We start from the raw sequence: 141,126 nt of genomic DNA, 5'->3' as shown, positions 1-141,126 counted from the left end.
GATTACGTAGTGAGCTCACAATTTATGTGGTTGCACATTGAAGCACAAGTTAATGTATACTGATTTTTAACAGACTTGCTTCTTATTCAGTCAGTTATTTGAATTCACAGTTGAAACAGGACAGCAAATTATGCTTATAAAAAAGTTGATTCTTGAGGTTTTTCAGAAATGCRCAGTGAAATTAGTAAGTACAGTTCCATAGTTAAAGGATATTCTTACTAAGGATATATCCAACTGTGGGAGATAAGACAGGTGATGTATCTTCTGATGTAAGATGAAAAACTAATTGAAAATGAATTGAAAAGTGACCATTTCCCAAAATGTTAGTGACTCAAAAGATCACTTTACAGACAGTCGTGCAGGAAAGAGTTTTTCTGGTTAACTAGTCACATTTTATGTAGTTGTAAAAATTTATTTTATTGATCAAATTTTAAAGTGTATGTACAAAATATACCTCTTAGAGATCCATACAGAATTATCTTTCTGGTAATCTGTTTTATCTACGTACATGGATTTCATGTTGTTTGATCCAGACTGGCACGAGTCAAAGCTGGTATTTTGTAACAATCAGTTAAGAAAACTTTGTCCTATACATCTAAACATATGAAGTAGTGAACGTTAGCTGTAACTCTACATACTGAAAAGTATATTAATGACTTCCGATCCTGTTTTTGTATGTTTAATACTTTTGAATTTGCTGTTAATTTTCTTGCATGATATTTTGAATGTTTGCTTAAAAACATTAAATGTGTACAAATTTTTTGCTTTTAGATATGATGAATGGATAAAGGCAGACAAGATAGTGAGACCAGCTGATAAAAATGTGCCAAAAATTAAGCATCGAAAGAAAATAAAGGTAGTTTCTCTTCTTTTTTCCCTCCTCACCTCCACCCCCTAGTCAACTTTGGTTTAATTTATTCTTACATACTTTCCCCACATGCACTTCTAGTCTTTTGATAGACCTATGAACACATGACAATAAAAATGACTGCCTCTTAGCCTTTTAAAACTGAATAAGCTGTGTGGGTTGTTTTGTTTTGTTTTTTTAGCATGGTTTTGTTCTTTCACTTTTGGGGGAAAAAGCTTTTCTTTTCCTCCTGCCTATTCTTCTCATGGAATTTAAGTATGCACTAGCAGGACACAAACTAGATGGATCCACTTCAGCAGCAGTGGTGGCAGCCAACTCCCGGCAGCAGTGTTTGAGCTCAACTCCTGGCAGCAGTGTTTGTGAGCTCCCTCTGCTGATTCTGGAGAATGAACCAATGACTAATCCATGTATATGTGGTATATACGTTCTTATTCCCTTCATCCCCTTTCTTTTAAAAGTCATTTTTAACAAAAACTGATATTTAGGGTCAGATTACGATACCTGCTTTGGGCAGCAGGATTCAAGGAGACTTTTCTTGCTCCTGCCCGCGATGCCAGAGCTCCCCCCCGCGCACCGTGGAGCCTCTGGGCGGTGCCGGGCGGGCATTCCGGAGACCCGGGCAGCCCCGGGAACAGGGTGTCACAGACTTTGTCCTGCCCGTTGCCACTCGGCCTTCGCTTGTAGGGCGTTGGCAGTCTCCCCTTTCAGATTTGTAGTAGYGTTGAGGTAATTCCCGTCTTTGGTGTAAGAACCTCGGCATAGGCCCGGAAAGGCATTTGCGGACTCTTGAGTAAAGAAGAAAGCTTTTCTTTTCAGATTTGATGATGAGGGTAACTATCACCATTGCTTAATTGTAATCCATGTTAATTTGTATGCTCAAATGACAAGAGCTTTTAATCTTTTCTTTAATGTAGAATAAAACTGACAAAGAGAAGGAAGAGAAGTATTCTCCTAAAAACTGTAAATTGCGACGTTTGTCAAAACCACCCTTTCACACCAGCATGTCACCGGAGGCTGGGTCCAAACTTGATAGCACTGAAGCCAAAAATTCTGAACAAGCTCCAGTTAAATCTATAGAAATTACTTCTATCCTTAATGGGCTCCAAGGTATTGTACATAAACTTTTTCTAACTCTGTGAATAGCCTTCCACCGGTAGTAAATGTCAATGTAGAACAACTGTTGCAATTGTACAATTGTAAGCTTTTGAGTCTGGCTGTGCATCTGTTTCATTGTATTACATCATCTTCAGAAACCTTTATATATACTCTTACCCTTATATATAAGTAATATTTACATTTTCTGAAAATAGATATTGTAGATTCAGGGTATGCTATTAAAAATGCATATTCTTATAATTACATTTTCATGTTGCTGCCATGGCTTTTTTTGGTGCCCAGCAAGGCATTTTTGCTTCCTCTGTTACTTCTAAATTTTGAATTCTTGATCTATGTGATTTTTGTAATCTGATGAAGCTATCCTTGTCATAGATAAGAGAACTAATAAAACTAGGTTTCCTGTCTCGTTCCTAATGTTGTTTTCCCTTTCCCACACTTTTATATCAGCACTATAATAACTAGTTGCCTCTCTTCTTCCTTAGTTGCCTACATGCCTCCAGAAAAAGAAACTGTATATGATACAGGTAGTCTGGGTAACCACCAATTTTTGTGAAAGTTGTATGAACTTAGTAATCTTCCAGACACTTATTTAAACTTGGCCAGTGGGTTCTAAACTTGTAGGTGAAAGAAGAACAGTCTGCATAATCTCTTGCGCTTCATTTTCTTAGGAAACCAGAAACTAAAAATACTTAGTGGTGATGATAATAACACTGTTATTACTGCTATAATTAATCTGTCATTAACTTCTGACTACAAAAGCAATTTGACATATGCCCTCTAATGTTTTGGAAAGCTAAATGTTTTCCATGGTACATAATTAGTTTCCAGAAATGCTTGTAATTGTGTGCCATTCTATCATTTAAATTCATATACATTCATGCTGTTGATTTTAAAACTACATTTCTCTCTCTCTCGTGCACTCTTGTGTGTGTGTGGTGTTTTTTTGTTTTTTTTTTTTTGTTTTTTTTTTAGAAAATATGCAAGACTACTATTTTTGTGTCCCTAGTCCTCCAATTTTAGAGCTGTTTGCTCAAAACTTTTTAAAGGTCTTTTTCCTACACTGGAATGATTAATACTTTTGTATGTTATATAAACTTTCTTTTTAAAGGTCACGGTAAAATAAATAGGTTGTGAGGGAAAATTAATAGACCTGAGTTTTGGTTACACTTTTTTAACGTGGAGTTCTTGTTTTTCATTCCAAATGGCAAATTTTGTTACCTTCTTTATTATATAGTAGTGTAGTTATGATGCTCTAAGCTTATGAGAAAGACAAGTGTTGGAAGCCTGTTTTAAGTGACAGATTACTTGGAACTTTAGGCCATAATATGTACCATGATTCTTTAATTTAAAAAGAAAAACACACACTGAAAGAAGGATGCAAAATTTGCTTTCTGATTGAGTCTTAGTGTAGAAATTCAGATCCTGCCTCTCTTAAAGAAACAATGAGCAAGAACACCTGAGGCAGCATTTCCCAAGTTGTTCTGTCCTGTACCTCTCAGTTACCTATTAGCATGCTCTTCTCTAAGTTTGTTGACTTCAGCAGACTTTTTAAAAAAAAGTTAATTTAACTTTGATSATCTCAGTTGAAAGTTTTGCCTTTCTTCTCTCCCATTAGTTACGTTATCATCTCTAAGGAGATGGTGAGTTTTAGTGAGGAATTGAGAATGAGAGCTAGGAAGTGGCATGAAGGGTGTTAAACTGGCTACACCACCAAAAATGGCATGTAAAGGAGCTACCAAAATATCTGAGCCACTTCTTACTGCTCCTTGTATCCATTTCTTTTCCCATTGGATGGGCCTGCTGTTGATTCTTTCTCCATCATATCTCTGTTCTTTTTTTCTCAGTTTCTTCATTCCTGACCTTGAATTTTCTTACTGTAATCTACACTCTTATTATTCATATATTTCTCAAAGTGCATTTGTTTATTATGTCGGTTTTTTTAAGGCTGGTCACCAGACTGGTTTATTTGATGCACTATTGCATGTCTTTTTATTTTATTTATTTTTATTTTTATTTTTATTCTGTCCTTTTTACATTGTGGATTCTTTAGGGAAATTATTGTCTTAGTCTGTTTTGAGCTTTGGAGAAAGGGCAGATAATACTTTTATGTTGTAACTCATAAGAAACATTAAGAGTTTTTATATTAAACACTTTGTTTTGTTTTTTGTTATGAAGAAAGTTCTTATTTGTATGGATTAATAAAAAATGTCACTTACATAAAAGCTATTGATCTATGCATTCTCTGCTTGGGAAACTCCTTGGAAGAATTTCCTAGAGATGTGCTTTATAATACTGAGTTTCCAAACTCAGTGACACTGCTCCTAATCTAGCTATTACGCCTTTTAATAGAACAGAAAATAACCTTTGAAGCCTTTATAGGATGCAGTTTAAAAATATATATATCCTACTAGAAAGCCCAGTACCGTTGGTTCATATCTTTGCAGTTTTCTTTAGCTGTTTTTTGGTATTGCTTGTAACCAGAATCAAAACAAACTATTTTTTGTGGGGTTTTTTTTTGATTTTATTTTTAACTAGCTTCTGAAAGTTCTGATGATAGTGAGCAGGAAGATGACCAAAGTGCCCAGAATGTACCTGCTGATGGCAAAGAGGAATCTCAAGATGAAGCTATGAGCCAAGATAAAAATGAGCTCTGTCTGAAAGAAGAACAGAGCAATTCATCCCTCCTAGAGGAAACTAAAGCTCTGACAGATGTAGCAGTGCCCAAGTCAGGATCCAAGTCTCCAGAAAGATTGCGAAAAGAGCTGGAAGAATTATCTGAAGATACTGACTCTGATGGAGAAGATGAAACCACAAAGAAGAGAAAGGAAATAAAAAAGGAAATGGTTGATAAAACAGCAAAACCACAAGTTAAACGTGGTAAACGAAGATACTGTGTTGCAGAGGAATCTTTAAAGACTGTGTCACCTAACAGAAAGGATGAGAAATCCAAAAGCAAAGACTCCCTTGGTTTAGAAAACAGCAGTAACAGCTCCTCAGATGAAGACGAGGAGGACAAATCTAAACTGAAAATCACTCCCACTAAAAAGTACAATGGATTAGAGGAGAAAAGGAAATCTTTACGGACAAGTACTTTCTACTCAGGATTTTCTGAAGTAGCAGAGAAAAGGATAAAGCTTCTAAATAACTCTGATGAAAGACTTCAGAATACCAGAGCTAAGGATCGAAAAGATGTTTGGTCAAGTATTCAGGGACAATGGCCGAAAAAAACGCTGAAGGAACTGTTCTCGGACTCGGACACTGAAGCTGCTGCCTCCCCTCCGCATGCTGCTCCTGAGGACACTGCAGCAGAGGAGCAGCTTCAGACTCTTGCAGAAGAAGACGTATCTTTGCCTAGCTCTGAACTTGAAAAACCTTTGCCAGCTAGTGTAGAGGTTAAACCTGTTGAGGAGAAACCAACTGAAATGGGTGAAAAGAAAGTTGAATTTCCAAGCAGTGGGAGTAATTCAGTGCTAAATACTCCTCCTACCACACCTGAATCACCTTCGTCTGTAACCGTAACAGAATCCAGTAGACATCAATCCAGTGTCACTGTCTCTGAGATGTTGCCACCAAATCAAGAAGAGATACGAAGCATTAAAAGTGAAACCGATAGCACAATAGAGGTGGATAGTGTTGCAGGGGAGCTGCAAGACCTCCAGTCTGAGGGAAATGTTTCTCCAACAGGTTTTGATGCCAGCATCAGCTCCAGTAGTAGTAATCAGCCAGAGCCAGAGCATACTGAAAAAGGTAAAGAAAATGTTGAAACAGAGCTGTTTTCAACCTAGATCTAGCTCTCATTTACTGTGTTGCTGATGTATTTGCATTCTGTTATCATTACACTGCTGACAAGTTAGTTAATACTGTTGGAGGAAGTAGTAGCCTGCTGCCCACTTTAAATCTGTGGAAACAGCGTAATCAAGTGAATAAAAGATGATAATCTTCTAGGAAGTTTTCTGTGGCCTTTTGCTAAGAATTCTAGTGCTTTTAATGAGGAATAAAGCATATAAGAAAAAAGTTTATATTGGAAATGACAATGAAAGACCAGAGCAAGCTGTAATGCATTGTACAGGGAATATGTGTTGTAGTAGGCTGCATACACTTTCAAATACCTTGCTTGCAAGAGGAAGATACTGTTTCTTAGGTAACATTTTGATTCTCTCTATGCTGATGATTTGGAAAAATCAAGTGCCAATTATTGCTTCCTTAGGCAACAATTTCAAACTGCTTTCTAGAACTGGCTACCTTGTATCAATTTTAAGAAACTTGCTTTTTTTTTTTTTTTTTTTTTTTAGGACTCCTATTAATGTTGAAGGAGTTCACTATTTACATTCATAATTCACAGGAATTTGATCACAGGTTTTATGACTAAACAAAACAGTTGAGGAAAATCTGTGTTTCACAACTTAGTACTATTTCTATCTAAAGATTTGGGTACTTTCTTTTGAATTTCTGAATCTGTTGATATTTGTCAGCTTTTGCCATTACAGATGGCCATCTTGAGATTTCACTAAATTATTTTTAAATATTTCCTGTAGGTCATGCTTTATATGCTGTGGAAATCAAAGTTCAAACCATTTTAATCCTGAAAAATAGATAGGGTTAGAGGCTGGGAGCATCTTTACCCCTTCCTCCCCACCCTGCTTCACTCACAAATGGGTTTTCATCTTCAGATATGTTTTTGTAAGTTGTTTTTGAAGGTCCCATCTTGGGACCACCAGAGTAGAGGGAGTAATAAGGGCTCAGTCCTGCCAGCATTTGTGTGCGTGACATCAGTGGACTGTCTGCTTCGTAGAGGTTTGCGAGACTGGGTCCAAAAAACTTCTGTGAGGTTCTCTGGCTGTTGTATAGTCCCATTAAAAGCACAGCTACTTTTACCATGTTGATCTGCCTAAAAAATTATTAATCCAAAAGAAGAAAGTGTGTGTCTGAATGTAATCCTGAGATGACAAAAGTGGTTTCTTCATCTCAACAGATTTCAGTTCTCTTGAGGAGAAAAATAATTAGCTGAAAATTTTCCCAATCAAAGTACCCTTAAGGTGTGTTACCCTCATCATTCTGTTTTTGTTGCATTCTTTCAAAAGAACAGTTCAATGTTTTTGCTTAAAAAGAGGAGAGAGTTTGCAAGAGAGGTGGAAGTTCTAGTCCTCTAAGTCAGCCTGTAGTGCTTTCCCCAATTCCTAGGTGGGTAGGTGTAGAACTTAATTTGTTTCTTTTTTGTCTGAAAGGAAGTTACTGCCACATGAAATCAAGAAGTCTTTTTCCTTGTTTTAAGTTGTTTTTATGCTATTAATAGAACAATACTGGTCTTGCATGTATTAGATTTTTAACTTCCTCTCTTACTTTATCACCATTCTGCCTCTTTTAGAAAACTGGGTGAGCCCACYGTTTCTTAATTTACATGGTTTTGTTATGGGACTCATTTTCATCTGTAAATCAGGAGGTCATGTGAGTGTAAATTTGAATGATTCCTATTTGCAAGCTACTAGATTTTTTTTCTTCTACTGTTTGTATGGGAAAGAGTAGAAGAGTAATTTTCCTCTTCTACTTTTCTCCTTTTAGTCACAAAAAACAGTAGACTTCCCCCCCCCTTTTTTTTTAAACAGATAATTGTTGACTTATTTTTTTTATCACTATCTCGGTTCTATTTTTTTTTAAACATTCAATTAATATAACTACTGATAACAAATAATAGTTTAGGGTTTTTTTCCCACAGCTTGCAAGTGTGGCAAAGGCTTTATTTCCAACATTCCATTCTAATGATTCCTTAAGTTTTTCTAATAAATGTATTCCAATTTAATTTACAGTATAAAATATATTTAAAAAAAAATCCGTGTGGTCAGAGAAATTCTGATGATGCATAYGAGAAAGTTATTTGCAATTATCTTATATATGCACTTCAACCAACAAATTGTCTGCTTTCCCTCCTCCACCTCTTCTTGCCAATATAAATAGAAAACTGAACCCTATTAAGGATAGATAAGGGCAGTTGCATCGCTGGCTACAAACTTAAGCTCTGAGGGTTTTTTTTTTTTTTTTTTTTTTTGAGAGAGACTTTATGGTTGAGAAAGACACACAGAAGTGCAAGTATTTATGTTTGTTTGTGTGTTTTTCTTTCAATTATAGTCTGTTCAGGCCAAAAAAGACTTAAAGATGCTCAGGGAGGAGGCAGCTCTGCAAAAAAGCAGAAAAGAAGCCACAAAGCTGCTTCTGTGAACAACAAAAAGAAGAGTAAAACTAGTAAGTACAGCAGCTTAATGTGAAATAACATGTATGAGAGTATTGTTTCACCTGTTGAATGACAGTAGAGATGAAGTCTGGAATAAATATATTAGGACAAAATATTCTGAGCAGGGAGTTCTTCATGCTGTTTAAATGAATAAACTATTTTTAGTGAATGCCAAAGTATTTTTAAATGTCTTGTGTTATTTCTGGGCCTATTTCTAAGAAATGTTTAATATTTTGTAATTCAGAAAGACTAAGAGGAGTGCACATTTCATGCATAGTAGGATCGGGATCTTTGTTACCACAGGGAAAAAGACAGGCATCTGACATCATGGTCACATGTTTAAGATGGGAGACTGGAGTTTAGCTCAAACAACCTCATGCTGCAGAAAACATTTAGAGGATAATATCTCTTCCAGTGGCAAATACGTAAATAATTCCAGAAGAAGACCGGCTCTATCTTCTTTCTCTATCATTTATTACATCTTAAGTAAACAATGCATGATTTTGCAGCTCTTATGTTAAATTAACTTGTAGAAGCTAATTGGAATAGGAACTATGGTACTAGGGAAGAGAGCCTTAGTAAAAGCAGAGCTGTGTAAGATGAGACACATACAYGTGTTCAGAAGACAGCAAGATCAATTACTGCCTCTTCTCACTGTTAATGTTAATAAGAAATGTCAGGGGATGGTCAGCCAGGATAGTGTTTAAAAAAAAAAAAAACAGTTAAGTAAGGATTGAAAATATATACTGTGTCTCTTTATCAGCTTTTACTAAAATTGTGCCCCTTCTGATCTGATATTTGCTCTCACTGCACCCATACTTTGTGTACTTCATGTTCAATGAACCCCTTTCCACAGTCTCTCATCCTTTTTTCATTCCATTTCACTGATCTCCTCCTAACAAAATCCTTCCTCCTTCTCTCACCCCAGGAATTAAAGTAACAAAGCAAACTGAATTTGCAGAACTAATGCACCATTTTTAGTTTTATCACTGCTCCCTTTGATTTTGTGGATTTATCTCTTTTTCTCAGCCTGTATCTTTGTCAGGATGCAAGCACTTCAGGACTAGGATTGTTTCTTGTACTGTGTACAGTGCTTGGCATATGTGGACTCTTTAAGTACTGCTGTAATAAAGGCAATAAATAAATAAATAAAATGTGGAATCAGTTGTGAGCAAAAAATGTTTTTGGCAAAATTCAGGTATGTCAGTTAAAGCTGTTTGTCGCAGCTTCAGCTTTTGTCTTTGCGTTAAGGCAGCAGACAACTGCAGCTCTGCGGCCAGCAGGGTTCCTTTCTACAACATGCCTCTTGGTGACCTTCCTTGCTAAAGAACTTGTTTAGCAGCTTCTCCGGTGTGGGTAACTGGATCATAAAGAACAGAACCAAAAGGGACTGTGAGGGTCCATCTTGTCAGTACCTAGGGCATGTACAACTAATGTGCAAGTTTCTCCTAATAAATGTTTGTCAAACACAATTTTAAAAACAACTCTAAGGATGGAGATTCTGTCACTTCTCTAGGCATTTTCTTCCAGTGCTTCACTAGACCTATGCTGAATTATTACCTCTCCCTCCATCCCAGTTCTATTTTTGTAAGGCTAAACAATCTTGATCCTTTTGATCATTCATCATAAATCATGTCTTTTAGAGTGATTATTTTGTTACTTTCCTTTGGACAGTTTAATTAGAAACCTGTATTCAGTTCAGCCTGTTGCTTTTATTATAAAAGTGATTTAGTGTGAGCTGAAGTTCTTTGGTTCTGGGTGAGCTGGAGATGTTCTTCTGCAGATAAAAGCAAAATTTAAACATTGCATCTGAGGGTTTTTTTGTAGATGGTGTCGTATAAACTTCACCTCATTACTAGTCATCTTAGCACTGAAGACCTAAAGTAACTAAAGGTGACATAAGGCTAAAAAAAAGGTCAGTTGCTTACTCTCACTTCTATCTTACGCATGGCCTAAGAGAGTACAAGGAAAAGCTGATCTATAACTGTAACCTTTAAAACTGCAGCACAGGTAGAAGCTTTTATATGCTGAATGGTGTATCTTTCTCTTGTTTATCTCTGTTTTTAATATTGATTTCTAATAGAGCAATCAAACTTGCTAGAAAAAAGTAAGTATAGCCTCATAAGCAAAAATTATTCATAAATGCATGGATAACGTTTGTATCTACATTGTCACATTAAATGGCCTCTTTGTGTTATTTTCTAACATAGAAAGCATCTTCATGAATATGGTTCTAAGAACCATATGTGGCACTATTGAACAGTTCTGAGAGTAGGATGTACTTTCCCTACACAGACCGTGGATAGTCAGATTTTATGCAGGAGTTTTCATAAAATTATTTTTTTTTTCTCTTACATACATTCATGTGCACTTTCAGCAATATACCTGCCAATATTCAGGATAGGTTGTGGAGCCCCTGACGGGTAATGGAGCCACAGTATGGTCCTTTTACCCACTTTCTAGCTCTAGGATTTTGATTCCCATGAGCCCACTTTGTAGCTATGAATCTACCTGCACAGCAACCAACTGGACAGTGTTACCAGTGCAAGTTTTCCCTTTCACAGCATGCTGGAATTAGAGAAACCCCATTGTATGGCTGCCTATTTTGTGGTCCTGTCTTTGAGCTCTAGAGAGGCAAAGGGCCACGTGCCAAGTTCCTATGCCAGGGTAAATTGTATCATTTTAGGGTAAAAGGGTTTCAGTCAAATAAACTCCTTTTATTTGAGAATCAGTGCAGGGGCAGCTTCTGATGAGCTTTGTTTTGGGGAAGATGGTGATTTGTTTTATAATAATGCATTTTCTTGTTTCTTCAGCAAACAGCAGTGATAGTGAAGAACTGTCTGCTGGTGAAAGTGTGTCCAAGTCTCAGCCAGCAAAATCAGTTTCAGCTGGCATGAAATCTCACCAAACCAAATCACCTGCAAGAACACAATCTCCAGGAAAATGTGGGAAAAATGGAGAGAAGGAGTCTGATCTCAAAGAACAGAATAATYGCTTGCCCAAAGTTTACAAATGGAGTTTTCAAATGTGTAAGTATTGTCTTCAGAGCAAGCCCAGGGTGGTCCTAGAGTAACACAGAAGAATGTTTTTTGAGTTTTGTTTAGTTTGTTCTTTTTCCTCCCTAGAATTATTCCATCATGAGTTTGCTTAGTTTTTTGATAAATCCAGTGGTGGTGGTATGTGGGTGGGTGTGGATTTTTTAGTTCTGTTGGGGGGGTGTTGTTTGTCTGTTGCAATTGCAGTGCAGGTAGCCGCCTATATCCCACTCCTTTAATTCTGTTTTTTCAATTGAGCTCCTATGCGGACTTGCCATTCTTGGCATCCTGGGCTGACTTGCCATTCTGGCATGAGTGTTATCCACTAGATGCATTTCTTGTGTTGATGTTTTCTTGCTATTTTACTCTTCCTTCTCTAGCTATCATTCAGACATTTACGTGATTGATTTGCAATGTTTTTTCCCTTCTATTTTGCCTTATTGAACCAGGACACATCTACTATTTGTAGTGATAAAATCTTTCAGTGTGTGGGTGTCAGTCAGCTACAGGTACACATTTGGCTAGCTGTGAGCGTAGCATTGAAAGGATCATGAATTCCTCTATCTGAAAAGCAGTTCAATAGCTTATTAGTGCCTCAGTGATACTAATGTAACTTCTTCCTTGCCTTTATATGTGTACATGCTGATGTGCTATTGCACGGTTATATACACTGGAGAAAGGAGAGGAGTATGACCAGATATTAGATGAATATGACTCCTCAATGTAACAATAAGCAAGCAGTTGAAAATAATTATTTAAAAAGAAAAACTTGCTGTTTTTTGTCCCTGTCTCTCTTCTGGTTTCCAGGAGTCTAATTGCCTAGTCAGCAATACATCATTCTCCTCATATTTTAGTACCAACTGTGGATGCATGCATGAGTTGCTTTCTCTTTGCTTTTAAAGGTCAAATTAAAACTGTGTGAAGTGGCTGATACAAATTACTACTTAAAATAATCCATAATATCTCATTCAGTGTTCACAGATGACCTTAGTATATGTCAAGTCTCTGAAGTTCGCAGAGCACTGTGCTAGTGGGAATTTGGGCAGAAGGAGCTCTTTTCTGCTGCCTGTTCCAGGCAGCGTGAAGGCTGCTGTCCCTCTCGTGGACTGGGAACAGGAAAAGGCTGGCACAGCATGTTGCGCAGACACCTATGCTAAATCCTTTGCCAGCAATGTTGTTTTATGCCCAGGGAATTCTCCACTTAGCAGCTCCATTTCTTCTTGTGATGAAAGAATATGACCCTACAATTTTTCCACAGCTGTGAATCTGCATGTTGTTCCACATTAAAAGTATTTTTCTCCTAGTTCTTCCTCACAATCAAATTACATTCTGCTTTTTTTCAGGACTGTGAATGTAATGGCTCTTTATTGTCCTTTGCCTCACTGGCTGTTCCCCTGCTCAACTCAACACTCACTGGCCTCTTAAGATTCATTGGGCAGATGTCTTGCATAACAGGAAAAAGAGCTTTTGCTTCTTTTTCTCTACCTCTGCTACATTGCACATGCTAAATCTGCTTGGACTTGAGAGTGCTATTTAACGCATTTCCTGCTTTTGCAGGGAGCTGGGACATTTTCAATGTCTTTGAGCTCTCCTCGTCTTCCCATGCTCTAGTATAGTTGTTGCCTTTTGGGCCTGTGTTTTGGTTTTAGTTTTATTTATAGGCTGGTGAACTGCATCTTGTGGTCCCCAGAGGAGAGGGGATGTGTGGGGAATGGGCAGGGGGTATTGTGTTAAGATGCTTTGATCCCATCTAGTTATACCTTGTGGCCCTTATGCCATTTGATTTAGATTAGAACGACCCCACAGCTATCCAAATCCCTGTTGTAACTTGCTTGTTTTGTACTATGGAATTATTAAGGCAAGACTGAACTTCCTGGTGTATTACGCCAAATCAAGCTACAGCAGGGAGTCAAACACTAACAGGCTCGAAGTTTCTTTTGGGCCGCTGTGTTCCCACCAGTTGTCTTGGTTTCCCCTCCAGTGGGGAGGGGAATGCACACATCTTTCTTCCTTTCCGCATCCCCTTCAAATGATACCACCACAGACACAATTTTTAAGAAYAAAGTTTCTGGTAATAAACAGCAGTTGATGTTGTTGCATTTCTTGGCCTTGTTGTCTACTACTTTGAAGTTCATCACTAGGATTTGAGCACTTTCCACATCTAAAAAAAGTCTGAGTTTTAATGAAACACTGCAATAAAACAATTAACAGGCATTGTTTAACTTGCAGCTGACTTGGAAAATTTGACAAGTGCAGAGCGCATAACAGTTCTTCAAGAAAAATTGCAGGAAATCAGGAAACACTACCTGTCCTTAAAATCTGAGGTGGCTTCCATTGATCGAAGAAGAAAGCGCTTAAAGAAAAAGGAACGGGAAAGTAAGTGCTGGGAGCTACATTTTACTTTTAGAAGGCTAAATCACGTATCGTCACGGATGGTTTTAATAAAGTTTGGATAATTTTGAGGAAGATATGTGCCATTAGGAGTTCTTTTAAAAACAGAAGAGGTTGTATACAAATATTTTATGATCTTTAAAAGGTACAGTTCGTTTATCCAGTGACTTTTAATTAATCCTTTGTAAAGAAAAACTGCTTGCCTTTAATTTTTTTCCTTCCTTTTTTTTTTTCCTGCTTAGGCAGAGCTACTTTATGAAAAGTTTAATAAATTTTTCTAAGCAGTGAATGATGTATCCAAGATTATGAATAGCTTATTTCTTTTTTCTAAGTTGTATTATAATTTACTATAGTATTGCTTGTGTATCTAGTTAATGCTTTCCCATTAACATAAGTGCTTTATTTCATGAATATAAGGGAGACCATCAAACCATTTCCCTGAAGTTGCTTTACTTAATGCTGTAGGCAATACTCTAGTGTGCCTGCTTCTAATAGTATTGAAAGGATTATTCTCTCCATGTCTTGCTTTATGTGCACATTTAACAGTACACTGGTTCTAAGAAGAAAGACTGAAATAGGCTGTGCATAGTAAGTTTTTGTGGTTGCAGTTATTATGCGGGAACTGCAGTTCCTTTGCAGTTCCCAGAACAGGTCGTACATGTAGATTCAATGCTGGGGCGGGATCTACCTATGCTCGTTTCTGCTGGAAAGAAAGGGAACTGCTGGCAATGCTGGTGGCTCAGGAATGAGCCCTGGCATACTCTGGCAAGGTTCTTGATCAGCGAACCAGGGCTGCAAGGTGCAATGTCGTGTTGTCTTAGATATAGCCCAAATAATATTTCAAAGTATTTCCCATGAAAGCTAGGGAAAGGCGGCTTTTCTTTTTCTTTTTAATTATCAGGTATTAGTTACTGGAGTTGCTATATACTAATCCTTGTTCTTAACTAGGAAAACATTTTTTGCTTTATTTTGTAGATTTTTAAAATGTATATTTTCTTCTTCCCATGCAGGTGCTGCTACTACATCATCTTCTTCTTCATCACCTTCCTCTAGTTCCATTACAGCTGCGGTTATGTTAACTTTAGCAGAACCGTCTATGTCAAGTTCATCACAAAATGGAATGTCAGTTGAGTGCAGGTGACAGCAGGACTTGCCAAAGCACTTTGCACTTAATGGCTGCTGAGGGCCACTTTTTTTTTCTGTCTTTTTTTTTTATACTGCACAGTGGCACAAAATTCAGACAAGCACTATTTTGTATTTAAAGTTGTTTCTTGACAAGCTAACTTTGCACTTAAGTGCACTTTTATGAAGAAAAAGTACAACAAACTGCTTTTCCTCAAGCAATAATTGTTTCCAACTTGTCTGGGAATTGTAAGTCTAGTGACTCGAAGGCCTTCCACTGTGGCAAATGGAGGCTGTTCACTGCCTGTAGAGACAGTACAGTAAGCATATAGTTGTTGGGTTGGCCTAATTAAATGTGGTAAGGCTTACTGTAAATGTATTCCCTGGTATTTTGTTAAAGCTGGAACATTTGATATTTTTCCATTTATTTATGACAAATATTGAACCTATTTTCATTTGTACAAGCTAATTGTTTTTTAACTAAGTCACCTGATAGTGGCTTTAATTGTATAAGTCAAGCACATGTATTCAATTCAAAACCTGCAGTTAGTAGGATGTTTGACATCAGTCCTGATAACCAAATATGAGGATTCCTTTAAAAAAAGACTGACTAATGTTTACAGGTTTGAATTAGGCTTAAATAGGTTACTCTGGGTTTTAATAACCCATTAATTGGAATGAAACTACTGTACTTTGCCATTTTTCTATAAATCAGTATTTTTTTTTAATTTTGATAAAATACATTATGAAAAAGGAAGAAAATGGCTAACAAACTGTATTAAATCTTAAACAATGTATAAAGATTGTATTTAGCCAGTTAAAAGTGTATATTTATTCATAATGGATTATAACAGTTATATTTTTGTGTTTTCTTGTAAATGTTTCTTTTCCCTTAAAGCAACAAATATTTCATTTGTAATGCTTATTTTATTATAAGATTCAACGGAGAGGACTTCAAGGAGGAGTAAGGTGTGTGGTTATAATTTGTGGTTGCTGATATGAACACTGCCACAAAAGGATAGTTGTTTTTAAATAGCTAGCTGAGTGGTAGACATTTAATTTTTTTAAATGCCTTGTACAAATTCCAGAACCAACTTCAAACTGTTTTCACTTGTTTTGATTTTATGTTGTATGAATCCCAAGCTCTCTCTCCTGTTAATTATATACCTTTGTAAGACATTTGTATATTGCGGAAGTGTTCATTCAAGCTATTTAATACCTGGCACTGTTAATACACAGTACTTTATTGTACAGATTGTTTTACTGTTTTAATTGTAGTTCTGTGTACTTCTTTTGGCTGGGGAAATAGGGGCTGGCATGTTTTTTGTTTTCTGGCAATACAACATGTAAGAATTCAAAGCATTTTGTTTGTAGATGCTATAGTGTCAGAATCCTTTACATTTGACTTTTCTAAGAAAAGCATTTTCGGTCTTCGTAGTGTGTGCTTAAGGTTAACTGATTTTGTTGAAAATGGTTTCAAAGTATTCAGAATTGTACAGGACTGTAAAAATTTGTTGACAAACATTGAAGGAAAAGCTTATAGAAAAAAGCTATAAAATATATATTAGGTTCTGCAGAAAATGGAGAATTATGTAATATATTGTACAAATGTAAGCAAAGGCCTCTGAAATAAAATGCCATAGTTTGTGAATCCCTAATTTTGTTTCTAACAGTTTAATTAAGTAACCTTAGTGTGTTCAATAAATGACACAAAGCTATAGAATCAGTTTAGCAAGTGATATTTAATATGGTGTAATAAGCATATAAAGATAAGTTAGACCAAATATATTGGGCCAATTTTCCTCTTAACAATTGATGCAAATTCATTCTTTGTTTCAGCAGAATGGGAGAACTTGGCCCATTACTTATTTGTACCATTACTRTTACTAAGGCTGCACCAATTGAAATAAAGATGGATTATGATTCATTTGAATTCAGGTAGTCTGAAAACGTAAAAGAAAGCTGCTTAAGATATTTGCTGACTTCTGATATCACCTGGCTAAGTTCAGATTTGGTAGAAGTGAAACCTTTAATTATAGCTGCTTATGCTATTTCTGGCTTTAGTCCAGCTGACTAAAATGCTGTTGCACATGCAGAATGATAGATTACTGATTTTATTTGACTCTGTTAATAATTGGCAGTAACCTGAGACTATCGGGAGTAATCTTAATGACTTCAGTGGGGCTACTCAAGAGGATAATATTTACATATGTTTAAATTTAGCAGGATCAGAGACCTAAAGAGTTCAATTCTGCCTTAAATCAGTGGGTATAACTAGTATTGATTTAAATGTGAATGGAACGAAGATCAAATTCAGCCTTTCACTGACTGATCACCTTGATCAGCTCTTAGTTTTAGTGACAGCATTTTTGCTTGGAAAGGGCATGTGTTGACCCTTGTTCTGTGGGAGGGTTTGTTTGTTTACTTTTTTAAAATGAGGAATAATGGAGAGTTGAATAATGCCTCATTAGCCACCTCCCCAGTCCTCCAAAATTAAGGTGAAATTTTTCACATAAATAGGGATTTTTGCTGGCTGTTAATATAGAGACTGTGTTTCACTTTTGCTGCACTTCTCATGTGGTTTAATGACTTGAATTAAGTCTGTTCTGAATGTCTTCTGTTGCACTTCTGACGTGTGACTGGAAATGGTATTTTCCAGTGTTCATGTCTGTTGTGAAATGGACAAATGAAGATATCTTTGGCAAACTGTTAGCCAGGCAAATCTATCCCAAATTGCAGTAAGTCAAATCTGATGTTTTCCAGGTTACATATTGTAATGCTGCTTTAAGCATGACTCTGCTTCCTGCTTGACATGCAGGCTGGGAAGGTTGTGTGTTGTTTTTTGTTTTGTTTTGTTTTTTAACCAGCAGTGACTGCTGGGCTGTGTGCATGCTCTTGAGTGCCTGCTCAAGACTATAGCCTTTAAAGACAGAGTGGGGCCCACTACCCCTGGTTTGTGCTTTACGCTTTGGCTGAGTGACAGAATTCTTTGTGTCCCACATGTGAGATACCATTTAGCTGTGAGTATAGGCTATCAGCAAATGCTTTTTTTAAAGTATCCTATGAGAAGGCAAACCTTGCTTGAAGCCTGTCTGCATTGCCCTTGACTCCCTTTATTTACGGTTGCCACCAATGCTTGTACTTGCTACTGTGTGCTTTCCATCATGCCAGGAAACCTTCCTCCTCTGTCTGCCTCAGAGCTCAAACTCGCTCCCTGGTAGAGTCCCTAGAGGCTATAAGGCTTTTCTTGAGCTCAATTATGAGTCTGAAAACCATCAGTCAGCTGAACTTTTGTGCAGTGGAATCTTGATGTATTCCAATGGTTCAGCCTGCTCTACCCCCCCAGTGTCACCTACAAAGCTCTGCAAGAACTCTGTCATTTGGCGATACATTGGGAATGCCAACATAAGTGGTAGAGCAGACACTTGCCAGTTGTTAGATTGCTGTATTCTCTTGGGCTGTTGCAGTCAATGAGGGTCTGTTAGAATTTACATGACAAACAGCAGGAGCAGGTATCTACCTTTCCCAACATCCAGAAAGGCAGACACAGGATGCCTGCTGCATATGTCAAGACTAATGCTTTACCTTTATCGCAGCAGGATCATTTGTTAACACACCTAGTTGGACATCAGTGCTGACAGAACTGCCAACCCTCACAGCTGAAAAAAGGGTCTGAAGTGCCTAAGATCTGTTCCTCTTTGCTTCAGCCTTTGAGTTCTTGGTAATTTTACACCCTTTGCCAATTGTTACCACAACAGCCAGCATTTAAAATTACATTCAGGCCAGGCAGATCTAGGAAGAGAATAAGTGCCTAATTCCAGAGAGTTGGCTAGTAACAGATCTAACTTCCTTAAGCATCAGCTGCATGGTGAGCTGGGTTGGACAATGATCTGCTTGAGAACTAAGCTAACAAAAAGAGTCTTTTCCAGTTGGAGCAGTTGCCCAGTCCCATTCATGTAGCTGCATAAACAGGATGATCCAGAGCTTTTAACCTCCACTGGTTACAGAGAGAAGCTGGGGAAAAAAGGTGTGGCTGCTTCCTGCTTTCCCAGTCCCCCTAGGTTACAATCTTCTGAAATCCCCTGAGAAGTACTGGGTTTCATGGATTTTTTTCATCAGAATGATGTTTGATGCCATATATAGTTTAAAGGCCTGCTCTTCAGATCCCAGATACAGATGGGACAATCCAGGAGCCTGACTGCCTAAGCAATATTTTGGGATGAATTGTTTTGATGGCCTTGTAGCCCATGGCTTTATGCTCTTTCCATAGCTCAGTTTTGCTTGTAATATTTACTAAGTATTACTTCAGACCATCAAGTCATGGAAGCTATTCCACTTTAGGTGTTCTCTGGCTCCCTTTCACATTACCTAATCCTTTCTCAGGTTCTTAAGATGAACTGTAAAAGGAAATGTGTGAGCAGCAGAAGGATGCTTTCTGCCTAACAGCTTGGGTGTTAGGTCATCCTGGCAATTATGCACCTTAATGAAATCATCTTGGTAAGCCCTTTTCCATAAAATTTCACTTGGTCTTTCAGCAGCGGTGCTGCCTGAGCTTGTTGCTCAGCACAGACACCCCCCCCCCCCCCCCCCCAAAAAAAAAAAAAAAGCTTCAGCCTGGGACTGTGCTGGGCTGTGGAAACGGAGCAGTGTAATTGTGTCAGGGTGATGCTGCATGCAAGCTAACTGAGCCCTGTTGCGAGATGGGGCTAGTTAGCTCAGAGGTGCAGCACTGGCTGTTGTGGCAATGCTATGGTTGGGCTATCAGCAAGCGTTTTTGTTTACCAGTGCCCTACCCTGCACTGGTAGGAATATGTCAGCCCCAGAGTTACCTTGAAAACTTCTGCCTTGCCCCCTGCTGAGTGGCATTAATATGCCTCTTTTGCCTTAGTTTGTGGAGCAAAGGCAGCTTATGCTACTTCATGCTATTTCTAATAAAAACTGATGATGTTTTTTCCTAGCCTCAGCTTGGCACAGACACTTCTACTAGCCCGACTTTTTAAGTGTTGTTGATTTGTCAGAAATGTCATCCTGAATGCTGGCTGGATAACAGCAATAAAGAGAACTTGTCCAAAATATGCTCACATAAAATAGGATGGACACCATAAGAAATACTTCCACAGCATCACGGGGCAAAAATGTTACTCTTTTTTTATAAACCAAAGCAACACTTCTCTTTTAACAATTTCTGGCATCCTGAGTTACTTATAAAGCTATTTGAGGTAGAAGCGGCATGAGAAGACAAAAAAAAAAAAAGTAATTATGGAATAAGTTTTGTATCCTTCTCAAACTGTGCTCACCACAGCAAACTTGGAGCTCAGCCTGACAGGAAAATAAATGAAAAAATTATTTTTTTTCCCAAATGTGTGCAACTCCCATAGCTAATGTTTTGCATGTTTTTAGATTATCAAAACTATAGCAAAACATGTTGAACAGGTACATGAATTGGAATATAACATCCTGTTTCAGAAAAGCTTATATCCGCATGAAACTGGTTACTGTGATGGTGGTGTGGGATTTCTAGGAAATGAAGTTTTGCATTAGGTGAAGTTTTTGATGAAGGGAGAGAGTTTATAATGAAAGATAGAACTTGATTATATCATCTTTATAGTTTTATTTCTATCAGCTAATACCATCAGAAGAATTTCCTGGCTGGTGGCAGGCTAATGTAAATGCCTCCATATCGGAAATCAGCTGTAACTGATCATTTTGTGTTTGCGCTTTCAGAAATGACACACACAATCTTTAAGTCCACCGCTCTGAAGTCTGCCATCCCTACTTTATATCCAGTGCTGCGAATGAACTGTGTTCTTATTTCTCATTAATACTTCAGTCTCATGAGCAGTCGCGAAGCCGTACGTTACAGAAACGTTACGAGGGCAAGCTTCAGCCGTGCGTTACCAAGCTGGTAACGTTACGGGGCAAACTCCCTGCCGCACACCGGCCACGCCGCGCCCATTAGTCTGGCTGCGGGCAGGGCGCCGCGGGCCCCGGCGGCGGGGAGCGGCGGCCAGTCGGGCCACGGAGGACCCGCCCCTCGCCGCCAGCCTGTACTACCGGCGGCACTGCGGCGCCCGGGGCCGCGAGGCCGTTAACGGCCCAACGGCCGCACGCCGGGGAAGCCCCGCCCCGCGCGGGCCCTGCTCGCGAGCGCGCCGGAAGTGACGGATCCCGGCAGCCTCTCCCGTCTCTCTCTCCGCCAGCGCGGGCCAGCATGAGGGCGCGCCGAGGGGCCGACGCTCCGCGAGACCCGCCGCCGCCGCCGGCGGGGTGCGTCAGCGCGCGCCCTCCCGCTTCCCCCCCCCTCCCCCCCCGCGCGCGCTGCGCCCCGTGCCCCTCCGCCCTCCTCCCTGCGGCGCGCCGGCCGTTGCCGCGCCGGCCGTTGCGCTGACGCTGTTCTCCCGTGCAGGGGCCCGGGCGGGGAGTACGTGGTCGGGCAGGTGGTGAACAGCCTGTTCCCCGGCGAGGCGGAGGCGCTGCCGCTCGCGCGGCTCTTCAGCGGGGCCGCGGCGCCGCCGGTGTTGGTGGCTGTGCCCAGGGTAAGTGCCGCTGCCGCGCCGGCGGGCTTCTGGCCGGTCAGGGGAGGTGCGGAGGAGTGGAAAAGGGCAGCAACGCGATCCCCAGCTCGTCCTTTCGTAGTGTGTGCGTGTATACACGTGAGCCCCAAAGGGAGCGTGGCGAAGTAATTCCTTAGGCGAGCTCACCGCTTCTGTGGACTGTGTAAGTTCTGACATTTGGTATGAAAGAGATGCCGTTYTTGTGTGTAGATAGCTTCTGTGAGCAGAGTTTAAGTTTCATAGCTTTTTGTGGTTTGTTATTGTCTTTGCAATGCAGTAGGGTTTTTTTTGTTTTCCTACTCGTGTATTAAAAAAACCAAATAATARTAGTTGGCAATTCTTTTTTTGTTCAAAAGGGAAACGATAACTTTATTTGATGATATTAGAGTACTGCATCCTTAAAACTGATTTTGGTGACTAACATGCCAATGTATACTGCTTCTCTTAACACGATTGCTAGTTTTGTGTGTTATTTACAATTTAAGCAAATTTTAAAGGAAATCTGTTCACGCAAATGGAGCCATTCAGAAGCAGCAGCTGTACCCATGACACACAACCTTTATGTGCCCAGAAACCTTTGATGCTTGTTACATCACAGATTTGTTAGACAAAAAGTATTGCTCTGTGGTCAAGCGCTTTGCAATGGGTTTTGGATAACACAGCAAGTCTTTTCTCTTCTCTGGAAGAAGTCTTGGGCTCAAAGGCCTCAACACTGTTTTCTCCACGATCCTTCTGTGAATCAGTCCTGACTTATCGCCACAGTATGTGAAATGAGGCAGGATATGGTCCTAAAAGAAATACATGCTCATCATACTATGCTTAGAAGAGAATAGTATCATTCTGAAAATAACTGTTGTGCCTTTTTCAGACTTTGGAAACCGAGGACATGGCTAAGCAAGGCCATAAGTTCCTTTCAGAAAACTTGCATGTTGGTATGGTAGATGATTGTTCTGAGGATACCTGTTTCATGTAGCGCGGATGTTCAACAGACCTTTTAAACTAGTTTAAAACATATCCTGAATGAGCAGTTCTGATCTGTGCCATTTTTCTTCATGTTATGAAAGTATAAATAAACAGCCCTTACTGGGAGGAGCAGGAGGACAGATGATTTTCCCAGGGATAGAGTTAGTTTATATTGCCCTCTTGCAGTAAGACCGTAGTCATTTTTATGCATTGGCTCTTTTTATAGCTTTCTGGAATGTAAGTTACTTAGCACTGATTGCTTTTCATAAACTGTTGTTATTATGGTGATTCCATTAAGAGTAGAAATGATGTGACAAGGGTGGGTCGGTGGGTGATGGGTGCACCAATGACCAGAGAGATTTGGGTGTAGGAAACATCTCTTCTGGCAGACTTAGTGGCTTCTATCAGCGGCATTCCAAATAAACTACAATATATAAAATAATTGTAGAATGTTTGGGGAATTTTATTTTCCAAGGTAATGTCTTTTAAATTTTTTAAAGGAAAATAAGAAGAGAAAGCGTACAGAAGAAGTAGAGAAAGTGTCAGAAGATCACAGCTCATCTCTCAGACAAGAACCTCCTGTAAGAGTGGAGAAGGCCAAAAAGAAGGAACTTTCGAAAGCAGAGAAAAAAATGGCAAACAGGTGAGTAGATGATGCTCTTGTGGTAAGATAAAAAAAAATACAATCCCAATTATATTAATCATAAGACTGTGAGATTACTGAAACAATAAAGTTCTATTCTACTGTTCACTTTAACTTTGTGTTTTAAGATGGTTGTTGTTGTATAGGTAACTTCATATAATTTGCCTCAAGAGGGAATAAATATCTCAACTTCTTGAGAGAGATAGGTCCTAGCTCCATGAAATAATGAAAACCCTGTTAAGGAGCTGCCTAGAGGGCATGTAGATTTAGATGTTGCRTCCTGTCCTGGTACAGGTGGTGATTTCAACTGTAGCTGGCTTTATCAAAGACACCCTCAGTCAGAGGAGCAGAGGCACTTCCAGTAAGAGCAAGGTGCTTGAGTTAGCGGTCCTTAGCATGCCTGCCTGTAGGCTACTAGCGTTGCTGTGACACAGAACTATTTTGTGTCATGGAGGCTTGCAATGAACAATGCCTGTTCTCTTAAAAATGCAGGGTGAACTGAAGGTATTCACTGGATTATAGTTCTTGATGAGGCTAACACTGTGTCCTCTTTCTGGCACTATGTGTTGTTGCATCTTCTGTGCCCATGAAACATTATCATTTCTTTGCTGTTCTGATGCTTGTAGCATTTCAGAGGCTTCTTCAGATCTGTTTATTGTTCATGGATCTCAAAGGATTTTCAGTTGCAAGAGCCCTGGATGTTGGGAAGAATTAAATTTTTCCTTGGTTTTAGTGTACAAAAATGAAAATGCTTTTCTTTTTTTCCCCTGAAATTCTAGACAATATAGAATATGATTTACTTCTGAATTCTTTCTTCATTATACCTACTACCTATACCTACCTACTAAAAATGTTTGCAAGGTCACTAGGACTATTTGCATATTGTATTGCGGAATGATCAGATTTGTTTGTTTAATGCATAATAAATAGGGAAAATAATGTTTGAAAACTTTATCTTGAGTATCTTCATTTAAAATATAAATTAAAATATTTATCTTGGAGCTTCACTTCTTTGACCTCAAAAGCCCTGCTTTTTCCCATCAATTGTAATTTGTATATATTTTTCTGAAAAGGGAGAGTGCTTTGGAACAGGCAGATGAAGAGAAGGAGCAAAAAGAGTTTCAAAGCAAAGAGAAGCAAAAAAACCAAACTTCTCATGCCATCACCAAACGTGTCGTTAATTCAGATACAGGTATTACGGTAGAACAACAAAAGAAAAAAAATGAAGCTGAGGAAATGATAAAAAACAGAAGAACAGTGTTTGTTGGAAATCTACCTGTCAACTGTACTGCTCAGGTATGTGAATGGATGCTGTCAGCTAAAGGAATGAAAAGAATTATGTCAGTCCTTTGTTTAAGGGGATGTCTCCTGCTGAAAAATCACATATCTGTGAATAAAATTGCTTTCTGCAAAAGTAGGAAATAATGCTCATTATCAGAAACTGTTTGAAGTAATCTCTCTCTCTCTCTCTCTCTTTCTCTCTTTTTTTTTTTGAGGTAGTCTATTTTCAGCAGTGGATGCAGTTGCTCTTTCTTCAGTATAATTAGTTAATTTTTTTTTCAGTGACAAGGCTTTTATTAAATGAGAACTAGGAGTACAAAGCTAGAATCTGCATCTGATTTTGAATCCAAATAATACTTTAGATTGTTGTATAAAATATTTTAAATTTATAATACTTTTTTATAGTAAGGTGTATGAATTCAGTTGTAGCAATCAATAGGATAAGAAGCTGCCTTAAGAAACGCAGAAATCGTTAGAAATAGCTTGTGTGTTTTAGTAGTCCTTTCAACATTATAAATTATTGTCATGGATGCATAAAAGTCAGCTAGTACTTCCTACCTCGTATGAGTGAAATGAAAATAATTTAAATAATCTTACAAGTAGTTCAACAATAATAATTCTTACTTCCAGGATGCAAAAATATATTGAATATCTAAAATGTCTTCTGTTTAGATGCTGAAGTCTCTTTTTAAAGAGTATGGACAAATAGAATCCATTCGATTCCGTTCTGTGGTATGTTCTTTCCTTTAATAAAATCAATTTTCTGACCTTAAAGTCTACTATTCATAAAGCTTCTATCTTCATTTGTTCAGAAACAGGTTTGGTTGTTTATTTTCCCCCCCCTTTAGAATTGTAGCCTTGGAGAATTTACCAGAGATGCCAGATACATCTTTCCTTTCATTACATTTTACTCTTCCTATAATAGCAGTTAATATCATCAGAGTTGTATCTCCTCTGTGAGGAGAATGCCTTTGTTACTGCTTTTTTAGTTAAGGTATTATTCAGCTGTTTTTAAGTTACAGTAGCAAGGACAAACTGTTTGCAGATAAGTATAATGTGTTAAATAGCTGAAGATAACCATCTTGGAACTCAAGAAATGTAACAGAGTAAGTCAAAGTAACCTATAAAATTTTGAGGTCTTCCTAGGTTATCTGTAGGAATAGCCATTTACAGTTGCTCAGTGGATTGGCTATGTTACTTTGAGTGGGAACAGTACTTGTTTGACTGCCTCTTTGTCTTCAAGAACAAATATTTGAGCTAGATGGACATAAGAGCCACTTATCTAAAGCTCTGTTTATCTTATAGGTTCCAGCAGAAGATACTTTATCCAAAAAGTTAGCAGCCATAAAGTAAGTTCCACTTGTGACTTTCATGCTTATTTTTCAAAGCAAAAATAATTTTTAAGTGTTTGTTGTTACACATTTGGCTATGTTCATTTTTTTTTCTTTTACATATCTTTGACTTTTGTAATTATCTTTGGTGTATAGGTAAATTTTTTCATGACAGGAAAAAAAGAATCGTGTGTCTGTTATAGTAGTAATTAATTAGTTACGTAGTTTATATTTCTTACCTTTTAGGAAAGAGAAAGATGAAGTGCTAAAAATCTTGAATTCCTTTGGTTGTATTTATGAGCTGAGGAAACTTAATCAGGGTGCATATACAGACTGTTGAAGATGTGCAGTGGAACTCTGTTGGACATGAGAGGCTAATTCTACCTTTAAGGGAAGTGGTTACTGTGTGTGAAACAGAGGAGACGTAAATGTGTTTAACAAGAAATGTGCGTGTACTGTGCATGCTTTGTCTGAGAATTATTTAAACAATATGCATCTTTTCCCTCTCTTTCAGGCGTAAGATACACCCTAACATGAAGTACATCAATGCTTATGTTGTTTTTAAGGAAGAATGTGATGCCATTAAGGCTCTAAAAAAGTAAGTTTCAGTTTTGTTCCTTATCCTCTGCTGAACAGGTGGATTTACAAAGGGGTTAAAAGATAAATTTAAACTGCCTCCTCTCTTTTGCTTGAATCAGAATAAAAACATTTCTTTGAACTTAAAAGTGAATTTGCTTATGGAATAACGCTACACAGTGACTTTGTAAATTAAGTACTACTTATTCATTGGATTATTCTGTTTTCTTTTTTAAATCTTTCTTTTTCTTTTGGCTACAAAAGAAATGGAACACAAATTGCTAGTGGATTTCACATCAGAGTTGACCTTGCATCAAAAAACAGTTCAGTAAGTAATATATGTGACTTGAAAAAGACTTTTCTGTTTTTTGCTGTAACAAATAACTTACTGTCTTTTATTTCTTCTTTGTTTTGTTTAGCATGACAATAAACGGTCTATATTCTTGGGAAATCTCTCATATGGTGAGTCTAAAATGGATTGTCATATGCGCCATTATTTCACTTTTGTTGAATATGTTGACATTAGGATATTTTAATCTGTTATTTATGGGGCATGTTTAGGTAGCTAAACATATTTTTGCTGGAATTTAATTTTAAAATAGCTCATCTAATTTTTAACTGAAACACCTGAAGAAGTTGTAAGTTTCTGGCAAATTCTGCAGGTGAATTGTTTTCTTGTGTTATTATTGCTAGAAAATACAAGCACTTCTTTAGTTCTTGTTTTTACTTGGTAATTTTTAAAATAAATATGACTAAACTGCTTAGGCCATAGATTCCCTAAACTGTCAAACATATACTACTACTTACGTGTGAACCACTTCCAAGTGATACACAATGGCAGCTTCTGATTTTAATGCTGTCTGTGAGCCACAGAGCAAGCAACTCTGTACAGGCACTTACTGGCAATTGGTTGTTACTGCGTGGAAGCGCTTCCTACTGTATAGTTCAAGTCAGTGCTTAATGAACATTCAACTTCTTCTGAGTAGAGTGGAGAATAGATGAAGGGATCAATGTCAGGTGAGGTCCATATGAAGGGTGTTAATGGAGTCAGGTTGCTTGGGATGAACATACAACTTTGTGGTGGTGTGGATGTGTAAATATACAGGATGAATGCATGCCCTGTGCCTGTGACCTGACACGGAGCTGTATCATGTACTGCTGACAGTAATGCCAAATAAACAGGTTTTAGACTTCAGCCTGAAACTTGACCTGTCTGAAAAGCTGGATAGGTGACAAATCTGGTTTTGGTGACATTTCTTAAACCTGTTGTTGTGTAGATTTTGTGCCAGTTCTGTGTGTTCTGTGCTTCCTGCAGAAGAAACAGTTCAGACATTGACAGTRCTCTGGAAATGATTGCAGCAGCTTGAACCCTTGTCACCTATCTAAGTCCTATTGTTTTAATTAAACCTGTACTATTAAGTTCAGCCCTTCCCAGTAGTGCAGATATGATTATGTCTGTGTAAAGGAATTTACCATAGTATAAAGTATACCTATACAGAAAAAAGAATAACCTATATTTTGGTATTGGTACATCACACTTGTCTTTATGATAGCATAGGTGTGAAGGAGCCTCACACATGTGACCATTACCAGGATAGAGGTATAGCACCTGTGAGTAAAAGCTGTAAATCCCTTCTCCCCCATTCAGCTAAAATTCACATTTCAGTTGATGAGCCGTAGACTTAAGAACTGCCAGCTCAAGCTTGTTATCATCGGTGTTAATTCTCAGAAATAGGTTTGGGCATAAGAAGGAGCTATAAAAATGTAGCACAAGTCTTAACTTCTGCCCTGTTCAAATGATAAATTATTTGAAAAAATTGTTTCAGTCTGTGCCTTCTTTCTCCTCTGTGATTTGTTTTTATTGTGCTCTTCAAAACTAGAGAATCAGTAACTGTCAAAATAAATAGAACTAAAGTCTGCATTGGTAACTTGCTGGTATTTTTCTGGATGACTACGTATGTTTGTATATCTATAATGGGCAAATATAAAATGTTTAGTAAGGCAAAAGATTTTGGTCAGACTTCTAAATCTGTCTCTCTGATTGAAGATTCATCTGTTTTATTGCATTTGCCTGCAGACATCAGCGATGATGCTGTACGAGAACACTTTTCTGACTGTGGAGATGTAGTAGCAGTGCGAATTGTGAGAGACAGACAGACTGGCATGGGCAAAGGCTTTGGCTATATTCTCTTTGAGGTATGTATGAATGGCATGCTTCAGGACACCGGTAGTTTTCCACGAACTGCATTGGGATTTGCCTTTATGTCCTGTTTATTTTTTGCCTTTATATATGGCACTAAACAGTAGCATTTTTTGTATGTTATAAGTAGCTTGGAAGACCAGTCCTGTGGAAAGCAGATATGAAGCAAACTATTTTAGGTTGTGTACAAGGAAAAGTTGCAAAATGTTGGAGGTGAAATAAATGAATTTTTACTGGAGATTTAAAGGAGGAAAAGATGATGAATTCACTTGGCATAAATGAAATTTTCACCCATTTCTGTATAAGTGCAATTCTTTTCAATAACCAGTTATCTTATTAGCTCACCCTGCTTCAGATTCAGTGCAAGCTTGCTTTCTCTCAGTAGTCTCCCAGGGTGATCCTCCTTAGCCCAATACCATTCCCCCAGCCCATGTTTTTTCTCTTCATCTCTCAACCTCTTTCTCTGACATCTTGTGTAGGCTGTTTGAGAACTCATTTTCAAGTATCTGTGCGTCAAAATGCCTGAGGTGTGAACTATATAGGTTTGCTCATGTTTCTGAGCCCAGCAGAGATGTTGTATCATTCAATAAAGCAAGCAGTCTGGGGTGATCTATTGTAAAATTCTACTTACAAGAAAAAAAAAAAAAAAAGAAGAAGAGACAATTGTATTTGAAAGTCAGCAAYTGGAAGTATGCTACCTTTAAACTGAATGTCTGCTTTTGTAGAATACGGATGCTGTACATCTTGCTCTGAAACTCAACAACTCTGATCTAATGGGAAGAAAGCTGCGAGTGAAGCGCTGTGTTGAGAAGGGGAAAGCACAGCAGCAAAATCCAATTCAGTCTCGTGGTCCTAAGGATAGAGTTGATACCACATTAAAAACCAAAAGATACTCGAATGATTCATTTGTTGGGGAAAAAGCAACTCCACTAAAAAAGAGCACTAAAGCAAAGAGACTAAAAAGTATTACTAAAAAGAAAATTGGGAAAACCAAATAGTCTTTTGACAGGAGTGTTCTGTCATAAATTTTGCTTGCTAGTGCAGTTGTAATCATCCTTAGTATTCACCCTGGCTGTCGTCTTTGGGGTTTTTCTTTGGCTGGTTGTTTCTCTCAGAAAGCAGTACAACCCTTACAAGGTATGAATCCATATCCCAATCATAGTATAGAAATTGCATGATTTTAATACTGTGTTCCAGAAATACATTTCCATCTGGTGTCTCACAGCAGAGGTTAATATGATTCTTTCCTTTGGGGTTGTTTGTGTAGAATTACTTAAAATTAATACTGAAATAATCCTAATATAAATGAGATTAATTTTGCACTGCAAAAAGGCATAAAAAGAAATTTTCTATTTACAAGTAGAAAATACAAAGTTACTAAGTGTATTGAAAATAGAAGTCTAATGTATATTATCTGGTTATCCCTTTGTAACTATGTTTAAAAAGTGAATTCCTCATTTAGTATTTTTCTTACCAGTTGTCCTGCTGTGAGTTGTATTTCTTTTCGTAGTTGGAAATTTAGAATAACAGAACTGGTTTTACTCAGTTACACATAATGTGCTTTTAATATCTGATTGCATTTCTGTAACAGACCAGTCACTGGGAATTAAGAAAGAACTTTAAGGAATTAATATCCATGCTTCAAGTGCTAGTGTAATCTAACTCAGGTTCTGTCCCTCTGCAGTATAAATCAACCCTGACCTTGTTAAACCTTTGCTAATGCCTGCTATCTGAAATGTGAGCTGTCAGCTGTTTCATATCATAAGAGATATTGTTGACAGGTCTGGGGGCACTTTTTACTACTTATTTGGGAGGTTCTGTGGACCAGATCTGGCCCATCTTTGTGAGATGGGGGAATTAGCTAACTGCACAAACACTCAGGGCTGGACCGGTAACATGCAACTAAATTAGATGGGATTAACAGAAGGGTCACAGCTTTCCCTCAATTAACCTGTACCCGAGTAGCAACAAAATAAAAGACATGGAACAACCTTTAATAAAAATGTTTATATTGTATCTGACTTTCTACAATGTAGTGTTGGAAGTCCCACCATTGGGGATTTTATACTGAGCTAAACTGTTAATGTTACAGAAAATAGTTACAAGAGGCCAATTTATGATTTTTTTTTCTCTTAAAGCTCTAAGGCTTTGTTCTGACATTTCTAGAAATTTAAGTTTGCATCATCTTTAACTTTTAAGCATGTTCTCTTGTTAATACTTCCAATACATTGTATGGCCATATCTGACTTCTAAAATGCCTTGCTTATGAATCCTCCTGGGCCAGGGTCCATCTCGAGCTATATCTTTACTGGAATTATGGGGCCGGGGGAAGAAGAGAAAATTGATCTGAAGTATATATTTAAATAGTAAATTTGAACTGCTGTAAATTTAAATATCTGGGCTGTGAAAAGCCCCCTCTCAATCTGGTATAGTGAACTAAACAAAACCATTTTAAGTCAATCTGAAAAAAATGACTCATGTCAGAATAAGTGTGTGAAGTTAGGCAACTCATTACCTATAAACTGAAGTTTAACAGTTAAAATCTATATAAGACCGGTCTTAAGGTAGTGCTGAGTTCAGTGATGTGCTGACATAGTGACTACTACAAATACTACTGGGAAAAAGGCATTTACACTTATATTCCCGTTCATTTTTCTTGACCTTGCAGCAGAAAAATCTCTCTTAAATCAGGTTACTGTAAATGCTTTTCCCCAAGTTTTAGGGTCAGCAGGGCTAAAGGCGAAAGATCAGCAATGAAGCTGTGCTACAGCGCGATGCAAATAGCATTGGATATCATTTCCATGTGTGCCCTGTATTCAGGCATTGTCACCTTTATTGTTCGGTTTGTTTTAACCCTAAGTTTATTCGACTTACTTCAATGGAAAACATAGTGTGGGATTGTTTTCCTTTTGGTTTAATAGTTGTCTTGGAAGTTACAGATTTTTTGGAAACTTGAGGTTATTTTTAACTGTTTCGGGCTCGCCTAGCGCTCCCGTACCCTGAGGGTAAGGGGGCGGCGGCGGGCGGCCGGGGCCGGTGGCGGCGGGACGGCTCCGCGGAGCCCGGCCCTCGGGCGCCCCGAGGCTGTAGCTGCAGTGGGCGGYGTCAAAATGGCGGCGGCAGGACGCCGCTCTCGAGGGGGGGGGGACTCCCGCCGTAGCGCCCGCGCATGCGCCGCGGAGGGGGCGCCGTTCCCTTCTTTGCAGGCACTGGGGCGGGCGTCCTCGCCGGTCGCTGCCTGATGACGCCAGCCGGAAGCGAGGCGGGGTCCTTCCTCGCGCGCCGCTCGTCCCAAGGTGCCTGTGAACTCGGCSCCCGGCCGTGCGGAGAGCGCGGCGGGGACGCGGCGCGACCGGACCTGCCGCTCTCGGCGCCGGGCAGGATGATGGTGGGCAAGACCAGCGCTATCGCCGCGGGCCTCTGCGGGGCCCTTTTCATCGGCTACTGCATCTACTTCGACCGCAAGAGGCGGAGCGACCCCAATTTCAAGAACCGGCTTCGGGAGCGTGAGTGTCCCGGTCCCCCCCCCCTCCCTCCGCCGCGGCCCGTCCCTAACGGCCCCCGCGCGCGCCCGGCCCTCAACGACCGGCCCGGCCCGGCGCGGGGCTCGACAGGGCGGCCCGTGGGGCCTCCGCAGCGCCCTCCCGCCCCCGGAGCTGGCCGGGGCGCTGTGCCGCCGCCCCCGCCCGGCCCCCGCCGGGGTGGTCGACCCCCCTCCCCCCCCCGCCGCCGTGTCGGCGCCCGGGAAGCTGCTGGGAGCGGCCTTTAGCCCCTGGCGCCTGCCCACCCTCGGTCTGAGCCCGCGGCGCCGCGCGGGCCGTGCGCGGGAGCGACCCCGCGGGGCGGAGCGGAGCGGGCCGGGAGGCTGCGGCGGGGCCGGGCCGGGCCCTGCGGGCCTGGAATCGTCGTGGTTCGTCTGCGCGAGAAAGTCTCCCGGGCCCTGCTTTTTGTTGCCTCTCACGATCTCTTTCTCTAAATCAGGGTMCGGCTCTTTCCGTCTGATCGTGTTTTCTGCAATTGGTCTAAGTATTAGATAACTTTAGGTTTACACATTTGAAGCGTTGCTTGGAAATAATTAATCTCCCTTTCTAAAATCTTGTTGTCCTACACAGTCAGCCAGATATATCACCACTGTATTTTACATGACGACATTTGCTTTTTGCTTTTGGAAGACAATCAGATAAAACGAAGTAATCTGTTACTGTGAAGTTGTTGCTGTGGTAGGGTGAGGGAAAATAGCAGCACTCAAGCATTTTATCTGCTGCATTCTTAACCCTCCTGGCAGCTTTGTTGTTAGTTTCCAGGATAAGAATGAATGCTAGAGAAAACTGTTGATTTATCCAAAATGTTGAGCTCTTCTCCCATGGCTCTTCATTATTTCACATCTTCAACATTAGTTTAAATGTTTCAATAATTGATGGAGGCTTTAAATCTAGCTAAGATAAACTTTCATGGCAAGTAAACATTAAGAGATCAGTAACTTGACCGATGGAAGAGTTAATAACTGATGTCTTGAAAATGAGTGATGGTGTTAAAATATAGCTTAAACATTTTGATTCTGTCTTCATAGATTGAATTTGAGAATGACCAGTTTTGACTCTACCAGCATATTCTTTCCATTTTCTATAAGCTGTTCCGCAGCAAATTATGTCCTTCAAATGCTGCATTTTCAATCCATTGCTTTTATATGTAGGATTACAGAAACATATTTTGTGTGTGTCTTCTAAGTATTTTTACCCTGCAGTGCAAGTCGTTCAGTGACAATTTTTAATAAACTGGCACATTTTGTTTTGCGCAAGAAAACTTGATCTTGGCAATTTAATCATCAATGTTTTTATTATGATGTTGCTGATTATAGGAAGAGTCTTTGGTAGGGAAAATATTGGATTGATTACATAAGATTTTCTTGTAGAAAAACTGAAAATAATTTTTACATCCTGTTATTTTCATTATCTGAGTTTCTACCAAGTAATCTTTCAATCAGACTTTAGACTTGCACTACAAACCCTGCAGCGCAACTCACTGGGATTAACCATTACATTTTCTTTACAAAGTGGAAAAATCCATTGTGGTTTTATAGGGGGTAATCATTGTTCTTTTGAAGACATCACTGTAGACTTACAATCATTGGACATGATATATTGGGCTGCTTTTAATTGTAAAGCTTTAGATAAGACAAAGGTTTTTTTTGTTTGTTTTTTGTTAATTCTTTCACTGTTTCTTTAGTATGGATGCCTCTGTAGTAGTGTCAGTGACCTGATTATGACAGCGTTTTTGTTGTTGGATGATATTTTACAGATGACATCTGTAAAATATTTGTCAAAAACGGGGTCAAATGCAGCAGCTAGTTGAGCACTAGAGCTGCTAGCAATTCCTTAGATGAAGATGCGTCGTTTATCAGGTAATAGGAGGAGTGTTTTGTGAAAGACTTGTAGACATCACCTTTACAGCAGATCTTTGCAAGTAACATTCTTAGGRTAAGGTGATGATGCAACTCAACCAAAATTTGTGAATAGCAGTGGATCTTACATGTCAATGTGTTGCCCATCTTATGAGGTCAAGCAGAGACTGAACAACTGAAAAACCAATACCATTTAGCTGTCCCAGTTATATTTTGCATCCTTTTGGGGGGCTGTACTAGGACAACAGTTTGAGTTGCAAAAGATAGGTAGTCAAAATGGGTTGGCCAGACTCATGTTTCAGGGAGAAATAGAAGTTATTTCCTGGGAATCTTGGAAAAAGTTCTGGGCTTTGATTTTTCTGGATGTCTTTGTCTTATTTATTTAGCAGGTTTGGTGTTCTTTGAGTCTTTTGATGTTCCTAGCATTGGTACTTACCCGTTATTTAATCTCGGAACCAAAAGATAACAAAGCTGCTTAGTCTCAAAAGCTCTATTTTAAGATGACTAGATTTTATCTGTATTTAATATTTTTGTTCTTGAACGTATATAACAGAACTGTTCTGTATGCAAGTATAGGCACTGTGGTCTCTTCATTCAGGGATAGCCAAAATGTCGAACTGTTTACTTGACTTCAAAGCACATTCTGCATGCTTTGGACAGCTGAGTAAGAGGAGAGCATTGGGTGGGCTTCACAGCTGGAGAAGATGCAGATGGCTTTTTGGTTGTTCTGCCCCTTTGTGGGATTGGGTGTGAAGCTGCTGGGGCATCCAAGGACTTTTGCAACCAATGTCAGTTCATGTTTGAAGCTTCTTCCCCACCAGTGAGAGCTGTGCCTGAAAAACCTGCAAGTCAAGTGCAGTTTGAGAGCTGCAGTTTAGCTGTCTGTTTTGGGTGGGTGCGTGCAGGTTTCGGTATTAACCAACATTTCTTCTATGAAAGGTTACTTTTGTTCACTTCCTCCCCTTTCTTTAGTTGATGATGTCTTTAGAAAAGATAGAAGTTTTTTATTTTCTTGCAGATCCTGGAGGGAAAACTATTTTTTGTTTTCAAAAGCCATCACTTTTTGCTGTTGTGTTTTAAGCATAATTCTTGGCTGTTCCAAAAACATTTTAAATTTAGTGCTACAAACCAGTATGGGAGGAATTCCTGAATGTCCGTTAGAGCTATTGTGTTTTTTTGTAATTGTTTTAGTTAGTGATTTTACAAAGAGATCTGTAAAAATACCATTTAAAAAAGAGAAGAAAATTTGGGTTGTAGTCAGCCTTGAAAGATTCTCTAGATCAATGTTCAGTTTTAAAATCTGTGTTACTTTGCATTCCTTCATCAGGCTTAGACTAAAATGTATGATTTCATCCGTATGTGATCAGTGGTCAAAAGCTTTTGTTAAAAGGCTGTGGTTACCTGCATATGTCCCTTTTATTATTATTATTATTATTATTATTATTATTATCTTTATTAATCTCGGAGTGCCTAGAATGGTGGTGTAAAGTTTTAGAAGATGTCATAGTACATGCCAAGAAAGCACAACTTTCTCTTGAGACTGATGTGCAAATGTTAAGCTGTAACACTTTGTACTTTTCATTGACATTTTCACTGAATGCAATGCAGCTGCAGTGTGGCTTATTTTTGATTCAGATAGATTTTTTTGTTTTCATTTTTATTTCATCTTTAAGATCTAATGTATGGTGGRAATAGGCTTGCATAGTAGTGCAGTTTAAGGTTTTGTGCAAATTAAAGCTTCAGAAAACTTGAGCTGGGCTGATCRAAAGCACCAACTTACAGAAAATGAATTGGTCTTCAATACTGAAAATAACCAAAATGCTAAAATTATACTGAGCTACAGTTCTATATGATATATGATTTTTTTTCTGTGTATGATGTTGCAAAATATTGCACACAAGTCAATAAGTTGTAGAAATCCAGGCATTAAAGATTATTAAGGTCTCATAGAAGATAAAAAGGTGATCACGTAGTTACAGTGTGAACTCCTTTTTATATAAGAACACTTGATCTTACTCTAACATGTGAAATTTGTRGATATCACAGCTAGAAGGAGGTATTCTTGAATGTCTTCATCATGTGGACAATCTCCAATTCTTAACTTGTTTTCATTAAAATTGCTAGTTATGTTATTTGGAAGTATTTCCAGCTGGTAAAATTGCCTCAGAAGAAAAATCAGGACTGTGTGGCAGCTTTTCTTTGTCATCATGGATGTTTGCTGAGCAGATTTTGAGGACAAATAATAAGAGTACAGTTATCGAACCATAGGCTGTATTTAAAAGTTATTTGGTATAACTATTTCAGTTGGTGAGCTGATGACTTACAAAAATGATTATTCTAAGAAAATCATTAGTATTACTACAATTATAGTGGAATAATTATTTTTTCATGTATGAATAACTGTGCTACTATAAAATATGTTTATACCTCCCTAATGGCATTAAAGCAGAGCTTTATATCATTTTAATTACACTGATATTGCTGAAGTGGTACAACTTTCTATTGCAGATAGACTTTATGTCTCTGTGTTGGATGACTAAATCTGTAAATATTTGTTCCCTTCTTTACTATTTTGTTTTCCTCTGGTATTTTATTTCAAAAATGTGTGATCTAACATTGCTTTTGCTGTAGTATGATGGGAGACTGCACCTATTTAACTAGTTCCCAAGGCTTTATTATAAAGCAGCTGGAAAAGTATGCTTGATGCACTGTGACCTGCTAAATTTTCTGCTGGTCGTACACCATGTATTTCGAAATGATTGTGGCTCAAGGTTATATAGCCTTATAGTGTTGCTTATCATTGTTAGAAATGAGTGTAAAGAGATCCTCTGCTACTTGCTCTGGTTCTCTTCCTTCTACTCGCCTCTGTAGTGCATGAAAGTATGATACACTTCAGGCTCTGCACAGTTGGTATTTACCATAGCCAGCAGGAGAATTGCCAGTTTGAGTCAATATGCCACTGCCAGCCCTCATTAGACCTCTGAATGGTATTCTCCTGCAGAGAGTGGGTTGCAATCTTGTGCTCAGTCCTCAATATTTAGGATATATTACCCGTTTCTTATTCTGAAAATAACTCTGACTTGTTCACATTTTTGAACTGAAATCTAAAGACTGTTTTTTAATTGCAGAATTGCAGATTAAAAACATACAATGCTTTTATCCTTACAGGAAGGAAGAAACAGAAGCTTGCCAAAGAGAGAGCCGGGCTTTCCAAGGTAATGCTGTCTTCAGTAATGCAATGCTGTTTTTAAAGGTGTCGCATTTGTACCAGGATTATTTGAGAGATTTATTTAAAGGCCAAGTCCTCTGTTGTTGCTTCCAGCATTACAAGCCCTTCTGCAAATATGCAGTCCTTATTTTTAGCTTTCACAAATAACCATATGAAAGGATTGTTCCTTCTTCATGTCAGATGAAGGCCTTGTACTAGAAAGTATGGCATTTCTGATGTGACTTACTGGTGTTTTCCTCTTTGTAGTTGTCCATAAGGACTTTTCAGATTTAAAAATCATTAGAGGGATACATCTGTGACTGAACTTAAGAATTTTTTGCTAGAAGTATTTGATTTGCTGATGTTTTTCCATACCACCAATGGATCATGTAAGAGGGTCTAAATCTCTCTGAACCAAACACAAGAAATACAGATGTGATAAACATAACACACCGTTGAATTTACATTTGCTACAGCTTAATTAAATTTCAAACTCCATCTCTGTACAGATGTGTGATGCAATGGTTTGACTTGAGTCTGATTTTCAAAAACGTGTATATTTAGTTTAGTGATGATACTTAAAAAAAATTTTTTTTTTTTGGCCAGTTTCAGTGCAAATATATAGCCGTGTGTTTTTGGTTTAAGTTGAGGATGTTTTCTGCTAACTTGTTTCTTAACCAATGTTTACGGGCCTATTTAAGATTTTTTGTGTGTGTGTATAGCTGCCTGATCTGAAAGATGCTGAAGCAGTTCAGAAGTTTTTTCTTGAGGAGATTCAGCTTGGAGAGGAACTACTAGCTCAAGGTAATTGCATAATTCTTTTTAAAGGGTAAGTGGTAAAATAGTTATTCTTCACTTTTGCTAGGAGACAATTTCTGAGTGCTAAGATGTTTTTGGGAGTTAAATTTGCCTGAGAAAATTCAGTTACTTGTTTTTTAAGCTTCTCCATCCAGAAGATTCAACAGGGGAGGAGTGATGAAATGTGTGGATTGATTCTCAGTATTTTAATCCGTTATTGATGGATGCCTTATGTAAATACTTCAAGCTACATAAGAAATTTGATTTCAAAATATTACCTTTTGTCATACAGGTGAATATGAGAAAGGCGTTGATCATTTGACCAATGCTATTGCTGTGTGTGGACAGCCGCAGCAGCTATTGCAAGTTCTACAGCAGACTCTTCCTCCGCCAGTGTTTCAAATGCTTCTAACTAAGCTCCCTACAATAAGCCAGGTATGTGAAACTTCCCCTGTTGTTGAGGTTTGAAAGTAATTGAACTCTTTGTGCTATCTGCTACATCAGTCTTGAGTATTCTACTAGTTTTTGTAATAAGGCAGTGTTCACTTAGATTAAAAGAGGTTTTTTTTCACCTGAAACTTTTAAAAAATGATATGAAAAATACCATGCAGTTTTAATAGCAAACAGTGTACAACAGAAATACAAGATTTCTCTCATGCTTGGGTATTTCTAAGCCCTTCTAAAGTAGAGTCATTTGATTCCAGCTCTGATGCCTGTAAACAGGTCCACTGTTTCCCAGATGCAAGCTGCCAGTCAGAACAGGGATAACTTTCTTGTATTGGGTCTTGATTTTTATTTTTATGATTAGGTATCTGTAGTGTTACAAAACTCCATCAGAATTAGTCTGTTGCTTTTGCTAGCCTAGTGCTTCTGGGCTAGCTGTAAACACAGTGTTAACTAACAGCAGAGCACATCACTGTTTTGTAAGCTTGGGGGGTTTCCTGATAATAAAAGTGCTGGTAGCTCTGTATAAAATGACTTTCCTTTTTACACTGAGCGCAGTGCAGGTAATTTGGTAATGTGCTAACAGGTGAGTCTGCCCTAAATAAAAGTTTTACTTTCTTGGAACTGTAAGGCTGTGCCCTAATGGTGTTACCTTACAAAGAGCAGAGACTCAGTACTATGTGTCAGTCAGCTCTCTCTTTACAGCTCAGACTTGGTTACATTTCAGTTTATGGTCCGTTTAGTGAGTAAAAACACTGAAAAGCACCAGATACACAAGAGGTAATGGTCTGGGGAAGCAATGGAGCAAAAATGTCTCATTGGAGAACTGTGCCAAAAACAACACAGAGGTCATTGCTTAAGGCTGTCAGGATATTATTTATCTGACTTTGACTTTGTTAGATATTGCACAGTATATAGTTTTTGCAGAACTGGCTTCAAAAAATTAATGTCAAATAGATTACAATTTTTAACACTTTAATCAGAGTTAATTCAGTAATTGCACTGCTTGATGTTCAGTGTAAAATTACATTGCTTGATAATCAGTTGCCTACTGTCAATTTTATGTAATTGTGAATGAGTTTTTCTCCTTCTTACAGAGAATTGTAAGTGCACAGTGCTTGGCTGAAGATGATGTTGAATGAGGTCACACCACAACAGGGGGAAAAAGTGTTTTCTTACCCCAGAAGATGAGCATCAGTAGGGGGGATAAAGGGGCAAACATAGTAGTTAAATGGACTGTGTACCACACTGGGTTCTACCAGAGTTAAAATTAACTTTGTGTAGGTGGGTTTCGCAGGATTTTATTTATTATCCCAGTGAAAAGTGTATTTTGATAAGAATTCATTTTATAAATACACTGTGTTGAGTTATCAAAGTATCACTAACTTCATTATTATTAAAATATGCAGTTGTAATGTTGTACATATAAAGACATAAAACTACGACCTATTAAAAACCCAATGCTCATTTTTGAAAAAACAAAGTTATGGCAATAAAGATTTATCCGCACTTGTGTGTCCCTATAGTACTACTTTAAATTTCCAAACCTTTGGGTGTCAGAGCAAACAATCTAAAAATGAATTAACATTAAAATTTATTTTTAATGTTATGGCTGGTCTTCCAGCGCTTTTAATAATTAAGTTTAAAACCTTGTGTAATTTTCTGACAAAACAGACATGATCATTTAAACAGTAACTGTTCACTCTAAAAAGATGCAAAACAGAATGGTGATAGGTGACTGGCTGCAGAGAGAATGACAAATCTATTTCTGTCAGGAACAATGACATCTGTAGTGATGCAAGTCAAAACCATATCTGTCAAACCTGAAAGCTCTATTAATGCAGATATTTTTGAAATAAAGGTGCTTGGGATAGAACCTTGGACAGATTTTAAAAGTGCAGGGTTTTTTCATGAAGTTTGAAACCTTTTGTGTAAGGTAGGTAACATTTTGGTTTCTAGTCTTCAAAGCCATAGAAGACAGTTGTTAACAATTTTGGCGTTTGCCTTAAAAATTTCTGTGCTGATGCAAGTAACAAAGGTAAGATAATGATATCCCCAGGCTAAGCTTGCTAAAGATAATAGATTTAGAAAGGTGTCAAAATTTCAGTACAGAGTGATACTGTAAACTTGAATTTAGATAAGTTTTCCTTTGCCAGTGAAAAGGAGGCAAGTAACATAGCAACTCATGTTTCTTGTGGAAGAAGCATTCTTTAAAAGCAAGCTTTCCATGGCTAGGATGTCCTGAGTTTCCCAAATTAAAGCAGACTGGCTTCTATTGTTTTCTGGTTTTCTGCTGTTGCTGTACAGGTGGCAGAGGAAGCAATTAAAAATGCAGCTTTGTATTTTTGGCATGGTCACTTGTATTAACTTCAGGAGAAGAAAGGAAGAGAATGCTTCAAGATATCTCTCTCTGACAAGCAGGTATTTTGTGCTAATGATTCTAATATATTAATAGTAAGGTACTATATGGCCTCCTTAGTCCAAACAGAAGTGAGGTTCTCTGAGAGAACATTAGCCAACATTCCCACCTCTGTCTCATTTCAGCCTAGTAAAGGTTTCTACAAAAGCAGATTCTTTCAAACCATAGGTATCAATGTTTCAGAAATTGCCTTGCACAGAATGTTTGAGAGGTTAAGTGGATAGTTCATGGTCACCTAGCAATCAAACGCTTGAATTTGGGAGTACAAATGGCTCTTACTGAACCAGTCTGTGTAGACCATTAGATTTGCCGTAGAATAGTTATTTCCTCCTTAACCTCTTGAAGATACAATTTCCCAAGATTTGAGATGTTATTGAATCTTTATGTAATGGGACAAATGCAGAAGTTAATGGTTGGTATGAACAAAAATTTCTTGAAGAGCTGGCTGTAGCTTAGTGTTTTTGTTGTGTTTGGATTGCTCAGGTAGTGTAGGGCAAAAGTAAAATTCAGTAGCCATAATCTTCATGTGGCAATGGCTGGTTCACTCTTTTCCTTTTAACTTGCTTTAGAAAGACAAAGTTATTCTGCACCTAGAATTTTGAATTAAAAATACTCTGAAGTTGCAGAAGGCTGTTACGTTTAGGGGGTGCAGTTGGGTCTTTTTGCAGAAGTTTGCCTTTTACTTTTTAATCTTAAGGGTTCATGTGGAAGAATTTCACAGATCATGCTGATAGAACTGTTCCTGTATTTACCTGCTGTCCTTTGTGCTGTTATTCATTTCAGTTAATATCTCTTTAGTTCAACTTCAACCCCCTTTTTAAGCATAAGGTTTCTCTTTCTCCCTCCGTGCCTTAAAAAAAAAACCCAAAACAACACAAGACAAAAATGGCACCCTTCTGTTATACTGGAGTTTGTAAGCTTTCCTTGGTATAATGATGCTGGTTTGAATTCATGATTTACCTTATGGCGAAGGTCCCCTGAACTAAATATTTTTTGGAAACCAAAATTCTTAAATTCTTCTGATTTTGTTGGAGTTCTTGGTGATAGTCTGATTAGGTCTACAAATGTCTGTTGCTTTAATTAACTTTGTAGACACCTGTGTTAGTCTAAATTTAGTTACTTTTCTTGATCTTACAAAGTTAGATGCAAATAAAGTTTTGGATAGCATAGGTTTAAATGAAGCCTTAAAAAGTGCAAATTTATTCTCATAGTTGATAATCTGTTTAAATAGTACCTAGTTAGTATGCTAGTGCAAGCACTGATACCTGTTTTAGCATCAGCTAATAGGGTGGGAATGTTGAATCCTTTAAAGATGTAGATTTTTTTTCCCCCAAAATCTCCTGATGAAGTTAATACTTTACAAACTCTGAATCTTGAAGATGCTGTTTAGAATGGGAATTTGCTGCTGCTCCAACAATGGCAGCCTGCCACCAGTATAGCTAGCGTGCACAGTCCGTAGATGTACAAAGCCATAATTTGGAACTAATTTCAGGCGTAAGCAAAGTGCAGGTGATCAGAAGTGCCGTGATAATGACTGATACTGTTGAATCAGTAGGCCTTAGCTGTGCTTAATACCTTATTTTCACTTGTGCAAATTAAAAGATGGTGAAAGTGACCATACCAGTTGTAGGTTTAGCTGCTTGTGAGCTCACAGCTACCGGTCAATTATATCTGTAATCTTACTTTACTGCAGGTAAAACTGCTCTTCCTTCCCCCAGAAAGAGCCATTCTCCATTTTGTGGCACTGCATACCCCTTCCAAGAATGAGGCTCTTGTTTTCAGTGCGTATGACCACTAAGAGGATTTCTCATAAAGGAAGTCAGAAGTCTATTGGCTCATGCTGGGAAGTCTCCTGTCATCAGTTTTGAGCTTTTCAGGCAGCTTTTTAAATTAAGCAACAGGTAATTTCGTGATCCTGCAGCACTACCTTTGTTTAACTTCTCACCGCTAAGTTTTCTAGATAATGGGGTCTAATCCAAAACCAGAGGGTGATCAGGCACTTAAGGAATTGTCTGGCATTAATTTCCTTACCTTGGGGGATGACAGAATATTATTGTTACTGTCAACTCGAAAAATGGAGAAGTCCCAAGCCCACCTGTGTAGGAGGCCAGCCATCATCAAAGTGTAGCTCAAGCTATTTATGCACCCAGAAGAATCTAAAGTTTGATGTGTACATGTGTTGATGGCATGTTTTTAAAGGCCCTTAGTTTGAGAAGTGGCCTTATGTGACCATTGTGTTAAAAGTAATAGGAATTAAACTTCAAGTGGATCTTTGAAGTGGTCACTAAGTGCTTTCAGTGAGTGTTTAAAGGTGTAGTGTCCGATGCACCCATGCTTCTGAATTTTTTTCTTTTTTTTTTTTAAGGTATAGATATAAAAAGGGCTGATGTGAAGATCAATTCCTCAAGGCTTTTGTTGTATCCAAATCTTGCTTTGGTTTTAAGATTGTGTTTGCACTGACTGATATGGTCTACTTAACACTGAACAAAGAAGTATGCACACAGCAGTCAGATCTGACCAAAAGTCTTTCATGCAAAGAGCTAAAACTTGTACTTAATTCATAAGGACTGAACTGGCTTTCATCATAGGCACTCAAACTTCTGTTCTTGGAAGGCAGAATTTGCCATGTCTCAACTGTGTGAATGTGTGTGAAGTCATAGAAAACAGCTGGCTCTTAAGTGATATTTCTGTACCAAACTGGAACTAGATGATGGTTAGTTTTTTTTTCAAAGTCTGTTGGTTTCCGTATGTACTTAAGAAGAAAATCGGGTTTCTCGCTTCCCTGCAGTAGGGGCTTGACTTCGTTACAGAGCTTATAGGTGCTAGTTTTACAGAACTGTTTACTGGACATCTTTCAATAAGGTCACTACCTTCTGTGTTTTCTGATCCCTGCTGCAACATAATAGTCATGAAATTTTAAAGCCCTGTGCCCTATGAGCTTTTGACTTGAGGTATATAGTTCCAGTTCCTGTTGTGTAAAGGTCTGGCCTTGATATAACAGGTTGATAGATGCATGTCCTCTTGCAGCCCTTACTCACCATCATTTCCCTTGTATCCTGAGGATGTTCTTGGCTGTTTCTCTTTGTAGGGGATAGGACATCTGCTCACCCTACCATGTGGTAGTTGCTGAATGGAGGAATGTTGCTGGGACTAGTACAGTGTTGTTAAAGCCTATCAATCTATCCAGATGCTCCGTGCTGCAACACAGTTATGAGTGGCTTTCAAGTGTGAAATTTCTACTGTGCATGGAGGCAGAAAACAGCTGAAGTCAGGTAGTTCTGCCTCCTTCCACAACTTGGACCCTTGCAACTGTGAAAAATGGATTTGGTCACTCTAGCAAGTATCATTTGTTTGAGCAGGTTTTAMTCTGAACAGCAGAGGGCAGTTTTGCACATACATTCTGTGCAAGCTCTTCCTGCAGAATCCTAAATTTTAGAATCTTGTCTAGGGGGGAAATGTAATGCAGCATTTTGTCCAGACAAATTTGGTACAGTACATGAGACAGGATAGATAGCAGGAGCAGTGTAGCAGCAGTGTGGCATGTGGCTCTACTGATACCTAATTTTGGCTCTTCAAATCCTGTGTGTTTGCTTCATTGTGATGACTTGATTAAAAAGATTTCTCTTTTCTTCCCCTCCATCTTCAGTAGAAAATCCTCAACCCAAACCAGATATATACATAAGCCAGCTACATTGTACAGCTTTAACACTGCTAGAAAATGCAACTGAAATCTCATTCCCAGAGTGAATAAGGGGAGAAGAGTTCCCTATGCCCAGATCAAATTTTTCTGAATGAGCTTTCCTAGTCTGAGTGAGGGGAGAGCTCCTTTTATCTGCAGAGGGGTAGAGGAGAAGTCTGCATCTTAAGCCTCTGCCTGGAGTTGAGCTCTGGCTTTGATGGGTTGTCTGTGTGAGGAAAACCACCCCCAAAAAAGGGAAGGATGTTGTTATAGATTGGTAGTAGGATACGGGTGCAGTTTAGTTGCTGGTTTAAATTCAGCTTAAGATGGCTAGATCTGTTCACCCCATTGCAGTCCCGTAGCTGACATGAAGTGAGCTGGTGGAGTCTCTCTGATGCCTAGGAGGCAGAAGCTTATGGTGGCACCCTGGCTTGGGACCAAATCTTGACTACTCCCACACTTCAGAAGCGGTTTCTCTATGCTTCTTGGGGTGCGTTTGCTGAGGGAAAGCATATGTTGATGCTGTAATGTAAATAGAAGTTTTCAACCCTTGGAGCTGTCAATCATCATTTTTCTGAGCATTAAACTTGTTGTTCAAAAATACTTGGGAGTGTGCTTGAAACATGGGAAGTATTTAGAGAAAGAGAGCTGTTTAATAAAAGATACTGTCTCTGCAAACCATGCTTTATTGTCCTTCCTTAGGTCACTCTGGATATGTCACACCTTGTAAGATGGCCTAGAAGATACAGAAATTTGCTGTAACAAACCAGTCTTTGCCTGTTTTGGCATATATGTAAAAGAGCATTTCCCAGAGCTCTGAAACAGCCTGGTTAGCATATTTTATTGTATTTAATATTGTTTAATTAGAAGGATTGTACTTTCAGCTGTGATGATTAAAATGACAATGATTATTGCATGGATTTGTTACTTATAATGCAATGACTAATTAAATGGAGAAATGGAGAAAAGGGATTCATGAGCAAGCTTGTTCTTTGAGAAACTCTCCTCTGGTGTTTTTAAATTGATGGTTCATGCCTAATCAGTTCATAACAATATCTCATTATTGGTGGAAACAATGTTTGGTTTTGCTGGAAATTTATTTTCACCGCACATCAACCTCATGTTATCTAGTTACTTGGTTCTGTAAGTTACTGCAGTGAAGAATACAAACTCTTGGAATTAAGGAGATGAAAGTTTTTGCCTGTATAAAGAAAAGAAGCCCTATCTGTCCCCAGGCTGCAGCCTCTGTGTTTACTGAGTTCTTCCAGTTGGGTCTTTGCTATAATGACACTCTTAAGAGCAGAATTTGTGTAACTGTGAGGGGGTTGATAGTTGATTTACTTTTCTTTGCTTTTATTTCTCCCTTCTAAGTTTTCAGCTTTACTGTCAGTCCCCTTTGCTTATATTAGAAATTGTCTGCCAAAACTAAGGGCCCTTTTTTACTTCTCTGTAGGGATGTCATCTACTGGCCGTTGGCACTGGCAGAATTCTTAGCATCAAAATATTATTATTACTTCTGTATCAGCAGAGATGTGTGYGGCACTCTGAAGAACCTGTCAAGATGAAGTCCATGCTTCTGCAAGCTCACAGTCTGCGGTCGTGATCCTGTTACTTACTCTGCATGGCCCCTTTCTCATGGAAGCCTAAGCAGTCAAGAACAGGACATTGGGACAGTGACACAGGAAGGGAGAAGGTAAGGTTTAGGACAGTGATTGCTTTGGTAGTTATTGGGTGGCTGTTTTGTTTATCTGAACTGTGTATAAACCTCTAAAGCTTGCTCCTTTTTTGCATCATGTTATTTTTAGACTGATTAACCAATCAGTACTAGTCACTAATACCATCAGAAAAAGTCAGACCTCAGCCATCGACCTGGTTGTAAATGATGAAAATTACCAAAAGAAAAAAAATACTGAAGATGCTCTGTATGATTGAAAAGTTTTGAAACAAACTCAAAATTGAAATCAAATAACATGAATTGTCACCACTGAGTTAATTACTCTGCTGGCAGTCCTGCAGTTCACAAGTGGCTTCTGCATTGCAAATGTAAGAAGAAAGCTTTCCAGAATCTGGCTTGCTGTTTGATAGCAACTTTAAAAGGAACTCTTGAGTGCTCTGTTAAAACTTACTAATCAAACCACACCATTGTGCCTTCAATTAGGTGATCCCATCATGCAAATAGGAAGGCCGGGATGCAGGTATAAATAAGGCAACCAGATTAGAAAGCAATACAGTCAGTCAGCATCCATCCTATGTGTTGGATTGCAAACTGTGAACACGTGAGGACCTGATATAATGGTTAAAAACTGGAGAGGGTACTTCACTGTAAGAAAGTCATAGCCCAGTCTTGGCCTGTTGACCCATTCTTAAAAATAATGCAGCCTTCTAAAGCTTTCTTCTGACACCCAAAGGCGTAGTGGTTAGAGCAGAGGTTACTTGTTGAGCAGGATGGCTGTGTTTTCCTTTTTTCTGCTTTTGAGCTGGTATCTGGAAAGGAGAGGAGGGTGTGCCTGGAAGTTGGCTCTGTAGTAGTGATATATACAGAAGATCAGATGAGCAGACTGTTGTGGCCTGCCACCTTCATAAACCAACAGCCTGGTTCTTAATGAGAGCTTGGGCTAACCGCTTGAGTGCCTTGACTTCTCTGGGCAAGCATGGAAGTAAGCGTTCATAATTTAAAGTGTTTTTTCTAAAGTGCATAGAGACCCTGGGATGGAATATTTTGATATTAGAGCAGTTCTCTTCCCATACTGCCATTGGGTTTTGTCTAGTTAGTCTCTCCCTTCATTTTGTTTGTTTCCGAGAYGGTGTTTCTTATGAGACTACAAAGGTCAGTGGTAGTGTTTTCTCTGCTGGGTTGCCCTCAAAATTTTTCATCAGGCCTGATAATATCTTTGATTAGACTGTAGAGGGGGCACCCTTTCATGGATCAATGTTTCCTGCCTTGGGCAGTGCATTTTCAATAAAACCGGTGACAGCAACTCCTGTTTGGACCTTATTACTGTTCCTATGTTTGCTGTGTGGCTGTTCCTCTCAGAATTCAGGGTCTTCCCTTGATTTTAAAGAAAAGCTTTAAGAAAAAATGTTACAGTTTGTCAGAACCAGCAGCCACTTGGATTCAGGATCTTTCATGGACTTTCCTTGTTTCTCAACTTTCTATTCAAATTCTGCCTTCCCAACTCCTGGTAATGTTCCAGTTGTTGTGTGCTTGGTCTCAGGGGCTGACTGCACAAACTTGATTGTTGACTGATGTAGCAGGGATTTTGTAAATGCTCGACAAAGACACACCTTGGTCTGGGCTCTGGGCTTTTGAAGAAAGACTGCTCTGAGACTGAAACACTGGAGCAGCATAGATCATTTTCACATTTGGGAACTTAACCACTTCTTCATTTCTTCTTGGAGGATCAAGTTATTTTTGCTACTATCAAAGAATAACACCCTCATTGACATGGCATATGCAGAACAGCTGTGCTCTTGTGAAGCCTCACAGGTCCCAGGGACCAGAGACAAGGGGAGGCTGGTATGGGGCTGATGATTATCTAGACACAGAATCCAATGCCATTCTTTGCACCAGAGCCAAATGCAATCTACTACTGGTCATCTTTCATTGCCCATAAACTGTTGAGTGTGGTCATATATTTCCACTGGGAAGTGCAAGAACACATAACACTTTGCCATGAGGCAGAGCTTTGTGGGCAGTCTGGAAGGATGCCTGACGCAAGCCTTGTTCCTTTGCTTCCCAGTGGTGGTCTCTCCTGGCAGATTTCAGGCACCAGGACTGTTTTTGTTTTTTGGCTAAACTGGAGTCTGCTATGGCCAGAACYTTCTAAACTTAACATCTTTCTATAAGCATCAGAATTCACATACACCCAGTTCTTCTCTTCTTTTTAACTCGCCATGTGAAGGTCATACAAAAGGATCAGTTCACTGTCCTTTGCTTGATGTTTTCCAGAGTGTAGTGCCTTCCTTTTACTGCCTGAAGGGCTTAGTATTTTGGCTTTTCTTTTTTTCAGTGTTGAAAGGTTAACATTTGTATTCTTTTCAGAATACAAAGGAAATGTGTCATCAGAGAGACACATAATGGAGTTAAATTTTAAAGGGACAGTACTGCAGATAGTAGCAGGACACCTGGGTATTGATGCATTTGGTCCAACATGGTTTGGAATAGGGCATCAGCTCTAGATTCATGCTTGTCACCTTCGAACAAGGTAGTGCTTGCTGTTCCTGGCAACCCATCATTTTGCTTTAGACATCCAGATGATGCTCATAGAACATGATAGGGCTGTTGTAGCTCTCTGTGTGGCAGCAGTGAAGGACAACAGTCTTCAGGCCTTAGTGTGAACCAACTCTTCACAGCGCAAAGCCAAATTTGGCTATAAGAGAATGTCTTAAAGTTTTTCAGTGGAATTTTTTCTGTTTCCCTTTGCCTTCCTACACCTATCGTTTATAGACCAAGTGGTTTTGCAGTTGTCAAGGCAGGTTGTAAAGCACTGAAGAGGAAACTCAACCCTGTTTTCAGGTAGGATGCCTGCTACATAAAGCAGACACAAGCCTTGTGAGGCATGAAGAACTTGCAGGGCCCTGTTTAGTTTGTCTTCTCAGAGCCTGTGCCACTAGATGGCAATGTGGTACTCTTGGAGTTGGGAGTCCCTTTTTCTTTCCTGTAAAATTCTTGGTTTTTCTGTATTTATCTCTGCCAAACTGATGATTGCACTCACCACTCCGGCAAGAGAACAGAACAAAATCATTTCATAGAACATTACAGCTGTTGTGCCTTTTCCTTTCTTTTTCTTTTTTTTTTTTTTTCCAGTTCTTTGTCCCACAGCAGGGTGCAGAGGTTTAAAAACCTTCTTTCTTAATCGCTCTCCTTCTAAAAACAGAGAAAACAGTCTCTTGGGAGCAATTAGCTGTGAGAAAAGCTTTTCTCAAACAATTGCCAGGAAATATTGTCTTGACCGATATTCCTGGTGTAACACTGTCATTCTCAGTACTGTTATTCTAAGACACTAGACTGCAAAAACAGCAGGGTACAGAACTGTAATGTACGATCTGCAGTTTACCACCTACCTTTCCTTTTTATATCCATTTACTTTCAGTTTGTCTTCCCACCATGTTTCCTGTAGCTATTCTGTTTAGGAGGGTGAAGAGTTATTTGTGACCCTGCTCTTGTGACTCTAGTGTATCAGGCCAAGGCTCTGACAAGACAGGGCTGAAAATTAAGGCTATGCCTCTGCTGTCCAGGTTCCTCATTGAATTTCAATGTCTGTGTGCTATGGAGGAGGTCAGACTGTATGATTATAATGATCCCTTCTAGCCTTAAAATCTGGCAGTCTTAGAGTACGTAAGATTGGTGAAGCCTGAATTTTGCTGGAAGCAGTGTGAGAGTGACTATATGCAAAGCAGGCTGCAGAGGTACGCTAAAACCAGGGACTTGACCCTTAAAGCCCTCTCCCCATCATTGTATTCATGGAAGATGGATGGTGTGAAGGGTGGGGAGAGGTCAGAGGAATGGGTGGTAAACTTCTAGCACTAAAAGCAAAATTAGCAGTGGCCAGGAACTACTGATAGATAGATTACATATGTACATGCCCATTCACATGCACAGCCATATTTGTTCATATTGTGAGGTTCAGATGTTGTCCCTCTTTAAATAAATTCTTGGAGGTTTGAGAAATAAGCCTTACTCTGTGGGACAGGGTGTGAACTGAAGCACCTTCTGGAAGACAGACAGCAGTGTGATCCTTTCATTCAACCCTGTCTGCAGCTGCTTTTTATAAACTTGGCATAAATGTGTGCTCAGTGAGGCCAGGCCTGTGTAGCTGGAAAATATTTTCCACCATCCAAAAAAACAGAAGACTGGAAAAAGAGCCCAGAAATTGTGCATAACATGGAATGGCCTCGCTTGTGTTTTTTTTCCATGACTTCCTCAGCTCATTTTTCTGCTGCCAATTTTAGAAGCCCATAAGTCATACTTGTTAAACTTTCTCAGTTAAAATGTAACTCTAAGAACAAAGTCATATGATATGTTGCAGCCAAATAATCCTTGCAGAGCCTCTGACTTGGGAAAAGCTGCACTGATTTGGCCAGCTTGCAGATCTGCATGAGCTCCCATCCTGGGACAGACAGTGCTGGGGGTAGGTTAGCAGTATGGGGCCCGGCTATGCAGCCCTCCCAGATGAAGAGTTCCCCATTGACTTCAGCAAGAATTTCTCTCTGCTCTTGCTAGGATAATCAGGTCCTTAGTGGATTATATTGCAGAATAGTCTTTTTAGAATGGCAGAAATTCCAGCTTCTCCTCTAGAAGCACTTTAAATAGGAAAGGAGAAAAAGAAAAAGGAGGCAGCATAGAGACTGGTCAGGTCCAACAGCAAAGTGCTGAGAAGCTCTTGTAGGTAGGTGCTGTTGCCATCAGAGTGAACTAGCTGAGGAGTGAGGAGAGAGCAAGTTGCCAAGAGTGAAAGTGAATTTGCTGGAGGGTTTGAAGAAAGGGCATCCTCACTTCAGTGCATTTTTAAGTGTTGAATCAATATGGAAGTGCTCACATGCCAGGAACAACATTTTTTTTCCACCAATTTTCCTCTGTTTTATAAGGTGATTGTGCTTACACCTGAGCCCTGAATGGTTCTCTTGAAGCACCATCTCTTTGTCCAGATTCTGTTCTGTTCCCTCCCACAGAATAAATCCTGGGTGACTGCTGCAGAGGGGAGTTACTCTAAAGTTACATTTGGGTAATAGCTGAGAGACGAATTTGGCTATCAGCTCTGCCARTAGCACTGCTCCAGCCAGTGTTGTCCTAGGTACAGCATGTGCATTCTGGGTGTTGTCACTCCCAGCCTGTGCCCCTGAGAGCTGGTGACTTGGGAAGGCAGGAAATACTGGTCTCCCATCAGTGCTGTCTATGTGCTACTCACTTGTGCCAAGTGAGTGCGGGTCCAGCAGTTAACAAGGGAACAGAGCAGGCAGAAAAGAGGCAGAGAGACAAGGAGTAAGTGAAGTCATGAAGGGCTTCTTAGTCAACGCACTTCCTCCAGCCCTGCTTTCCACTTGTACTGGGGAAGGAATAGCATGCGGAATCACCCTTTGGAAAAAGAATATATGTGTAGCTATGGGTTCTTTTTTCTAAACATCAGCTTATGAGATTGATTCTGTCCCATGGTGTAAATTGGGAAAGAGATTGTAGAAAGTCAGTGGAATCACTCCCCTGCAAAGCAACTGCCAGAAGAGAGCCAGGCCCCAAAGACTGCCTTGCTGTAGCAAGGTAAAATGCCCTTTCAAAATCTGTGTGGTCTTTATGGGAAGGGAGGAACTGAACAAACCCACTGGAAATCAGCAAGGGTGTTGTAATGTTTTTGGAAAGCCAGTTTCAGAAACCAGTTACTGCCTCTCTCTACTGGCAGCCGCTTCCTGTGCCGTGACATTCTGGGAGGTGGTGGTGACTGACTGGTGTAAGCACGGCTGGAGAGAGTTGCCCAAGGTGCTGAGGCTGGCAGGCAGCCAGAGAAATTTGCTAAGGCTGGGTTTTCTCACAATGGGTTCACTATCCCTGTGCACATACCTGTAACTAGGTCAGGTGTTTGGCACAGCCACGTTCCAAGCTGATTAAATGAGGTGGTGGAATTACCCAAGCCAAAAAAAGAAGGAAAGGGAGAAAAAGGAAGATGATCTTTTCTTGTCCCACATGAATGCAGATCTGATACATCTCCTGGCATGCTTTGTTTTTATAACAATATTGTAATTAATAATGATGTCAGTTCGTTGAAGCCATCTGTTCTTTGTGTTAATGGTGGGAAGCATTGGGGAGAGGGTGAGGAGAGGCCTAGTAGTTTTTTTTGCTAGATCACCACCTTTAAGTTATTGTGACAGACTTCTAAAAGGATCTCTTTGTATGAACTGGAATATAATGCTCAGCTAGGCTCTTAAATTCTGGCTCTGTTGAGAAGAGAGATTCTTTCATATTGATTGTCATTTTGTATGCAGTTCAGGCACTGACTTGTAGAAAATCTGGGCCAGAAGAGATATCATTAGGTATTTATGGGGGGTTGGTTGGCTCAGCAGTCAGTTTTTCCATTGTCATGCCGTGACAGTAGTACATTACATACACCCTCAGGAGACATCCTTCTGCTTCCACAACAATAAAGGACTTTTTTTCTTTCTGACTCATCTTCAGTTAAAGAAAAAAAACAGTAAATATAATTAGCAACAGGCAGATATACTGTACTTAGTTCTTAGAGCCCACTGGGATAGTTCTTATTAAAATATATGCTGATGGCTGCTCATCCATTGCTTAAATGTCCTAAAGTTTTTCTCCAGCTGCATTTCTGATTATACTTAGATGTTTTAACATAGTCTAGTGATGTTGTAGGCCGTTTCTAGTTCGAGCCATTTCTAGTTTGGATTAGGAGAAGGAATACATTTAATGCTGGGATTGTCTTTCATACACACAGTGGAGCCCTGGCCAAACTCACAGCTCACAAGACAGCGCAATAGGAATGGCTCTGCTGTGCCAGATCCAAGGTCCACTTAGCTCTTTATCCTGCCTCTGACAGTGACCGGCAGCAGATGCTGGGGGAAGGGGCATGAGAAACGGAGCAAGTCCAGACTGATCCTGCCTCAGTGTGCCCTCCTGGCTCCCAGCACAGCTATCCTCACTCTCCAAAGGATGGATAAAGAGGGGACTGTTATCTTAGTCCTTCTCTTCCCCAGCCTCCCAAGGTCCCCCACTGTACAGCGGCCCTTGCTTCTTTTGCTTCCCTTGGCTCTGCATGGGAGCAAGAGCAGACCCAGGCCTGCTCTATTCGCTTTGGTTACACATGGTCACATGAGAATTTCTAGGTTAAATGTGTCCTGGCCCCCCTCAGTATTTCCCTTATGTAAGTGTGATGGAGCTGGGAGCAGGTGGTGTGCATCTGGGCTCTGCTGTCTGCCATGTGGGTGTTCCCTTCCGCTGCAAGAGATAGTCCGCACCATCCTAGTTAGGGGCTGTCTTGCATCCTGCGTGTGCCATTGGAGCAACACAAAGCCAGGACCCAGCCTTTGGGTCCATATTTCACCTCAGGGCAAAGGCTAACACCAGTCACATGACTATGAGCAAGCCAACTGCAAGATTAGTATGGGTTTGTTTATTTATTTATTTTAACCTGTGACTAAGATGGGGGAGCATTTGGATGCGAGCCGCTCCTCCCAGAAAAGTACTGTTTATATTTCTCCTGAGTAGAGTCAGTTAGATCTGATGTGCTCATAACCCTGCAATGGCATGTAGGCTCTGTTGGCGTGTCCTCGCATAACCTAGCATTCACGCTGCCGGACCAAGTGTGGGCTGGCTGTTTGCTCATCCCAAGCTTAAATGGTCTGAAGTTTTTCTCTGTATTCCTGATTGCTGAGCTCAGAGGGGTGGAGGAGAGAATGAGCAAGCTTTCTTCTGAAAGTGGCAAGGCATTGCATAGGGCTGTACCTGGGGTTAAACTTAAGAAAAATGTGACAGTGTGGGTGGAGTGATGGCTCTCTATCCATAGACAGTATTGCAGGGCTCACCTGTACAGCATGTGTTTAGCACAGTCACTAGTAACACAACTGTATGTAAGCAAGTCAGGACTTGCTGCCATGTGACCAAAAGGAGAGATGCTTTTAGAAACATGCGAGGGTGGCATGAAAAAGCAAGTCAGTTGGAGTATCCTTAGCTTGTAGGGCATCTCTGAACTAGCAGGCATGAGCAACGTAGTGCATAGAAACTCCTCAGATACTGAGTGGAAATATGTTTCCATTACCTCTACCTAATTTCACCTGTGTAAGCTACTCGTTTCTTTGAAATACATAACTCAAGACCCTGACTCTGGACACACGCAATCTTTGGGGAAGAGCAGAACCAGCTCAGCCAGCTTTAATGGAAAGTCATCATTTCCCCAAATGAGTGTCTTGTGTGCCCTACGGGAGGGCAGAGGGCAGGGGACAATGCAAAGAACTAGCAGAGAAAGAGATATAGAAAGCTTAGTGATTTAAATAGCACTTGCCTAGGTTGAGGAATGGTGGCTGGAGACCTAATGACATATGTGGACGTATGATTTCATATTCTTGAGGAAATTTGGAGAATCCTGTCCCCATATGTCATCTGTTGCTAAAACAAGTCTCCTGGAGATGTAAAAAGTCTGTCTGTCTCTCCCCCTTGCCCTACAACAGTATAAGTAGCATGACCTCATCTGAATTTTGTGATAAATAAATGAGTAATCCTGCCTCCAAGGCTATCTGGGACTTCTGCACTACATCCTTGCTTCAGGCTTATACCACAGGACAGTGTCATACAATGGTKGGGATGGAGATTTCCTCTGTGTGGCATAGTGTGGCATGTTCAGTGGTCATAGTGTTTTCTGCGGGGTGAGAAATGGGGTGAGACTCCTCTCCAGCCTTCGATCTTGGGCATTTTCCTTCTTAGCGCTTTCTAAATCTTCAGTGAATGGCCTGGCCAGCTGATGATCAGGATCAGCCCTGTTGCCTTCCATCAGCAAACTAAAATCTGGGTGTTTTTCTGAGCTGATTTGTCAACAACGCATGGGCCGAAACTTCTTTTTTGCTGTCGTGGCATGGACTAGAAAATAGGAAGACACCAATGCCAGCTTGAGTGCAACATGTGTCGAGAGTGGTGCTTATGGAATTATCTCATTTCCAGTGGGGGTCTGCAGGCTYCAAGCCATCTATGTCCTCCTGTCTTGCACTTCTTAAGCTGTATCTTCAGTGGAAAGTAACCAAGGGAGAGGAAAAACAGCTTTCTAACTGTGTTGAGATTGGCATTTTGTTGGTGAAGAAAGACCTAGACATTGGTAGTGCTCAGGGGTGCTGACCGAGTCAGGTTTGATCGCAGGTACAGCAGGGGGGGGTATCTCCAAAGGAGACAGTGAAACCTGTTTAAAACCAGCATAAATGAGATTAGGCTCAGGGGGTTCTGTTCTGTAAATAAGCAATTGTGTTTTGTATTGAGTTCAGTGGGAGGCAAAGGTGTGTCACTCTTTGGGTGAATGGCTTTTTTGCTGCTTCTTTAGCACAATGGGGAAGCCTTCCTGAATGAGTTGAATATCTGCACCTTGTCTGATTTACCTCCTTTTGGCTTGTGCTGACATACAGCATGAAGTCAGCAAGCTTTCTTCATGTCTAGATTGCTGTTTTCATTTGGTTAAAACGTGCAAAGTGTCTTTCAGAGAGAAGGAATGGGGTTAGAAAGAGGAAACTGTGCTTGACTTAGTTTGCATTATTGAGTTGTAGCTGGCTGGGTTGGGTGATTCGCTCTCTCAAGGCCCACAGTTTCAGTGGTTTCAGATTTCAGCCAGTGCAGCATCAATAAATTCATTCTTCCAGAGCTGCTTTCACTCCATCCCTCCCTGTCTCTCCAGGAAAGTAAGGTTGTTTAATGGCAACATGAGTCAAGGGTGCAGTCTTACCAGGCTAGAGGACCTTTACTTTTTCTTGTCCTTCCTGTGCAAGCACACAGGAACAGCTGTTTTCTTTCCCCAACAGGCACTTTGAGTTGGTTAGAGACCCACTGTTTTGAAGTGTCCAGCCTGCTCTTACAGGGGGTTGGCTGCCTGCACCTCAAACTGGAGTCAAAGGCAGTTGCAAGTGCTCAGTACATTACAGGACTGGCTCTTGCTTTTGTTCTCCTTCTGGTCCCACCAGCGTGGGAGGAGCCCCATTCAGTTGTGATAGATTTGGAGGACGTGCTTTTACTGACAATGCCAAAGGAAAATTTGAAGTGTCTGATGAGTGTTTATGTCTTAAAGCTGCTCTGTGGTACTGAAGAACAATTATTAAAATGAATAAATAATGGCCTGAAATAAAATTCAGGAAAGAAAACAGTTCAACAGGGCAAGCTATGAACATAGCTGTCATCCTGGTTTGGTTCATTTTGGGCGAGTATCACAGTCAGAATTCAGTGACATTCAAAACCTTTTTCTAAGGGTAAAGGGACATAAAATGAGATCTAATTTGTTCTTCATGGGGCACCACTTTTTGTCATTCTTTATTTTTTGGCAAGAAACTATGGGTAATTTATGTCAATGTCATCAAAGACACATTCATGTTACTCTCACAACTGTGACCTTGTATCCAGCTAAAAGTGTTATAGTGGGTGACCGGTAAGGTGCTCAGCTTATGTCCACAGGGCAGATTTTCCAAGCAGCAGCTATGTTGGCTACCTGCCATGCTGTCTGGCTATGTCTGTGCCAAGTAATTCTGGGAAAATCTGGGCAGTGATGTGACAGACCAGTAACAACGGAGGTGAATTCCTGGAAGACACGTACCGAGAGCACCAGCCCATAGTGCAGTGCGCTGTGGGATGTGCTACTGTAGGGACAACTAGAATGTGGGAGGATGGGTCAAACCAGTCACACCAGCACACTACAGTGTCCTGTCCACACAGCAGGCAACTACCTCACTGATCCAGTCTCAGAAAATTGGCTGCCTTGTCTGGGAGGAAACAGCTTAGCTGTGACAGCTTTCACTCAGAATTAGCAATGAGCTGGCCAGGCATAAGCTAGTCCTGCCAGCTGCATTACCAACAAAGCAAGAATTGTCTCAAGAACAAGGCTCACGTTCACACACTTAAGCCCTACCTGACATAAGGATGCTAAACTTTTTCCTAGGGCTGGTACTACAGTATTTACTGTATTGGCATGTTGTCTTCTCCGTTTGACTGCTGCATGATCGTATTATAACATGGTCTTGTCTTGCTACTGGTGACAGGACTAAACTTGGATCACACTGTGTAAAGAGATAACTGTGGCCTTGGTCACTCTAGGGTGAAACCAGAGTAAATTACTGGATGCCAGATGAGTTATTCCATGTTTATTTCAGAGTAACAGGATTAGAATCTGGCCTTCAAATTATGTTATTTCTCTAATCAACTGGCTCATATTTATAAATTCATGCATTGGTCAAAATGATCCAGTTTATGCCAGAACACAATCCCAGCACTTTGAAAACACTGAATGTATGTATTGGCACTTTTCATATTTGCTAACTGCAAGGCAAATAAGTTTCATATTGGGACATCAAAATCTGTTTCAGCAACTGGATGCATGACAAAGCCATGTTATAATCTGGATACTGATTACTGCATTGAAACATGTTGGTTCAGCATGTGATAGATTTGGATGTGTAGTTAGATAAACTTTTTASTGGCCAATGGCCTGATTTCAGCATGGAGAGTGTTTCAGCATATTTGTGCTAATTAAGGAAATAACATTGGGAACTCCTTTACACTGTACATACAGCAAGAGCTCAGGGAATATCATTGCTTCTCAGTGCTTTTTATAGCAGCTAGTTTATCCTGAAGAAGAGATGCAGTTTTGTGTCTTAACTGTATCTCTAAATGGCTGAAGCTTGTTTGGGTCTTGTCCAAACCTTGTATTTTTACCTGTTTCTGGAGGATGGATTGAACAGAGTTAGGTCACAAATACATTAGCATTTTAGCTGTTTTGGGGGATGGCAGCACAGGGTTAGATTCTCTGACTTGATTGTATTTATTTGTAGTGATGACAGGAACTGGACACTAGCAAATAAACAGAAGTCTGTGCTCGTGCTTGGCTTGAAGAACTTTCATGGTATTCAAAATAACATTTTTGTCCAACAGTAACACTTTTTTATTCAGGCAGTATTTTGGATATGTAATGCTGCTTTTAACGTATTTCCATATTCAGGTTCCTGAGAAGGCTGAAACGTTGCTAACTCTGTTAAATCTTTTCTGTTACACTGAGCCAGCTGTAGTGATTTTACCTTTGCTCTTGGTCAAAGCCAGGTATTCCATCATTCCTGTATTACATTCTATTATCCTTTTGTTCCTTTTCTGAACATAAGAAACTGCAAAACAAATGTTTCTTCTGTGTGCTTACATTTCCTCCTACTTTAATGACAAAAAGGGCACGTTATTATTAATGACACAGGTACACCTTGAAGTCCTTGATGTTCTCCAAAGGGATTCACAGCCCAAACATAAATGACAAACAAAAATGGGAGAAATTAAGTACCTTTATTTGCATTTTATGAACAGGGAACTGAGGTACCCACAATTAAATAGATACTTAATACTTTCTTACTTAAAGGCCTTACAAAGAAGTCTTCAGCAAAGCTAAAAATAGACCCAGGATCAGCAGCACTCCGTTCTCCAGCTCAGGACATGATTCTGCTCACCAGCCCCAGCAGTGCCCAGTCCAGGGCAGCCTTACATCTACATGCCCCCCTCCCCACCACCTCTCTTCACTCAGACCAGTCGTCCAGGACTTTTCCAGCACCTTCACTAGGCCACCCCTGTTCTCCTATTCTGTATGTGAGGTGCTTCCCAGAGCAGCTGGCCTTTTGCCCCTTCCTCTTTACTAAAAGGAGAAAGAATTCCTGCTAAATTGACACCTGCAGTGGGGAACTTGTGGTGGTTGCTTCCTTTGACTAGTGAAAAGCATGGGCTCTACTGACCAGAGTAGCAGCTGCTGAGAAACAACTACCGTGTGTAGGAGATCTTTGCAAACCTTCCCCAACTGCCAGTCCATGGGAATAGTCTTGCAGCTCTTACAGGTTCTGGGTGGAGTCAGTTATAACCTGACTTACCTTCCTTAGCATTTTGAAGTCTGGTAAAACATGATGCATGATGACACTGACTCTGTCTTTGCAAATAGGAGACAGCCTTTATGCAGAAGTGTATCATCTGTGAGCCTCACCTCAATGCATAGTGCTTATTCAGATTTAACCACGAAAACGAGGACTGGCTAAGTAATGCCTCTAGTTGAGAGGATCTACTGAAGCTCATTGTAGTGACCTTAATGACTTCCAATTTAGCTGTGTCTGTGATACCAGAGTGCAGAGTTAATTATGGAAGTGCTAAATACTATTATTATTTGATCATTTGCAACAGGGTGGGGGTGAGACCTGGTGAGTCCTTTCCSCATCTGGCCTAGACAAGAATGAGGGTTGTCCCCCTTCCCTCCACTCCTCTCAGAGGCTCAGTGAGGAAAGACTGTGCAGGCAGGGTGGAGCTAGGACTCTGTTCCCTCTTCCGGCTGTGGCAACCTCGGTTGCTCCTTTGCTTCAGCGATGTCAGGAGGTGGCTCCTATGTGCAACAGGAGCTTTGGTGCACGTGCAGCAGACTGGGAGAAAGGAGAACTGTCCACACTCCACCCTTCCAGCCTCTATCTTATTGATAGAGGAAGCAAACACGCTGTCTCTCTCTCCCTCTTGATTTGCTATTCTTTCCCTCAGTTTATTCTGTCTCTCTTGCCCTTTTTATTTCTTTTGGTTGTTTTTCCCTTCCATGCTCGCTCTCTACCTGTTTGATCTCAGCTGGGCTCCACAAGCAAAAGTGCTCCCTTTGCTTGTACAGGATTTCCTGTTCCTCTGTGTTGGCTGCTCTGACTCGGAGGACAAGGAGTGGGGCATTCAAAACCTTGCTTTCAGTGGGGTCTTGGACCAGATGATCTGAGATCCCTTCCAGTCTCAATTAGTCTATGATTTGGGGGCTGAGGCTCACCAGCAACATTCTTCTAACCTGGGAAAGTACTAACCCTTTTACCCATGAGGAGTTTTTTGAGGGAACAGCAATAACTTACGAAGTCAGCAGTTTGCTGCCTGACTTTTGTCTGGGGACTAACAGACCACATCATCTGCTGGAACTCTCTATGCTGCCAGGGTCTGTATGGCAAAGCTGCAACTACCAACCCTTGCAGGCACCTCCGAATCATGGATAAAACAGAGCGCGTTCTATTAATCTGACTGACACAAAGCCTGCAAACAGCTCTACTCACTGATTGTGCCAGCCTATGCTAAGAGAAGCCTGTGCAGCGGTGATTCATACTCAGATGATTACTTGACCCAAAGGAGGGCTTGATGATGCACTGAGGCTGGGACACGCCAGCAGTGATTATAAAATGATTCACTGCCTGGGCTCTGCCATTCAAAACATCCTCTATATTGCATAGGCAGCACCATTCACAGAGACTGCAATAAGGAAGTGATATGTGCACCTTTAGCTGCCACGTTCCTGCCCTACCTTTCAGCTGCTGCCTCTGGTGTGGCATTTATCTCCCATGTTGACACTAGAAAGGTTTGCTGGCAGAGCACAGCTCCCTGACACTGCCATGTGACTAGAGCCAGGCACCTCCTGCTGATAATGTCCATCTTCATCCAAGAGGGCTTGGCCAAAAATTGAGTGCACCCAGGCATCCCAGTGTCCCCATACCACCATCCAATGCAGTGTGTGCATCATCGGATATGAACACTAAACTGAGGGACAGCTGGAAACTCAAGGTCGAAGTCCTTTAATTCTCTGTGTTCCAGCCTGTAATTTGCACATCATTTTTCAAAATCCTCATAAATTCCTTGCACTAATGTTCGCACTTCCATTTATCCTACTGTCAGAAACCTGCATCTCACACAGCCTCAATGCTTTTGTGTTTCCTTTAGGGAGGGGCACATGAGCCTGCTGTCTCTCTTTATTCTCCACGCTGCTCTCTGTACTTTTCTTCTTCCTGTTCCTCCCACCTCTTTGTCCTTCACCCTTCCTCTCCTGTCCTGCAGATTTTCCCCTGCCAGATATGCGCACTCATATGGTTTCACCAAAGTGGTCCGAGTGCGCTGAATACATTTACCTTCTCCTGCCAAACGCTTCCCAAAGTGCTGATATTGCTGCACACAGAAAGCAGGGAAGTCCTCAACACCTGGGAAGTACCATTCCTCCTGATCCAGGAATTAATGTACTGTTTGTGGCAGTTTGCTGGAGGCACTGGTAAGATCTGAGACATGGAAAGTTTACTCATGTTGGCTGGGACTCGCAAACGTGTTGGGGCTAATAACGTACATGGTTTGTGTTGTGCTTTCCCTGAAGCTAAGTTGAGCAACATGTTAGTTAACAAGTTAGTCAGTACTCACAGCTCCTAAGCCTCGTGTTTTGCCAGTGACAAAGTTGCAAACTTGTAGTACAACACTCTTGACGTTTTCTATGTAGTGTAATGGCCAAGTTCCAACAGAGGGGAATTGTGCGCCATCCACTGATGCTTCTCCTTGCAGTTCTACTGGATTTTTCTCAAATTTAAGTCTCCAGCTGTCATGCACTGTTACCAGATATCCTGTATGTCTAAATAACTAGGTAAACTATCTCTGAAAAGTAATTATGCAATGAATTTAGCCTTTTTTTCCTGTGCGTGAACTATTTTCGAACTGTCCTTCAAATGTATTTTATGTACAGTATTATTATTTGTGCTTTGTCTAAATGTGTACTAGCCTATAGATTCTCTGTGTGCTCTTGGATATAACTGTGGTTTTAAGCACTGGTTATTCATAGTGCACATTTAGTCATTTAACAAACATGGTATTAGTTCTGCTCTCTAGGTGGATGACTAATACTCTTATAAATAGGAGGAATGTGATCTGAAAGGTCACGTGAATGTTCCCCGTGTGAACATATCCACAGACTATGAGACTTCTCATTCCAGGAGCATGCTTGCAAAAAAATAAAAAGCTCATTATTAGGAAAAAGAAAAGGGGTTCAAAACCTATTCAAGCAATTTCTTTGCTCTAATTCAAACAAATATTGGAAACAGATTTTTGCAATGTTTGCTTTCATCTGCAATCTCTCCTGACCTATTTTGGAACATAGAAATTGCCCTTTTGGAACAGTCCTGACAGATCTCCCATGGCAGTGCCCTCCCTTAGAACATAACAGGACCTAAATGTTTCACAAGTAGATATAAGAAACATTTGTTAAATTTCTTTCTAATCACTTATACATCCCAGTGGAAAGCAGGACAATTCCTAGCACTGGAATCCAAAGAAATTAAGAAGGTGGCACGATACAGGTTTCTGCACTGTCTGTAAAATTCTGGCTTTCCGTACCTTAGTGCTGTAAAGAGAAGATGCTGTGATGTCTAGGCTGTTGAGGAGAAATGGGGTGTGTTTCCTTTTAGATGGGATCACACTGCAGAACAGCAGCCATGGTACTATGTCACACTAATGGGCACTCACACAGGGAAGGTTTCTGCAGCTGCTCCACAGGCTGCATTGCTAACACAGCTTTCCAAAAGGTCGGATTTCTCCGTCAGAGAATGCAGGAGATAAACTGTGCAGGCACCCTTGTCTTTTCATTTTTATCAAGTGAAAACAAAATAACTGAATGTCCCTGCTGTCCCTGCCATCGAAAGGTTTGCTTTATATTCACAGAAGAAAGGAAGGGTGGACTGGTGGTTAAGATTCTGGCCTGGGTTTCAGGAAATCTAGCTTCATTTCCTGTCTGTGCCACAGACTCACTTGGGGTATGTCTGTATTGCATGTTTAGCCTGGGTCTGAGCCCAGTCTGTCTTCATGTGCTGCCCACTCGGGCAATTAAAGTCCTCAGCTGGCCCATGGCATCCTCTTGGTAGTGTTAGAAACTTTCCTTGGTCTCTGAAGAGTGGGCTGGCATGCTGGGGCTGGGGGCGTGGGGCCTTGTGTGGTGTCCGCTTGATGAAAGGTTGGACTGTTTGATGTTGACACTGAAATGCCAGCCTTGTGAGGCTCCTCTTCTGCTTGCTGTGGTGTGAAGTCAAAATAAAGCCCTCCAACAGGGGAAACAGGCAACTATAGCACCATTTCCTCCCCTTTCTAAGACTCAAGTATGCCCAGATGACACCAGAGGGTTAAGCTAACCTGATGCACTTTCTGCTAGTGGAGCAAAGCAGGGGTGAAACACTGCTATGGGCAGGTACAGTTCTCAGCTGGGAGATGGTGCTGACTGCATGAACTCTTCTCCTCTGGTCCTGTTCAAAGTCAGATGTGTTAGTTTAAGCCATCTGTCGCTGAAATTAACTTGTTTGACTTTACACTGAAACAAAGTGGAGGAGAGGTCTTATGTGGCTGGCTCAGATCCCAGCAGAAATGTGTCCTGATTTGATCAAAACAGAGGCAGGTTGGTTGGGTCACCAGGCCAAAGCCCAAGGCACAGGCCTAGGTCACATGGATATAATGGCTACGTTTGTGCTAATAAACTAGGCAGGGACAGGAACTGCTCTCTGGCCCTGTGGCTGAATAACACTGCTTGGCCATAGTGATACAGATGAAGTCTCTTGCCTTCAAAACCATGTGGCCACATACAAACTACCTATTGGGAATGATCCCTGGCCCCTGCTAACTCCTGAACTGTGTCTGGGAACTGTTTAGGAGAGTGCTAGTTGGCCTGGACCAAAACTGTCTGGGACTGTCCTAACAGTTGAATGTACGGATGGTAGAGTTGCTCTGTTTGTGCCCTGATTTACCAGTTTGATCTACTAGTCTAGATGCAGCCCATCTGTCTGGTGTTGGGCAAGTTACCTAGGGTCTGATATAAGAAAGAGAAGACTCCTTTAACTTCATTTCTAGCCTTTGTCCCTCTATGCCCTCTCTAACGTAGGGATAGTACTGTCTTCTTATCTACACAGGAGTGAGACACCAACAGAATAGGATAGATTGAAAAAGTAGAGAGTGGCACTGGTGAAAATCCACATTTACTTGGATGATTTATGGAAATTTGACTTAGTGAAGAGTTGGGCCTGTTGCATACATATGCCATAAAGATGGTATTCCCAGTCTTCTATCTAACTATCTAACTATCATAATTTTGTCCATGTCTATTATACAGTTACAGAAATGCATTAGCATTAAAACACATGGATGAAAAGCAGCTGGTATTGTATATGTATTCATATGTATGTATATGTATTTCGTATCTCCTCCTGCCAATCTTTATCTTGACATTAGGTTGCAGATTATTCTTCGTATGATTAGAAAGGACAGTTAAGGATATGGGTCTCCTCAAGCAGTCTATACACAGTCAGGGAGCCCCAGAGATTTGATGACCGTACATGTCGTTTGTTTCTGAACACACGGCATGTTTCTTAAATTCAGCATTCTCAGGGGTTTGATTTCAGTGGAAGAGGGCATGTACAAATGATACTTGGCTGAGAAGTGCATATGCAGGGCTTATAAAATAGTGTGCATGTTTGTGTATGAGTGCATAAATAAAACAAGGTAAAGACAACTACAATGTATTATTTACCTACTAGCTGAGAGTTATCTGCCTGCCTTGGGGACTCCTGGCTCTTGTCTCCCTAACTTTGTTCCTGGAGAAAATATCAGAGTGAAGAATTTTGTTTGAAGGTGCTCTCCTATGGCTAGGATTGGGGGACTGAGATTCGTTTGTGGGCACATCTGGATTTCTTTGCTTCCTTGGTCAGTAGCAGGAACATTTTTCTTACTAATGGTAAGCAGGTGGTAGTGGCAGGGTCTGGTCTTGTTTGTGGCTACTGGCCAGTTGACAATGGACAGTGATTTAAACACAGAAAAAGAGATGGGAAGAAGGGCATGGGTAGTGCAATTACATCTGATAAGGATCAGCATGACACTACATGTGCTGTATACATTATGCATTTGAGATCTATACACGTACATGCATAAAAAATAGTCAAGATGTGGAATCAGGTTCTTCCACAGAGCAACCACAATTACATAAAGAAGTGAAATAAGATTTTATATATTCTGGTGCTGGGAGTCAGAACCTCCTCTCTGGCTGCACATGGGAGAAGAGCGTGTTAAGTGTGAGCAGCATAAATGCTCTGTTCATAACTCGCGTGGCAGACACCTGTGTAGCACCTCACTGCAGCACCTTCCCACACCAGCTGGTTGTAAGAACCAGGCATTACAATTCGTCAAAAGCAAACCGAGTCACGATAGATCCTGAGCGTGATCCTCAGAGCTGATGATTGGGAAAATGCATCTAAATGTTCCAGATAGATCCATTTTCAGTGGTGTTCAAATCTAACTCTGCGCTTGGACAAACACAGGCCTGGTTCTGCCTGTTGCAGGGCAGCTGCATTTCTAAAATAGGAATCGTTTTGCAAAGGAGGAAGAGCAGCACCTACTGCACTCCTGGGCTGCCACCTCTCTCCTGGAGTTTGAGAAAAATGGAAAGAAAGCCTCCAAAGCTTTTTCCTTTTCCAAAGAACAAAACAGGATTTCCTTCAAAGCAGAAATAGGACAAACTTTGCAGCATTCTTACAATGGTAAATTTAAATGCCAGAGGGTAGAATTTCCAGATGCATTTCCCTTCCTACACCTTTCTTTTTCATCTTCTTCATAAATCTGTGTCAATTTTTAAAGAACTTATTTTTGGGGGAGGAAAAGGTGATAGAACAAGTGATGACCTATTCAGTGCTAACAGAAGATATTCATGCTGCCAGAGATAAGTCTGTAGAAAAATGTGTCATTATAGCAGATGATAGTTCTCCTCTCTTAATGCCTCTCAGGAAGCATCAAGGTGTATGTGTTTCTCAAAGGGGCTGTACATCTCAGAAGTACTCTATGGACTGCATGTTGAAATGGTTGCCATGGCAGTGACTGAATCTAAGTTAGAAAGCATGATTAGCCAGAGTTGGCCTAAATAGCTGAAGGGAAGAAAAAAAGACAGAAAGATAAAAAAAAAAAAAAAAAGGCCAAGGACTCTCTGTTATCGTTTCTATTGCAGACCCATCAGCATTAGAGTATGCCAGAAATAGGAAGCTGTGCCAAGGGACTCACAGGAGCATGCTCTGCACCCCTGTCCCAGGTAGGGTAGGGCTGGTTGTTAGTGTGCGGGAACACTACTTAGTGACCTAGAGGAAGCATTCACAGCACCCTCATGGCTAATGAGTGCCATAGCAGCATTGCAGAGAGGGAGACTGGGACACAGAGAGGTTGAAAGACTTGCCCAAAGTGACACAGTGAACTGTTAGTCTATGTGGGGTGTTAACTCATGAACTCCCTATCCCTAGAGCCATTCGAGTTCTTTTAGCCCAGTAACCTGTGTGTGCCTAAAGCACGCCTCTGAAAGGCATTCTGTCTTCATTTGAAGCCTGGAACTGGAGAACACAGCCTTCCTTTGTTAGTTCATTGCAGTAGTTAATTGTGCTCACTTGTTTAAAAAAAAAAGGCACCTTATATCTAATTTAAATGTGTCTGGTATTAGCTTTTAGCCTCTGGTGTATGCTGTGATGTTCTCAGCTATGTTTAAAAAATTAAAAAAAAAAAATCACTTTTTGAGATCATGTGAGTTTTTTGCTGTGAAGGTTTCATATACACTAGAGTCACTCTTGAGCTTGTTTTTAAAGAACTGAAGAAGCAGAACTCTTTCTGTCTAAGGGTTTTCTTTTAGCTGTTAGGGTAAAGTGGGAAACTAAGGTGAAGATTTCTCAATACCAGTCTGGATGGAAAAACATMCTTTCTAGGAGCTGTAGAATGCTACATTAAGGGCCAGATCTTTAGCCAGTGTAAAAATCAATGGAAGAGATTTATGCAAGCTGAGAATATGCAGGTAGGTGTTTGCAGGATCAGAACCTGTTAGCCTGATTTTCTTCTCTTGTGGATTTTTAAAACAGAGAAGTCTGATTTACATTAGCCTTGAGTGAGATTAGATATGAATCTACTCAGGCCAATCCAGAACATTAGGTCACTTATAAGGAAGTTTTTCTCCTCTCATGTCCTAAGGGATCAGTAGGTTCCTTCTTTAAAAGGAATACAAACCAGTGTTACTTACTGTGGCTAATGGGAGTCTGTTTTGGCTGGCGGAGGTGAGGTGAGAGAGATCATAAGGCCTGCACATTAGGAGGAGAAGGGAAAAAAAAACACACTGCACCTACTGTGCTACAGATCAGATTGTTTTCTTGCTGTTATTTACAGGAGTCTCTTCCACTTCTTGCACCTCCTAAATCCTTGTCATCCAGATATGAGAACTGGGACTATCTTCTTTGGTGCCAAGCCAACAATAGTTTTTTTGGCACCAGCAGCCATTCATATTTTACATTAGTGTTCTGCTCTGTTCCTTTCAAGCAATAATCATAAATATCAGCTTTCATTCCTAGAGCACCTGTCATCCCAGAGGCTCCCAAAGCATTTTCCAAGCTTAGCAAGCTTATTGTAGAGTACTCCTTTAGAAAGGGTGAAACTTGTTTTCCATTAAAGCCTGGTTTTGGGAAGAAAACCCCCAAATTATAATGTCCTCAATACACTAGGGAGTCTTTACAGCTATTTACTGTACGCGTTCCCTTAYGAAAAAGGATTGCCTCTTGCTCCTCCATTGCTCTCCTCCCCCAGTTTAACACAGCAGTGCTGAGTTACTCGGGGGCAGAGGAGCATGAGTAACGAGAGATGACCCTCCTCTTTGAGCTGAGCAAGTTCGTTTTTGCTGGAATTCTGTTGCTGCCCTTAAGTTTTTTCTGGCAACTTCATTTCCATCCAGTCTATTTTCTCTTTATTAGAGGCAAATATCCAAGGGGACAGTTGAACATCCTCTTGTGACTATAACCAAAGCAGTCACCATCTACAGCTAGGCCATGCTAAGGATCATGTGAGAAACACTAATCCTCTTCAGCACAAAGTCAGACAGCCTAATTTAAATCACATTCCTCTGTAATCAAAGCAAAGCTGGCTGCTTTGCATTGAAATGAGTAATGACCATTCAAATGGTCTTCTATTTGGCCCATCTGTGGGAGCAGTAAGCCTAGAAGAGAAGATTGTTGCTGATAATTTCTGAACTGAAGAATTTGTTTCCTAATGAATCATGTGATTAATTTTAGGGCAGCTTGGATCTGACTAGTGCCAATTTGTATTCATTGGTTTCAGGAGGACTCATTATTGTGAGACCTGTCCATGTCAAAATTAACAGAGTGTCCTTTCATGCCACCCATGCAGGGAAGTTGTCTCTTCCCCACTTTGTTTACAGGCGGCCAGATGAGGCACAGGAATTCCAGTTGTTTGTCCAAGGACACACTGAGTCTGTGGTAGAACTGAGAACAAAAGCCCTATCTCTGGTTCAGTGCTTTAACCACACAAACATAATTTATCAGTATGCTATTTAGATAGCCTTAGATAAAAGATACTGTGCCACTTCAAAGCATTTTTTTGGCATTGCTGCTTTCAGAGGTAGTACTGAATCTCTTGGGGGTATGCAAGCAGCCAGATATGATCCRGATATCAAAATGCCCTGTCTTCTTACTGTCCTCTCTCACATCAGTCTGATCCACAGGGAAGCCCTTTTTTGGTGCTGGTACCTCATCTATTACTATCAGTAGATTTTGGTTCTTCAGTTTGCAGAAATGCATTGTCTTTCTTTTCCAGTAAAACACTGCCTATTTCAACACTAATTCTGAAGCTCTGTAAATTGGCAAAGGATCCAAAAAGAATTATGAACCAGCACTTGCTGTTTACACTGGTCACCTTTATAAGTGCTGATATTAGCATTTCTGAAGAGATTCATTCATCACTGAGTAAAGGTTTGTACCTGTGAATACGAGCTTGCTTAGCTTTTTCTGTGTGCCTCCTTTATCAAGAAAGCTTACAAATGTCGAGATGATTTTGCAATGGAAGTTAATGCCCATATCTATAATTTCAAAACAAGAATAAGCCACTGAAAATATCCCATGCCTATTTCTGATAGCGTAACAAAAGCAGCTGTAAATTTAAAGAAAACCTTTATTTATTTTCATGTTTTTTTTTTTTATTTTATTTTAAGCATGGATATATATTAAGAGTGGCTCTCGGCTTTTTTTTAAACTAAAATCCTGCAATTCAAACTCAAGCCCAGTAATTAGTTCTCATCTCATGGAAAAGCAAGTAGCGCCAGAGAGAACAATAGGTGTTGAAAACGTTTTGCTTTTTCCAGACCATGATCTCTTCTGAGGATGTCAGGGAAATAAACCTGCTTTTATAAAGTACTCTTAAGTCTTCCTTCCCTCCTCCTGTTTGTCACACTAGTTGCAATTTGCCTTAAACTCATGCCTTCGTACCAAGGTAAATGATGCAGTTTTGCTTAAAAAAAGAAATTTGTATGTTCTGCAATGGCACAATGAGAGCCATGCATCAGGAATGGAACGGGTCCTCTGCACAGCCAGCTACCTGTGTTTGTCCCCATCTTCATACTGCAGATCATGGGTCTATCAGCAATGAAGAATGCATGACAATGGTTTTTATTTGGGAGACAAAAAGATTGGTGTGAGTGAAATGTTTGGTCTCTTTGGGATGCCTAGATTTTCACTAGAACTCCTTGGGATTCTGTAAGATGAAGATTAAGCTCTTTTTAGGTACTTTTTTATATTATAACCTCTAATGAAACCATTTTTCTTTTAACTTTTTGACTTCTTCACTTTCAGGCTAGAAGCAGATAAGGGCTAAGGCTTTTCCTGGGTATTTACACAGCTTCTGACACAGTGTGGCTTCAAATCTGATAGGAACCTTTGACCATTGCCACAAACCTAATGCACATCTGAAAAAACCTAAACGTCTGGGAGCTAACCTCCTTGAAAGAGCCCCTTTCATGTAAAAAGATGATGACTTTGTGAGCACTGTCATTCAGCCATCATTTCTAAAGCAGAAGAAAGAAAGAAAGAAAGAAAGAAAGAAAGAATGAATGAAGTGAAAGAACAAGGGCCTGCTTAGTCTCTTCTGTGGGAAGTCCCTTCCAAGAGGCATTAATGGGAGGGAGATTCTGTGAGATTTCCCTAGCAGAGTTTTTTCTGAATCCTTTAAATTGGTGAAAGGATGAAGTTGGGCCGATGGCTGAAGGAGAACCATGAGGGTTTTCTGCCAAACCAAGCAGTAACACTTTCTGTCTYTCAGTGGCCTGGATTTCAGCATGCAGTTTTGTTGGTTGAAGGAACAGGAACAATCCTAGAARTCTCTAAATGAGTGAGTGGAAGATAATACATAAAAATCCCGTGGCATGCATAAGGGATTTCATCTTAAGCAGTCAGAGAAGAGACACCTTCTCTGGAACAGACAAACATTACTCTGCACAGAATCAGGATAATTTCTATTCAATCCGGGGCAGTTTGCCAACAGTCTAAGATGCAATCCTCACTGTATTACTTCCAAAGATGAAACAGGGGTATTACAGGCACTGCCACTGAGGCAAGTAATCTTTAAATGTAGCCACAAATTGCCTGTTTTAATACTAACAAACCCTAATGGTGAGAAAGAGAAGACAGGTAGCAGCACTGATACAGCATAATATAACGTGATAGCTGATATAAGTGTGACTCATTCTAGCCAGAGGCTTTAGTATAGGAAGTTGGATAAAAGATATAAAAACAAATCAGATTTTTTTTTCCTTGCCAGAGAAGGTCAGTGCCAGGAATAGCATGGGAAATAATTAATGGAGGAAGAAATGTTTCTCCTCAAATTAGAAGTATCGTCTTGCTTCACAGTTTTATTCTCTTATTTGGGTTCCTGTAACAAACACCGGCAAACATACAGGGACTTTCTCACTTAAGCTGCTGACAGATATCCCACCCAGGCTGGTAGCTAATGTGAGGGACTGGCTATGTGATACTCATAGTGCCTGTTAATGGGCGTCCCTGTCGCTGGCAATCCACCCACCAGCAATGTGCTGAATGGACCTGGGAAACTGAATGGTGCTCTACGCAACTACGGCCAATTTTCCTGGTCAGTGCTGAGGCACAGTGCCAAGGCTATGTGTGAGAGCTTGTGTAGCCCTGTAGAGGGGGTTTCACTCGTTTCCCTCCATTCCTGGCCCCAGGGAGGTGAGTCTTCTTTGCAGCCCCAGCTAGAGAGTGCAGATCATGCTCYGTCAGTCCCTGCTCTTAGCTCAGGAGGTCTTTCAGTCTGACAACATAGTGGCCATTGCACTTGTGATGGCACTGCCTGTCCTGTACTTGTCCTGTGGAGATCTGGAAGGCTTGGGGCTGTTCATTTGCTCTCAGTGACTAGCACTGCTTTTACACATGGGAAATATGCAAAGACAAGGGAAAGCCACGTAGTTGTGGTTGTGATGTACTGTGCATACGACACTACCTGGAACAGGAACGGTCCCTGATGTGACCCATATGCTGTGCAKGAATGTAATGTTGTAATTTACTTCCCTTCCCTCTGGACTGTTCTTTGAGAGGAGATGGGCAAGGAGAGAAGCAAGTCCCTCTGCTTCATGCCACAGCCCTCCTGGCTTGAAACTGGGGCTGCAACAGGGGGGTCCAAGGGGCTGCTCTTGCCCCTGGGGGCTAGTTTGTTTTTTCTCAGGCAATTGCAGTCTAAAGGAGTTCTGGGTGGGGAGGTCTGAGCTTTGCACTCCCTACTAAAATCTTCAGCATATAGCTCTGTCCCTCCTTCCTTAAAGGACTGGGCACTTTTTCCATTCTTGAATCCATTTGGCAGCTGAGTCCTCTGAGCACCCCAGGTTATCTGTGTACAAAACACCCGCCTTCCCCACCTCTCAGCCCTTGATGTCTCACCAGACCTTTATTGCCGCTGAACACAAGTGTGCAGGGGTCTTAAGGCAATTAGCAGAGTGTTAGGTCTTTTCCTCTGGGAGCCAAGGAGGGGAGAATTCATATTCTCCTTCCCTTAACGTATTCCTGACTCTGCAGTGGAATTTCAGAGAGGGCCCGGGTGGGAGAACTGCAGAACTCCCTGAGTACCTAAGTGCTCCCATAAAGCACAGGAAAAAACTATTAAGGGAAAGCTACTAATCACAGAGGTAAGTTCTTACCTGCATTTTCCACTGGTGTTACAATCTCTGGAGAATCAGCCTGTTTCGGCCAGTTTCCCAAAATGCTTTTTGGTGCCTATCCAAGACAAGCCTGTGCATTGAACTTTCCTGCCCCCAAACTTGCTAACCAAATGAGATGAATAGCCTCAATTGCACAGATATAGAGTGGGGCTAAAACACAACCCCAGATGCCTCCTTTCCTCTGAAGGAGTCATTTGAGGAGGTTTGAATCTTAGTCCAGATCTGACTTTCACAGCTGACCCCTGTCTGTACAGCAGTTAAAATCCTAATGCAGGAAGCTTTAAGGCATTTCATAACTGTGACCATGTCTAAATGTGGGTATGGCTGGTAGTGCTCATAATGCCATTTAGTTTAGGRTATTTGGATAATGAAGACCAACCCCATAAGGGTGGTCCATCACTCACATGTTTTCATTTTGACATAAAGTTTGGTCCTTTAATTCTGTTGCTTCTCACTTTCCCAGGCATGTGTGTTGCTCTTCTAACCTTCTTTGTATGGTCATGAGATTTGGGGTGACACATTGTCTTATCTGAGGGGCTTTCCCAGATGTTGCTTGCTGAGTTGGATGACATGACCTGTTGCTCCCAGATTTATTTCTTTATAGTATCTCTGTCCAGAAAGGCCATAAGACAGATGTCATTCAAATACTTTTAGATCACCAAAGTCTTGTCAAACTCAAATGTCATCACTCCTTGTGAACATGAGGTTTATGAGCTCTTTTGTCACAGCTTTTCTTCTCTTTCTTGTGAAAAATGAAATTGCTTGTTTAATTCAAGCTTTTCCTTCTTTTTTTGCATTCAAATTTTAATGTATTTGCAGACAAACTGTGTCTATGTTAGCAAGTGGTGTGATGCACTGGGATCAGATCTATAGAGGCAGACATTTGGTGCTGAGGACTTGATATTTCAGATTTACATCAAGCTAACTCTAGCCTGGTACCTAGGGACTGGGTGCTCATTAGTGGTTGGAGTGCAGTACGTGCACTCCTGGAGAACATCTTTTGGTTTAGTTTCATCCRAAAGGAAACCAGTTCACAAGATTGCTCCCTGATGTAAATCAAAACATGGCAAGTAGGGACAACTGGGAGATTTGCTTCATAAATGCACTCCTGATCCAAATAAAAATGCGCACGTAGAGGCACCCATAAGGAACCAAGGTCAAGTAACAGTGCACAGACATCTCTTTACCTTGAGGTTCCACATACTTCGAATGTGAGGCAAAAGAGCAGTGATTGGGCTAGTGAGGCAGCTGTTTAGCTGGCTGAGCAGCACTCTTATTCTTTCTTGCATATAGCTGCTAATATAGTCTTCCACCCTATTACACTTCTCCAGCCTTCCCGCTTTCCAAACCCTTATTAAATATGTATATATATATGTATATATATGTGCGTAGGCAGTCATGTCTGCTGCAGGGATTTCCTCCCAAACAATACCTGTTGTGCTAGCCACAGCAGTTCTCTTGGTTCCCATGCTCAGAGCAGTTTGAGTTTCCTGCTGGCTCAGCAGCAAGACTTTCAGTGCTTTTTATACTTATTCTTCTTTGGGAGCCAAATGGAGGAGCACAGTTTGCCTATGAATAGAGAGCTGACTGGGCAAGCGGCAGGAAGCTTGCATACTAAACCATGTGAACTTTGAGGGGGGGAGGAAGGGGGCCGCTGACTGGGGTTTGCAAGACATTTGCTGCAGTCCTCTGCCTTGTGAACTCATCATCTGTAAAAATACCAAAGTGCTGCTGATCTTCCCTGCTCCCCCCCCCCAGAACAAATAAAAATATATGTAAAATGAGAGGTGAAAAGAAGCAAGAGAGTTAAAAATGGAATTATAGAAGAAAGAGGGAGAGGGGTTAGAGAGCAGAAATGAGTGAGGAGACTTGATTTTTAATTATTCATGTGAAATCTTATACATGAGTTCCCTGTGTAGAGTGCTGCCACAGCATTGCTGCATTGCTGGGCTTGTGGGCCCAGTTACTTATTACCTGGCTGCTCTAGGAGTGACTGCAGAGTCTTCTGTGGCTAGGGGCAGCTTTTCTGGATTTCCCAGGCAAAATTAAAAGCACAGAAATGAAAACACCCTTCTTTCTTCCTCCCTGCCCTCCCCCCTCTACTCCTTTCCGTCAGCTGTTGGCAAAAATTAATAAATAAGCAGGTTCCTGTTTGCAAGGACCAGGCATCATGGTGCTGTTATGTAAGAGGGGTTTGACAAGAGTGGCGCTGTGAAAAGCTGGTGTCTGCTGATCAGTCCCRGGTAAAGCTGTCCTCGGTGCGCTGCCCGCACAGCCCATGCTGCAGGGAGAAGGGCGATTTGGCAGATGCTGCATGGCTTTCCTCGGGTACCTTAGGTGACGCAGGGACTGCCCAGCTCTGCGGGGCCTTCTTGGAAAAAAGAGCTAGATGAAAGGAAGGAAGGAAGGACGGGCTGAGCCCATCTGCCCGCAGAATAGCTACCTGCCTCTTATTCGTGTCTAAACAAACAAACAAACAAGAAAGAGTTTTTGCTCATGCTTTGAAAATGAGGTGGCAGAGGATCACACRTACTGCTCAAACAGTTAAAGATGCTTCCTGACTGAGACTGGCCTGACATATGCAAGGTGCTGCAGTCAGTTTTTCCCAGGAAGGCCCCATAAATAGAGAGCTCCTACTATGACCTGGCAGGCTTTGGCTGCAGGGCTGCTTTCCTGGAGCAAGTGCGGAGTGCTGGGTGCCAGAGAGTGACAGTGGCGGGGAGGCGGGTGCCACAGGGCAGGCACAAGTGTTGTGCGGGGAGGATCTATTTTTAGGGTAGTGGCATGACGGAGAGAGCCTGTGGGAGGTGGAAATGCTTCAGCAGAGTGGCAGACTGGGAGATGGGGTGCAGTGTGGTGTGGTTAGTCATGCCGTAGTATCATTTCAAAGTAATGAGAGCTTCCCGGTCTGTTCCAAAATACCAACAACTCAGTGCTTTCTCTCTGTTTAATAGCACCGTTCTCTTAGGATTTTCTAAGTTGCCCATTACTCCAGGCTCTAAATCACAGAATCACAGAATGGTTGAGGCTGGAAGGAACCTCTGGAGTTCATCTAGTCCAAACCCCCTGCTCAAGCAGGGTCACCTAGAACACATTGTACAGGATCGCGTGCAGACAGGTTTTGAATATCTCCAGAGGAGACTCCACAACCTCTCTGGGCAACCCGTTCCAGTGCTGTGTCACCCTCACAGTGAAGAAGTTTTTCCTCATGTTCAGATGGAACTGTCTGTGTTTCAGTTTGTTGCCCGTTGCCTCTTGTCCTGTTGCTGGGCACCCCTGAAAAGAGTCTGGCCCCATCCTCTTGACACCCTCCATTTAGATATTTGTATACATTAATAAGATAAATAATCCACAAGTGCATAATAAATCCAAAAACCTAGGCCCCTTGCTTCCCTGAGGGATTGCGTGCGCAGCTCAGTGGCCTGAGTTCCCAGGCGAGTGCTGAGCAAGGTGGTATGTCTACCTGGCACTGTGTAGCTCTGCAGCCAGCTCTGCGCTGGGGTGGTGCAAGACTCTCTGTGGCTGCTGCCCAGGCCAAGTCTCCTTGCTTCTCAGCTAGGCAAAGCAAGGAGATACTGCTTGTGGTCCCATAGCAGGGTCATCTGGAGCCAGCTGAGGTATCTCTGCCTTGCCTGGTTTGACTCACCCATTCAGGTGTTAGCTATGGCAACAGATTTGATCATCTAGACCCTAAACCAACAGTTTCTGTCAAAATAGCTTATGGCAGAGTATAGTCACTTCAGAAGGGACATGGTGCATTCGCCACTATTTTCTTACAGAATACAAAGACAGTCCCAAATTTGGGGAATTTACCACTGGATGCATTCCTTTTCTGTTCTTCTCCACTCCTGGATTAGCAGAAGCTCAATTTAAATTACACATAAGAGATGACATTGGTGGCCTTAGCTTTTTTTAAGGCTGTCCAACCCTTCTTATTATAAGACCAAAGGTTTAGCTGCTTGTAACCCTTGCAAACTTCAGCCATTTACCACTTAGCTGAAGTTTTCCACACTGAGTGTCTCTCAGGCATTTGGGAAGTTTCAGTAAAAATGCTTTTGCTTGCTTACAAGAAAGAGATGCATACATTTTTTCCTCATATTCAAACATGTTCTCAAAATTGTCTGTTGAGAAACTCTAACACCTTCTGCCTTTGGAGCAGAGACTTGAAATTTGGCAGATATCAGGAATGTGCCTTTGGTTGTTCTTCATGAGGAAAAAAAATAGTTGAACTCAGAAACCTTAGGGAAAAAAAAGCTTCAGATCTCAGGCACTCAACAGAAACKTCTTAGAGATAGAAGCTGAATTCTCTGAAGGCACATGCTCAGTAGAGACTTGTTCAAGTCTGGCGGCTAAATCACTGATGAGTGTGTAGTAGGCATATTCCAGCCTTGGGTTGCAGGTGCAGAGCAGCAATTCTATGAAATTGTTTTTCCATGCTGACAGGGATGCTGTGGTGCTGGGCACCAGAAATAAGAGCCTGGAGACTCCCTCTGCTGATACTTAGTTAATGCATGGGAAGGCTGATCTTGACTGGGGACAGGAACTGGCCAAGGGAGGCAGGCAGCTCTAACGCAGTCAAAGACTGAGGACTCCCAGCCTGGGGAAGGGGACTGATGTCAGTAGTGGAGCTAGACAGAGGGAGCAGGACTAAGGCAGAAGACAAGTTGGTAGGATCAGGAGCAGGAAGAATCAGGTTTGAGAATATCTCTCCAAGCAGGATCGTACTTCCTACAAAACCTGGGATACAATGGATTCAAGTATTTCTGCCTCATAGTTTTCTATTGTCAGCAACTATTTGGGAAACCCATCGGCAAAGACTGTGACTCACTCCAGCCTGCTCCCTCAGCAGAGACGGGTGGTCTATTAATGCTCCCAGTTATTCTGCTTTTCAAGCGCTATGGAATTAACATTTGAAAATAACATCCAGTCCTGCTGATGAATCATATGGTTGCCAGTATGATGCCACATGATGGAATTCCCACATTTTTGTTTCAGTTTGTCTTCTGCAAACCAAGGAAATGACGTATACCCAACATAGATTAAAAGTATGTGAAGTTTGCAGGATCAGGCACCCAGAAGTTAGAAAATGCTTGATTTAACATTGCCCTTGCCATCTCAGCAGTTCAGCTCCCATCTGTGTAAGCATTATGATAGCATAGCTTTTAGCTGCAGAATCAAATATATATGTAAATATGTTTTTCCACAACAACACAACCTCTTTTCATACCCAGGATGGAGACTTCTCTGGAGGTGAATCAAGGCTGTATGTTGAAGTGTTCTAGTCCTGCCTCATTTTTGCTGAAGCTGTGCTTGACGAGAAAGGACTCAGCTCTAAATCATGTGTCTACTGCCACAACAGATTCCAGCAATTGGGCAACTGCAATGAAAGTCTTTCTCTGCTCTGCATCCGTGAGCTGGAGCAAGACTAAAACAGATGGAGTCCTCAGATAAACTATCTGCCACACTTGAACAAGTCTCCAGTGGACATGTGCAGATTGAAGTTTTGTCAAGGACTACAAACTTGACCACAGGTTGGAAAAGTTTTATCAGAACGCCAAAGGCACATTCCCCTTCCCTAGCTAAGTATCAGTACCAATCTCAAAAGAGAGAGGCACTCAATCTCTTTATTTGAACAGAGCAAGCTAGCATATATCTTGCTAATCTTACTCTGGGAGGCAGCTGAATTACTTTTGCTAAAAATTACCAAAAAATTCAGCCTGAGGGGAACATCCAGCACAGAGTATTTCAGCCCAAGCAGCTGAACTTTGGCAAAGCTGTAAGTAATGGAAAACAGTCATTAATGGGAAGCGTTAAGCAACTTTAACTACAGAGAGTGCTCACAGCGATGAAATGACAAACTTTGGCTCTGTGGATGGCTCCAACAGAAAAGATGTTTGTATGCATAAAATCCTGCCTCTACGTATTTCGCTAGCTGATTCGTACAAGCTAATACCAACCTGTGTTTGTAAATACAGCATTTGCAGGCTCCATGGATGAACTTATAGACTTACCAGTTACTTTATGGTTTGCTATTGAATCAAATGCTAAGGAGAAATGATATTTAACAATGGTAAAGCATGAAGGGAAACACTTGGGGATTGTCTTTCCCTCGCTGTCAAGAGAAAAATAAAGGGAATGRCTTGAAATGTGTATCCTAAACTATTGCTGTGAGTTTGGCCAGTGTCTGACTGCATATGCATGTGTTATACGTAGAATAAATAACAAGCACAGCTGTGAATTATGCAGTTCTATCGTTCCGTCAACAATTATGTTGATGTCAAAAACCACAAGAGGGAAGGCGGCATCGCTGGAGCTAAAGCTGGAGCTGTAGGCACATAATGGGCAGCATACTTAAAATGCTAATCAGACTAATCCTTTTCCGTAGAGATCTGACATGGAGCATCTGGTGGCTTCTTCTAGAAAACTGGCCTCTGAGCAGGCGGCTGATATCAAAGAAGAAACCCTTGGACGCCCACCCACTGCTGCCTGACCCCTTTGGTAAGCCATTCTCACAGATATAACTCACTTCCACTCACTGGAGTATCCGGATATTTGCAATAGAGAGGGTGTTGTGGCCTTTGCTCCTCTTTGCTGCTTCTCCAAGTGGTGCACAGTCATCATTCATGAAAGGACATTTTCAAGTGCTTTTTAGCTTTAAATTACTGGATGGAGCTGGAGCCAAGTGTAAGAGCTCACATAGCTCTCACGCAGGCAAGGGCAGCTCCCCGGTCTGGCGATAGCAGGGCTGGCCTGGCCTCGGGCTGCTGGGTGACCTGACTTTCAGGCTGTGGAGGGAAGAAATGCAGCAGGGGTGGCTGAGCTGGCCAYGACCCTGCTGTATGCTTGGCCCTGGCCTGCTCCACAGCACAGCAAGATGCTTTCTGGGAAGCACTTGTCATTGCTGCTGTGAACTGTTCTGGAAACTTCTATCTGCTTGTCTTACAGCTTTTACACAGATGAAGGTTTTGGTATGAGGTTCAGAGGGCCGCGAAGGTTAACGACTGCTGGGCTAACAGCTCTTACTGCCAGTCTGCATTTTCCTTTTCTGCCGGAAGAACTATTCTCCTTTCTTGTTAYGCTTCATTTAGAGCTGTGTAAACAACACTTTCTCCTTGATGTTGACATCTTCAAATGATTTTTATCTTCCCCTTAGTGATTTATTTACCCAAACTATAAGATTTAGTTATTTAGTCTTTCCTTTAGTTATTCAATTCTTGTTCTTTACTGAGTTCTTTTCAATATGCCAACTTTTCTTTGGTATGCGAGTGCATGTAATTGCTTTCTCTATTCAGCAGCGTGCTGGAAAGAAGAACCATCTTACTTCTGCTTTAAAATATGATGCTCTTTGCCTCGTTGCAGTTTAAAGTCAGACCATCTCATTTTATAAACTAGCATCTAGTTTGCTATCCACTCTTATCTCTGTTGTTAGGTCTTTTTCATCAGCAGCTGCTGCAGATTATGTTTCCAAATATGTTTCCATGTATTACCCATGTTCTAGGCAGGAGTGGTTAGGTGCTATTTTCCTTCCCACTCCCCTCATCTCAGAAAGGTTTTTTTATGAGATTGAAAACATGACAAGAAACCAAAGCGTATGCACTCTTCTCTTCCTTATTTCTAAATCCAAAATGATCTTTTCAAAAAATAAAAAATAAAAAAGCTTTACAGCTTTATAGTTCCATAACCTGGGAACCAATTTCTTCCCATTTATGGCCATACTGTGCATATCCTGTGGAATGCAGTCAGCATGTGACCAGGGGTGTTTCGGCTGTATGGAAAGGAAGCAGCATTAAAATGGTGATCAAGGCTATCTGAAGAAGGGTTGGCAAGGGGTGTCTCAGTCCAGCCCTTAGTTATTCTGGGTGCTAGAGCATTCTGCCTGAAGCTGGGTAGAGGTTTTAAGAGCTGATTGTTTGGATGGGTTAAAAGCTTTGGAATGATGTGTGTACTGTGTGTGTGCAGACAATGTTTCATTTTTATATTTCAAATGCTTTAGGACATGAAGGGAGCCAATTTCAAGTTAGTCTGCAAATGACACTTAAGCCTGTAAAACATACACTACTTCAAGAGCTTTTACAAAGATGTTCGTGCAGATTTTCTTTTCCTTAAGAAACCTTTTTGACTATTTCTTTCCCGCAGGCATTAGAGGTGGAAAGTTTAGGTTTTGGACCTAAACTCAGAGTCAGGAAAAGGAAAAAGGCAATGGGGTTTGTCCGTGTAGGTCCCCAGTACCATTGCATTAAAAAGGCAGTGAATTGGAAGCATCTCCAAGGTTGTGGAAGCCAAATGTTTCACCCTGTTTGCCTGTGGCTGCCATATTAATTTTTTGCCATTTGAGGTCTGAATTCTTTAAAGCTTTGTTTTGTATAGGTAAAGGAAAGTTAGCTAGAGCCTATGGAGAGACCTGGAAACCAGTTGGTGCAGAAAGATCACGGAAACCTGAAAAAGAAGGGAAACTTCTTTTTAACTGAAAAAAAAGTACATTTAAAGAGCAGAACATGCAAATACATTCATAATAGCCACTATCTGGAGTTGCTGACAGTTTCTATGAGCATTAAAACCCTTGTCTTGCATATTTCTGCTACCATTCAGGCATCTGTCCATTTCTATGTTGTTACTTGCAGTATTCAAGCCCCATTAAGTTCAAGGACATAAATTTTCTTTAGCTATTCAACCTCAGCCACTTTTGAAAGAAACTATCCAGAATCCCTGAACCTAAAATAATAAAATATTTGTCTCTCCATTAAAAAGAATACCATTTATCTGAYAAGTCGTGCAAAATAGAATAGGTAGCTCACTCTAAGTGTTCTCTGAAAAATCTGTTGTTACAAAAGCAAGCAAGTGGCTTGCTCACAGATAGATAAGGTACCTTTACCAACACTCAGATTGTTGCATTGCATGCCAGTATATTTGGTTTCATAATGTGTTACTTTTATTATCACCCTCTTGGTTTCTACCACTCTCTTTAGAAATATACCAGTCACAATTTGTAACCTTAACAGGCTTGTCCAAGGAGCATGGACTTCCGAACACTCCTTTCACCAATATTTGCATGTTCCAAGAGAGGATGTCTTTTTTTCAGGATTATTCTGGGCATGTAAATTAAAAATTAAAATGAAGATGGTGGCCAGCACAAAGAACCAACCAAAGTTATTTTAATGAATTTCTTTGCATACCTGCCAATCCACCCTCCCCTGCAGGAAAAACAACTCTCGAATGAATAAAGCATATGGCATGGAAGATAGAGGGTGAATGCCAAGTTTGTCTTTGCCTTAGCAGAATTCACTGTAAGATGCTGCATCTGCAGATCTTCTCCTGGAACACACTCTTAGACTAAGAGAAATGGGAAAGGCATGTTTGCATTGCCTTTTTAGCTTTGCTTGTGCAGTCTCACTGTTTAAGTCCTCTATGTGTATGACATTGTTGTGGCTGCAGTGCTGGGCAGACATATGGTACTAAGTTCAAATTAGCTGCCTTGGTTATCAATGCATATGGAAGCATCAAAGAAAACTAATCGGTGAAGTGGGCTAAATATTTGAGAAGGATCCAAAGCCCATGCTAACTTCCCTTCTGTGTGCATGTGAGCTAACTATTGTGGTGACTGCAGTACAGGCAAACAGGCATGCCTGCTGCTGTGTAGTTAGACACCTTCTTCCTAGATATGGTTTGTTACCCATTTGGTGTCTATGTCACTGGGAATATTTGGGACTGTAGAACTCTTTAGGGAAGAGGGCTGCCCCATATTTTAGCTGCCTAGAAGTGAGGTATTCAGTGTAAGTCCCTCCATCATGACTCGCTTTCCAGTCAGTGGAGAGACAGCCGCCTTCACGGGGTTGTTTGTCCTATCCTAAAATAGGTGGAGTGAAGTGCTGTGAGAGAGTGCCTCTCTCTCCATCAGCTCAGAGAAAATCCTAAATGCCAGCTTAGTCTTTGGCCAGCCCTGATAGGTCTGTCTATCTGTGTATTATTGAGTGTCTTAATGTACATGAAGATTCAGCTGAAAATCCCCAAGCACCATCAGGCAAAATAATGAAATAATAGTAAATCAGTTTGCCAAGCCAGCATTATTGTGAAGTGGTGAAACCCATATTTCAGATGAGCATATCTTTAACACAGGTGTTTCTATAAAGGGATCTGAGGCCAACATCGCCCAGCAGACTATGGCATTACACAGCATTGCAAGTTTGGAGCTCAAGCCCCAACAAGTGAGGAGCCTGGGGGAACGTGTTGTTTGTAGGTCCTGACATGGCACGGGTATACTGAGGCTTTGCCACCAACCTGCTCAGCTCTGTCATTGATGGAGGTGTTCTGAAGGATGTAAGATGTTGGAGGAATTTTAATTTAAGTGCACCTCAGTGGTATGCATCTCCAGGGTTAGGTGACAGCTAAAGAGGAGGTTTGAGTATCTAAATTTAGAACTTAGAGGTCTAAGTTCTTTATTGGACCTAACTGTGATGACTGAAGCTGAGCAGATTTATACAAAAGGAACAAATCTCTTGCTGAATTACTTTAATCTTCTAGACAGCTATGAATATGTTTGCATCATGTGCCCTTTGAGAAGTGTTTCTTTGCTCTCAGACCTGAGAGATCAGCCCATCATTTTACSTGATTGACATGCCTTGGGGAGACACCATGGATTAGGCAAGGGGTTCTGCTGTTCTGGGACCTTTTGCACCACTTTGGCCTGGGGTTGTTTTCTGAGGCAGGAGATAAAGTCTCCACCTTTGGAACCACATGTCAGGAAAACCTTTCACTGTGGGTAAGTGAYGTCTCTGTTTCCAGAAAGCAGAAGATACCTGGCAGGATAATGAAATTAATGGGCCGGGAGTTCCTTTGTTTAAATGAGCGCTGGGAGAGGCGGGGGTAAGAGGGTTGATTTTTCACATAGTTAATGTTCCCAGTCCTCTTTTTAGTCCTCTCATGGCAACCTGTGTACTTTGCAATTCAAAGTCACATGAATCTCTGCTCAGCAGAAATGTAAATGTTTTGATAAAACTGTTCTTAACAAATTTGAGTCATTTAATCAGCTTGATTAACTGCAGAGCTTTATAGTCTTTAATCAGGAAGGATTTACTATAAATTACTGGGTTTTTTTTGTAATTTTATAAAGAACATCATGGTGTGCAGGATCTTGCTGCCTTCCTTGCATGGGAGGTACCTGCCTTAAGTACCCAGCCATTCCCATGCCACCTTCAGGTACTAAGCAGACTGCCTGCTAGGCCCGGCAGGTGCTGAGCTAGGGGCTGAATGGATATTCAAATGGAAGCTTCTCTATAGACCCTATTTCTCTTCTTTTGTGTTTGCATCTCCTAGATGGTTAATCTCATCTTCCAGTAGAAATGCTGCATGCCTCTTCTTCTGATGAGTGCCACAAGGAAGGCAGCATGATCTTCCAGAACAGCTCCCCCTGTTTTATTTCATGACTAGCTTCAGCCTGCATAGGATTTTCAAAGGCTGGTTGAAGAAAACAAACTCCCAAGTTTACTGGTAGAAAGGGAAAAAGAGGTTTGATCAGAAAATCTCAGCTTGGGTACACATCATAACTGGTTTTTCCTCTCTTCCATTTAGTATGGGCTGACAGGCTGTAAAATAAGTCCAGCTGGAAAGAGGATCATTTYATTTTATTCTGCCCAGCCTCATTTTTCAGAGCTGACTGTCCAGCTCTACACCTGTATTAAACCTCCAAGCCCCTGGAGGCTTCATGCAGCGATAAGTTTGTTATTTTTTAAATAGGCAATTTGTTTTCCACATTACATTTTTCTGTGCCTTTTAGTCAATATCCCAGAGAAAAGAAATGAAAAACAAATTTAAAACAAATAAACTCTCCCCTTAAATTTAGAATCTGCCCAAAGCACCAGAGCAACTGGAGCTCTTACAAAGTTTCTTACAAAGCAGCAGTAGGTTTGGTCTTCATTCAGTGAACACTGCTTTCTCACCACATTACCATACTGCAGAGCTTCGTCTCTACAGTTTCACATGGGTTTCATGATCAAAATGCATGGACTGATCAACATGGTTTTGCAGCCCTATTCAGATAGTTTTGCACTTTAAATCCCACCCAGCTCTAAATGGGAATTGCCCCTGAGAAAATGATCTGTTTTGTAGGAAAGGAACGTTTTCATCCTTTCCTAGCATTTCTGTGGATAAGCTTCACCTGTTATCCGTAAGACTTTGCRCCCCCACAATCTGACCAGTCCTTTCTAAAGAGGGATTTCCCTTGTCCAGTTTCCCCTTGGACTCTTTGCTTAGAGGATGGTTAGCTGGCTGATTTCCCATGTCTTGGCTTCTTCAAAAGCACATCAGTTAGATCCAAAAGCACTTTGATATAAAAAATGAAGATGCACAAAGGCCCTTTGGTCAGCTGGCCCCAGTGTGTCCTACTGCAATTCTGTTATTGTGGGCAACTTCCCATGGATGGGATCCAGATCCTGGGGCAGACTATCAAGGAGTGGGTTAACTTGGAAAAGGTGTGTGAGATCCTTCATCTGCTTTATGGGCTCTGTCATTGCACTGACCAGACCGAGCATCATGTGCATGTTCAGCAGAGATGTGTGGATTATTTTGGCACCTCTGTTCATATGTGTTGCTTGGTGGGGGCTTGTGTCCAAGCCYGAGGCTGGCTGAGTTCCCTGACCCCTTGCCACTGTGTCCCCCAAGCACACTGTTAGCGTGAGCCTCCACCTGGAAGGAGGCAGCCCCCAGCTGAGATGCGGCAAGGAATAGCTTGTGAAACTGCCCCTCCGATGTAACTGCCCATGTGAAACTCTGCCCTGGTGCAAAATCAGTGTGGTTTGACTCTTGACTCTGCCCTTAAACACACTCATACAATTATTTCCAGCTAACAGTGAGTTTAAGAGCCTGTTCCTTCCCTCCTCGCGGCTGTCAGTTCCTGCCTCAGCTGGAGTTTATGCCTGGCTCCCGGCTATCCCTGCAGTGTTGCCGATGGAGGGCCCTCCAGCTTCTTCGGGCAGGCCTCAGGAGCTGAGCCAGGGACTGATGCGGTGCGGGCACGTAAGAGGCTGGCCGGCCAGTGTGCTGGGACACCACCTTGGCTTCTGCTGAGCACTTGTCTGGCTGCGCAGACACCGCTGCTGTTGTTCAGCTGGGAGCGTGAAGAACTCTGCAGTCCAGATTGCTTCCTCATATACTTCTTTCACAGACCAGAGTGATTCACAAGGAGATATTTCTGACAGAAAAAAAGCCTGTTCCTCTTTCACCTTTAACATTTCTACATGATAGGAAAAGCTCTCAGCCATTCACCAAAAGTTAGGATATGACTCTTTTTTGCTTTTTTTTTTTTTTTTTACACAGACGAAACCTTCCCTTGTCATATCCTTTCCCAGTAGCTGTTTTATTCGATGCCCTGCTTATGAAGACATTTGGGTTTAAGTGGCTGATGCTTTGCAACCGTAACTGCTTTTAATAAAAAATTGTATCTTCATAGCACCAAAATGTTCTTTATCCAGCTTTGGCTTTTGAAAGAAACATTGCAAATGTTTTTGCATTGGATATGAAATGTTGTGCAATTTCTACAATACCAAGGTGGAAAATCTGTCCTTACCTTATTAATACACTAAATATCAAAACAAGGTTTAGAGCCTAAATGGTTTCATATAATATGAATTCATCAGAATTTTACATCTCCAGAAAGGGGAATATTTAAATATTTAAAAACAGAGGAAATTTGTAAAAATAAACTAAATATGAAGCTGAAGAAATATTTATGTATTTTTTTTAACTAGAATTAGCTTTTCTTTTGAATTCCTCTTCATTTAATTTGTTTGCATTTCGGGGCTATGCATTCTGGCTTCCTGAATTGATCTGACACGAGCAAGTCRAGACACTAAAGACCTAAATGAGATCAGTGGATCCTTCACAAAGGCAGAGATTCAGAGCTTTCCTTCAAAATGATTTCAGTTTATGCCGCAGCCACTGTGTTTGAGGTTGAGGAGGCCACAGCTTACTGTGCAGTCAGAAGAAACAGTGAAATGCTTGATCAGTGTTCAGGATACAGAATGGGGTGTTCAGGCGTCTTTGAAAAAGAAATTGTCTTATCACTGATTACTGGATCCAAGCAGAAAGCAGTTACATGTTGCTGATTACCTCCTGGGAGAAGTAACAGATGACTGATTACTTTTAAATTGCTCTTTCATCATGCTGTATGAACTGCATATGGGGACTGCATCTATACTGGAGGTTGTTGCATCACAGATCATACTTTCAGCAGAGCTTTGGAGAAAAAAAATGAAAGTAAATTGTGTTATTTTCACCCTGAACAGTGAGCAAATTCTCAGTATCTAAATGAGAGCCCTTAAAGTAAGCTCCAGGTGTTGCAGGAAGTGGTGGAGGTGACTCAGAAATGTCACACTTCCCTCCAAGTCAATTCTGAAGTAGTGTCCAAAAATAACATTTAATGGGCATCTGGCTGTTGAAAATGGCCCTGCTTTATTCATGAAACTCAAAACTAGTACTGCCTGGCATCTTCCTTATTTTACAGCATATGTCTTACCACAAGTGATTGCCTTATCTTCCTGTCTTTCTTTTTTCCTATAAAGCCAAAGATATGACTAGTTAAGTTCTATAGATCTCTAAAAACAAGCATTAACTCTTTTTGTCTTCATTCCATTGCTGTGATGCATTTTCTTAAATGTTTATAATGCAGCTACCCCTTGACTGACCAATATTTCCTCCACTRTTTTAGTCCAACATGGTTTTCTTTGCAACTGCCCTATTCAGGCATTACTGGGGGTCACTAAGCAGATGCCAGGTTTAAGCAGGCAGAGAGTTGTGCAGTGGAAAAGAAAACCCTTTTGTGTCTAACAGTCTGGTCCTTCAAATGCCAGTGTGTGTCATCCTCTCTATGGGCATATCTTCTAAACTTCTGTAACTGCTATCTATTTTGGGTTTTGTAAATTAACACTTTTGTTGTTTTTATCTGAGCCTCACTTGAAAATGATTTTAATGTAGTTGTCTAGCCTCAGGGAATCTGTTTCTGCAGCTACAGCAATGCTTTAGACCAGAATACTGGTACCTCCTTAAAGTAAACCACAATGCACAACTACAAGGAGGTGTCCAAACCCCAAGCCCAAAGGGGTTAACCTGCAGCAGTGTGGTAGGGTGCCAGGCACTGTGAGAAGGGTCTGGCTGAGTTGCTTAGGTGCCCTGGCTTGCTGGATAATGGGAAACATGTCTGGAGTCTTCCAGTGGCTGGTGATACCCCGGAGAGCTCTCCCTGAAGGTGCAGCAGAGCAGGCAAGCTGGGCACCTAGACCCTTCCCGTCCTGGAGGAGCACGCAGCAAGCTGCATTTTATGCTGGCAGTGCAATCACACCAGAACCCCCTGCCTTAGCATGTGCCGTCATCTCCAGCTTTCATAATGACAAGGTTTCATATCCTTCTTATAGTAGCTTGTTTCTAGAGTTGCTCAGACTGCACGCTAGCCTGCACAACTAGCTGCTCCTTGTGGAGGATAGGGCTCAAGTGCATCTGCCTGCCACACTGTCTCATCCCATAGCTGTGTGCTGAAGGAAGTGAGTTAGTCACACTGTTGTGCAGTGAGCGCTATGGCTTGAGGCACACCTTCCTCCTCCATTGCTGAGGCCTGCAGGAATGCAGTGTGAGCTGGGAATGGAGGTGGCGACGGGCTGGTAGGGAAAAACCCTGTCCTGTTGCTTGGGATCACAGTCTACACAGGCAGAGACTGTCCCTCTGCATTTATATCCATCTTCCTCTGCAACACTGGCAAGTGCATTATCTTGAACATATCGTGCCATTGTCAGCCTCCATCCGTGACATCCGGGGCTGTTCATTCCAGCAGAGGAGGAGGGAAGATGGTTAGTCTTATTTCAAAGCACCATATACTGACCAGGTGTTGCTTGGCTTCTGCCACTAGCCAAGCACCCTTTTCTGCCTGTGGTGCTTGTGGATATATCTGCTATATCCACATTCCCTTCTCCTTCCTCTTCACAGCCAGTGCCCTCTGTGCTTGCGTCATGTGTCAGAGAGCTTGGATCCAGCTGGGCCTGCCATAAAAGCTAAAGAGCAGCTGGTCAGCAGTGGTGCCCGGGGCTCTGCCTAGTGCTTGCCACTTGTCTTCTGGTTCTGTGCCCAGGGCAGAAGAAYGAGGTTGGGTGCACCCATGCTATCATCTCGGTTCAGGCTGGGAATGCTCTTTGGAGCAAACCTCCTGATTGTTCCCACTGACTCTGCTTTGGTTCACCTTGTGGGTAGCCTCAGAGTGCATAAACTGGGTTTATTTTGGAGGAAACTGAACTGCACAATGCTCTCGAGGATCACACCTTATGCTTCCCAGCTCCTATGGGTGTTCAGTCCATAGGACAAGGCTACAGCAAGTCCAAAGCAATCCTCCAAAATGTGTGTTGTGTGGATGTCACATCCTCAGCCCCTCAGTGCTTTGCCCTAGGTCTGCTCCTATTCAGCTGCATGTCTTGCTGTCGTAAACTTAGCCCTTGTGCCTACAATTGAGATAAGTGAGCAAACCTGGGCTCTCTTGTTAGTACCCACAGTCCAGCCTTCTGGGACATTATGGTAAGCTGAAACTGGTACGAGGTTACTTGGACACATCAATGTGTGAACTACATGTAGCAGTATGGCAGAAGCCCACAGTATAGGGGCAAGGCAGGTAGCTGGGATGGGAGCCACTGCGATTGTCCCCAAGTGAGCCTTTAGGGTCTTTGTCTTCATTCCTCTGCTATAAATGGAGGATCGTAATATTTCTGTATCCAATGGGGATGTGATGGAGATCAGAAGGATCTTTCAGTCCTTAAACTGCAGAAATTCTTAGGCAACAGTAAAAAAACCCTCCAGTCTTGTACCAATCCCATGCCTGCAGTTTCCAGACAGGATACAAGGGGCTGTGGGTCCCTTAGGAAAGAGGAGAGCTGGAGGACAGAGAAGGGGCACAGAGGCCAAGGAATAGATTTTTTTTTCTGAAARCTAATACATCACAGGCTGTGGAGATTTTGTCTGTGGTTCAGACAGGGTTATTCTAACCCTTAAGTACAGAAAACTGAGGGTGTTTTGCTTCTCACTTATACTAAGGGGATTGTGGGGATCTCCATTTTGCATTGTGTTTCCTCACACACAGAGCAAGTTTTCAGGGCTTCTGTTGTGCTTTAAAAATACTTACCTTTTGGTTAACATAGGTGAAGAAACCTTTCGGAGAATGATGTCACCTATGTGTCAAATAATCAAGAGTATTTGATCTTGGGTTTTGGATGACTTTAGGGTCAGATTTGCTGCTTTACAAAGCTTATATGCATGCTTTTCAAAACTCGTAAAATATGGAAGCAGTTTGTGTATGGTTGGGAGAGGTGCTCACATGCTTTAAGTTTTGTTTTTTGCTGTCTTTACAACTTCTGAGTCTCTAGGATTTTTTACTCTTTCTTTCAGCCAGACCCAACTGGCTTGCTAGGAACATAAGAATTTGGCCCTATGAATGCAGGAATAATTAGCTTTGAGAGGCAGTCAGCCTTAAAAGTCAGCTTCTCATGTGGATCCTTCTTAGTGTGCTTTGGAGAGGAGACTGCACAGAATATTCTGTGTGCCTTTCAGAGCGGCATCTGGGACCACAGCATTACAATCTCAAAATTGTTATATTAATAGGATTACATTTGTACCATTCTCAAGTAGTAATTGCAGTCATTGTCATGGGAAGAYGATAGCTGAGTTTTCATATCTGGCAGCCCTCTGAAAGACAGTAGCACACTGTGCCTCTCTGACCTTTAAAGTGGAGTCTATTTTGATGAGCTGGTCAGCCCAGCTCTCTCTCATAGCTGAGGCTATAAAGAGGGGAGAGCCGAAGTGTCCAGGCGCATCTCTGTGAAAAGGTCAAAGTGGTACAGCTCGGTGTTGCCCGTGAGAGACCGCAGCGGAGGGGATTAAAGGCTCATTCTTGGGACGGCAGTAGTGAGGTCAGGGCACACGGCTCGCCACGGCCCTGTCCCTGGGGTCCTGGGCACTGCTGGGAGGGACCCTGCCTGCCGCCTGCCCCAGGGTGGCATCTTACGGTCTGGAGAGAAACGCCACCATGCCAAGCTGCTTGCTCGAGGTCTGGCACCCTGCGGTTTCCTGYGAGGCAGACGGCCGTTACACATGATGATTCAGTGCCTTTGAAAAGGGCAACAGCTTTCTCACAGGGAAGTGCAAACAGCCCCGCAGAGGCCAGGCAAAGATGGATGGGAGTAGGGGCAGGGGGGAAGTGTAACAGGATTCAAACTGACATTACAGTACAAGTGAAAAAACACACCTCACTGCTATTTATGTCATTGCTCGACATGATGTCCAGAAGGCGCTGTAGGAAACGGCGCTGGTGCCACAGGGGTGGTTCTTTTTTTGCTGAGTCAGAATTTAAATTGAGCTCCAGAGAACTGCTAGAACCACAGGTTTTCTGCCTGGTTGATGTGATCTTGCTTCTCAAGGTTATTAAAGATCCCAGAGCATTTCTACTAGCAGTGAGTAGAGTGGTAGGCCAGAGCATTTAATTTTGTCCCTCCTTATGTACAACCTGTGCATTCAATTGACAGAACAAAGTTTTGCGCCATCCTGTAAACCGCTGTGAAGTTTTCCAGTTGCTATTTAACCTCCGTGCTGCATGTGACTTGCAGAACATGGAGATGCCTGAGTTTGTAGTACAGCTTGGAGACCTGCCCAGTGCCCAGTATTACTGTTTGTGCATGCTGTGCTTGTTACAGGTATGATATTACTTATCAGAACTATGCAAAGTCCTTCAAGGGAAGGATTTGGCAAGACAGAAAAGATGGAAATGCATATTTCTTCCTTCTCTATTTTTATAATTTTTTGATAGGGAAGCCACATATTTATGAAGTCACCATTCGTTTTAGCAGCAAACACAGCTGCATATAGAAGATTCAGTGACCGGAAGTTGTGGTGCAGTTGGTGTGTAGTCAATGCAAAACTTGGAAAATAATAAACACAAGCATACTAGAGCAGGGTACGTCCGTTATTGCATGCACTCTGTAATTCAGGAACTAACAGATGTCTGAGCTTCACRCCTAGCCTGAAAGAGGTACAAGAAGGGAACTAATTCAGGGTTTGTGCACAGCTGCACAGATCAGATGACTCTGTCAGCTGAACCTGCCCTCTAACCAGCTCTGATTTATCATAGCAGGAACTCTGACCTTTATTTGGTCACAAAAATACCATCTTGGAAAGCTCTTTGAAGACTTTGTAAAGAAGGAGAGCAACGATAATAATTCAGTGACTTCTCTAAAGGGACATCTTGATTACATGTTGAGGTATGCAGCCCTCTGCCTCTGCCATTCTAYTTGCATCTCACTGTAGTTAGTTGGGGCAATCACAAAAGACATTTTCAAGTGGCCTGGCTCATGGGACGTGTAACATTTTCACTCTCGTTTAGCCAGGTGGTGAAGGAGCCATTGCTCTCGTTCCTACCAACGACGCAGTTCCTCGCCAGCAGGTAAGCAGTCCAATCTTGCCCAGATTGCTGATGACTCAGACCCATGACCAGCTGGTGACTGCTTGGTGGCCAGCACAAAATGAGTTGGCAGCTTTCATCTGAGTCTATGTCACAAAACCACTGTATGTTGGCAACTTCAGCCCAAACTGAGCAAGCTGGGCTATTTTTCTCATCTTTAGGGCCTCCTTACTTGGAACTTAAAACCTGAGCTTGAGCTCTGCTTTCACATAGTGTGGTGGCCAAACGCTGTCTGAAGATAGCTTTACAGAGTGTGGCCAGGACCTGACCATATTTCCAAACATAGCTGTAAAAGAGAACTGGAGAACCCCTGTGGATTTCCTTTCAGCCTCTCTACTGTGGCTGGGCAAATCACACTGCAGACCATTACAGCCACAGCTGAGTTTTTAAAAAGATGTTCAATTAGAATACCTTAAACAGTGTAGACAGGGCTCTGGTTTGCCATTCATACACTTTGCAGAGATAGTAGAAGAAAGCAGGCTACAGTCTGGGCTGTGCCTATTTTATAGGAAAATGGAAGCATGTTTTTGTTTAAATGAAAGTACTGCTTAGCAGAGTTATGTATTCACAAATGCTCCTTTTCTTTCCAAGTCCACAGGGTAATTTTCTTTGCTTTCTGTGTAAAGCAATAGGGACTTTCCTTTGGCAGGAAGAAGGGAACATAGGTTGGTGGCTAAAACTCAGGAGTGGCAACTTGGAGATACGGGCTCTATTAACCTGCTGGCACTACTGTGCTGATTCATAATTATGGGTAGATCTCAGTTTCTGCAATTTTTTTTCCCTAAATGTGCTGGTAAAAGCTGAAAATGAACAGTGAAAGGCAATGTTGTCAAAGGTACCTCAGCAGAAAAGGGACCTTTGCAGAAAACAGTAATACTGCGCAACATTCATCTGTGATGACCTGTRACTAGTTCCCCGAAGGCAGGAGCACAAGGAGGTGCAGTGTTTACAGCAAAGCCCAGTCAGTAACGGTGGCCCCAAGGGAATCATGGCTACTCCTGCCAAATATGCCTTGGTTCAAGACTTTCTCTTCAACCTTTATAGCAGAATCCATACCCTCAAATTTCAGTTTCATAGTTTAGTTTAAAAAAGCAATATAAAATGTCCATCAAAATAGAAGGCAGAGTGCCACTAAGTTGCATAGATGACCATAAGCAGATTAGTAGATGAGGATATGGAAGAACAAGAGAAATGTGCCAAAGTCAGAGATCATAAAATTTACTTGTAGTCAGTCATGATCTTCCACTTTCACACATTTCCCTCATCCTTCTGTATATTGATCTGCTGTCTTCCTTTGTGGTGTTTTGTGAAATGACCGTGTATCTTAGTTTTCCTTGGACAGTCCTCTTTTCCCTTGCTTGTCTTGGTGATCCTAGGACTTGACAATGCCTGCAATATTGTTTCATTAACACATCTCATTTTTAATAGTTCAAAGGTATTTACTCAACTCCTGTGGCCACACTGAGGAAAAAATTGCTCCTTTTACTAAGAAAAGCCTATTGGAAAGGGTATTTCATGAAGGGAAGAAAGGCTTGGAGTGAGGGAAAAAGTCAAGTGAGTGCAAACACCAATCGAGACTGTTCTCTTGCTCAGAATGAGTATTAAGAAAACTTGCACAGTGGGTCAAGATGAGCTCATTCAGTCCACTAGATTACTGGAAAAATCTTCCAATTTGAGAAGTATGCATGTGTCTCTGTTGAGTCAGAACCTGGCATAGCAGCTTCAGCACACATTTTTGTTATAAAAAAGTCCCCTTTATCTTTTGCAACTCTAAAAATACTTTGGCCTGAATATTCTGTGTTTTATATTTTTTTGCATAGAAAGTGTGGGCACTGTAAGGTTGCATTTTGTTTGGAATGTGATATCTTTGGGCCTGGGATGGGTCCATTTTCCTACCTACAACACTTTTGTTTGGTATTGTGCATTGTTCTATTTGCTGTCCAACTGTTTTTTATTTAGTATACAGATAATAGTGTATGAAGAAGTTGCAGGTGCACACCTGCACATGCTCATACAGAGAGATCACATTTTGAAAAGCCTGCTATAAGCATAACAAACTTTTCTGCTGAACTTCTTGGTATATTTTCCATGTAGAGCTATTGTAAAATGAATCTAGCCTACAGTATGGAGGCCTCAGAGAAAATAACAGATTCTGTGAAACTGAGAAAACACAGTCACAGGCACCACAGAGCTATGCTGGGATGGGCACAGTAGTTGTGGAGAGGGGTCATGGTCAAATATGCTATTTCAAGCAAAATCTGAGATGAGGATGTGTTCGTAGCCACTGGAAGAGTGTTGTCTTAGTCAGAACTGTTAATCATGCAACATGAAGAGAAACATGTACACTAAGTCCTCGTGATTTTTGTTTCCAGCAGATTTTTTCCTCCTGTGAAATGACTTGCTTATATTTTTGTATTGCTGATTTACAGTATGGTAGTGTCTGTGCCCTGGCTTTGTTGATGGAAACCTGGAGGTTCTCTAAACTGTATGAGACATACCTCTGTCACAAAGTTAACCTCCATGTGCCTCTTTCAGAGACAGAGACAGACAGAGAGAAAGAGAGAAAAAAATGTCCTGCTGACGTCAATAAAGACCACACTCTACTGGATGATATTACTGTGTACCTCAACCACCCACTCCCTTTAATTTACTAGAAACTAAGCAAGCTGTTTTGAAACCCATAGCTTCCAGCATGTTTGCACTGTTCTCCCTCAGCCAAAGGCTATTAATTGTCAGGAGCTTGAAAGCTACCTGATTCCTTGTTCAAAGGACTGAAACAGAGGGGATTTCCATGAGTAATAATTTCAGTCTGTGCCTGTGCAGTGCACCGTAGGCTAGAGTAAATTGATCCAGCTGCTTGCAAGACTAGATGGAAAAGTGCCCGGGGAGGGGCCAGGAACAAATCCGCAGATGGGAATGGATTCTGTTGTCATCACGTGGTGCCTCCGTCTGCCGGGCATGCTCGAGCTCGATTTCCACCCTGAGCAGGGAGGGCTCAGCCTTCCTGTCTGTGCTGACTTGCAGTGTGAGGCAAATCCTCCAGCACATGTTGTAACATCTTCTCTTGTAATAAAAAGGATAATTTTAGACTAGCCAGAAGCGCCTTGTTCTTTTTTTTTCTTTCCTCCCTCCTCAATGTCCTCACCACGCTGGCCTGAGTATTTTGTGCATTTGTTTTGCTCTGCAGCAATCTTCTCTGTGACAGAGACTATAAAAGCTTGTGAGAGCCCAGCTACCTCTACAAATAATCAAAATTGGCAGGATTAACCTGTAACCCAAGGCGGCGAAAATACAGATTCCACTAGCCAGATGGCAGAGTTCAAAGATCCAGTCACTTCCTGGCTGAGGTTGCACAAGTTAATTTTTATCCTTGTTAAAAAGAAATAAGAAGTGAAAACACGGCAATAAAATGTGTGTTGGTTGTTATCTCTGGTTTTAATCACATTTATTTTATTCCTTTGTGTTTTGTTATTAAATAAGTTTTGCAGATGTTATGAAAATACATTCTATTCTGGAGATGTTTAATCCTGCTTGGTTTCTTTGTTATTTTGCTGGGATATTTGTATGATCAATTCAATTTAGTCCATTGGAAGAGGAGCACTAAATAGGAGGAATTAAATAAAATAGCGGAATGCAGTGCATTTATTTTTTAAATGAGCAATTCAATTGAAATCACTGAAAAATTGTGCACAAAGCAACAGTGGTCGGGATTCAGGGGCCAGTCTCTTAAGGGAGACCCAGTGGCTCCCTCACGGGCGGGAGGCCTCCCCGTTCAAATCCAGCGGTTTGCTGGGCACCAGTTGTGCTCAGAGGCTTCTGCCATTTTGTGAACTCCTGGAGCCAGAGCTCTTGGCCAGTGCCTAGAGGCAAGAGATCCTTGTCGCAAAGGAGGAGTAAAGCCACTGCAGAGGCTGTTGGCATGAGGACTACGTTGCTTCTTCCCTGGAGAGTGCAGAGGTGAGGCACGGGGGCCACGCCGGCTCCGCGTGCTGGCCCCCTGTGTCCGTGCTGTGGATAAGTGGCAACGCGTGGAGGCTTCTGCTTGCAGTTGAAAAGCAGCTTGCCTTGGCAGAGAGTCATTTTACAGAGGGGGACACTGAAGCTGAGGCACGGGAAAGGGTTTGTGTGAGGAGGGCCAGGACAGGGACCAGACCGGAGATGTCCCCAAGCGGGACCCAGCACACAACTCCTGCTGCAGGGCTGGCGGGTGAGCGCTTTTCGCGAACTTCACATCCTTTGGTCTCTTTACCTTTTATTTTAATTCTCTCTAACAAAAACCATGTATTTGGACAGTGTTGCAGCACAGGACATTATCACATCTTTAGTGAATCAGTGCTAATAAGTTTATTGGAGCAAGAGGATCAGGCTTTGTTAATCTGAAAGCAATTCTTGGTTGTTCTTTCTTTGGCCCCCAACATCTGTTTTTCTTTATAAGCTATGTGTTAATTGTGAGAAGAARGGTTGTAAAGCGTGAGGTTTAGATAAGTGCCTATGAGCATTATTATCATGTGGATGTCACGAAGTGTATATAAAGGTTTAGCTAACAGATTACAGAAGCAGGAGYTGAAGAATAAAGTTCATCGGTTGTTTTTGTGACGGTTTGTCCTCGCAGGCTGGGCCATTAATGAAAACAGAAGTTGAGCTGTTGGCAGCGTTTCTGAGCAGACTGCAGGTACACTTCAGGAAAGCAGCGCTGGGACTTCCAAGCAGGGAGTTTATGATTAATTTTGCAGGCATTTATTGTGCAATATGAAATGGCCACTGGCCAGCTCAGAAGTTAAGCCAGAAGATGACTGTCAAATGAAACTGTTACGTTTGGCAGATCTTTCCAAAGCTGCTGTGCAAAACAGATGTATTGAAGCTAATTTCTGGATTTTCCAGATCCTCTCTACAGCATAGTCTTGTATTGCAGTCTTCTTTGTTTTCCCCTTCTCAGGAGAAGAATTAGTTTTGACTTGTACGCTGTACAAATTTTAGGTCAGGATTTTTACTACAGGCAGGCTACTCCATGCCTTACATTTACTAGCAAATCTCTTTTTCTGGTAATTCCTTCTTTAATAATCTTACAAGGAACTAGCTCTGCTTCATTTTGTTTTCTGAAAACAGAACTGCATTTTCTGTGAAAAGCCTTTTCTAGCCTAGATAAAGGTGAGGAGATTTAAATGGTGGCAATGAGAAACTAGCCCTGCCTCTGCAAGCAGATTGCATGTGAAGTTTTCCTCTTGTGCGGCTTACCCTAAGTTAAGGTCAGTCAGTTAACAGTGTTTGGACACTGTCTGGCATGAATACTTCAACGATAAAGCTTAATGTGTAACCAAGGCTTTTTTCTTCTGTGTCAGCAGTTGGCAAGAAGATACTGTAAATAAGGATCCCTGTGAGTAAACAGATATGTGTGGAGAGGGGAGGGGAGCACTGGAGTAAGCAGTTTTGAAATTTGTGCCAGTGTTGCTTCAAGTGATAAGGTTATTTGAGTAACCTGCAAACCATACGGATGCACAGGTTTCAAAAACAGGAAAGCGTCTTGTTTAACAACCTTCTAAGGCAACACGAGGGCTTAGAAAAGAAACTGGCTTTGTGGTTAAGTGATTGTACTTCCTTATTGATATGATGATTGAGCCGATGCAAAGCCTCACGGGATTGTGATGCTGCGAACCGCAAACCCAGCAGTTATGATGACAAAGTTCTGCAACCGGCCCCGGGGCTTTCTGGAGAGATGAGAAATCTCAAAGTTTCCCTTTTCATTTCCTCTTGTGTGAGTCTGAATTTTTTTTTTCTCACTCTCTTTTTCAGTAACATAGTAAAAATAAGTAAATAATACAAGCGGGCTAMCAGCTGCAGAGGCAGCGCTGTTTGTAGAGCTTGCCCTCTCCCAAATTCCCACCAGATCTCGCTCCTGCTGCTGGTGGGCTCCCTGGTGGGACGCGCAGGCAGGCTTGCCAAGCGCGTGCTGCTCCGGATGCCTCGCTCCGTGCAGTGCCAAGGGAGCACCGTAAAAGGGGTGACTTTGGGAGGGTGGGGTGCAGCGCCTTCTGCAAATTATGCTTTTCTGAGGKGTTTAAACTTGGATCCCCCCCGCCCCAGAATTTGCTGATGCCTCTGGAAATCCTGGTGGCTGCCTTTCTGCACAGATAAAACAAAGCCACATACTTTCTGTTTGACCTTTGTTTTGGATGAAGAAAAACAGCACATGAGAGCTGAAGTTCAGTTTCCATGGGAGAAAGACATGCATATGCACGGGTGCACGTGACTGTGTGCATGTGCACGTGCGTTACTGAGCACAGCGTGACCCCTGCTTGCACTGGCACCCGGCTCCTCGGGGATTTACAGAGCAGGTACCTAGAAAACAAAAGTCTTTGTTACCTGAAATGACGTAGCTGAAACACTTCCAAAACGTTAAGGCACTGTTTTTTAAACGTGGGTAAAAGTGCAAAGTTGGGAGCTAGGCTTTATCTTTCTCAGCGTGTGTGGTTTCCAGCTCGGGCTGAGCTTGCTCCTGTTGGGTTTGGTTACATCCATTCCTAGAGCACTCGGGGTAGGGAAGGGGCCGGAGCGGACAGGGAGGGGATAGCTCAGCCTCACCTGCACCTCTCCTCCTCACCCTCCTTGCCTTGCAGGACGTGGGTGTCGTTGGTGTTCCTCACCTGCTGCAGGCTGCTGTGCTGGCCACAGCGGAGTTACAGCAGGGATGGATTGGGCCCGCAAGGTCCTCGAGCACTGACTTTTGATTACTTTTCAGCCATGTCAATGGCCTCTCAGACAGCTTACYGAAGGAAAATATTTTTTAAAACTTTAGGAAATTAGCTTAACTGGAGTTGGAGCAAAGTTTTTTGGCTAGAAATTCAGGCTCCAGCCAACAAGGCAGACTTTTGCCAGCTCATTGCTTTGGTCCTAGAAGCCAGCAATGAAAAGAGCGTGAAAAAAAAATCGCCTCCATTGCCCATTAGATTTAATTGTGCTTTTTTTGTAAGCCTCATAAATCCTGCCCAAATCACATCATCAAGCCACAGGGAAACTGAAACCTTGCCCAAGGCAGGAGCCAGCAGAGCTGTTCGAACTACAAGGGTTACATTCAGGGACAAGTTCAATGCACTGCGATATTGTTTTGAATGGGAATTTGTTTGTTGGTGTGTGTGAGAGAGACCTCAGTGTTGGAGAGGAAAAGGAGGTAGGGAAGGATAGGTAGGCTTTAGCAGCAGAACCGAGTGCGAGTTGTGCTTTTTTCCTCTTTGAATATCAGAAAAGTTAAAAGAGGAGGACTGGCACGAGTATAGGCAAAACAGACGCACTCCCCTCCGCCCCCAAAGAGGCCGTTAAAGTGCTTTTCCTCTTGAGCTCCAGAGAAGGAGAGCAGGAAGGGAGGAACATGGATTTGCACCAGAAAGGGCCCTTTTAAGCATTTTGTTTTTTCCTTTGGGCATCAGATAGACGGAGGGAGGAGGATTAAAAAAGAAAGACATCTAAACTAAACTCTTGGGTTTTTTTTCCCTTCTCTATTGTAGTGATTTGTTACAAAATTTTTACATTTAATTACCAGCCAGGAAGGGAAAAGAGACTTTCAGCTTGGAGGAAGAGCCTCTTTCCTGTCGCTTACCGCTCCCGAGGTCCCTCCGTGCACCCAGCTCCCCCGGGCGAAGGGCAGCGGTGCCCGGCCGGCAGCACCGGGCACCACCGTGGGGGAAGCCAGGGCATCCCGTACCCCGGCTCAGCCAGCGAGAGCATCATCATTATTTAAGGAGAGAGAAACTGCGTGTCTGGCTGCTGGCTGCCCAGAAATGGCTGCTGGTGCGTTCCCCGAGCGAAAGGGAAGTACACAGGAAGGGCAGGGGGTCACCCGCGCGTTCGCAGAGACAGACAGTGCAAACGGCATGTGCCGCGCTCTCCTTTCCGTGAGTGCTCTGCAGATACCTCCCCGAGACCAGCTGCAGGGGAAAGCCGCGCTTGCCAGACGGTTGAGACAGGGCTGATGGCAAGCTTTGCCATTCATTTCCAGCGAGGCCTTCTGGGTAGCTTCACCCGAGCCCGCTCGTGGGACGGCAGCTCCCTGGCTCCCCTTCGGCCAGGCTCGGCCAGGAGTTGCTGAGAAATACGTGATCTCCCCCACCAGCGTGGGAGCCCTCATGTGTCCGGGACTTGAGAAAAGCTTGGACAAAATATGCTCAAATCTGGATTTGGACCAGAATCAGCCATTTGAGCAATCCTCCTCGGTCAGGTACAGTTTCAGTAAGCACAGACTCATTTCCCATGCAGAGCCAAGCTTCCCTCTCGGTAACATTAGTATAAAGCTGGGATATTTCTGCAAGCACATTTTTCCTGGCTTTTCACTGGTGGGACTGAGAGCAATGTTTGGCTCGAAGTGGTGGTTGGCAGTGGACAAAGGCACATTCACTTTTCTGTGAAAGACTGGTGTCACTGCATGTCTAGCTGAGCACCACCCTTTGCCTCTGTGACAGGCAGTTGTGCAATGTTCTCCACAGCTGCTTTGTCTGTCCGTGCCTTCAGGAAAAGATAAAGCAACAATAGCAGGTTTTCATGGGTGCTGAGCTAAAACAAGCACTGTTTATTCTCTCATTTAAGGACAGTAGCAGAAGCTGATAATATTTGCTTATTTTTATTTGGCTCTTTCTCACCTTGTGCAGTGAAATATATATAAAAGCCTAAGGGAATAAGGTTCCCTCCTGCCAACTGCCAGTGGAGCCCCCTCAGCTTTGAAAAGTCCTGGCACGCTGACTGACCTTTGCATTTGGTTGGGCTTTTTTTGGAGTCATCATTATGATGGCTGCCTTGCTGCTGCAGAGGAATGCAGGTGTTTCCTCTGCTCCCACCAGTGTGCCCATATGCTGATTTCTGAAACGCTGGGGAGGTTGCTCATGTGTGTCATGTCGTGTTCAAGGAGGCATTTGAGGAAAATGTGGATGCAGTTCAGGCCAATGACCATGGAAATGGCGAATTTGCATGCCCTTGCACATAAGTGTAATTTAGGTAGGCAATGTGCCAAGTTTGCTTGAAAATCTGGCCCACGTTTTTTCCATTTGTGTTTTTTTTTTAAGTTAAGAAAAGGTAAACAACTTGTTCCTTCATTTGAGCTATAATAACCTGAACTGGTTCTCTTGGAAAACTTATTTATTCTCCTTGGCTGCTGAAGTGGATGCAGAATTTTGAGCATCCTGAGAAGAGTCGGTGTGCATATGGGATTCTTTGTTGCCAAAGCTATTGTTGGACAATTATGAGACTCATTTATATGGCTGTTTATATATTAAAATTCTTGGGTTGCCTGGAGCTATGGATAAGCACTCCTTCTTTGACATATCTCTAAATAAATATAGAGACACATTATTAATAGGTATAGCTTTAAAAGCAAACACCCAGAGATGCGCTTACAATAAGGAGAAGAAAAACCAAGGTTACATCATCTTGCTAGAAGCCAGTTGCTTTCTTTTCTAAAATGTTTCTCTGTAGGACACAGATGAGTTTTTGACTCATTGAGTATTTGAGTATCCAAAAAGTCTCATGGTTGTTCCAAAATTCTTTCAACAGCATTCCAAATGGCATAAACAGACAGTTATAGTATTTTACTGTCCAGCATATCATTTTTCCCAGATGGACTCATGTCTGATAGGAAGGTTTGGGAAGGAATATTTTTATGGTTTTGGACAGCTGTGTCCCTGGTGAGGGAGGAGTCACCCTTTTGGGGGCTTTTCAACCCACATTGCTTTGCAGTCTCAAGAAGGGTGGTAGGTCCTTGTCTTGTCCTCTTGTTTGAAAGCAAGTGTATGTGTGGGCGAACACTATAAGTCTGCAGAAGACTGAAACCTACTGCTCCCCGCATCATACTGTTAATCCTTTAGGTCACTGGGCAGATATGTAGCTACGCAGGGTCTGGCACAGAAGAACATCTCTTAAATTCAGAGCTGCTTCCCAAACTGTCAGCTGCCAACTGGCTTGTGTGTGCTCCACTGCCCTTGCTGCACCCCTTCTCTGGAGAGTGGTGTTTTCTTTGCTATGCCTCCTCCTCCTCCTTCTCCCCCAGTCTGCTCAGCTTGGAGCCAGAAGTCCCCACCACAGTCTTGCTCACAGCCATGCTGTTCACTTGAGTTAACCTCTGCCCCATCAGGAACTGGTTATTATTTATTTTGAACCTGCAGGCCTCAGATTCAAACAAGGCMGTGGTCTAGGAGAGGTTGTCCTGCCTGTTGTCCTGCCTCTGCACAGTACCTGAAGCAGGTGTTCGCCCCTCGCAGTTCTGCAACTCAGTTTGAGACAGGGCAGCTCAGGCCCATCTGCTCTCGATGCAGAAAGGATGATTCTTTTGCCACAGACCATCCCCCAAGCCAACAACCTGCAGTTTCCAATGTAAGAATCACCACCAGCTGCCTCTTTTAGGAAGCCAGCAATCTCTGCTCTCTGATTATTATGCTCAACAAAAATAGTGTGATGACGTTTGGGATATGGGACTGAAAAGTTCCTATCCGTCTTCCTTGCAGAGTTGTAGCTTTGAAAGCCGACTGTTCTCTCCCAGGGCTGCTGATGGGAGGCTGCCAAACCTGTGGTTGGGGGAGCCCCAGTGAGGAGCCGAGAGCCGTGTTGGAGGAGGAGCCATGGAGCAGCCATCTTCACATGATTTTTGCAGGGTGCCTTGGAGGTGCTTACAGCAGTTTTGTGCTTTCCCTTCTGTTACTGTGCTTAATGCGATTGCCATTACCCATCACCCTAGCCAGGGAGAACAGCACTGTCTCCAAACAACTCTGCCTTTTCCAGCACATCCAGTGACCCAAGCTCCCATCCAGCAGCAATTTGGTTCCCATACTAGATGCTTGTGACAAAGGAAGAGGGAAGTGAGAATAACACAAACCTGCTGAGAACGGGGTTTCTTCTTGCCTTCAAGCCTTTCTGGTAGACTACTGCAAGGATTGCCTTTTGCGGGGGTGGAAAGGTGAATCTTCCCTAGGCTCAAAGTGGATGGAAAACTGCGTAGTGCAGGGTTGCACTACACAGGTTGGCCAGCAGCCCTTGCTTTTCTTGCTTTCTCAGATTAGATGGTTGCATCCGTACACACACCTGAGTGACACTGTTGTGTCAGCAAAAGTCTGTAATGCAAACTTGGCTTGAAGCTGTAGTTTTTGTGGGCATGGACTAGTGAGCACCTACTGCGTTTCAGCATGCTGGGGCCCTGATCCATCTCCAGGCACTTGCAGAGATATATAAAACCAACCCTTAAGGCTTGTTGTGGTACCCATGTTCAAGAAGCAATGGATAATTCAGCTGTCTGCTCTCCACAGCAGCTGGGCCCAGCTCTCCAGGTCTTGAATGGAGGGAGGCAGCAGGCCTGCGATTTCCTAATCTGCTGGAACTGAAGCCCACAACCTTGCTGAAAAGGCCAGTTTCACCATCGTGCTCCCTTTCCTCCCTGCTCTGCCTCCTCCCTGACTGGCACACAGTTGCATGGTCAATGAGGTCAAACTTCACTGAAAACAAATGTTACTTGATTTTATTTTTGTCAGGTTGGTTTTCAGCTGATTCCTGCCCCTGGTGCAGCTCATTGCATGGGTGTTAATGCTGGCACAAAGGGAATGCATAGCTGAGGGGAGGGTGGGTGGCCAGGATCATCTCTTCTGGTGGTAGCCCAGACTTAGATTGGCTTCAGCACCCTGTGAAACTCAGTCCTTAGACACCTCTAGCCAGCAGCCTGAGTGACACCTTTCCTGTTCCTCACCAGCTTTACAGGCAAGCAGAGTCCAGCAGTGTTGGCCTCAGTCACTTGTCTCTCGAACAGGATGCTGTAGTAGGTCTGTTGCAGACCCCATGGAGGCTGGCTGAATACGGCCTTGTCAGGGCAGGGCACGAACAGGAGTTACTTGTTTAGGAAATGCCTTCTAAAACCTGGTCCTTGTAGCTGCAGGTAGCTGCTGTAAAGCAGAGTCAAAGGCAGACTGATGGAAGAGGAGCATGCTCCATCCATGTTGTCTCATGGGGGCTTTACTTTTGTTCTTATAATCTACAGTAACTCACTTGAATTGAGCTTCTCACTTGCTCAAAGTCTACAGAAAATGTAAGAACCTCCTGACTTTCTTGTTGCTATTAATAATACTTGTGACAGAAATTATTATTTTTACAATAAGAGCAAGAGTGAAAAGAAATACTCCCAGAGATTGGTCTTGCATTTGGAGAACTTGAAGTGGAAACATTACTTTCTGAAGAAATGCAGACTTCTGAAGAATTGTTGGGTTTTTTTCAGTACACTGAAGTACTAAGTGATTGCACACTTGTACTGTTCACYCTATAAAAAAATAAATACTTTCTGCTTAGAAAACAATTGCAAAAGCAGTCTGGCCATGTGAAGCAGTGAGACCTTTTGGAGCAGGCACATTAGAAGGAGTGCTAGCTATTTAAACCATCGGATTAGACAGGGAGACTCTTCGTGGCTCTTCTGGCTCCCTTCCTGGGATTCATGAGCCCACACACGGGAGTGCTGGCTTGTCTCCTGAGGGTGGAAGTAAGGCAGGCCTCATTATTTCTTGCTTAACTCGCCCCTTCAAGTGGGTAGCCTTTTTCCTATGTGGTTGTTTTTATAGCGATCTCATCTGTAGGTGGGTGAATTGTTCTCTTCCTAGCTTGGCTTTTCTTCTCTAGGTTAGGAATGTTTTGACTGAGGTGTTTCTGTTTGTTTGCTTTAGAAAAGCGGCGTGAACCTTCCATAGCAAGGGTGGAGGCGAGGCAGCAGACATACCTTTGACCCATGAAGCAGACACTTTTGGAGCCAGATGTTTTTAAGAGCTCCTCAAATTGCTGCTGTCTTCTGAAAACGTGGCCCTCAGCATTGCCCAGGAGCTGCTGAGCAGGGACTATTTCTGAGCGTGGCCCTTTTCTCTGTACATAAACACTCATCTTCCAGAGAGACACCCTCTGACATGCAACTCTGTGCTGTGTTTGGCCATGGGATGGAAGTTGTTTTGGTGGTACCTGGAGCTCTCCAGTGGAGAGGAACCCCCCGGGGTGGCCCAGTGCCTGCTGGAGCCAGGCTGCAGCAGGAAGTGTGCCAAGTAACGTTGGCTAAGGGCAGTTGGAGGCCGCTGGGCAGGTGAGATATCAGACAGGGATAGTAAGTGTTGGCCAGGGGACAGCCAGCGACCCAACCTGGTGCAGGCATCCCCTGAGAAGCATCCTGGCTGCCTGGTGTCCCTGTTGCTCTGCAATGCTCTCCGTCCCTCTCCTGCCAAAAGCAGAGACAAGGTGTCTGGGCAGTGACTTCTTCCTGCAGGGCACTGTGGCGGGGACGAGGCTAGGGCAGCACCTTGGGGCCAAGGTGCCAGCCTGGCTGGATGCCTKTGGCTGGGGGGCAAATGTCTCTGTGGGGTGCTGGTGCCTGTGTTTCAGGCTCACCTGCCCAGCACAGCAAGGGGAGACCCTGTGTGTCCTCAGTGGTCTGACRAGGACAGCCCTTCCCAGCAGCTTTGCAGGCTGCAAATGGCTCCAGAACTTTTTCAGCTTCCCCGGTTGGGAGGGCTACGAACCCTCTGCCAACAGCTCCCTAAATACTTCTGGGAACCATGTGGAGAGGCTGGCTTGACTGGCTTTGCTTGTGGCTGCCCTTGAACAAGAAGAGGAAACACAAGACATCTTTAGTGGCCCTGGGCAGCTTGGAGAGAGGAACCATCAAAGGGGCTGGGAATGTGCCACGGGGAGAGGAAGAGGACTGGGGAGGAAGGGAGAGAGTTAGCGATTGGAAACATGTGTTGGAAAACAGAAGAGTGCCTTGCAGCAAGGAAACCATGTGCAGAGGGGCAACATGTGGGAGAAGGGAAAGCAGTAAAGAGTAAAGGAAGACAAGAAGTTTAGTGAAAATTGCAGCCCAGTTATGGTGCTAAACATGGCAACGTCATCCCAGATGCCTCCCTCATTTCACTTTCCTGTGCTCTAACTTTGCCGCGGGGATTTTTAAGGTTGCAAACTGGGGTAGTGCAGGCACTTGTGCTCCGGACAGGAGGTGTGTGTGGGTCGATCTTTGCTCAGATGTAGCTCAGACTCCAGAAAAAATAGGAGAATGGTAGCAGTGTATGAAATCTCCAGCAGCACTCTAATATCATGATGAAAGCTCCCCTGGCACCTCTAATGCAATTCATTGAGGCATTATCTCCAGTGTCCTGGCCAGGCTCCCCACGTATTACATTCCCCCACCTTCAACCACCTAGAATTCAGTTGTCCCAATTACTCCTGCCTTCCTCCCGTGGACAGCCCTGTGGCAGCCAGTGGGACTACTCTCCTGAGTAAAGGGAACAGACTTCGCTTTTATGTGCCTGCTGTTAAACATTAGCTGCATCCCTCTCGGCAGACAGCCGCTTTCCACCTTCTTCACTGCACGGGTTGCCGCATGCTCTGGGGTGCTGTGCAACAGGAGATGCTCGCTTGGGATATTCTCCAAACAGGCAGGCAAAGTTGTATGGTATCAAGCTGAATATATGTAACTTTTAGTTACTTTGGTAACTTGCAGACTTCTGCTGCATGGAGAGGCTTTGGGAAGTGATGAAGAAGACAGAAGCATTGGAAAATATTGAGACAGAGGATAAAAGGGCAGGCAGGGCTGATGAAATTCCAGGCCAAAAAATTTCCAAAGCAGCAAAACAGAGATGGGTCAAGAATTGCCAGTGAGTCAGGGGGAAGGAATGGCAGCATTGTCTCTTGTTTAAGCAAAGAATCTGTAATGGAAGAAGATTAAGTGCCAGAGAACTAATATTCCTCTGCTGCAATTGTTTGATCCTTCCCTTTCCCTCCAAAAAGGCAAGTTGCTGCTGGCTAGCTAGCAAGTCAAAAATCCAGTCCAAAAAGTAATCTAGTCTCTTGTGCCAATAAGCGCATCTGTCGGTGTGTCAGTGTTGATCCTCCTTCAGTACATGCCACATGCTCATTTCTTTACACAAGATGGGCTGGAAGGGCCATTAACTAGATTAGAAATTCTAAGGCACAATTAAAAAACATGCTTCTTCTCTCCTTTAATCTTCCCTCCTTTAGCTTCCAGGCTTGTTTTTTGCTGGCCTGACGCAGTCCTAAGTTGTTTGGCGGTGGTAGGATATCATTACACAACCGTGGCTGATTTCTAGACTGTGTAACATCATGCATTACCTTGGCAGCAACATGCAAGTCCATGAGGCTCTCCAAAAAAGGAGTAACACCACCAACTGGCAAAACAATAGCTGCGTTTACCACCTGTGGGCGAGAAGATTGGAGCATTGAAATTGTGCAACTGAGAGGCAGAATGATGACTCTCTGTGCAGTTTACCCAGGGCACTTTTAAAGTAGATGCTTGGGGAAGAGGCATTTTATTGATTTGAGTGAACGTGTAACAAACCAGACAGCCAGAGAACATTATGTCCAGGTATTATCCATTATCTCCAGAGTTAACAAAAAAAAAAAAAAGAAAATATTTGGTATACGTGTTCATAATGCAGCTATACATCTGTAGACCTGTGGTGCATTTTGACAGCTAGAGATACGTAGGAAAGAGGTTGACCGAAAGATTACKACCATCGGTAGCACTCGTAAAGGGGGAGCTTGTGGCCTAACAGCATAGATCAGGGGCCCAACACCAGCAGCGGTGATAGCTGGGTTTCCCCTTTCCTGCACAGACTGCGTGTCTGGGGAAAGTGGCAATACTGCAAAAAATGCTGTGGCGCACACACATGCAAGAAGGGTTGTGCCTGGACACCACACACTCTCCTTGCCCAGCGAGGGCAGGCATTTGGAGCCCTGTGAGCAAGGGGCTGTTTGGGCAATGCAGGCTGCCTGGGCGCTCACCGCCCTGCATCTGCAGGGCAAGGAGGGCAGCTCTCGCAGACCTAGTACRTGGACCCCGTGGGCAAGGACAGCCCAGGAGATAAAGCATTATTTGGAGCACTCTTGATGTCCAAAGCCACATTTGATCACATAGGATGGATTCCAGTGTGTTGTCTGAGAGCAGGTCCTTAAATGCTACATTGAGCAAATGCAGTGGGAATTTTACATAAGACACAACATACTCTAAAATGGCTTTTTTATTCCTTGGATAAGTGTTGTCCTCATGCAGAACAGCATTTATTGCTATTACTAATGTCCTCATAGGTCCTCGTGCTAGCTGTGAGACTTTATAGTTACTGTCATTACAGAATTCTGAAGGTACAAACCAAATCTTGGGCTACCTGTATTAAAAATAGTGGTTTAGGGACTTGATATTTCTCAGGTTTGGGCGTTAAGAGGTTTTTGCATTCTCTTCCATGCTTTCWATGCTGAAAACCCCTCATCATCACTGCCTATACGATAGAGCAGGAAAACATTTCCCTGATGTAGAAAATCAAAGGCATTATAATCCCCTATGAATTCCTATGGGATTTTAGAAATGAATTCTACAGTATCGTAGTGTTTCTATAGAACCCTATTTGCTTATTCTTTTTAAACTCTACAGCATTTTTCCATATGGTTATGTTTAGGATGCAGTATGGAGGCCTTTCATCTTCCTCTGAAGCACAGGATGAAATATAGGTCACTGCTAGAATAAAGGAGTAAGACTTTGTGATCCTACAGTCTGCTGCATCTGATATGGCAAATCCTATGTTGCTGTGAAAGCCATGGTCCTTTTTTGAACTAAATGACTTGGTGGGGTTGCTTTAAAATTGGAGCTGCACCTATTTGATACTTTTATGGATGAAAGAGCAAGATCTTTCACCCTCCTTACTGTGGAGAGCCAACAAGGCTTAAAATTAGTATCAACCAATGTTAAAGAGGGAAGGAAATGAAAGAAACATTTCTCCCCCAGAAACAGCCTTGCTTTCCTGTCTTTTCCATAAGTGTATAGACGTCTGTCGTATTTGGCACCAAAAATATTAAAAATAAAAAATTTTAAATACCAGGAATTCTTCTGTATCTTTAAATGTAGACCAACAGGAATGCATAGGCTGTAAAACGGACAAAAGAACATTGACCCAATCAAACAGTTAATTTGCTTCTGTATGGAGCACTTACTCCTGCTTAATAAAACATATAAAATATCACATGTGCTGTTGGAAAAGACTAGTACAATGTAAAAGGCATTGCATCTTGTAGACTGCATCTTGGAATTGGAGAAGCCTGGCGCTGAGGAACATGGGTTCAGTTTCCAACTTTCCCAAATTCACCCCAAATCATTAGCAGATTCCAGTAGTGTGGGATAGCTGATTTGAGATGCCTGTGGTCTTATTTGCTAAAAATACTGAGTACCTATCATATTAGCCGATTTTAAGCACAATAAATTGTGGTAAATCAGGCTCTTGGCACTCAGAATACAAGCATCTGAAATGAGCAGAGACTCTCTTAAGAGAGATTTTTCCTGGCTATAAAATGGGGGAATAGCTTCATTACAGAAGGGGTGTGAAGGTTAAATCATTGGGGTTTTTTGTAAACTGCTTTGAAGCTTTGGAAAGGGAGCCATTATAGGAGTACAAATTAGTCTTTATTTTTTATTTTATTTTATTTATTGCCTCATTTTCAAATAATGAAATTCTGAACATACCTCCTTACTAGTTGCTGAAAAATAAGGAAATGCGAGAGGATTCTTAATGACACTAATAAACCTGCTTGAACACTTTGCCAAAGAATGTTTCATCATTGTAAAAATACCATTTTATTAATACAAACAGTCTTTATGGGATTGCATTAGTTGTGATACAGATTTGCTTATTAAAATATATGAACCAAATTATTTTGTTTGAAATGTTCCCTTTTTTTCTAGTTGGAATGGAGCACTTCATTTCTGCATTTCATTTTGCAATGACTTTTTGTTTTGGACTTTTTAATTCATATTATACAATAAAAAGGTAAAGAATTAAAGTGATGTGATTTTAATCAAAGGGGAATGTACTGACATGGAATACAATTTTATGCGAGTGGAAACTTCAATTAGTAGGAAATTTAAAAATATTTTGGTGGTCCAGTCCACAGCCTTGCTGCCCCTTTCTATTAAGGAAGAAACTGAAAACTTGCTGAAGTGTCCAAGAGCGCTGCCTTTGTTTCTTCCATTCAGTCCTACTCATTCTTAATTTCTTTCTTGGCTAAAAGGTAGCATGATTTGAACCTCAGTTATTTTCTTCAGGCTGAAATGGAATAAATTGGACCTCTGAGCAGTGCATGGATTTTTTTTACTCATCTTGAACATTTGGAGCTTATGGCTGTCTGTGACCAGGGGGATCATTCATTCATTCAGCCAATATTGGTGCGTGGGTGAAAATTAATCTCTTTCCCTTCACTCTGTCGTTTGCCTCCATCTGTCTTGCAGCACTGAGTCCGACGGCTTTGTTTCCCTGCCAAGGCCTCTTCCAGGGGCACTGGCGCATTGCCGCCTGCAATGCCTCCTCGGGTGCAAACCCGGCTCCTTGCCGCATGTGCTGGGAATGGGCTGCTGCGGGAGAGGGGAAGGAGCGGATGCAGACCCTTGGGTTCCTTGTCGGTCCTTGCTGCTTTATGTCAGCGCTGGGCATGCCGTTGAGCTGCAAATTCACCATTGTGTTTGGTGCTATGGATTTTGATTTCCATGTACCATTGAGTCCGGTGGGTGCTGTGGGTGCCTGCCTGTCATTTCCTTCCTGACCCCCCTAGTAGTTGTAGTACGATGCTGGCCAGGTAAATTAATTGCCGCACTCCCTGGAGATTTTTGCCTGCTGATGTGATGTTGCTGTTGTGATTTAGGTGATTTCTGTCCTGCTGACGAAGGACGCTAATTGTGACGTGCAGCAAGTCCCACGAAGTACATGGAATGCTCCCGCCATATTTTTGGAAAGAGGGATGTGGAAACTTCCGTTCTTGTCAGCCACAAGGATCAGAGCAGGAAAAGAGATGAGATAAAACAGAACCTAAATTCTGTTGATCTACAAACTTTGGAGGCGATGGGAAGCTCTTTCTTACATGGGCCAGAGCCCAGGCGAAGCCCCACACAGTACAGGACACACAGTGTACTCACTGCTGAAATTATCGCAACTCTGCTGCTTTTCCAGGAAAAACAGAATATATGAGTCTCCTCAAAGTATGCATTCAATTAGGAATTATCTGGTTTGGAGTGACTTTCCAGGGGAGTGAGGGAGCTCTCTGTACATCAGCTGGAGCAACTCCTCCGCTGAACGGACGCCGCACTCCCTCGCGGTGCTGCAGAAATTCCTTCAAACCACTCCCTCCTAAGGCTTAACACTTTGAGCCTTTGTAACATTTATGTAACCTAGCTAGCTTATCCTCACAGGACCTCTGTGGGATGGATGGAAGGATGAATAAATCCTTAGCTTACTGATTGGGAAACTGAAAAATAATCTACCATCACTAAAGAAGCTGATATCTGCAGTGAGGGCTTCAGTGTATCAGGTAGCGTAGCAGTGTATCAGACCACACTGCAATCACATGTGCGCACACAGAGAAGCAAACACATATCTAAATGTCTGTATGCTTACAGCTGTATATTTATACCTTGGTCAAGCCACTTGGATACTGCAGATTCAAACGTAACTTGTTTCTGGTTTTCCTCACTTAATGCTCAACCAGTTTACCCTGCTAGTATCGCAGAATCACAGTGTCTGGTAGAAGCGGTTTGTAAAAGATTTACCTGTGTGGATTGGTCAGCAAGACGGAGGGATGTACTACATGCAGTGACGTTTATAAAAGCACGTACATGGACACAGCAAAATGTAAACCACTGATCGTACTAGCCAGAAGCGTCGACATGAGAACCTAACCGCTGGTGCATACCGCAGTGCACACAGAGCCGATAGCGCTGCATGCTCAGAGCACGCGGAGATGCATCTGCTTTATCTGAGCTGTTTATTTGCTTTTCCTGGAATTGAACTAGAACCCCCAAAGGATGTTGCACGAAACTTGTAAACCAAAGTAAGGCCTTTTTGTCTTGTGATGCTTGTTTTAGTTTTACTGTGGGTTGTCATGAAAATAATTTGTGATTAAAATTGAAAGCTCCCTTGCAGCAGCTGCCAGGGTGGGGGTTGGTGGTGGGGATTCCTGTGGGGTTCGTTAACTCCAAGTCCTTGGTGCTTGGTGTTTTCCCATTCAGATCCATCTGGAAGAGCTAGTCCCAGATCTAACCAGGGTGGACTGCCCTGGCTTGCAAGGAGGCGACTACTGGAGCTGTGATCAGCTCAGAGAACCTGCAAGGAGAATTGAGCCCCTGTGTGAGCCGCCTGCACGCTGCTGCAAGCATCTGACACTGTGTTTAGGGAAGGTAAGTCTGATTTAACAAATTGCCAGACTTCGCAGGTTTGTGGTGGAAAGTCAGCACAACAGCTCTTTGTGAGCTGTGGTTTTGCAACACGTAAATAAGTTAGCATGCTAATTGTAGCAGGAATTAAGGGTTACTAGCCAACTCTTAAAAAGAAAAGACCTTGCAGGGTGATTTATTTGGGTTATTTCACACGCGGTTGTGTGAAATATGTTTATAGATCCTCTGCCTCCCTTCCCCACAAGCATAATAGTAAGAACTGTGACAAGCATTAAATGTAGGCTAACCCGCACTTCCTCCCTGGCGTGCTGAGCTGCAGCGGCCCGAAATCATTAAACGGGGAGAAAGAAATGCCTTTTGGCTGTGCCCGGGCCCTTGTGTCAGTGTTGTTCTGCAATCTCTGCGCTGAGTGGAAATGGTTTCCTTTCCACGAGCTTGGCGCTCGCAGCCTGGGTTTCCTGCCTTCCTGTTAGTGCCTCCACCTACCCTGAAGCTTCTGACACCTCAGACTTACCGAGCAGCTATTTTCTACCGCAGCTCTTTTAGCAGAGGTTTTGCACGTTGTTGTAAGAGCTGACTAAGCACTGAGCCTGCACGTGAAAGAAGTGAATGTCGGGCTTTTGAGTTCGGCTAACTGACAGGGCTCGGCTCGGAAAGTGGAGGTATTTACCTAGGTGCTACCAGCCTCTTAGGCGGATGGGCTGGGGTTCGGCTGTGCTCTTGGAACGGGGAGGCAAAGCCGTGCCGTGGCCCCCGGGTGACATAAAAGCGCATATGGATGTTTCAGATATGGCACCTCAAAGAGACTTGCACGGGAAATTTGCATATCGAAGCAACTACAGGAATATATGCTGAAAATGAGACGCGGGGAGCTTTGGAAACAGTGTCATATGCAAAAGCAATTAATAAATAGGAGAAATTTTACAGAGGAAGACTCTGTGGACCAGAAGTATGAAACTACAAAATGATTTTCATATCAGAAAGCCTGTCATTTCAGAATGTCCCAGAATGGTGCATTCTGGGACATCAGCAGCTGACCTGGAACAAGCTAGCCAACTATGAACTCACTTTTTGTGTGTGTGTGTGTGTGTGTGTGTGTATAGAGAGATAGAAAGATTTTTTTATAGAGAGATTTTATATATATACAGAGAGATTTTATATATATACACACATACATATACATGCATATATATATATGGTATGTATATGCATGCACACACAGATATATGTGTATATATATACGTATTCCTGTGCTGAATCCCTTCCACAGCCCAGTTAGTGCAGCCATTCAGAGCACGTTTCCATGGTGCTTTCAGTTTTCATGCTCACTTTTGCAGGTTACTTCTAATTAAGCTCAAAGAATAATCCAGCCCTGTTTCCAGTTAGTGATGGATGTACCTTAAAATATTCAAAGTACTTGAACCATTCTGATATCTTTGGTTTGAGTCTTAGCCAAACTATGGCTAGCCTTATTTGAGTCTTTTTGTTTTATTTAGACCCTAGCGGCAAAAACAACTGTAGATTTCCATTTTAGCATTGTTACTCTATGGTGATCTACCATAAACAGGTCTTCAATCTTACCGAGCTGAGCAGGTGGGGAAAAGAACTGGAACATACTTTTTCGCAGGTGTTATAATCTGGGGAAATTTCTGTAGATTATGAAAAATATGTGTATTCCATAGCTGTGGGATCCAGTGGCCACTGTGGAGATTTTCTCCTGATGTGCGCCCTTGCCTAGGCTGGCTTGCTTCTCTGGCAGCAGAGAGGTCGGGTGCTGGCAGAGCTTATCCCTGGCCTGCTGGCGACGATGCATTACTGGACAGAGGTTGCTAAAGCTGGCAGAGCCTGTTCCCTCCTCCAGTCTAAAGAAAAGTGAGCAAAATAAGAGGAATGGAAAATTATTAACAGAACAAAAAAAAAAAAAAAAAGAGAGGTGCTAAACAAGTTTAGTGTAAGGACTGTGAGAAGGAAAATTGGGGAGATGCTCCGAGGAACTACTGATAATAAGAGGAGATGAAGTGGATGGGCTTTGGAGTGGGGTGAAGGCTGGTTCAGCAGCAGGGCTAAGCAGGATTTAAAAAGGCAATACAGGGATGGACTGCGTGCCTRAAGAGAGATGGACCTGAAGGGAAAGGTGTTTTTGTGTGATGGGTGTTCATTTAGGAAGGGGTTGTTTTTAAATGCTTTTCTTGTGCTTTGTCTTTTTAGCATAGCTGTGGCACATTCTATGTGTATCTGCATCTGTCTTGACACTTGCATGTATCCCATCAATGCTGAACAGCTAAACTATAGAATAAAAAGACTTAAATGTCCCTTAAGCCTGGGAAGGGGTAGTGTTGATATTACTTGGGAGGAACCTCAGTGGTGAGTTTTATGCCTGTGAGAAGTGTCGGGAGACAACCCTGGAAAATCAAAACCTTTGTTCTTTATACTAGGTGTCACGCACACGGCAGGGTGGAAGATTCGCCTTCGGAGTGTGGGGAAATGAAACGGATGCTCAGTCCCAGAGTTTCTTCACATCTGGTCTGTCTACTGAATTTGTCAATAAGCCCACCGACTGTGATGGTGCCTCTCCAGGCACGCCTGGAAATCACAGCTAAATTTAATGTAACATTGACACTTCAGTGAATCRATTTCTCTAAATGCCATGCCAAGCAGATGAGAAGTCTTGTCAGCCAGTTTGGGTCAAGTCAGTCATCTGATCCCTGACATATAGCTTGTGGGAGTGAAGTACAACAAATGAAGTCACCAGAAGAGCACAAAGATCTTGTGTCCTTGTGGAGAGAGGTGGAGGTGTAAGAGGAGCAATGTATTCAAAATCAATCAATAAATCAAAGATTCTGGTCCTGGGCTGATGTGTTTCTGTGCTGATTCTGATGCCTGTGCAAGAACGCAGCAGAGCGAGGTTGGGCTTGGTGCCCATGGGGGCTTTTATGCCCTAGGTTTGAAATGTCCAGTCACTGCTGTAGCATCGGAGCAGAATTAGCATGCAGTGCTGCATGCCTTTGCTCCCCTAACCCAGAGGACAAAAGCCTGCAGACTGAGAAGGCTTTCAGTATGGCAGGCAAGCAGGAAAAAAAAGAAGTGGCTTGTAGTGTTACAGCTATTTGTTGTGTGCAAACTTCTCTTCTTTTGCTGTGTTCAGATTCCATTTTGCCTTCCTCAGATTTCTTCATCGCAGCATATGTGTGTTGGGCTCATTTCTATGTTTAAGGGGAAGGTCTCCATGACTGCATCTGAGTAAGACTTCTTCAGTCAAATAGGACAGCCTGCCCACTCCAGTAAGAGGCAATCACTGCTTCTACAAACTTGAGGAGATCCCAGGTCATAACGATGGTTTTGCTAGGCAGCATGATGGTTTTTCCCTTTCCATCTCTCCGTCCCCCCCATAGGCTTCAGGATTTGTGAGACATTGGAGAGGATGATGGTTCTTGTCTCTGCAGTTTGGACAAGAGAAGGAACAGGACTCATCACGCTCAGAAACTTGGGATGTTAATTACATGCTGGTAGGCTCCACCAGCGGGGCATGCTGACTGCTACATGTACCAGAACACCTTTGGTTGCTTTTTCTGGCATGACATTTTAGCTCTGTGCTTTAACATGTTTGCATGGTAAGGGAGATGGGGCAGCATTTTGAAAACTGAGAATGCAGAGGTATGCAGAGATCATTAGTGTGAGAGCTCGCTTGAAGAGTTGCAGAATTAAAAGGAGGGGAGTGTGCTGAAAGTAAGAAGAGTGATTTAGGAGTGTAAAGTCAGCAAGATGCCAAGGCTATGGATAGATAAATGGAGCATCAGCTTGGAGTAAATTGCACTGTAACAGTTCTGTGCACGTACATATTATTGCATTTGAAAGCCAGGCAAGTTTAGCCCTTATTCCTCAGGGCTAAATGTGTCACTGTTGTGGCGAGACTGAATAGCTTTTACAGGTTGCAGTGCGTTTGTGGCTTTTTAAAGATGGGACAGTTTTAAATCTTGCCACAGGTTAATCCATTTATGGCTCCTTGATCCTTGTGTGGGAAGAGAAGTAATAAAGTGAGGAGCCCGAGAAGAGTCTAGGGAGGGAGAGACCATCTAGAGAGAGGTGAGTGGGTGCAGGAGGTGGTGGTGGGGTCTGTGGGCCTTGGCGGTTGGTGGATGGTGGAGAGTGGTTCAGGTGCAGTAAGAGAGGAGTGGTAAGGCCATGGAAAGATGAGATCATGTCCAGGGCTGGACTAGAAAAGCCATGGCTGGGCTCAGCATCTGTCCCAGCATCAGCTCACAGTACCAGCTGGAAGCTGTGTTGTGGAGGTAATGTTGGCCTGGCCCATGCTGTGCTGGCTGTGGCATGGTCTGTCTGTGGCCAGTCTGACCAGCCATCCCACTGCTTTCGCTACTTGGGCCAGGCCTCCATGGGGCACTCTCCTCTCAGACGGGGCTGCAGCCTGCTCTGCTCACAGGGATGCTCTCTGCATTTGGACCTCTCCTTGATGGCTGCCAGTTTTCCCAAGTTTAGACTGCCTATCATAGCAATCCCTGTTCTTCTGGTGTGCCTGCCTCACCCAGGATATTTTCAGGACGAGGCCTTTTTCACCTTTAATCTCAACGGCCTTAAGTCAGCTGCTTCAGTTGACAGCCAGGTGACACGGCAGAGGTAGTCCTCAGTGGAGATGTGCCGGGACTGCTCCCCCAGGTCTGCTCTGCTCTGCCATGGGGCCTGCTGAGCTGCTGTGGAGGGTCCCGGCCCGCTCAAACTCTGGGATGAAGCATTTGAGGGGGACGATCACTTCAGTGACATGGTCTTCTCTGAGCACAATGTGGGCACATGCAGGACCTGTGCCAAGCTACCTCTAAGGTTCTCAGGAGCATCTTCTGTATTGCCATTATTTCCTAACAGAAAGCCTAGTGGGTGTTTTGGGGGCAAAAGCACTGCTTTGTAGGACTTGGATCATATCCCTGTTGCAGAATGCCAGAGAACAGAGGAGCATTATCCAGGAGGGAATTTGTGCTGGGTTTGGGAGCATGTGTTTTCTGGGATGGAGTTATGGCAACACTAATCAGACTGCTGTAGGACCTGGGAACATTTTGCCTCACAGATACTTTGAAAAGATGCATAGGATCCAAAAAATAACCCTTTCCTAAACCATTTGGATGCCTTGAGGTAAGAAAACTTGCTCTGTGGCTCCTGCATCTGTGCCTTCCCATCCTGGGGACCTTTGTCAGCCACTCCCTTACTCCCTTTGGTGCTCCCTGTGGTCCCCTAAAGCACTGCTAGCCTGCTGTGGAAACCCAGGGACATCCGTTGGTGAGAGCGAAACCCTGCACCTCCCGACATTTCCTAGAGAGCAGGCTGCCTGGCTGTCTCACATGAGAGCTGCCTCTGGAGATCAGCATGGCCAGTTGCTAAATCAGGAGAACACGCAGGTGAGCAGTTGGGTCTATGAGCTTCTGTTGGGCCAGATTTGTATTGTCAAATGACTTGGCAGTGATCAGGTCTGATGCTACCACACCTTGCAAGTAGCACTTGCAATAATTACCTGTGAGAGCTGAGAGCTGGGCTCACTAGCCTCCAAACACAGGTCCTCTCATTGTACCTAGAGGGAGCAAAAGATTATTTCCAATAAAGCTCAGTCTCTGGAGGCTTCCTTTAGCCCAGTGTAATAGGAGAACGAACTTTTTTGCAGTGACTCAGATCCAGTTCCTTCACAGAAATAAACCCACAAACCTGTGCATCATCTTCCCTTTTCCACAAACTGTGAGAGCATGACTTGCTCTGTGATGCCTTGGCATGAGGATCTTCTCAGTGCCTGTGTGGAAGACCTTGGTGAGACTGTGAATAGACAGCAGTGCTCTTTGGCCTGAAGACTATTCTCCATCTCCTGTACTCTCAAGGAACATGTCTTTCCTTGGAGAAGGGAATTTGGCCTGTACTGTGTGTGGTCTGGGATGTGCTGGCCACAGAGCTTGCCTTTCCCCCTTTCTGTGTTGCGAAGCCTTGTTGAGGTTGGGAAAGGGATGCGACCTGGAGTCCTCTCATATATGGAGAGGGAGCTGCTGGTTTGGGATTCACTTTCCCATGGCCTTCAGCAGCCTGGATTCATTACCTTCTGGCCATGCCTTAAGGCTCAGTTTCCCTCTGAGGGAGGTTGCCTAAGACATTTGTTGGGGAGGGATCTTCTTAATTTCATTTGAAGTTTCGATTGTCATTGGGAGCACTGTGGGACCAAGGGAGTTGTAGTGGAATAAGCCTTTGCTATTTCTTGCTATTAATACCAATGACATTGTAGTTTTAATTGCTGTAAAGATGCCCAGAGCATAGGGCTGGCCCCTTTGGAATTAGTGGCAATTTTTTTTAAGACTGAAATAAACAAAATGGGGTTTGCAGCAAGCAACCTTTGCTGCTCTCGCCGTGCTCTGTCCTTCTGCCTGGAAATATTTCGCCTCAGAAAGACTTGGCAGCCCTGCAGAGTGGGAAGGGCTGCTCACAAAAGAGACAAGAAAAAAAAAAGCAAAAAGCAGCTGCTAGAAGCAAGAGCTAGACTAATGTGGAGATGAAAGCATTTATGCAGAGCAGAGGTGGAGAATACTGGATCTGTGGAGTGGGCGGAAGTGTCCTAATGAATGAACAGAATGATGCTGGGCTGTCTAGAATAACAAAAAGGAAAGGAGGGCGTTAGGATTTGATAGTACAGACTTAGGAAAAAATGAGAGGCTGAGAAGAGAAGGAAATCATGGCTAATTTAAAACTGCCTTGGAGAAGCAGGTGGGAGGAAGACCTTGAACATTCACTGTACTATGATTTGAAAGTAAGGAAATGGAAAAACAAGGGTTAGAAGACAGGAGAATGGAGGGCTCCTCTCTCTCGCTTGCTTTCTTGTCTTTAATATGAACAATACCAATTCTTATAGGGAACATTAGTGATTTTCTGAGAAAATGCAGAGCTCCTGGAGTGAACTGTCCTAAGGGAAGGGCTGAGGAAAGAGAATGAAGCCAGTGGCTCCCAGAAAAATTATGATGATATGATGAGTCAGAGACACTTGCAGTTGCACTGAAATATTTACTCTTTGTCTGCCTGTCTTCTCAAAGCCCACATCAAGAAATGAAGGAGGGCAACCCCTCTTTAACAGGCTTCAGTTGTGTTATCAGGTGGTATGTTAGGGGGATAAATAACAGCAGCAAAAGGAGCTTTATCAGCTCTTCCTGCTGTTACTTATTTTGGACAAATTCTTATTGACTTGGTTGGGTGTGCTCTGGGGTAACTGTGTGTGGACACCTCTCCCCAGTGTGCCTGTATTTCCTTTTATTGCCAGCTTAACATGACAGAGGTGACAACTCCATTATGTAAGTTGCATGTGACAGTGGCATTGTGCCCCTCTTGAAAAGCTGCCCAGGTCTGTATCTGATGTTTTATACAAAGAAGAGAGAAGGCCATCCAGAAAAAATAGGCACAAGCAGCCAATACAATCAGTTTCGATATATTCTCCTCTTCTCAAAAAAATGAACATCTTTCCAAAGTAATCAGAGCTGCCTGTTAAATAACACTTATTCTGCTCAGAGGAAGTAAGGCATGATGGGACTGCAGGCCAATTCCAACAAAAACAGTTGGGCTTGTTTGGCACCTGACAATGAACTAAACTGGAGGAAATTGGGCGATGCAGTTCCTACACGTTGCACTGTCGGGGAGCTGGAGGGAAAGGGGGTACCATGGTGGGGTGTGTGCCGCTCGCTGTGTTGCGGTGGCAAAGTGGGGCGGTGGGGGGCACGTATGGCGCTGGGGCTGTGAGTGTCGAGCACTCGCGGAGTCACTTTTCTGTGGACTTTGGGCGAGGGTCTCCTGACAACCAAGTCCAGGCCAGGTCTAGTAAGTGGAGCACCGTGAACATAAGGCATATTCAACCTAGGCCAGCGATAATCCATCAAATCCAAATGATTTCACTGAGGGGAGAATTTTGATTCTATTTGCAAGAATAAATACATCTCTTTTTTGTTTTTTTCTTTTTTTCCCCTCTGCTGTACCAAATATTAGGTGCTGGTACGGGATGACTAGTCAGTATTTCCGAAACACCATTCATGATCCCAACACCAGCACTGAGTAAAGATGTAGTAYTACGTATGTAAGGCTTCAAAGCCTGGAGTACAAGGATGAACTGCAGAAGTCCCCTTAAGGACTGTATCTGCTCCGTCCCACGTTCAGCCTCCATCTTCCCAGTGCAGTACTAGTATAACCAGGCTCTCGTTGTCCCTGCTCCCGGCCACTCAGCCACATCCCAGTCCTATGGGTGTATACATCCTCAGACATCCCGCGATGTCTGCTCAATAACAGTAGTATTTAGCAACCCTGACTAGACGCTGGCTTGGCCCAAGGTAGGCAGGCAGGAAGGCAAGCCGTCTGCTTACCGCAGGCTGCTGGAAGGGGAGTGGTGATTATGCAGGGCCAGATGATTATATTCTCGGCTGCAATGATGCAGCTTTGTGGAAGTCATGCAGGGAGCCATAAAAAATATGTAGCCCATGGAACGGCATCTGCCACTGCCATGAAGTGGAGTCAGTTTAAAAGAGAGCAGTATTTGGCCTATATACTTTATAATAGCTGTGCATGCCTGGTGGTGGGAGGGAAGGGCTTCAACTGTGTTGGAAATTTTATACTTGAAGAGAGATTCAGTGAAACTCTGGAAGCTCACAATCATTTTCTCATGCTTTTCTCAGAACAGTAGGTGAAAAATGTAGATTGCATTAGCACTGCTGGATCTATTTAGGGAAAAGATATCTTTGCTATGTCTTCCCATCCCCAAACTGGCAGACATTTCAGCTCCTGTATTTCTTCTCTCTACCTCTGCACACAAAACAGATCCTTCTATCCTATGGGTCTGTCTGCTGAGGTGTTTCCAATCGATTGCGAGGTGTCCATGAGCAGCCCCCATGACCCGAGTGGCCACTTGCTGCCCACGGCTGAGCACTGGGGCAGCCTGGCGCCAGCGGGGCTGGGCATCCCTGCGGCGCGGGTGCTTGCAGGTGCTGGTACGCCAGCTGCAGGGCTCCCCTCCGGCACTGCTGCTGCCTGCAGCACATGGGGCGAGGACGAGGGGCACTGGGAGCCCTGGGAAGGTTCGGCGTCACGGCTCCCGCAGGCGCCTCGTGTCTGACACCCAGTGTGCGGGGAAGCTCCAGGAGCCTCGGGCAGAGCGGCAGACATTGCGCCGACCGCTGCTGCTTGCTCAGGGCGGACGGTCGGCGTGAGGGCAGCCGTCAGGGTGATCCCAGTTATGAGTGCACGTCCAGCTTCCAGACCAAGTGCCGACAGCCTCGTTTTGGTCAGGATCCCACTGAAGTCAATRGGATGTCACTCTGGGAAAAACTGGAAAAGGACCTGGGGGTTTGGCAGCGCGCGTGAGTCTCTCCTCCTGCTGTTTATTCCCTGCCTGGAGTCCGAATCCGCTGCTTGTGACTTCATAATCGTTTCCAGAGCGTGCACTAATGATGTCATACCCAGGGGACTCTGGCTTCAGGTGGGAAATAAACAGCAGGAGCAGATGAGCCCTTTAATGAACAAAGTTCCTGTTTTCATGCAAATGTCTTCAGAAATAAGGGAAGCGGGGAGCGAGAAATGCAGAAATTTATGGTATAGAAGCAACGCTGTTTGGAAACAGACTTTTTATGAGTTTTCCAAGAGGCGCCAGCTGCTCTTTAATGTTTTCATTTAAGAGTTTTATGTACGAAAGCTCTAGCTTGTGTAAACAGAGAGGCTGAGAAAGTTGCGGGGACTGTTGTTAATGGTGAACCTAACAGGCTGGTGCTTTGGCTCGGGAAAGACTACAAGTGCTGCTGCTCATTTGGAGCTGAGGCTTTTCAGCACCGCCGGATGCTTGTGCTGATGTCCCTGTCGTTCCCCTGGTGCTGCCACCAGCCCCCTTGCTCCCCGGAGCACCATCCCCGTGCCCCCTCCGTCCCACAGCGAGCTTGGCGGACGTGGTGTCAGCTAGTGGGAAGCCCACAGCCGGGGCAGCCCTTTCCTTGTGGTGCCGCGGCTCYGTGCTGGCCAGGGAGGCCTCCCTGCTCGCTCCCTTGGAGGAAGGAGCTCCAGTTCAGGGGGGAGCCCCACATCGCCGCTTCTGCCCCGTCCTTCCAGCGCCTCCTCATACGCCGGCAGAGCTCGGGCACGACTTCCCTGCCGTCGACYGGTAGAAATGCGAGCCAGCATTTCCATCCATCTCTTCGCCATATGCTGTCGCACTCCCTGCCTTTGCTGGCATCCATCGCTGAGCCGTATTTATTAATCTTCTATTTTAGGTGGCGCCTATTGTGCGCTCCAATTAATGTAATTGCATTATTTTACTGGAGAGAGTTTTGGAGCCCCTGCCACAAATAGCTTTATATGCATTCTCCGTGCACTCCCTTTGTCTGACAATTAGCTCTCGCTGGCTGGAATGTATGGCACCATATTAAAAAAAGAGAAAATAAAAGAGTCACTTAAGCAAGGCCAGCACGCACAAAGCAGGCAGCTGCACACAGAACTTTTCTCAACATGGACCTGAGCAATGATCCTTGGCGCTTGCTGGTCCCCCTCTTGCTCTCATGTTTTTATGCAAAGCTTTCTGTTTGCTCATCTACAGGAATACTCTGYATCTAGCCTGTCTGTTTTTGAAAAGGTGACTGTTGATGACAGCTAAGATAACAAGAGGGTTTTTTTTCTCTTCATGAGAACGCCTCCGGTTCTATTAATAAAATCCTGAATCTGACTAGTCCTTCTGAGAACTCCTGGCCTCCCTTCACCCATTCAAAACTGTATTTTTAAGCTGTTGTAGGTGGATTGTCGACAATGGTTGTTATGCAAACTCTGAGTGCTGGCTTTAGGAGGTTCTTGGAAACCTGTAATGAGTAATTTTATGTTTCTGACAGGTCTACTAGGAGGGAGGGGGGTGCAGTTTTACTGAAGATAGGTTGACAAAATAAGTGTCAATTCATGACAAACTAACTGCCAAAAATACTCATGTCAAGTATTGGAAACAATTAGAGAACATTATGACAGAACATCTCTGAGACTGGAGATTCACACCGAGTACAGAGCCCCTCACTAGTAAACTGATATTTTAAACTCTTCTTTTTCACTTTGGGTCAGGAGAAACAATCAGRTTCTTTGTTCTCCAATGTTATTTGTGTGTTTGTTTGGGTTTTTCTACTCACAGCCTGTGGCTGTGCTTGAAATACAAGAAAGCTATGTTCATTTCCTCAGCTTATTGTGCAAAGTGGGCATTGACCACAGACAAACTTGATTAAGAGCACAAGGTCATACAGGATATGAGATGGCCGTCAAAATTTGAGGAAATCTGGTCAGTATTAACCTGGATGGCAGAAGCTTCTGAATTTGAAGTTAAAAAAACAAAATCTTGTGATGAGTTTCCTTCTTCCTACAAAGAGAAGACTCCTCCTGAACGTGCATCATGTTTCTCGGCTGAAGCAGGCAGGACGGCTCCTTGCTGGCATCCTGATGCTGTGAGTGACAGTCAGGCCCAGAGATGTGTCCCCTGGCCTTCTTGTCCTGCCTGGGTCAGAACTCAAACGAGAGGGTTTTTCCCCACAAAGAGAGCCCCATGCACAGGCAGGGCGAGCAGAGCATGGGGCTGAGCCCAGTACGGCATGTTTTGTTTTGAATTTGTGCAAAAAAAGATTTCAAGATGATGATTGAGATAGCCTAAATTGCCACCCGAACTGCACTGGGGTGATCAAGATTAGTTCTGGAACAGTATAGGTGGTTGTACAGCTGTCAGGCTGGTATTAAAGCAGGCTAAGGACTGGCTACTAATTTTTGATGCTAGAGCCTCCATTGATGTGCCAGTAGGTTGATACTTTCAGAAGAAAATTCTTTGAAGAAAGATCTCCCTGAGTTAGAGAATCAGCTGTTAATAGATGGTAGCTCCTTTTGCATATGATCCATGTCAGAAGTCTTTCTCCGACTTGCAAGCCTTCAGATACTGAGCAGAGCAAAACAGGGATAAAAGGCATTCTTCGGGGAGGGACCCGCAGCAACACGACAAACCCTCTTCCCGGGTTGCTGTGCGTTTGGGTGGATCACCATATGGTGCAGTTTGCTGTTTGACCCAGAGCTGTCACCTTCTATACTTGCTGGAATTAGGAAGTTCGGCTTTGCAATACCTATTTCCTGACTGTGATGATTGGTTGCTATGACTGGATAACATGCTTGCAGCAGATGAGTCAGAGGAGGTAGTGCAGCCCAATGCGCTCAGCTCTGGGAGCCAGCACAGCTGATTTCTGGTTTTGCTTCTGATGCATGTGGCACAGTTTGGGGCTAGTCATGTAGGAGTTTATAGCAACATAAACCAAAGTGACATAGGCTTGTTTCAGTTGACTTTCCAAGGCATGTAGATTTTGAGGCAYGTAGGGTCATATTCAGGCAGTCTGCTACAGGTATCTAGCCCAGGAATGGCAAAGATGCCGGGAGTTTTGTTCAAGTTGGTGAGAAGCCACTTGAGTCACCAAGAGCCAGGGTGGAGATGACCCGTGGAGGAGAGGTGAGAAGCAGCAACAGAGCTGCAGTAGGCAGCATGGCCTGGGGGGCAGCTTGCACAAGGTCTCACAACCTCTTCTCCCTAATGGCTTTGGAGAGAGGCAGCCAGCATCGAAATTACTCTTTGGCCTCCAACAAGAGCAGCTCTGATGCCTAAGATAAGCACTTTGTGTGGGCAGCCTGACTACAGTCCTTAGTCACTTCGATATGCTTTACTTTTCAAACCTCATGCCTATTTCTGTACCTGTAGTAGATGGCATTTTTCCTCCTATGTAAGTTGCTTTGAGATTTACAAAGGAAAAGTGTTACAGAATTATACTCAACTCTCATACTGCTCTCAAGCTGTGCTTTTTAACATCTCATGGCCTCTCATGGAAAACCAGCATAGTTCTAACTTGCTTGGCTCATACTTCGTAGATGAGGAGACAATTTTATCCTAACTCTTCAGTCCAGCAGGAGATGTTTAGCAACACCTCATTCCTCTCTTTGGAAGGAGAGGTAAGATCATTTTGGTCTGACAATTTGGCCTGAGAGATTGTTTGCAGAAGCAGTACGGTGTGCCTTGATATCTGTCTCGCAGGCTAGGACACCTGCAGCTCAGCGCTCTGCCCTGGGCCATGCACGATGTGACGGGGATGCTGCATACCYGCACCCTGCTGCGGAGGCAGCTGTGCTCTGTGGCAGGCTCTTGGAGAGTGGTGGCTGGGCCTGGAGGTTGTGTCTCAGGAGGAGTTGCAAGCCGGAGACTGGGTAAGCTGCACTATACTCCTTCCAGTATTTAGCAAATGGCTTTGCCCTGCTGCATGCAATGTAGTTGCGAGGAAGGACACCAACTGTGGCTGGAGGCTGATGAGCAAAACTTACCCTTGCCCTGACGGGGCTGCCATCAAGGCAGACATAAAGCAGAGGGAGGAGGCATGGAGCGGTGCAGGCTGGCTCTGCGTCACCCAGAGCCCCTCATCCTTGCTCCCTGCTGGCCCTCCCAAAGCAGCCTTGCATTTGGAGGACGTCTTGAGGCGTCTGCGGTGAGACAACTTTGTAGCCTAGCTGCGCAAGCCTTTCAAGGGTGCCATGTCCCCTGTCAAAYAGTGCCTTTTACTGCTGTTCTCTATAAAGCAACACCATGTTATCGTCAGGTGTTACACCCAAGTACCCGTAACAAGCCACATCTGTGCATCACATTGGTAGTCACAAGTAGATAATACCCAAGAGTCCACCAGCTGGAAAGCCCCATCTATGTGCACAGTATCGCTTAGTACTATACTGTAGCTCATAGATCTTTATCAGGCAATCCACTGAATATGTGTTTTCTAATACTAAAAGTCTTTATGCTCTTGCCAGTCTGGTAGTTCCATCTTTCCTGTCTCAAGTGAGTCAACAGCCATCTGTGCATGCTGAAAATCAAACAACTTGTGGTTTAAGAGGGTTTTTTGTCATTTATAATGAATCCCTCTGCATCACTCTATGTGGTACCTAGTGATGTCCAAGATTAAATCAAGAGAGAAGAGTATGATCTGAAGCCACCCAGAGCAGCCTGGTATCACCTTTCCGTCTCAGTTGCACTTCAGCAAGCCAACCAAAACACTGCAGTTTTCTTTGTGCTTGGTGCCAAACATTATTCTCACTGAAGCAGAGGGAAGTTTTGTTTTTCCCTAAATAGGAATGATTTGGCCTCTGGTGGTGCTCCACTGGAAAGGATCCAGCACTTTTCTGATCTTGTCAGAATGGCTGAGATGGTCATAAATCAGAAGGGCTGCTCCAGAAATATTTTCCCTGGGTCTGATTCTCCATCCTACCATGCTGGTACAATGAAAAGAAAAACTGAGCCCACCCCTGGTTTAATTTTACAGCTTTCTGATAACCACTCTCTTTCCAGGCAAGACTTGTGACTAATCTTTCTCACAGTCTGTCTTTTTTCGTTTGTTTGTTTCATAGGGCTGTTCAGTTCTTTCCCCTCCTCTCCCCTTCCATATGGGGAAGAATAAAATGAAGAAACAACATTTTCAGAGAAGAAAGACTTGGAAAGAGTTGCTGTTTTCTGGGAGTCTGCTACAGCTGTTAATTTGTGGAAAACCTCAGTGGAAAGTAAGCAATATGGCAGCATCACTTTACACGAGAATTCAGAAATGGCCTTGTTCCAAACCATGGCTGATTTAGGTCTTGGCTTGCACAGCCAAAGCTTCATGTAGTGTCATGCTTTTTTATAGATAATGTTGATGCAGCTGTGGAAGGCTCTGATGTTCATTTTTTCAACGTGGAATTGTCGTCATTCAGTCAAGCTTAAGTGTTGTGGAGCTGTGATGTTGTTTGTCTTTGCTTGTTAGATGTTGGCGGGTGAGTTTGAGACGGGCTGAGATGTTGTTTGGGAAAGAAGAAAAGGCACCCTCCCTTCCTCCTTGCCTTCTTCACAGCAATTCACACAGACCAAAACTCCCATCCAAGCAGTCAGGAACTCTGAGAAAATTCAGAGCTGGACTTAAACTCTGTGGGCTGGGACCCCTCTGCCTCTCCAAAGCATGCATGCTCTTCTCTTCCTGTAAACTTTGTTCCTCTCCAGCATTTGTCATGCATACTTGATGGCATATCAAGATTTTAAATACTGTACTGAGTGCAGTAACCTCTTTTTCTTGGATGGACATTTTGTTTGCAGAGAATGCAGCTTGGTGCTCAGTCTTCTGGGCAGAAATGAACACTGAGGAAAATTTCAACTATGTGACATCCATTAGATCAGAGATTAGCTTTCCAGCAGAAATGTCCAATTATTTAAACCTCTGCAGTAGAGGAAAGAGCTTTTGACAACCCGTTTTGCTGAAAAATGCTGCAATTCATTTGGGATAGATTAGTTGACTTATTAGAGATTAGAAAAGGGGGAAAGGGTTTCTATTTAATGTTAGTCCAGCGGTTAACTTGGGGAACATCAGCACAAGAAAAACTCCTTCAGGTATTTCTGAGATTGCAATTAACATTTATATTGCAACGTGTACCTGTGGCCTTCTGTGAGGCAGGAAGCCATGTGCAGAATGTTGCACAAATACTGAGTTGCACTTGGTTGCTGGGACGAGAAACTCAAGCTCCCCATTTCTAGGGCATGCATTGATGCACACTGAACTCGCTGTTTCTTCTAGACTCTTTTGTGATGGGTAAGTCCCATTTTTTTCCAGTGCTATCATGTCACATAATGATTGATTTGCTCACCTCCTTATCTCCGGGCCATATGGCTTTCTTTGATTGCATCTCCCTTGCCAACTTGGCTAGGTATCTTGCTTCTTTTCCCAAGGGTGGATTAGGGCAGAATCCTTGGATCCTTGGAGTTTCCTGTAGCATCTGGAAAGAAGAGGAAAACCGGAGATGGGCCAGAAGGAGGCAGGCAGAGAAAGATGAAAGAATTTGGAGGCGGGAAGAATTCACTTTTGGAATGAAGCTTCCTCCTGCCTGGCCTAAGGCAGAGCAATTTACACTTTTCTGCAACATGCAGAATGGCCCAGCCCCTGCTCTTAGGAACAAAAATTTCAGAGGTGCCTGAGGGCCCCCCTATTTATATTTTTATAAGCTATTTAGTGTCCTTTGAATCTCAAGCTATATCCCCATTGCCAATACCTGAGCTAGCTTGAAGTTAGGTAGTGTCTTGTGGCGAGACCGGAGCTAGCTTCAGAAAGTTTAGCTGCTAGAAGAAGTTTATCCACAGCAGTGCATATGTCAGAGTACCTGCTTGCCACAATACCTTAGCCTCTGCCAAGTCCTGTTTAAAGCTGTCTCAGTAGTTGCTAATCAACACTCAGTAGTGTCTGTGCAGCAGCCTGTGATGCAGACACACCACAGGCTGCACTAAAGACCTTTGCTGAAATCCAGGTCTCTCTGCAGTTACCYGCTGTGGCTTGAGAACATAAATGCCAGATGTCACTGCAGAGCATGGGGTTTAGGAGCTGAAGTCACTTAGGTGCTTTTGAAAACCTTATATGGCTGAACCCACATTCCCTATTAGCACTGTTAAATGCTTTCCTGTTTTTCTCTTTCCCCTTGAACTCACACTGCAGTCCCAACCAACTATTGTGTTTTGTTTTTAATGACAGAGCAAAGGTGCCAAAATATTTCAGTAGCTCCCCTAGGAACATCTGCAACTTCTTTAGCTAATATTTTCACAGCTGGCCATAACTTTATTTTATTTTTGAATGTTAATAGTACAAAATCTGGGATACTGAAGGAGAACAATGGCTAATTTCCCTTGTATCAGAATTTAGAAGTTACGAAAAAAGGCTACACCAGCTCCTTTGAATAAATGCCTAAGAACAGAGCCATGGGGGAGATTGTCATTTGAAAGACAACGTTGCTCAAGTAAAGAGGGACTGTGTTAGTTTTTCACTTTATTTTCTTAAATAGAGGGTGGTTGACAGAGGAAAAAATTGATCTGGATCCAGACAGAGCTTAGATCAACCTTCAGATTAAGGATAATGTTTGTGTCTGAGCCACAAGGAGCAAAACATATACACAATTCAAATGATAGAGCTGCTAATGATGAGATTCATGCTACCAGTGTTGCAGAAGCTTGATCTGATCACTGCTTGCAGCACAGTTTCTATCATCTTTGATGAAGACGAGAAGGGTAAAATGTCATAGATCTAATCTGCTACCAAATTCTTGAAACAGGAATTAAGTCTGGGAATTTGAACTTCAGCCCAGCAAAAATTCAGAGGACCTTTAACTACAGCTCTGATTTATAACCTGCTAGATATGTTTAGTTGGTCAAAAAGTGAAAATAAACTGAAGGTATTTAGTCAATCAATTGATTGACTGAGTCAACTGATCATTCGCTCACATTCTTTGAACTACATCTCTCCCTTCCCTATACTTGACTTAGCAAAGTATCAAAAAAAAAAAAAAAGAAAAAAAGTGCATGCTGGAAACATTCTGATTTTAGTTAACCCCTAACAAATCTATTAAAATCATGGCTAAAGAAGTTTTAGACTGAACTCCTTACACAATTGTTTATTTCTATAGTGGCATAATCTTCAACTTCTACTACTATGGAGTCCTTACGTCATCTCATACTCAGAACCATAATGCCAGATACCATGTCTCTGAGTAGCACTCACCTGCCCATAACAGCAGCACCCTGTGACAGGTAGCCTCTGTGAACAGAGGCTGTATCCTGCTTTTCTGAGGGCAAAATGAGGCATGGGAGGCAGATCTGCAGTCATGATTTGAACAAGTGAGATAGTGAGCAATGCTCGCTAGCGGCACTTGCGGGCTGAGGAACAAAGAAACACCTCAGATTGCACCTTCCCTCAGGATGTCTCATCTCATCAGTGGTGTCTTCTGCTGAAGACAGGGCAGGTTTCCAAGTGGTATTGTCTGTATCATCTCTTGGACAAATCCTCAGCCTTCTACATTTTGGAGGAGAAGTGGGCAGACTGGACAGATCTGCGATGTAAATGGTATGGGTAGTGGGGGACGGTGTTACATACTGCTTCCTGAAAGCGGAAGTCACTGTTTCCCAAAGACATTGCTTCCCAAATGCAGCATCTGCAGATGGCCCCATGCCAGCATATTTGAGGACYGATTAGATCTGAATGTGAGATTTCCCACAATTCAGGGGAAATGGTGAGGTGGAACAGGTTTTCAGGGTTCCTGTTCAGGCTCATTCCCAACATATGTAGGTATCTTGAGTGGGCTATTTCTGTGCTCTGCTAATGGCAAAAGGCCCAATACGCCTCTTGCTTGCACTGGGTCCACAATGACTTAACTCTCTCTCATGCAGTGGGGTTTCTCTCGATGTACTTGTAAGTGGGAGGAGAATATGGCTTGTCACCTTTTTCATGTTCTCATGCCAATTTCAGTGCAGTATAATGGACCTGCTCCATCAAACTCAGTGGGCATTTTGCCATTAATTACAACTCAAGCAGGCACATTGCTGAGTGCGATAAAATTCAACAGAAATCTTTAAAATTCCCCAGATTACCTCCATCACTGCAGTTAATATTTTGTCCATGACTTCTGTACGAAACCAGATACAACTAAAACACGCAACTCAATAAGCCTTTGTGCCTTGACCTAAGTGCTAAGGTATTGTATGAGCTGACTGCCAGATACCACAGCCCCCGCCATTAGAGACAGGTAATTAGGGCACCACTTGTGAACTGTTGACACATAACTTTATGGCCTGATAACGTGGATGTCCTCAAGCAAGTCAGGGCAATTTGCCTATCATCATGAATCTGAAGAGCATGGACTTTAAATATTCATTTAGAATAAAATGACTTTGGTCCTCTATTTTAATGCTACCTGAAGGCACAGAGCTTGCCTACATGTATATCTTGCTGGAGATGCCCAAAAGAGCTGAGTGAGCTGGTCTGCCTGTGTGGTATCATGCAGAGACACTAGCTTGGGTCCTGTGGGAACATCTGTGCAATGTCTACTTTGGGAGTATACACACACACACAGAGTAGTTCGATGTGCTTTAGCACTTTAATATCACAGCAGGACATACTGGTATTCCTCCCTGTGCCAACAAGCCCTCTGAGGTGATGCAGATCCATTACAGAAGAGCATGGCTAAAGACCAAGCCTTGTGGTTTGGGTTTCCAGGTGTGTGCGAGAGTGTCTGTGGGACAGAGGGGGTCCTAAAAATGCCTTTCTTCAAATTTCATGAGTGGAAAATGCAGGGCTTGGTCAACTCACCTCCCTCTCTCCTTGATTTATTTGTGTATTCTGCAATTTTTCCTTATCCTCCATCTCAAGATATTTTCCCATCGGCTCATGCTGTTATGTCACTCTCCAGTGGGTGAACTCAGTACAACCAGGAAACACTGAAGGAAAATCAGATGCAGATGTGGTAACTGCATTAATATTCCCTTTGAATTCAGTTGCTGTTGGAGAGCTCGGACTGTTACTTTGACTTTGTTCCTCAGTAGAGCATGCTTACATCAAAGTGTCAATCTTATCTGCATTTCAATTTAGTGTGCCTGCCCCTATGGAACAGATTGTTCAATGCACTTATATCCTTTCCAATCGTCCTCCAAGGGAATGACTCAGTCTGTAATGTAACACATCTGGTTGTGACTGCAGAGGACACTGGAACCTAATAAGGACTTGGATCTGGCATTCAGTTATGTCATGTCTGAGTATTGCTTGTTTGTGTATTTTTTGAAAATCCAGATAAAAGAATATTAAAAGAGAAGAGTAAAAAAGGTTTTCTCCATAAATTAATAGCTTTCTCAAAGCTTTCACGGTGGAGAAACTGCTCTGTGATGCAATGCCAGTAAAATAGAAGCAACTGTAACTTTACAGAAAAAGCAGTGATATTTCTGATTAATTACTGTGTTTTTTGAGGTTTCAGTAAAAATGGCTGCTGATTATTTCTGAAAGTTATGATGACTGTCTTAGTGCATAACCCCTTCTTAACATCAATTTGGCAAACAGAAAAGGAAATATATCATATGATATTCCACTGGTAGGGCCAAGTTCTGTCATCTCTCTGCTTGCAAAGCCTCTGTTGACTGCCTTGGGATTTCTCCTTGCAAATGATGGCAGGACATGATCCAGACCCAATATAAACGTAACATGTGAACCAGTGTATCTTTAGATGGAAAAAACGTGTGTGGAATTTCCCTGTGCTATCATGTGCATACTTTATAGGGCATCTACATCCACAGCTATTGAAAAGAAGCACAGACGTCTGTGGTTAGACATCAGTGACTACTGTGGGAGGGAAAAGAGGGAAACTGGAAGACTTAGAATTTGTGCTTGATTGTTTTACTTAGAAATATAAGGCAAGAGAAATGAAAGCAGTTTTGAGTAGAACTGTAAGGAGGGGAAATTGGCACTGCTGGCAAAACTGATGAAATATAATGTCCTTGCCAGATGAGTATAAATATGGGTTTCCTGATAGAAAATGATGAGGCCAGTAGGTGGGAGAGTCTGAGGAAAATGTACGCATGTGGAAACTGATTTTTATTTTGGTGATGACTGAAAATAACCACGAAGCCTGGAGCCTGTAAACCTGGGAATCCTGAAATTAATAATTTTAAGAGTTAACTTTTGGAGAGTGACAGCCCCAAGAGGACCATTTGCTTTTCAGATCTTGCTTATGCTTGCCTGTTTTAAGCCCACAGACTCACTGCTGGCTATGCAACATCTTGCGAAGTAGTGGTTATCTGACATAGCAGGTTTCATTTAAAAGCAATCATGGAGGCTGCAGGAAGTGCTGGTGGCAACGGGAGGTTTGGTTATTGGCTCTGCTCTGTATAGATTTTATATTGCACCCATCTCTGCTCTACCTGATGCTTTCCTTAGGTGTGTTATGTGCCACCACTCTCTATCCTGTGCTGTTTGTTTGTAGTCCTCTTTCTGCAGGGAGAAATGTGTATCGTATAGTACTATGTTTCAGTAGAGTTTTTACTTAAATCTACAATATGGGACACACTGAAAATAACAGTTGTACCCCTTTTCCTTTCTTTTCTGTGAAGGAGAATCACAGAATCATAGTTTAATGTAGGCTTGATGAAACCTCTGAAGGTCTCTTGTCCAAACCCCTGCTCAAAGCAAGGCTAGCTTCAAAGTGAGATCAGGTTGCTCAGGGCCTTGTCCAGYCACATTTTTAATATCTCCAAGGATTAAGATTTCACAGTCTCCCTGGACCGTTGGTCTGCTTCATTAAGTAGGATGATCCTTCTTTATAACATCTGATGCTTCGTGCTGATCCAGATTTTAGGCCTTTACAACAGAGGATGCTACTTATCACCTCTGGGGCAGGCTTCGGCTGCTGGAGTGGAAGCAGATGAAGGAAGGTTTTCTTGGCCTGACAACAAATCTCAGTATCAGCCCCAAGGTACTCAGTCTAAAGAGGTTTCTACAGAGGCAAGCTTCAGGCTGGCTGATGGAGAGAAAGTAGCTTCTGCATGGTATGGTTCAGAATGCCTCAGTTAAGCTTTGAAATGTCCTCAGAAAGTGCTAGTCTCTCTTCACTAATAACAGAAGATGCCTAGGAAGATTAGTTTCTCCTCTGTTTCCTATGTGYATCCTCTGCACATCCATCCTTCTACCATTCAGCCTTAAACTTCCACCCTTTTTTCCTCATCTGGGCAGAAAACTTACAGGTGATCTGTAAAGAGAATGGGGAGAATGGTGCTGTTTAAGGGCAGCAATTTGATAGCTTAGATTTGTATACAGTAATGATAACGCTGATGATTCACCAGCCCTTCAGCTCCTTGTCCCGTGCACAGAGTGTGACTGTCCTTTAATAAACTTTGGAATTTGTTGAGATCTAGCAATATTTGTGATCAGATCAAAACCACTGTTTTTGCTCAGGAGCTGGAAAGTCACTATATTATAAATATCCCCCCTCCCCCCTGCCCCGTATCTCTGTCAAAATCCCAAACCAAAACTGCTGCCTTTGCAGTAAGATCTAAAAGCAGTCTATCAAGTGCATCCACACACATCAATGTGTGTGGAAAAGCAGACTAGGACTCAATTATAAGCCCTGCAATCCTGTGCCCCACATAGTCAGACCTCTTTTAGACCAACTCGGGAAACTGCTTCTAGGCTGGAAGTCTCCTAAAACACTTTCCTCAGTGATCTTGGAGCATTCAGCATCAGCAACTGCTAGCCCAAAGAGTCAAGCAGACAGGGAAAGACAAAAAATTAGTGACTGTCCAGACCAAACAAGACTCCATTAGTTCTTCACCACACCATTAAAAAAACAAAACAAAACAAAACTGAAACTTCCCCAGAGCTTTTCTTTCACAGACACTCATTTACATTCTGCACCCAGATGTCCCAGCATAAGCGGCACTGGAGCTGGGTGGTGCAGTGATCCTACCAGTTTGCTGCAAAGCTGTAGATCAGCTCCCCTCCGTCCCAGGCAGGGGAAGGACAGGCTGGAAGGACATCACAGAGGGCTTTGCTTTGTCTTCTTTCAACTTGATCTGTGCTTAGCTTTTCTGGCAGATAGGATGGGACCTCCTACCTATTCATTTTGGAAGAGAAAATAATTTGAGTGCGATGGCAAGGCATGCCACAGAGGGCTTCATTTTGTGTGTGACTCTGGCTTTGGCTCTTTGCTCTGTGTTGTGATTTGCTGTTGCAATGAGAAATCACAAGGTGCTTTCCTGGAAAATGTCGCACGTCAAAGGCAGCTAGTGCCATTCAGGTCATCCCTAAAAAACCGTGCATGCCCACAACTTGTGGGATGGCTGGTGAGCCTCTTCCAGATTGCCCGGGTGGCACTGCCCCGCTTGCTATAGCTTTCCACTTCCATTTGCACTTTTTGCCTGGCTTCTTAGGAAAGCAAGGCTTGTGGGGTCTTGCTCTGCATGTGAGTTAGAGAAAGTCCCTGACAAACACCTTTCAGCTGTTGGCAGATTTCAATCAAATTTGCCAGCAGGGTGGAGATTTCAGCAACTTTATGTTCTTACAACTTTTGTGAAAATAAATAGCCCTGTAAAGGGGAAATGGGTCCTCACTGGTATTCCTACTGTGGGAAAACTAAAGTAGGAGCTTATATCTCATTACAGCATCTGGACAGGAGACACAAAGCTCCAGGGGTTTCCCTGGCTATGGCTCCATTTGTTTGTTCCCCCAGTCCAAGTCAAGGCAAAGCACTGCGTAGTGAGACGTGGGTCTGGGTCTGGTTTTCCGTATTAAAGATGGCTGTGCTGTAAATGCTGTGTATAGAGCTCAGTCGACAGCCTGCCTTCTTACGAGGTACCTTTGGATTTATTCACTGTCCACTGTGGCAAAGGCCTGTTCTTGAAGTGTGTGCATGTCTCTGCTCTGCCTTCTGGCAAACAAGGATTTTTTTTTAAAATGAAGCACAAACGATTACCCAGAGTCAACTGTTTCTGGCCTCCTGTCTGCAGAATCTCTTTTATGAAGTAAATGTTTATGCTTTCAGACTCCCTCTAGGCCTGTATAATCATTCAGCACATGGCTGCAGGATAAATCTGTTCTTGCAGTTAGCAAAGGAGTAAATGCATTCTCCAAAATCCTCAACGAAACCACGAGAATTGGAGAGACACCAAACCAAAACATTCTTTTCATTTAGACTGTTAAAGCTGCTGGGAAACTGGATAGTTTGCAGAGAAATTGGCTTTTTTTCCCCTTCACTGCTTTTTTTTCCTTGAAGTCTGCAGCAATGGAATGAGTGAATTATTTCCTGGGGCAGCTGCTATGTAACATCCAATACTTTATTCTTTGAGCTCATAAAAATAAGCACATTCAAAAGAAGAAAGTGGCAAGTTGCTCACAGTTCCAGAGAATCCGGCAGCTCTGGAGACTTGGTGTTTATTTTCTTGGCATGTGCTAGATATGTCCATCTTTTCGTTCAGCTTCTGCAGGCACCACCTGCCCTTTGTTCTTCGTCAAAAATAGATGAAGTAAGTCTGAGACACAGGGCCTCGAGGGAACGCCTGGGGAAGGAGTGGAATAGAAAATAGGAGGAAGAGAGAGAGAGTCTTATATCTCTTCAAGGGATGGAGACGATAGATTAAAAAAAGCCTTACACGTCCGAATAGCTGGGGAAAACTGTAAGCCATCAGATCTGATCTGTGACACACAGCTCTATAGGCAGATTTCAGTCTACAAGTTAAAGAAACAGGCTTTACATAAATTTCCGACCTCAGTCCCTTTTACAACCCCATTTTGGCTGTCGGGGAGGCTGAGAGGGCTTCCTCTCCAAATTGTGCAAAGCGTGATGGCCCCACAGCAATTGCCCAAGCTTAGGCGACCAGCTGGCTTTGAAAAATTGCTTTGCCTGTCCTACAGGATCCCAGATGCAAGCTGTTAGGCATGGAAAATCCACTGTTTCTCTCCACTGAAAATGGAGTTTGAGCGGGCACTAGCTACAGTCTTTGCCACAGTACCTGAGACATCTAGGTTCACTGTGAAGCAGAAATCTCACTCTCATTTTCACAAGCAACGCAAGCTAGAGTGAAAGGGAAGGTGTACTCAGGCTGGGGAGACTAGTGCTAAAATGCAGAGCAAAGGAAACGCTAAAAGTTGTGAATCGTGCCTCACCGGCTCCTCAGCATACCAAATCGAGCATGACATAAATTAGAGCTTCCTTTTCTTTGAGGCACGTTTCACACAGTTTGCCTATCACAAATTGCATCATAGCATGCCTATCACAACAAGTAAGAGTGCAAAGCATGGCTTATGGAGGTGCAGGCAAATTCGGATTTGAGCAGAAACCACGGGGCACAGGGCCAAGGGCAGCACCAGCGCCCTGTGGGGGGCGAAGAGAAGCAGCTAGCCCTACACCAAAACGTTGCCCCAGGCAGGCACAGAAGCTAAGGTGCGGGGTCTACCTGTTCTCCACTGAGCGCTCGAAGTGTCAGCTGTGACATGTCCCCCTCCAGAGCACACCCGAGAGGCCAGCGGGGGGCAAAGCAGCCCAGGATAGCAGGACAGAAGCCTGCTGCGGGTGGTGAGTGGTGGCACGGGACGTCTGCTGCTCCTTGATGAGTGCCACACTCACCTTTCTCTAGCTCCAGAAAGGTCCCTGTGATATCAAGGTGCATGTATGAAATAGAGGAGCCCTCTCTAATTTTTCAAGGGGTGCAGCTGCGGACGCAGCACTGCAACACAACGGGTGTCTCTGGTGCTYGCCCACCACTCCTCCCTTGTCTCGGGCAGCCACAGCATCGGTGGAAGTAAATCTGTGCAACTAGTTGAAGCCTGAGTGGTCACGCTGATTCACACTCCCTGAGGATGTGGCCTGTTCGCTCCGCCTTTCTAGCTGGTTTCCAGAATAATGAATTTTAGGGACTTTGGGCATCCATGAAAGAGAAGCAGTTATGTGCTACAGCTAATTGCTCTTCAAAGGAGCCTTTGCAATCCATACCTCTCCACCCCGTGAAAAATTGGAGAGGGCTCCTTTGTTTCACCCATGTAATGCAAAGACTGCTCTTCTTTCCTGCTTTGTCTTAGACATAGGTGTGGCACAGCATATGCTTGTGACTATCTTTTGGGGTTTGAGAGAGGGGAAAAAAATATCCTCGGAGCTCTCTCATCTGTCCTGTGCTGGTTTAGAGGCCCCTGATATCAGAGAGACCTTTTGGGGTATAGAAGAAGCTGAGTGCCAGGCCTCACCAGTAATACTGGGTGAGCGTGTGTTCCCACGGGCAGGATGTGCATTACACTCCCTCCCATGGTGTATGATTTGCAACCTGCCATGTAATCTTCCTGCTCCTCATCTTCCCCACCTGTGAAATGAGACATTTCTTTGTCTTTGGAGGAGGCTTTAAGATAATTGGAAGAGCAATGCTTTCTTCATCAGTAAGCATTTCTGTTTCTGGCTGATTTCTGGGTTTATTGGTGGTGTTTGTCAAATGGTATTTAGTATTTAATATTTTTCCAGTTACCTGTGAAGGTTAGGAAGAGTGAGAAGAATATTATATTATCCAAAACCAATCCTATGTATGGCCTTCTAGAGTCATCTCTCAGAGTATGTTAGGAAAATGTACAGACAGAAACTTCCTGGCCAGTATATTTGCTTCCTTATAACAATATAACAGTGAAGCTTTTTGAATAAGGAAGCAAATATGGAAATGAAAAAAGTGATGAAATCAATTAATTAATATCATATTAATAAATAATCTCTTCCTCCACAGAATGAAGGTTTAGAAAAAAATTAAGTGGAAAAAAAAGTTGCCTGGGAGGGAAAGCAATGCTGGAATTAACTGTAACCAGATGAAAAGAACAATATCTYACTGAACAATGTGCATATATCTTTAGCAATAGTCCAAAGCACTGCCACTTACTGTAATGCTAGCACAATTGCAGGGGACTCTGCTTTGGCAAACTACAGGCTTTTTCAATTATAAAAGAGCAAATTATTATATTATGGAAAGAGTATGCAAAGAGACATACACATTTCTTAAATTAAGAAAGGCCTTTTTCTCCTGATGTGGGTGGAACTGAGAAGAGCTCAAAAAGACAAACAAGGAAACTGGAGGTTTCTGTGCAAATTCCTGACAAGCCATGTAGAAGAATTCAAAATGAGCTGGTGCTTCACCACAGATCTGCCACAGTTTTGCGTATGACCTTGGAGAAGTCACTTACTGTTGCAGTCCTTTTATCTCCTCTGTAAATGGGATAAATTATTCAATGATGTTAGAAAGTGTGCTAAAAGCAGGATCCAGAACTGACTATGGCAATGAAAGTACCATATTATTACAAGCAGGTGACCTTCTCAAGGACAGAAGCATTATGGTGATGGTCCTTGTAATGAAAAAGAGGTTAAATAATAAAAAGGAGTCCACAGGGCAAGGGAGCGAGAGGAAGACCAAAACCTTACCAAGAGCTCTGTCAGGGGAATTAGCATAGGCAGCTGTCTACAAAGGCTGGTTTGGGGATCAAGTCTACTGGCTCAGCATCCTGACCTGAGTGGGCTTCCTATCTGCGTGTCCGAGTCTCCTTGTGCTGTTCAGACATCCTCCACAAGCAGTCCCATGGAAACCACTACTGCTCCTGGAGTATGGCACTGCTCCAGATGAGCAGGGCGGTAGGAATCTCATCCTAAATCAGTCTTCAAAACGGAGATAATATGCCTGAGACCCCAATGCATTCACCGAAAATAATAGTTTTCAAATGCTTCCATAAAGTGCCACAGCTGGAGTTCAAAAAGGTGTTTTATGGCTTTGTGTTTTGCTTTATGAGTATGGAGCTGGAATGAATATATGCTATATATGGATGTGTTTATAAGAGTGGAGAGACCTGGGCATGTAGATTGTGAGCTGCGTGGAAGTGTGTGAAGCAAACAAGATATGACCTTGGGAATTAAAACAAAAACAACCCATGACCTTTCCCCAGTGAAGTGTGTGAAAGGTTGGTAGTGGTGGCCAATAGGCTGCAGTTGCCCTAACAGCATCTTGTATGCCATTTCACAGCAGGGTTCACAGCAAGAGTTCACTAGTCCTGATTCCTCCATCCATTTCCCGCAGAGCATTCATGCTTTTCTAGCTGAGTCCTTTAACCACACCCATCATCATGGCTACAAATTGCTTTTTGTGATATGTGAGTGCTCATGGCCTTCCCAGACACATTTTCTCTTCCTATATAGTGTATCCTATCTGATATGCATTTTTTTCCCCCTGCACTTCACATGGTTAACCTGAGATTTACAGTTCCAGGGCCACATACAAAAGTTCATGTACCATCGTGATTTTTCTGTGCATGCAGCAGTTAACTGTGCACTGCCAGAGTGTCTGGAGGTTGGAGCTTTAGGAGATGTTGTGTGGTCGTCCAGTAACTGAGACCTGTAACAATAAATGAACACTGCAAACCTTCTTTTGCAGAGAGAGCTGCATCAACTAGTGTGAATAATATAGGTTAGAGATGAGTATTTGACACACTTCTACGTGTTAGGCAAATCATCTCCAATATTTCAGGGCAGTGTGAGTAAAATCCATGCAGTCCTTACGAGGCTAATATGCTGGCACACTGTCATTAATAACAAAGTTTCTACCTGAACTGCCAATGTAAACTTGATTTTCATTCTTGGTAATCATTTTTTCCCTCTTCTTCTCTCAACAGTGGCAGTATTTCTTAACTATGAGAATTGTAACAACTGTGGGGCCTCTGACTCCAACAGAAATGCTCTCCTCAGTGGGGAAATGCCCTCCAGTTCCATGAAGAGCATGTACGCTAAACTGAAAAGCAAAACAAATACTCATCAAAGCTTCCTGCAAAAAATTGGGAACTTGGGTTCTTTTTTTTCCTGTTGTTTGTTTCTTTTTAAAGACTGAGGAGGGTTAGGATGGAGAAAATAGCCAGAGCAAGGGTTTTTTGCCATTTGCTCAATGTGCATGTGGGAGTGTGTGAGAAGAGGAAGGAACAGCCGGCCTGGCATTAGCGCAGAGCATGAACTTGACTTGATCCATTGGAGGTGGATCTTGTGCTTGTGATCAGACGAAAACAGGATGGCAGTTTCGCATCTCCAGCGACAACAAGACTTCTGCTGATGGTAGTAGCAATCAGCCATTTTTAAACAACCTTAGCAAATCCACTTGTCGGAGGAGAAGCATCTCTTTTGCTATGTTAGGGGCTGTGGTCCACTCTTGTGTCTCTTCGCTATTCTCATGAATGCTTATTAAGTGTATTTGCACTGGTGTTGCCTAAAACCCTGCCAGCCTTGCTGAGAGCTGAGAGGCTGCACTGCCAAGAGAGCATCAGGCCAGAAAAATCACTTTTTGTGAGGCTCTGCCAGGTGTGTCAGAGGCATGGTGCTACCCCGGGGAGGTCATACATTCGTCCTCGGGGCTGTGTGCTTTCCCCCAGCCTTCCCTGCCACCTCACCGAAAGCGTGTTGTCCCTCTGCGGGCCCTGGGGGCTCGTGAGGAGCAAGCTGCACCCAAAGAGCCCCTCTGGGGCTGGCTCTGGCCGACCTCCTTTGACGCTACTGGCCTGTCTGCCTCTCTGCCGGTCAGATGCAAAAATATATCTAATAAAGCAGAATTTGTTGCTGAAAATCAAAGCTAGACCATATAGAAAATGTAGCTTGCCCTACGTTTTTTAAAACCAGGTCCAAGCCTTGGAGGAGGGAGGCTGCCTGGTGCCCCAGAAGAGTCTCAGGCCTTGGGTGTTTCGGCTTGGTGTCTGCAGCTCAGTCCGTGGTGCCCAGAGACCCACCTCCTCCGCATCTGTGCATTCCTGTCCACGTAGGACTGCCAGTTTGAGCTCCGACATCTGATGTCCATGAACTAGCTGTGTTTAACCAACCTGACCAATGTGTTCATACTCAGCCAAATCACAGGATTTCAGAGATTGAGCAGGGGCCTTGTCTAGACAGTCAATTACTCTCTGCTCTCCTGTTTCTTAAGAAACCTCAGTGTAAATGTCTTCTTTGACCCTGAATGTATAATTACTTGTCTTCCCTATAAATAGTGGATTTCTTTTTTGCTGATGCTGATTCCTTAATAGCGTGGTACTGCTTTAAGTTTCAAACAAACTTATCATCTTCCCAGTCTACTCGTGTACCAAAATGTTATTCCTTTGCATGCTTGCTAGCTCTTTTCCCTCAACTGGTATTTCCAAATTTTCAGTAATCCCATTCAACTTAACTGTAGATCCTCAGCTGACAATAGCCACGTTGTTATGTCACCCAAGCTTAGTTTTTCTTCATGAAGAATAGGATCTTTTGCAGAGCTTCCCACTTCTCAGTTATGCAGAC

The 141,126-nt window shown here is 42.8% G+C and overlaps 3 protein-coding genes and 1 non-coding gene across 12 annotated transcripts in view; all 4 read left to right on the top strand.

Moving 5' to 3' along the window:
- Positions 1-16,416, top strand: part of ARID4B (AT-rich interaction domain 4B) — a 99,002-nt gene extending 82,586 nt beyond the window's left edge. For all 4 annotated transcript variants that reach the window (XM_026062828.1, XM_026062829.1, XM_026062827.1 and 1 more), the window contains 7 exons: positions 772-856; positions 1,783-1,975; positions 4,520-5,731; positions 8,108-8,221; positions 11,024-11,239; positions 13,475-13,621; positions 14,647-16,416. In XM_026062828.1, the coding sequence (XP_025918613.1) occupies positions 772-856; positions 1,783-1,975; positions 4,520-5,731; positions 8,108-8,221; positions 11,024-11,239; positions 13,475-13,621; positions 14,647-14,777 (2,098 nt within the window). In that variant the 3' untranslated portion in view covers positions 14,778-16,416. The remainder of the gene's footprint in view (positions 1-771; positions 857-1,782; positions 1,976-4,519; positions 5,732-8,107; positions 8,222-11,023; positions 11,240-13,474; positions 13,622-14,646) is intronic.
- Positions 16,417-20,932: 4,516 nt separating this feature from the next.
- RBM34 (RNA binding motif protein 34) lies at positions 20,933-30,327 on the top strand. Of its 2 annotated transcripts, XM_026062792.1 has the most exons (11): positions 20,933-21,025; positions 21,165-21,294; positions 22,776-22,918; positions 23,992-24,214; positions 24,872-24,931; positions 25,505-25,548; positions 26,045-26,128; positions 26,371-26,434; positions 26,526-26,568; positions 28,184-28,302; positions 29,032-30,327. In XM_026062792.1, the coding sequence occupies exons 1-11, from the start codon at positions 20,970-20,972 to the stop codon at positions 29,302-29,304; spliced, it is 1,239 nt and encodes a 412-aa protein (XP_025918577.1). In that variant the 5' UTR covers positions 20,933-20,969; the 3' UTR covers positions 29,305-30,327. The 2 variants fall into 2 exon arrangements, with proteins under 2 accessions (XP_025918577.1, XP_025918578.1); XM_026062793.1 differs by lacking the exon at positions 24,872-24,931.
- Positions 30,328-31,557: 1,230 nt separating this feature from the next.
- On the top strand, positions 31,558-94,778 carry TOMM20 (translocase of outer mitochondrial membrane 20). 5 transcript variants are annotated; one of them, XR_003253001.1, is made up of 10 exons: positions 31,558-31,812; positions 36,876-36,922; positions 37,638-37,719; positions 38,006-38,148; positions 39,255-39,260; positions 42,270-45,084; positions 45,709-45,948; positions 77,011-77,310; positions 78,165-78,277; positions 93,789-94,778. XR_003253001.1 is itself a non-coding variant. In XM_026062794.1 (6 exons), the coding sequence occupies exons 1-6, from the start codon at positions 31,689-31,691 to the stop codon at positions 42,372-42,374; spliced, it is 507 nt and encodes a 168-aa protein (XP_025918579.1). In that variant the 5' UTR covers positions 31,558-31,688; the 3' UTR covers positions 42,375-45,227. The 5 variants fall into 5 exon arrangements, 2 of the variants coding, with proteins under 2 accessions (XP_025918579.1, XP_025918580.1); XR_003253002.1 differs by lacking the exon at positions 93,789-94,778 and adding an exon at positions 84,615-85,081; XR_003253003.1 differs by lacking the exons at positions 45,709-45,948; positions 77,011-77,310; positions 78,165-78,277; positions 93,789-94,778 and adding an exon at positions 40,465-40,578 and having other exon boundaries at positions 42,270-42,358.
- Positions 32,568-32,702, top strand: LOC112964564. The gene has a single exon (XR_003253006.1). It is a non-coding gene; the product is annotated as a small nucleolar RNA SNORA14 (small nucleolar RNA).
- Positions 94,779-141,126: the final 46,348 nt, after the last annotated feature.

The sequence above is a fragment of the Apteryx rowi genome, unplaced genomic scaffold (assembly GCF_003343035.1).
Source record: "Apteryx rowi isolate R43461 unplaced genomic scaffold, aptRow1 scaffold_193, whole genome shotgun sequence".
NCBI lineage: Eukaryota > Metazoa > Chordata > Aves > Apterygiformes > Apterygidae > Apteryx > Apteryx rowi.
The sequence above is the reverse complement of the archived record's forward strand: the minus strand, read 5'-3'. Positions and strand labels throughout refer to the sequence as shown.

Excerpts from the sequence above, each read along its gene's own strand:
- RBM34 (XM_026062792.1), top strand. The coding sequence starts at position 20,970 with ATGAGGGCGCGCCGAGGGGCCGACGCTCCGCGAGACCCGCCGCCGCCG. Across the intron at positions 26,435-26,525 it reads TTGCATCAAAAAACAGTTCA|CATGACAATAAACGGTCTAT; the intron begins GTAAGTAATATA and ends TGTTTTGTTTAG. Across the intron at positions 28,303-29,031 it reads TTGGCTATATTCTCTTTGAG|AATACGGATGCTGTACATCT; the intron begins GTATGTATGAAT and ends CTGCTTTTGTAG.
- TOMM20 (XM_026062794.1), top strand. The coding sequence starts at position 31,689 with ATGATGGTGGGCAAGACCAGCGCTATCGCCGCGGGCCTCTGCGGGGCC. Across the intron at positions 36,923-37,637 it reads AGAGAGCCGGGCTTTCCAAG|CTGCCTGATCTGAAAGATGC; the intron begins GTAATGCTGTCT and ends GTGTGTGTATAG. Across the intron at positions 37,720-38,005 it reads AGAGGAACTACTAGCTCAAG|GTGAATATGAGAAAGGCGTT; the intron begins GTAATTGCATAA and ends TTTGTCATACAG.